This window comes from Diadema antillarum, unplaced genomic scaffold (assembly GCF_040938485.1).
Source record: "Diadema antillarum isolate AM-2024a unplaced genomic scaffold, OU_Dant_1.0 seq00001455_RagTag, whole genome shotgun sequence".
NCBI lineage: Eukaryota > Metazoa > Echinodermata > Echinoidea > Diadematoida > Diadematidae > Diadema > Diadema antillarum.
In genome coordinates this window covers 1,508,411-1,626,976 of record NW_027272201.1, presented here as the reverse complement: position 1 = coordinate 1,626,976, position 118,566 = coordinate 1,508,411, and the positions used below count along the sequence as shown (strand labels likewise).

Genomic DNA, 118,566 nt, shown 5'->3' with positions numbered 1-118,566 from the left:
CTGGGAGGAAACGAAGAAGAAAGAACAGGAGAGGAGGAGGCAAGTTGTTGTTGTTATTTTAAAGGAAGAAAGAAGAGATAGAGAAAATTGGGGTCCTATACAAATAATTTACCAGAGACAACACTAACATATACCAAAACATTATCAATCTTAGAGATATGAACAAGAATATTAAATATACCAAGTCTCCACAAGGGAGCTCATATCGTCTCCACGAGGGAGCTCATAAATGTAGGATCCTACGTCTCCACAAAAGGAACTCAAGGAGGAGGAGGCAAGAAAAGATCTGAACATGTTCATAAAAAGAAACGCCACCCAAAAAGAACAACAACGCGATGATGTTGGGAACTGACATTCTGATGTCACATTGTCAGGGATCCCATGTATGAATAATGTTACTAGATTAGCCATTAAAATGTCCTTCAATGAAAATTTACCTGTTTTTTCCTCCCATATTTCTTCCTTATTATTATTGTTATTATTACTGTATAAACATGCAAAAGCAAACAAAAAAAAAATCACGAATTAGTGCAGGAGATTATTTTTGACAAAGTTTGAGGGGAATCAGATTCTATTTTGAAAGATTCCGAAAACGTATAACATGACGCTCACCGGTATGATATTATGTAACTTTTGATATAGGCCCTACGCCTCCGTGACCTTTGAGGAGTGTGCAAAGATGTGTCATAAGATTTTCGTTTTTATATCATCACCAACAGAAAGACATGCACTGATGACAACCTGCAAAATGTAAACAAAAACACACACAAAAAAAAGATAAATTGAGGATCAAGCTAAGTACAGCGATTTTTTTTTCTTGATCAATGGGTTTTCAGTGTCATGTAATTCTATTTAGTATACTTATTATGGTCATTAAGAGTATTTAACAGTATATATATCATGCAACAAGCGAGGACTGCCATTAAACGTTATCAGCCTGTCCGAGATTTAAGTTGGCTATCAGTATATAGAGTGACCAGTATATTCATGTCGCATACAAATCTTGTGTCTCATTTTTCTCCGATGCTGAGTAATTTAGGCAAATTTCTTCCAAACAAATCAAAATAAGACATCCGACCCTCTCGAAGGGGGGGGGGGGGGGCAGAGTATTAATGTTGTTGTCCTTTTTACAGAAAGGTGGATAGAGATAATTCTGTTTAAATATTCTTACACCGCCAAGTATATTTTGATGTGGTAAACTTTGGCAACTCCAACCAAAAATGTGCAAAACAGCATATCCCGAAGCAATGTTAAGAAATCCTCTGCTTATGGGAAATATATATGTAATTTACAAAGTCTACATAGAATTACTGTATAAAGTTAAGAGGCCGTATGCATTCGGTTGATAGAACCGCGGTGCAGGCTATGCTTATTAGTTGGAAGTTATAGTTAATGTGTTCTTTGTCTACAAATGACCTTTTTTTTTTTCGTTTGGTTGGGCACTTTGCTAATTCCAGGTGACCAGTTTTTAAGTGACACAAATCATAAGCTTGCCTGAAGTAACAATTTTTGGAATTGATCAATCATGTTCAAACAAAAGAATGAACTTCTGTAAGACTATCACGAGGTGACCATGCATAATGGTCTGTCGTTATTGTATACTTGGGAAAGCATCTATTCCGTTATTCTGAATTGAATATATAGGCCTAGTCAAGTTGGATGTCCGGATCGATGACTTCATTGCCCTGGTTATTGCCCTGTCCCGTGCGAATCCTGCACACGTCTTTTCTATTATCATCGCCTTGGACTCCAAGGTCACATCCGACATCAGGGGCAGATCCAGGAATTCCGTAAAGGGGATTAGAGGCGCCTTTACATGAAAGGGGAGCGCACCTGCCCCCCCCCCCATTTTTTCTTTTTATTTCTTTTGTTTTGACCAAAAGAAAAAAAGAAAGAGGGGGCGCGCGCCCGGTGCGCCCCCATGGATCCACCACTGGACATAAACATCAGCAACAACCCGCTAGACAATAATTATAGAAACTAACGAACCTAGTGCTCAGATACGAGCTGGAGCCGACCTGGACGACGACGACTAATAGATCCTTTTGTCAAATATCACTTCTGCTGTCAGGTGAATGTACGGGCGAGCACCATTTACAAGACCACTTGAATAATCATTACATCACAGATTATGTCCTGATGGTACAAATGACCTTATTCTGTTAAAGCTCTGAGTTGGTAAGAGACGTGTGTCATCATACTCTGAGGAACTGACTCACAAGTGCCACATGACAGATTTTGTGCTATAACGCCCTCTTTCGTTTGCAGTTATCATCTCCCAAAGAGATTCCCCTCACCACCACTCATTATCGAGCTCTTTATTATCTCCCCAATGCAACCCTCCCAACGAAATGCCTATTGATCCAATGACGTCACGTGGCGCAATCGTGTGCCCGTAGCCTCACACAGTATATATTCCACCTGAGCGCACTCTCCTCGCCGGCTATGCAATGTGGTTACTTCGATTTGTCATGCGATCTTTTGATTACATAAATAGCGAGGAAGGGTCGATCTCCATTCCCAACGCCATGGATCATCATGGGTTCGAACCCCGACTCACTCTCTGTAAACCACACGCGCAATCCGGCGCCTTTTGGCGCCGCTGGCGAAATTCTAATTCCATACCTGTGTTTTACATGTTCGATATCGCAGACTCATGCATGAAGAAGCAAAAATGGCTGTTTATCCTCTAAGACAATTCTACTGTTCTGTTCCCCCTTCTCGCATATCGTTACTTCAGACTTCTAGTGCCACTTCCGGGTTTCACCAGCTAACAAGAAGAAGAAGAAGAAGAAGAAAAAGAAGAAGAAGAAAAAAAAAGGTCTTCAGCCCCAAAACAAAGCCTTACCGCGCCCACACGTCTATTCAAGGTTTGTATCTACATGTATTTCTTTCTGGTGCCACTTACGCGCTTCCGGGGTAGAAAAGTGGGGTGCCCCAAAGTGGTGACACCTTATGCATTCCTTTATGGTGCAAAAGAAGTGGGGAGGGGGTGAGCCCCCCCCCCCCCCGTTCCGCCGGCACTGTTAAGAACATCGTTTGAAGAATAAATAATAGACTAATCCTTCACATTCCTGTGGTATAATTACCAATATAATACAACACCCAAAAAGATTCAACAATGTGATGACATTGGCATGCATTGACATTCTGAATCAGTGAAAGTTTGAGATAAATCAAATAATCGATTCAAAAGTTGTGGATTTTAAAAATTTGATGCCGTCATCACTAAATAAGGAAACAGCACTAATTGCAGTTCATGACGGCATTATGGAAAACACTATCAAGACAATTTGAAGAGAATGCAATACATTTACACGGCACAGTGACTTTCCTCTTTCAGAGAGGAGAGGAGATACTATTATACGGTCAGTAACAAGTTGTTGGAATGTGTAAAATGAAATTTTCCTTAATATTGTTGTCCGGCCGGAATGTAGTAGTCTTCTAATCCAGCGATGACGGTACCGACACCTTGAAAATTCATATTTTTTTAAATTAATTTCCCGATTTCCATCAAACTTTCACTGTTCAGTGCTAATGTTGATGCTTTCACTCAGCTTATGTTTGAGTTTCGGTTTCTTTTTGCCAGTAAGATGGATAGAGGATCATTCTATTTTGATAAACTATCCAAGTGTTCTTTCATGTGATAAACTTGCATGCAACTAAAACCGAAAATTATAGCTTGACGGCATGTCGTGAAGATCTGATAATAGTGTGTACTGCTCATGGGAAATAGATGTATATCATTTACAAAGTCTACATGAAATTACAATGCAAGTAACGTCTTTTCATGCATTTAGCTGAAGGAAACATTATATAAGTTGCATGACCGGCCAAAACGATGGGGTGGGGGCTCAGGCCCACACACTTTTTGTGCACCATAAAGGAATACATAAGGTGTCCCTTTGGGTACCCCCCCCCCCCACTTTTTTTTAAACCCGGAAGTACGTAACTGGCGCTAAAAGGCGCTGAAGACCTTTGTGTGTGTGTGTGTGTGTGTGTGTGTGTGTGCTTGTCAGCCGAAGAAGAAACCCGGAAGTGGAACCGGAAGTGGAACCGGAAGTGCCCCCACCACCCACCCCCCCCCCCCCCCCCCCCCCCACTTTTGAAAACGCTCCGCCGGCCCTGGGTTGTATGCTCATACCTATCTGACTGTAAGAAAGACTTACTTATTCCATAGAAAGAACTTTGAGAAAAACAACAACAGCAATTACGATCCTTATCATTTTATTTTCAGATATGGGAATTTTTACACAAATTGAAATGTAACAATCCTCTGAATAATTGATATGCATGACATGTACTTCATTAAGTATCTCAAAAAGATGATGTATACCAGATTATGACTTAGCCTGTTACAATTAGAGATACAGGTACATTGAATGCTGTGCCATACCGCCCTCTTGCGACACATTTGCCCTTATTGTTATACGCCCACGTAAAAAAAATAATAATAATAAAATAAAAAAATACATGTACTAGTACACTGTACAGTGTAGTAATATCCTGTCATTCGCGGGTATGCCGTATAGTATCGTGCAATCGCGTGCGTATAATAGCTCACAAAGAATATATCCCATCTGTGCGCGCTCCTTTCGCCGGCTATGCAATGTGGCTACTTCGATATGCGACCTAAATAGGTTGGATACTTAGAGCTGTATGAATGCAGCTCTATGGTTGGATACGTGAAGGGCCGATCTCCATTTTCAACGCCGTGGTTCATCTTGGGTTCGAGCCCCGACTCACGTTCCGTCTCTTTGTAAACCACATGCGCAATCCGGCGCCTTTTGGCGCCAATGGCATAAATTGAAAAGACATTTACTAGTAATCTTGTGCGCGAATAATGTTCAGCCGTATTCACCGTCATCACTGATTTGTATTTCAAGTTATAAAAAAGGAGAAAATCACGCGAGTTAAATAAACCGTCCGTATATGGTTCTCCTATCCAATGTGCTGAGCATGCCATGGCATGATCTTCAACAATAACAGCATTTTGAATGACGATAACGAGGATCATCTCAGAATTTTTGAATATTTTCTGAGATTAAAAGTAGGTCTGTTTGTATACCGACTTCCAAGAAGATACAACAATGGGCATAATACTGGTAATATTGACATTCTGAGTTTTGTCCTTAATTTTGATAAAATTGTGAAATAACTTTCTCACTCTTGCGCGTGGATTATATCCTTATAAGTACCCACTTACCGGTATACAAAATATCACTTGTTTTCTTTCTTATTTTCTTCAAGATTGTGCCCTATTGTAAAAAGTGAAAAATCGGAAAATATGTTAATGATACATCAAACAAATTGCTGTATGAATTTGAGGCCATTTCGAAAGATTTAAGAAAAGTAACATAAAGCTCACCGGTGTGTATATAGGCCTACCTTTTACCGGCCCCTTGAGGTGTGTGCCAGATATAGTTTCATTGTTTATTACTACCAACACAATGTGCAGACCATAGACATGCACGTATGATCAGCAAAATGTGATACAATACAATGATTAGGTATCCGATCCGGGTATCTGACAATTAGATAATAATTGCCTTTCCCTTTATTATTTTCCGAGTGGTCAGAGTTCACAATGCATTGTATTTTTACACTATTGCACGAATTTTATGTTCATTTATTGTCTAGTCAGAACGGACAGTCATTAATCAACAACATGTAGTGCAGAAAAGCAGTTTCAGTGCAGAAAAGTAGTTTCTGAAATAAGGAATTAAAGCAATACAGTGTCATCAGCGGCCAGGGAGCTTCTTTGTGAGACAAAAGTTGGCCATTGTGTTCCGTCTATAAATGATTCATGTACAATTGACAAAATCTTACGCATTTTCGCCGACGCAGAGTATCAAACACGCATAATTCGGGCAAATTTCTCTCTACATAAAACAGAACAAAGTATTAAACACCCTGAGTCGAAGTAGAGAACCTTTGATTTATATCAAAACTGGATGGAACATTCTTCTGTTTACTATTCTCAGTAAACGTCTCCAACTGTTAATGTGCACCACTAAAATAGAAAATGAAATGTACGTTACTGCATGCCGTGTATGAATACGAAGTCTTCACGGAATTTCTATATGAACCAAACGCGGAATCCGGCACCTCTTTTATTATTATTATTATTATTATTATTATTATTATTATTATTATTATTATTATTATTATTATTATTATTATTATTATTATCATTATGATAATGATAGTAACAATGATATTAATGATAATAATAACAATGATAATGATAAGTATCATTATTATTATTATCATTCATTCGGCAATTATACAAGCGGACATAGAATACAAACAGAAAAATCGTATTTTTTTTTATGCATGATAAAAAGATTGTGGTGCAAATTCCAGGTGCATGCCGCTGGCCTTTTTGAGCAACCGGCCCATTTTATTATTATCATCTTTAATTATTCTAACCTTCTGCGTGATATATCCGGTTGCAAATGGAGAACGGCTTTATTGCAGAATCCCAAGAAGGAAAAATGTTAACCATCTTTGACCAGATCATGCATGGTGACTTTTCTTTTGCCCTTCTTGTCATGGTTTAGAGCGTTTGAAGAATAAAATGTATCAGCTTGGGCATTTTCTGTGGTGTAATTATTACAAAATGACGCTGACTCCAACGAATATACAACAAAATGCACTAATATTGGTAATTGATATTCTGGATTTTTATTTTACTTTAGTTTACTCTAGTTTACTTAACTTTGCTCTTTACAATATGAAGTTCGGAATCCATCTTTTTTTTTGTTTTTGTTTTTGTTGAATAATGGGGTTCGAGATTTTATAAGAAAAATTGAATTATTTTCCCAAGCTTTAAGTCTTGTTTCATTTGCATGTCGGGTTCTGAACAGATATTCAGAGAGCTGAAGGCTATACAGATGATTCAACTCAGCTCATTAGGTATAAGGCTTCCACTAATTAGGTCGATATTTTCCCTTGAACATGCAAGGAAATTTACGGTCTCCCCCGCTTGAACTGAAACCCTAAAAAGTAGAAAAGGTGAATATATGAATGGAAATTAGTCTAAAATTCATGGAATTTGACTTTATCATACAGGGTACCACATGTGACACCAACATGTACGTACATAAGACCTACTAATTAGTTTTACTTTTATTTTCCCATAGGGATCATAAATGGTTTATAGGCCTCTACAAATCAAACATTACAAAACATTAACAGAACTTAGAACTGTCTAAATAATAACAAATAGAACAGTTCTGCTTGCATATACTTGCACTGGTGCAAAAGAAAATGATCACAACAGAAAAAACCCAGCATATCTTGTACAGGTTCAAGTACATTTTGCAAGATAGTCACTTACCAGGTTTAAAAAAAAAAGGGGGGGGGAGGGGGCTCCACAAATGTCTAAAGTATATCAAATCTAGGCCCTGTTGTAGAAAAAGTTGCAATGAAACATAAGTCAGAAAATCAAACATAAGCCAGGTATCAGCAAATCAGAATTGAGTATTCAGAGACATAATATATTGTTTGATTTTTTGACTTATGTTTGATCTCAACTCTCATGCAACAGGGCTCTGAATTTGTTCTAAATGTAGCATGCATATGGTAAAAAAAACCAAATCTTAAATATGGGGAAATATCGTATTTTCTTTCTTTCCTTCCTTCTTTTTTTTAAACTGTTTCTCCAATTAAAAATAAGAAGAAGAAGGAAAAAAAAAGGAAAAAAGCAGGCCGCCTCAAGTTGTTTGCGTATATTTTATCATAACGACTGCTGCTGGAGACTATAATCACTCATGTATATAGTTAATCGATATAACACTCATTGTCCTTTCTATCGCAATCGTGGTGGAATTCAGATTCAACGTTCCATTTGAAGTGTCTTGTCCTACCCTTTTGTTACGCTGCAATGGCAAACATGAGAACCCCTCAGTGTTCATGGAGTTGTACACCGAGTTTTCAGAGGTGGAGCATCCATCACAAAGGGTCAGTGACATGGTCACGCGGTCTTTGTGTCAAGGCTTTGTGGTCTGCTTTCCTCTGACCAAATGACCAATCCGTGTAATATCTTCTTTGTTCGAGGGGTGCAGAAGAAACACCGACAAGGGAATGGAGTAAGAGAGAAGATAGGCCTACATAGTGGAGAGCGAAAAACCCAGGAAGCGGCAACAATCACAGTAAAAACGTCTATAGAAAGAACACTTTGTACTGAAATTATATAGAGGTCCGCCATCATTGATACCAGGTGCGTTGGTGAGAAGCAAGTTAGGATCTTATTGTTGACCTTTCTTATATAGTTTTGTCACCTGTCGGCTAATACGATAACTGCATACCCGCACTACGTCGAATGAAATCCTATGATGTTTCAGAAAGCTATCTATTGCTGCACTAATACTTTCGCAGATCGCCATGCAGTTGTACGGGAGTTTAGACATTTTATCTATACAGATCGTAGAAATCTTGAGCTTTGGCAAAACACATTAAATCTACAGACAAGAGGTATAAGATTAAAGTGTGAGTCTTCAAAAGTTCCATCAGACTTATATTGATCGTGATAGGAATAAAAAATTCGCTTGGCTCCAACCTGAAATTATGACAACTTATATCGGTGACTCAATGTGACCTTTAACACCCCTCAAAAACAACAAACTTTACTGTGGTGTTTGTTCATATAATACGAAACGTGAACTGCATATAGTTGGGTTGAGACAAAGGATCTCAGTTCATTTTGTAAATGGCATGATGATGAATCTAACACAATTTAACATGACCACCTGAAATTTAAGTAGCAGTAATTCTATTTCGGGTCCAAAACTGTAATGGTAAAAGGAAGGCCGGGATTTGTGTGCAGGAAGTCAAAGACATCGTAAAACATTGCTGATGTGAGCATCTCCGGAAAGTGAAACTCTGCTCTGCAAATGTTAAGATTCATTTTTATATTTCAAATCCAATTAATACAGTCATTATTCAAACGAAAATGGGAACGTTACAAAAAGAAAAGAAAAAGAAAAACATATCATACTTCAAGAAAGAGTCATCTCTGTCAAATCACATTATGCAAATTAGAAATAATTCATTAAAAATTTCATGTTGATTTGCACATATTTTCTTTTTTCATCTATTGGTCAGTAAGCAAATACGATATCATAGCACCCATTATCCATACAAACAAAAATCATGATTTGTAGTTGCTTGGAGTGCTGCATGAATGGTAATAACTTTATACTACGGTGATGGAAAGGATATAGAGTTTCTTATTTTTTTAAATTAATAAGATAGTGAACTTCAGCAGAGATTGGGTTTATGCTCAAAATATACAAACAAAAAATGGATTCAATTCAATCCAATTCAATTCAAATCAATTCAATTCATTTATTTCATTCTCAGCATTTTTCTTCCAACAAAACATAACACAAAGTAAATATGGAATTCTAGCATAAACATATATACAGTATACACAAAGTACGAAAAATAAACGATAGTCAACAAACTAATAAAGATAAATGATGTATATATATATACCGGAAAATGCAAAGTTATATGTTTAGAGGGGGAAAAAAAGAGAACTGAGAGGTCCACCAAAAAGCAATGCTTGTATTGTGGACCACTCAAGAATTTCTTCAAAAATACTTACTTCATTTACAAGTATATAACACAATAATCAAGACAAAATGGAACAAACAACAGAGACACAACAACATGACCTGACTAAACTGAGGGGGATATGCGATTGAAAGGATAATAAAAAAAAACCCCTCAAGAAAATGATGAAAATATCAGTATAAGTCTATTACCTATTTGTTGTTGTTGTTGTAAAAACTATTATTGTTAGTGTTATCATCATTATAATATAAACAATATCAATTTTCGGATTTTTCTTCATCTACAGTACTTTCAACAAATACTCTTGAAAAGCTATACATTTACCAGGAATTGTACTGACAGTGCTTGATCACACCTTCTTGATATTGCCACAAGACGCCTATAATGCGTCAAGATTAAAAGCAAACACAAACTTCGATACTACAAACATAAAACACCAAAACGTAACTCCCTCCTATTTTTTTTATATACAATTCACATTCCGTATATTCCAAAAGTGCCGACGATTTTGACTTTCATTCTTTCATGTCATCAATATACTCAATAGCCTGGGTGCCAAAGTTAGACTTTGGGCACAACCTATACAGTCTATTACCAAGAAGCTCCTTGGTTTAACCGTCCGCCCAATATTTATTGATGGTTTTACCATAATTATTTCGAAGGTTTTGATACCGAATCTCGATAACATAACTTTTGCATCCGTGAGGGTTTTGAGACATTCAAATGACAGCCATGATAAAATGGCAAAATGTGAGATTCTACCATATAAATATTTTGAAAACTTGGGAAAAAAACTGTAGAATTTAACTTGCTTGAGATTGCTGAATCCCAATCTGTATATTGATGCAACTATTTTATCCTTGAGGATTTCGAAATATTGTATTCCAAATGACGGCCAAAACTAAACTTCCAATATTAAAAGTGTTTCCTTATAAATGGTAAACAATTGAAAATATTGCTGGTTTTACCTTATATCGAGGGTGGTGAATCCGAATCTGATTGATTTTGACAGTCATTTAGGCCGCCATCTTCACGATCTTGAATATCTCAAAACCCTCAAGGATGCAAGAGTTTTAATTGCATCTACCGGATTCAAATTCGATTCCTCGCAATATATAGAGTATAAAAAAACCCATCAAAAATCATTGGACGGTGTTGCAAATGATACTATGTGGCTACAATTTAGTACATAGAGAGGTATGTTCCTTCACACGTTTTGTTTCTTCTTTTCCAAGTAACACACATATTAATACACACACATAACATGCATAATGTATATATATATATATATATATATATATATATATATAAATATATACATATATATACAGGGCTCGACACTAACGGTGGCTCGGTGGCCCGGGGCCACCAAAAATGAAAGTCGGGCCACCAAATTTCAAAAAAAAGCCAAATTTGGTGGCCCGCCTCGGGCCACCAACATTTTTTTTTTTAAAGTAGGAGCCCTATGTTAATAAATTTGTAACTTTTTGCGCCATAAATGCATAAATGTAGGCAGTGAGTTAATGTTTTTTATTGTCTTTTTTTCGGCCCACCAAAAATTTGAAATTGATGATTTTGGTGGCCTCATCGGGCCACAAAAAAAAAAAATTAGTGAGGAGCCCTATACATATAATCTACATATACACCCAATTTCAATTTTTTTTTCTACTGTTACATCTGGATTTAAGAATAGAATAAAAGTACTTATAACTTGCGCCATTTACATTTTCTCATGTTAGATTTGAGCTCCTTTTCATCTCATTACAAGGAGCAGAGGAATGTGTAGAGAGCTGAATTGAAATGGGTATAAGGATATTTTATTAACACCCACAAACATACACACCCATACATATACACATACATGGGTGTACAGTAAGTTAAGTATGTTAAGTAATTCGTATAGTCCATGTGTTGGTCAAATAATATTACTAACAATAGAACAGAACTCCAGAAATGCGTGTGCATCATGCTGTCAATACTAACAATCTATTTGAAGAACATGACCTGATATTCTCTCAAAATCATAATCACTTCACAAAGGGATAGGGAGAACGAAAAAATGTGTGTTCTTCAATTAAATTGTCTGTATTGACTGCGTGATTCATGCCCATTTCTTGAGATCTGTTCTATTATTGATAACATATATATATATATATACAGGCTGTATATATATATATATATATATATATATATATATAAATATATATATATAAACATTGTAGTTGTTCCGCGTATTGGCAGTACTAGAAATAGCAATAATAAAGTCACAACAGAGGAATGCAGGGAATGCATTGATAGCCAATCTTGATTTAATGAATAATCCGAATTTTCGAGGAACCTTCCTCTTCATCCCTGAAGAAGAGGAAGGTTCCTCGAAAATTCGGATTATTCATTAAGATTGGCTATCAATGCATTCCCTGCATTCCTCTGTTGTGACTTTATATATATATATATATATATATATATATATATATATAGGTGTATATATATCATGAATCATTTTAATTTCTTACATGAATAAAATATGTAGAAAACAGAAGAGAAAGGCATTCATAAGCAATTACACTGTATTCAGTAAATTTACACAGTAGAAATGTATGACACACATGCTTTGTATTGGACTCTGTTTTATCAGATGAACTTTTCTTCTGAGATTTGATGTTATTATAATATCATAAAGACCCCCCCCCCAAAAAAAAAAAAAAAAAAGAAATTGCTTGTTTTTATATCTTACTACCTGCTCTCCCTTGTATAGTTAATGTACATGTATATTGTTCTTTTGTGTATTAAATCCTACTTGGCACAAGTGGATATGTAAACATGCAATTACACATGTCTTTGGGAGATGCAAAGATGGGAATGTTCTTCGGTTTAAATACACTGCTTTTGCATAATTTATTACGAGATTGATCGCCTCCCAGTCATGGTTATGCTTATGAGGAGAGAGTTGACCAATAAGCGACGATGAATTGTTTGAGAGGTGGAGTCCAAGCTTGGTTTTAACCAATCAAATTGCGGTACGACTGCGACTGAATCTCCTCTTTGTCAATCATTATTGGAAGGTCGTGACCACGTGGCCTTAGGAAATATGTGAAGCATTTTTTTTTTTCATTTTGCCTCTCCTTCAAACAGCTTCCCTTCGCCAGTACGTACGTGCACGTTCCGATAACGCGCGCGTGCGTGCAAAACAGATAAACGTTCTGTCTATCCCTCGATCGCTTGCCCTTGCCATAGCCAAGCCTCGTACCATCTCTGCTGGGAATCTACAGCAGTGTGCAGACGATTGCACGTAACCTAGTGTAGATGAAAGCGTGAGCACGCGCACAACCATTCTCAGCGCGTGTATGTTTGGATAGTATGTATGTATAAAGTGTGTGTGTGTGTTAGTGTGTATGGTGTGCGCATGTGTTTTATGCGCGTGTGTTCATGATTGTTTCCATTCTTTATCGTAGAGAATATTATACGGGCCACGCCGCACGCACACAGCCTCCCAGCGCGCGCGCAGCAATGCATTAGCTATACAACAATCTGTGATCCAGAATATACATTCTCTCACACACGCCGAGGGATCAGCCCACCACTGGACCCATACTACTTCTCTCCTCATACCGGAGCCACATCAAAATTTCATAATTTGCCGTTCAATCCCAATCAAACAAATCATACAAAATGAACAAGCTTTACGTAGGAAAATTGAGCCGCGATGTAACTGAAGATGAGCTACGAAAACTCTTCGAAGAACACGATGTCCCTGTCCAGGAGATCCTATTGAAGAAAAATGGGTTCGCGTTTGTGGACGTCTCCAACGAAGAGTTAGTTGAAAAGGCCATCGAAAAGTTGAACGGTAAGTGAATGTATACACTAATTTTTGATATATCAACAGAGAGATTTTTTAGAAAAACCAGATGACATAGCTATCGATTGATTTATCGTAATCATCCATTGTATATGACGGTAAATCAATGTTGTCATACCGAGTTTTTGAGTGATTTAAAACCAGCATGCATGTGTTCCAGAGTCTATTCTCTGCAACCACACGTGCGCTACAAGCGTGTGCAGGTTTGTGTAGCATGCAATTGCGTTGTATGATGGAGTGCGCTCGTGGAGCAATTTCCTCACTGAGCATGTGGAATGAATGGCCGCATGTATGCCGCCGACAAAACGGAAATGAGTGACGATGTGTGAGCGCAGACGAAAGCCGAAAGCAAGCTGAAAGATGGACCAGAATTACACTGAGAACTAGAGATCGATTGCCCAACTTAACCCATGTCAGTCGGTCTGAGTGACATGTTGACCCAGACAGAATACAGGTGAAGTTGAAAATATGTGACCATAGCAATGGCGTTTCTAGGCCAGGGGCATACAAGGACTGTCAGCAGGTCAGGGATGCCAAGCACAGCTACAAAATTGTACCTACACAAACCGACACCAGAACAGCTCATTGCAGTGTGCAAGTATGCTTGCTCACCCCCCCCCCCTTTTTTTTAATGCGTAATGAATTACACCTGGGCCCTGTGGCATGAAATTTAGTTGTGATCAAACGCAAGTCAAGAAAATGATACGCAACTTGATTTTTCAACCAATCAGAATGGAGCATTTGGGACTTTCGTTTGATCTTCTTGACTTGCATTTGATCGTAACTTTATGCAACGGGGCCCTGGGCAAGCAAGGAGAAAAACAAAGATATGCATGAGCCATGATATGAATGATAGAATCTAAACTACACTAGGGTGCCGTACACTCATTTTGCATGTTTTTATTTTCACAAATTTTGCAAGTCGATTCCAAAATTTAACAGTACATGAACATATTATCTTACATTTTGAACATTGATCTACGGGTACATGTATGCATTTCAAACATCCTCGCATATACATAGCACATACTCGCACATTATAAAAGTAGTATCAAAACACGTATAAATCGCTCAAGAATTTATTTTTAAGATAATACCACGAGAATGAAAAATAAATTGCATGTACGACCAAAACTACTCCTTTGATGACATATTCCTGGCACAAATTGCCAGAAAATTCCATTTGAAAACGGCGCGGTGCATGCAGTGTGCTGAACGAGACATGATATCATTGCTCATGAACGGTGGCAGTGCGAACCGTAGTATGTGCTGAAGTTGGAAGGGCTCTCAAATAATTTAGCCCCTAAACCCAGGATTGCTATATTAAAGGGATGGTACAGTATTGGTGGAGATGAGAATTGGGCTTTTAACTTTTTGCAAGATACCAACAAAACACTTATGAAATAGTACAGAGCATACCATTTTAAGAGGAATTCAAAGTTTATTTGATGAAAATCGGGTTTGGAATGACTGAAACATCCAAAAACAAAGTAAAACAAAGCGATCGTAATAAAGTGTGGGTCCCACACTTACTAGAATCGCTCTGTTTTGGATATCTCAGCCATTTCAAAACCAATTTTCATCAAATAAACGTTGAATTCCTCTTGGAATTACGTGCTCTTTCATATTTCATAAGAGGTTTCTCATTATCTCACCAAAAAATGTTAGAAACCTGAAATTAAGTCTCAACCAAAACTATATGATCCCTTTAACTTTGAATCTGATCCCCACATGAATGCAACATGCATGCGTGCACTGAGTTTGAGGGAAGTTAGACAATCTGTTAAAGAGTTATCAATTTGTAGAGTTTTAGATACGCTATGATTGTAAGTGCTTTTATCGCTGGGTAAGACTAGAGGGCAGTTCTTGATTTTAACACTAGTAAGTGGAGCAATGTAAAGAGAATTTCTAGAACTTAATATTTCATTAAAAAAAGTATATAATCTTGTTTACCTTTGGGAACAGTGATTTTAAGAATACCGGTAGTCAAGATATGACATTTAATGCATGCTTTGGTCTGTTGTACCACAGAACATCCTACAATATAAAATGTTCGCAATAAAGCCTAAAATACAACGAGAGATCTGTATTTTTCTGCAAATGGTAAATTATGCCATTAATATTTCTCAAAAAGTACAGTACTTACAATGTAATCTCTCAAGGTTGTTAGTGACAAGTGTAAGGCCAAGTAAAAGAGAAAGTAGTTTCTCGTCCTCGCATGCATCAGAATTTGGTGCCACATCAATTTTTTTTTATTAAAAAAAAAAAAACTATTTACCATTTGTAAAAGTGGCAATGAAATTATCCCAAATTTGTTTTCCTTGTCCTTGTTTGCATCTTTTTGAGTTTCTGTACAACTTTTTTTTTTTTTTTTAAAGATTTGTTATTTCGGGTGCCCAAAATATTCTTCTACCGGTTGTGATGTCATGTACATATTGCATTAGAATCTCTAATAATGCGTATCTACTTTCGTGTACTGCTGGGTGAGAGTGTCACAAACCGGCTGCTGTACTGTGGGCTGATGCTCGTGGGGCGCTGTGGATTTGAGAAAGCTTCACAGCACGTGTACGTTTGTACATCGTGAATACACATGTCTTCACACATCATGTAAGCATCAAAGCAGATGATTTCAAAGGTGTAGATCTACTCTTGCCGACTATACCATGCTAGTTAGGTGCAAGTGTAGATTCCTATCGCCTTGTAAATGCTTTCCAAACATGTACAAACTTACTGTTAATATTTCACACCCTGATACCAGTTCACAATTTGCTTTTGAATCTGCAAAGTCCGGTAGAAGACATAAAAACACTACACAGTAGTTGGTACAACTGGATTGCTTGAATTGAATGCTCTGTGCTGTATTCCTTGGAAACAGTCAGTCGCGGTATTCCCGTACACATGCAGTAGTGCAAATATTTAACCTTTTACCTGACTTTGTAGAGTATTTTAGGTTGTGAAATGTTCAGGGTTGATTTGTGCATACCTGAAAATCATTGTTTGAGAAGGTGCAAAACTTCACTAGCGCCTTGCACTAGCTTGAAATTGCTTATGTATGCAGCGGCTTCAGATCAGAAAAATAGTAAGATATTATATCAAATACTAAGGACCTCCCTCATCACCTCTCTCCAAAAGTCTGGACAAGAAACTACTTTCTTTTTGTACTTGGCCGTAAGGGTAACATGGTTCCCTGTGCCTCATGAAGTCTGTTATGAAATCTATATTAATGCCCAACCGTATTCATGAAATAATGAGTTTTACTCGAGTTTAAGTTTGTAGAGTATTTGTTTTGTGAATAAACAGATTCTGTATTCTCTTGTGAAAGAATCAGGTCAGTATCATATTCAAAGGAAAACAGAATAATAATAGGGTTTGTATGATTGATTGTCAGATCATATTGAAATCTTTTGTGTATGATGTCAATTCCAAAATAGTTAGCCTGAAAAAGTGAACACGTTTTGCACTAATGCACAAAGTAAACTTGGGGACATGGAGTAACACTTCGCGCAAGCAGTAATATTCCAAGTATCGCATGGATGTTAATCAGTGTAGAAATAATTTGATGCCAGGTAGAAATAATTCATGTATTCAATTCTAAGAATTCTTAAAGACTTTTCTAAGTCAGATCAAAGATTGAACTTTGACAGAGTGAGCTGAATGTGACCTTGACCTTAAGGACAACAAACTCCAAGATTGCCACTTGAAAACGGCCAAAAATCGACCCTTTACCATGTAATTTTATTGCTGTAATACACATTACAACTTCTCTGAGATTTTGGTTGTAAAATTTTAGTTTCATGAGAAGAAACAGTGAAATAAAATTGTTAACATTCTCTCTTGATCTTCATGTAAGGATTTGAATGCAGTGAATTGATCAAATAATGAGTCACTACTGTATCAGTTGAAATGATTACATGTATGTACCATGATATCCAGGACTGTAAACTAACATAGAATTAAATGTTGGATGTGTATTTCAGCCTGAAATGTATCCTGACATTGAATTGATGAGGCTCTGTGCAGCCAATAATCTTTGAGTAAAGACATAGACCATACCTGCATTTTTATGTCGGTTTGCTTTAATACCCCAACAGGTTATCACCTACAAGGAGGACACATCAAAGTGGAGCCATCAGTCCCGAGGAAAGCCAGAAGGTACCAGTATGTAGTGACCTTTTGCCAGCAAAGGCTTGTGATGGGTCACTTTTGTACTCTTTGCTATACTATAGTGTGTGAGAGACAAAAGGGGTAGTTGCTACAATTATAAAGTGTAACAACTCAAACTCAACAAAGCTTGTAGGCTTTTCATTGAGTTGCTGCACTTTGTGATTGTAGCAACCACACTTTTGTAGTTCTTTTTCCATTGCATGTGAGAGACAAAGGTGTGGTTGCTAGGATTAAATTGCAACAAACTCAAAGCTTGCAGACTTTTTACCTTTGCGTGAACATACCCCCTTATGATAAGGGGGTGAACATACATGTAATCTTATTATTATTTTATTTTTTATTTTTACAAAGGGCAACACCAAACAGACATGATACACTCCCATAGGATTGATCTTTATTCATATGTTTATTTTTTTTAAAGGAAAACTAGAGGGAGATGGTCCTTCTCAGTATTTGATAAATCACTATTTAGTTATCTTGCTTTTTTCCTCCCATCTTGTGAAAGGACGATGCAGAATATGAACTGTTCATTGTATTTCTCCGGCAGTGCAATATCTGGTCTTCTGTGAAAGTGGATACATGTGTATGTAGGACATTGATGTGTGACTATTCACAACAGATGTAAACACTGCCATGTACACAGGGCATAAATCACCTTCATGGTTGACATATTAAACTTCAAAAGCCAAGTACTTTGCCAACTCCAGTGACAGTACATCAGGGGATATTTTGGCCTGATGCCATATCATGGTAGTTTGAGACCCATTGCTTCAAAATTCACAATGGCCCTCTAACATTCAGTACCTCATCAGCTGTCTTTATTCTAAAATCATACCTGTTACAGAAGAGCTTTACTCAGACTGTGATGCATTATGTTTTCAAGGCTGCATTTATCTAACTGGAGAGAGAGAATCACGTTTCAAAACGTGTTTGGAACGGTGTTTGCGAACGTGGTGTGAAACGCAATTCTCGGGGTGCAGCGTTTATTTAACCATCATACAATCACGATTCAGGTGTTGTCACTGCACAGCTGCTTTGCGCCGTTCAACCTAGGAAGTAAAGATCAACTGCATACCACCATACATGCCTCATCATTCACACACAAATAATGGGTACATGTAGAAAATGCAACAGGAAACAGCTGGGAGTTGACCTTGAGATATAGATGTGTTTCAAAACGGCATTGCGTTTATCTACTCGTAGAAAAGCGATCGTGGTCTCAAACGCATTTCAAAACGGCATAATTTCTAAACGCGTTTGAAAACATGGTTGCATTTATCTAACCCCGGAAAATGCCTCAAACGTGTTTAGGATGGTGATTCTGCCTCAGAAAATTTTTAGATCAACACACCCCTAGTCACTAGTTGTTTGCTGGCAAGGAAATTTGGAATTGTGGGATTTATCCGCGATTTGTGAGTGTTTAGTGGGGGGGGGGGGGGGGAGAGGAGTTGAGTGGTTGATGGTGGATGCAAAAGTTTATAACTGGTATAATGAAGTTTGAAGCAATTTTCATACAAACTCATTTTACTGTGTTCATGCCTATTCTCTCCTGCCCCTCTTATTTATTTATTCATTTTTTGGAGGTTATTGCATTGTGCAAACTACTGTACCCCTGTGATGTTCTCGTGTTTTTAATGTGGTAAGGATAAAGCCAGCTGACTCGAATACATGATCCTAGATGAGGTTTTGATTGGTCAATATGGGCTTTCATCTAGACAATGTAGCTATAAAAAATGATCAGTTTCAAAGTAATTGAAACGAAGTGAACTACTTACAATCACCATTAGTGTGTTTATGTCACGTAAAACTGCTGAAAAGGGGCTAGTGTGGATTGAAGTATCAAATTGATATCAAAGGATAAACATTTCAGTGATCAATTGGAGCTTCAATACAGTACATTATGTACATTTTCCAGTTGGGAAGCTAGAGCAAATCAGTGCTTTCATTTGCAAGATCACCCTGAAGGTAGGTGGCAGGTATTTTTGAAGCCACAAGCATTTTTTTTTTTTTTTGGGGGGGGGGAGGGGGTGGGGTTCAATGCAAGAAAAAAAACCCCATGAAATACCTGTTTGTCAGTACACTAATGGTGTGATTTGTCGATGGATATTCAAAACATGGCACTCCTTTATGCATTTGTGTCAATTTAAAGAATTTGCTCTCACATGTGAGATTCTCTTCTGTCTGAAAAGCAATTCAGTGAAAATTTAGCCAGTGGCAAGTTCGGGGCCTGCAATTTCTGTGTATTTTTTATTAAGAAATCAAAACATAATACAATCTTGTGAGGCAGATATGTGTACATTGTATTGCTATACAAATGATGCACAGGATAGAGTGTGTTAGTGTAGGTGTGGTGCACTCGAGGGTATTTACAATTGTGAAACATGCACGAGGCGAAGCCGAGTGCATGTTGCACTACATTGTAAATACCCAAGAGTGAGCTACGCCTCCACTAACGCCACGAAATAATCCTGTGCATCATTTGTTTTATAAAATGGGTCGAAAATTCGAAAACTAACATCATTTTTCAGCGTTTTTCACGTACCTTTGTGGGTCAAGACGTCTGAAGATGTTCGTCCCAAACATTTACGCACGTCGCACTCGCGGAAGTCCCGCACATACAGTATAAGTATAATGGGGGTTGGGTTTCCGGACACTTAAGTTCCCGCATGAAAACTTACTTATTTTACATAGAATATGCACCCTTTACCTTAAGGGCAATTCCGCAGTTAGGTGGACATGACATGGATAAAAGAAATGTGCCTCTTTATCTTACTCTTTAATTTAGGTACCAACTAATGCCATGGATGTTCACCAATCATTAAGGTCTTTGAAATTCAGTAGATTTTATTTTTCGTATTTATTGATTTCGCGAGATCTAAAACCATCATTTAAAATGTACATGTGGGACTGGGGATGCTGAAATTCACTTAAATGCAAATTACAGTGGGTTCCTTTAAAATTTTTTCCTCAAAGTTCTGCTAATGGGTAAAAGATGAATACATTTAAATACTCCAGAAGTCATGTGACATTTTGTCAATTACAAAAGGGTGAAATGACCTGCGGAATTACTCCGGACAAATGTAACGTTACTAACTGTAACGTTACTAACCATGCTTTTGGGGGTCTAGCTAAAAAATAATTGGTCGAACTGCTCAAAAACTTTGTGTGAACATTTGTCATGATGCAATAATTAAAATTAATGCAACACTTTGTTTGAAGTAACTTGAATTTTTGCACACTTTTTGTTACAAGACATTGATTTTTTTGTCATGTCCTTTTTTCGTAACGTTACTAACCAGCCCTTTAAGCTGCCATAGCAATTCTAATATTTCATGGATTGTATTCATTCTTTTCTGTATCATAAACCTGGGAAGGATGAACATGTTTTTGACATAATTTTGACTTGAAATGAATAAATGGTAATTTAGTAGTAAAAACAAATATCTGAATTTGTTCAAATGTAACGTTACTAACCGCGGAATTGCCCTTAAAGACTTGATATAGACTCCTCATATAGGCCTACTAGACAACATACTCTGAAAACGGCGTGAGAATTAACCTGCTAAATCGTTGGATTTGCTCTTCAAAGTGACTCCATGTACGCGTCCGGTCCCATAACGCTTGGTCTACTGTACTGTACAAAGTGTACGTATAGTATACGCGTATGTACGTACGCCGCGCCACACATGTTATGCACAGTTAAGGGAAGACAGGCCGGCCGGCCGGCAGCCCGAACTAGAAGTTGTTTACAGGATTGACAGCGCGTATGCATGCAATTCATCAAAGGAGCCGCCGCGCGCACAGACGATCGGCAATCTACCATAGGATTACAGGCAGTGCATTTGTACTGAAGTAAAGGAAGGAGGTGTGTCTCATTTCAGCGCTTCCTATTGGCTACATTCTTGAACCCATTTTATAATAATAGATAACATTTATGACAAATTATAATGTTCAGGGATTACTGGGATGATTAGTGAAAAAAGAAAACAAAGATGAGGGGGAAAAAATGAATCTTTCCATGATGCTGCAAATGTCTTGTGATATCTGAAGTTATCCATGTGTGAAATATTTACAATCTTTAAGCACAGTATAATACTGTAAGTTCTGTGCACTTTCATGGATTTTTCTTTGGGTTAGTTATCGTAGCATACATTTGTACTGGGTCAGGCTTCCCTTCATTCCAGTCCAAAAGTACGGAACACCAAGCTCCATTATGAATTCCCATTATGAATTCAACTTTCATGACACTTGTGAATATGTACAAGTATGGATGAAAGTTTTCATCAAAAAGGGATTTAAAAAATGAAATGATGATAGAAGTTATTTCATGTGAAGGATATGTTTCGTGCATTTCAGCTCAAGTATTAAAGGTTTCATTCAAGGTCAAGTAAGTCCCATGCCATCGATGGTGGACTGATGCGCTTTAGTATCACATGGTCATTGGCTTGTGAACATCGAAGTTGTCATGGCTGTCATGGTTCTTCTATAACTGTCAAATTCAGCCTCATGGCCTGGCTTTGTTGTATCAAAGCGAGTGACAACCATCGCAACAAAGTCCATAGAAGTATGGATTTTTAAAGTCTGGTTCCACTGCGTATTAATAACTGTTGCAGTATTGCGGGAAAACAAAAAGAAATGACATTGATGATTGATGTAGTGTACTTACCGAGACAATTCAGTGTGTTGGTCCTCTCTATCTCTCTCTGTCTTTCTTACTGGGAGTAGCAGAGGTTATTCAATAAGCAGATCCTAACACGTGGGGAACTGATCAAGTGATGGCTAATGAGGTACTACACACACAACCAACCATTCTGCTTTTCAGTATCTACAGGCATGCAGGGGTAAACAGAGGTTTGAATGAGTGAAGGGAGTGCATAAATGAGATGAAAAAGACTCCTATACAGTCCAGACGCAAGAGCTGCAAGTGCAGTGTGGTCAGGAAACCATCTTGTTGCGTTGATAATAGGCTACATGTATCGGTAGATTTAAAATGTTTTCTTTGCTCCTGTTTCTACAGTTTATTTTCTGGATCTGAACACTGCTGATTTTTTAGTGCCTCTGCCATGAAGTGTTGCTGGAGGTTTTATTTATTTATTTATTTATTTATTTATTTATTTATTTATTTATTTATTTATTTATTTATTTATTTATTTATTTATTTATCTATCTATCTATTTATTTATTTGTTTATTTATTTATTTATTTACTTTAATACTTACTTATTCATTTACTTATTCATTTATTTATTCATTTACAACACACATATTTTTTCCAGGTATCATTGTATGATGCCCATCTAAATCTCATAGGTGGTGAGTAAGTATGACATCATCCTCGGGTACATCATGGTAGTCGCAAGATTGAGGCCAAATATCATACACATGTAGTTGTGTGACATTTGCTAGCAATTGCTGTAGATGTAACATGTGCAATGTACATTGTGCAGGTTTCACCATCTAAATGTGTTTATTAAAGTTGGTGAGTAGTTGCTTGTCACCCCAGAATTTTACATGTGACAATGTTCTATAAATCCTTCTATATTACTTGCGGGGGGCAGGGAGGCAGGGAGGGGGAGGGGGGTTACAAAGTGTAGTGACACAATACTGTAAACGCACAAATTTTCACAGTGCATTAATTGTTGCGTATTTCGCACTACTTTTGGCTACCACAAATTCTAAAACCTGCAAAAATATCTTCACAATATTTTCTGCATATATTAAATGGGTTGACAGTTGTGCAATTAAAAAACCCGCGAATATGTTCTTTAGCCACTCAGTGCGAAAAATGATCGTGCGAAAATATGGCAGTTCATAGTACATAAATTCAGTGGCAGGAATAAATACAGTACATTTTCTAAAACATTTCATTTTCAGAAGAATGAAAGTGCATTGTACAAGAACTAATGTTTTGTTGGTCAACATGAAACATGTTTGATGCCATTTTTATAATATAGTTACAGTATACAAGACGAGATTGAATGTCATTGGTATTCATTTTGAAGAATGGATCATTTAAACAAAAGAGTGATATATCTGGTGTTACATTCTGCCATCTAAATCTTTTCAAAATTTTGGAATTCAGTATTCAAGAATTGATTTATTAAAGAAAATATAAAGTGGCATTAGCAGGCATTAGGCCTCTGTCCCACTGCAACTATGTGAAAGCTCTGTCCTAGTGTTTGAAGTTGTCAAATCCACCCAGGTTGCTAACACTGAGCTCTTTTTGTTCGCCCTGTAAATTGATGCCAGGGCGAACCTCAAATGAAATGCAAAGTGCAAACTTCCCACTGTGTCACACTGTCTGATAGTCGCGAATCTGGTTCTGTGTCCCTCTCTCTTTCATTCTCTCTTTCTCAGCTTATATCTCTCCTACTACTACCTCAAGACAGCCAAGTATGTAACCTTGTCTAACCCCTTGTCGGTGTGACGGTTAGCATTTACCACTCTCATAAGATCCATCTGTGGAGATCAGCAGTTGGCTTTACACAGTGCGTGATTTCCAACCTTCTAAAGCTGTCTGAGACTTTGTTTTGCTGGCGTGTGGGTGGGTTTTAAGTTGAGTGCTACGACACAGCCTGAAAATGAACCATTTCCTTTGCACTTCACGGTTCTGAGCCATGTGGCCTGTTTGCTCATGACTTGATGTACAGTAGTAGTTGATCTGACTGTTTTGAAACTCTTGTCCCTCCACATGTTTAATAGTGTTTCCACATGGCTGTGTTTTGGCATACAGTATAGGTCTACACATCTTGCGTCCAAAATTTGGACAAGGTTTGTGACGTGTTGCATCTCGCTGGAGCAAGACATTCATTTCATGTTCATTGGAATTGGAAAGCAGTATATCTTTATTTTGTTCTACATGTACATCATGTGTAGTCATGAGTTGCAGCTGAGTCAAGTTGGTTGTCGGTGCGAAGAGAGATGACAAATTCAATTACTGAAAAAGAACCTCTTTAAAGATGGATGATACTTAAAAAAAGTGCTTTGGAAAAAAGTTAGAGAAACCTACTTTTCAACACCTTTAACTAAAATAAAACTTCCTTGACTTTATAGATGGTTCCTCATCTGCCAATTCTGTTTTTATAAAAAGAAGAAGAAGAAGCGTGTATGTAAGGCTCGGTGATAATGATGCTTCCAGGTTGATTTCCGCACTTTCAAATGTGCAGTTTGCAGGTTGTTGTGACTGGTAAGAGTGTCAGCTCATGACTGCTGGCTATGTTTAGCTATGCCCTGTGGGGATAAATCTTGTGAAAGACACCTGCAGCCTGTCAGATCAGTTGCGCAATACCTGCCGAGATTTGAACATGTGATGAACTCGGAGGAAACAGGAAACCATGCCAGTTGCTCTAGTATATTGGTTGCTTGGTTTCATACTGTATTTTTCTGCTGTCTGAAAGTAGAATGGTTTGCTCTGATCTTGAAAACACATTTTGGCTAGAGTAATTGTAGTTTTCTACTCTAGCTGTGTAGCTAAAGTACCCCTGTCAAAGAGGAACTTTGTAGTGAGAAAAAGGAAGAGCATAAAAGAAGTTTGAAAATCCTTAGGCCTATATGTTCAGAGAAATAATGTATTAGATACTATTTTACAGTCATTTGATTTTTTACTTCGTTTCTGAAATATCACTTGCATGACATTGTGGTTTAGTTATAACCTTGTCGTGTGTGTTTTTTTTTTTAACATGATGAATTAATTTTCAATTCCGCAGAATCAAGACATAAGATAGTATTCGTAGGCCTTTGTAAAACAGTTTGTCATAAAATGCTAGTTTCATGTTGGGCAAAATGCACAAAAATTTCCACTTTTACACTACCACAGTAGTAGGCCTATATGTAAAGTCATAATTGTGGAAGAGTTACTGTATTTTCTAGTGAATTTTTCCAAAGAAATTCTGTTGCTGTTTATTATGCATTAGCAATAGCATGTAGACCTACAACTTGTACATTTCCACTTGTAACCAGCTCGTAATTTGACTGGATTCAGAAATGTATGCTGTTCTTCTCCAGGCATAAAGTATAGGTCCTATGGATTGACCATTATTCCATCAACTTGAATGTTGTATGAATATACTGTATCGCATTTACAAAGAAAAGAATCCAAGAAATCTCTAGTAGATCATTTCAACTATGTAATTGTAGCCAATACTAGCCATACATAGATCTGTAAAGACTAACCAACAAGAAATACGTGTACGAGGCGGGCTTTGCTGCAGTGCAATGAAAATGGACATGGTTGCCCGTGCTAGTAATCAACCCAAGATGGATAATTTGTGCTGCAGCTAACTTTGAAATGTGGGTTTCTTCCTTCCATAAATAGATCCTCCAAACATATGTTGAGATCTGAGCGGCCATGGCAGTGGGTTTCAGCGTGCGCACTAGGATAGAGCATACAGCATGCTGATTTCCCATTCACGTGGCTTGCAGCTTCTCTCAGTGCACACACACACAGACACACACATACACATGCTGTTCTCGTTGCCTTTCTGTGTGATGCATAGCGCGAGGTGGAAAGGGCATGCAGACCCAAGCTACTGCCCACACATAACCTCCAGATGACCTCGCCAGCCGATTCTCCATGTCAGCATTCCACAGCGATTTGCAAAGGGCTCCCGTTTGGGTTTGCGCTGCTTCACTCTATGGGCTGTTGGCTACACTTCCAGCCCCTGCTTTTTTCCCCTTTCTCTGCGAAAGAGGCTGTGTGTCTTGCTGAATGCACGCAGACTCCATTCATAGTGGGGTGGTGCCAACCACTGCTGAGCAGAGTGGAAGTTAGGTACACGTGGTTATAATACTAACATGTGAAGGTGCATTACCATTATGCTCACTTACTTTTCATTTGCAGTTCTTGTCTGCTAGAATAATCCATTGGATGAGGTGGAAGTTTTATGGTTTCACGTATTTGCACAGTCGTAAGAGCCATTGATAAAGGTGCTGATGGAGTTCCTTGTACACAAGTAGATTATGATGCCCCTGTTTTGTAAGAATACCAACGTGCAATAATGCATGGCACTTGGTGGAGAACTAGGGAGCAAGGAATGTTATTATACAGAGAAAGAAGTTTGCTGTTTGACTATATAGTATTTCAAACATGGTGTCCCATTGCATGATAGCATGCAGGGAAAAGGAGGTTTTTGTGGTCAGGTTTTCCGTGAACGTCAATATTTACGAAAAGGGCAAATAGTGTTGTGTGTTGAATAGCTTCATGCCTTATAAATCGTTGACACTCACATACAAAAGAAAAGAAAATCCACTGCATGTATACACATTGATTGTACACTGATTGTGATGTATACAAGTGTAGTTACAACTGTACTTGTCGTCTGAGCGTGCTACTTTTCCAACGGAGGCAGGGAGAACTCCAAGGGAGGGTGAATTGAACAGATCGCACAGCAGGAACTCGGGATGTGGTCTATCTCTTATTCAGTACCCTCAGTGTGGCATGATAGTGTACGAGGAAGAAGAGAAAAGAGGCTGTATGGAGGAACTTATCCTTTGTTCCCTTCCCTCTATGATAGAACATGTCATCACGATGAATGAAGATTACTACTGTGCAATAAAAAGAAGGGGGGGGGGGGGGGGGGGGGGTCTTCCTGCTTGAAAAACAGTTTTTGTGAACAGTTTTGTGAAGTCCCATGATTTAGCTTCCATTGCAGATCCCTGCCAGTGCTTCAATAATTAGAGGGGTTTTTGCTCATTTTTAATGAATTTTTTAAAGAATAGATTTTTAGTCATTTTGATTTCTTTTAATTCAGCTGAAAGTTTGACTGCTCTCATTACATGTACATGATTTTTTTTTTTTTTTGACAAAAACTTCATGATCTGAGCTTTGTCTTTGGATTGCTAGGAACATGCACATGTATATAATATTTGTATTTTTGGCAAGGAAAAGCATTGCTTGATAATATTTGTGCCATTTGACTTTATAGGAAGTTGTTATAACATACTGCTTCCTTTCACAAAATGGGGAGTGATATGCTTCAGTATCTATGTGTTCATATTCTTTGATTCTGCCAAAATAATATGTTTCCTTCCTGTTTATTAGTCAGGTATTTGTGACACACAATCTGTGTGCTGTCGCCACAAATATTTGATTCATTGCGTAATATTTTCAATGACTCCTTGCTATTCACTTCAGCACCACCATGATGAAGTAAAATTGTATTTGCTTTTTTCAACAGTCCAAGAGAGAATGGAACTGATAAAGATAAAGGGTAGGTCTACCATTTACTATGCCACATTTGCTGTCAATTGTACACAAGATATTGTTTTATTTCACCTTTGCATTCACAGAGCTTCAAAATAATTAACCGAATCCCTTTCCCCAGATTGGACTAACCTTTTAGTTGACGGGTTTGTTTGCCGGGTTGTGTCTAACTATTTCTTCTACTTAGACTTCTGTTAATATTGATTTGGTTGTTTCCTTTATTACCTGCACTTAATGTAACACGCAGATTCTGTTCTCACCATCTTTTTTTTTCCTTTCTTTTTTATGACATGTTCTCCAGGAACTGCAGTGTGATGCAGTGAGCACCAGTGCACAAAAATTAAAGCTATTCAATTCTCTTTTTGTAGTTAGAAAGTCATTCTTCTTTGTTGATGGAATAGTTTGCGTAAAATTTCATTATGTTTAGTTCCTCTGTATTGTTGAACTACACTTATTTTCCTAGTAGGCCTGTATGTGGTTGCAGCAGCCACCATGTTGTCAAATCTTACAGAGTCAATTGAAATATTAGTAGTGGAATATTTGGTAATACAAGGCTGTAAAAGGGGGATTTAAGGGATTACTTTCGACCTAGCTTTGCAGTTTTAAATGCTAGTTTTGAAAGTGATTTTATTTTTTTATTTTTTTTAAACTTTTTTTGTTGTTGTTGCTAGTATGATTTTTAGGCATATACAGAATGTCCCCCCAAAAATTTACAACCGGAAAGTTTCCATAATTCCAATGTGAGTTAACTGTCTGACTGCTATTTCAGGATCTCAAAATATAACATCTTAGTTATATTTTCCAGAAAAACCCATTCAATTTCAGTAAGTGGTCACAGAGAACTGTGGATCATTGTAAAAAATGTCATGGATCTGATTCTTCCAACTTCCACTTAGATGCTCTTGGAACTGCATATTATTAATGTGTGAACACAATGGACAGAACTTGGAGGGAAGGGATTCCTGTGCTCTACAAAAATCCTAATTACTCTTTGACCACTGAAGCAAATTGAATGGGATTTTCTGTAACATGTGGGTAATAAGTTATAGTTTCATACCCTGAAATTGTATTTGGATTGATTCGCTATATTTAAAGTTATTGCGGAGGGTCCTGTAGTAATTTTTTTTTTTCTGCAGGGGGGGGGGGGGGGGACATACAGTGTGGATCAGTGAAGAGCGAGTCTTTTTTTTTTTCTTAAAATACTTGCACATATACAATTGTAGCTTTTCTTATTGCAGCAATTCTCCCAAGTTAAAAAAAAAGTTAGTTTAGTAATTCTCTTTTCTCGTGTGATCTGACCTTAGATATTTGCAATGTTGTGTAACTCCAGTAGCTTATAGTGTAGTGTGCTTTGAATTCATGTTAAAGCATAGACTATCTGAAGCTTTATGGATTTGTTTTTATTTTTTTTATTTCGAATTATGCTGGCTCACCACATCACTCTGCTATTCATTACCAAAGATAAACTTTCTGCTTCAGAGCATTTATTTGCTGGTCAGTTTTGTTTACCTGTGTTTGCAGGTGTTCTTTATTTTTTCTGCATACAAATTGCACATTGTCAGCATACATCATGAACAGCTTGTGCTTTTACGAAGATGTCTATTAAAAATATAATTGTATAAAGAACAATGAGGAAGTTTTCTTGTAGTGGGACTTATCATTCTTTTTTTCAATCAGTATTATGAATTACAAATCATCTGACTTTGCTACAACATGATCCAAACAGTCAATGCTTCAAATTCATTGATGTGTTTGCTTCTGGTCAAACAAGTGGACTGTTGTGTCTTTGTATTCGATTCACACAGAATTTCCATAGTTAAAATCAAGGAGCTACTTAGCTCCTTGGTTAAAATGGGCCAACTCTGAAATACAAACAAAGTGTTGCACATGTACAGTATATGGGGATTGTACAGATGTTTCACCATTCTAGGGGTATAATCACTGGGCACATTCTTATATAAAGACAGGGAACCATTCCAATATGTTTATAACTACTGGCATCATCAATTTTGTAAACGTGAAAATGAAAGAATGTGAAATAGCAACAGGTTGTTGCTTTTTATGATTGCTGCTGTAGTCTTTTTGTGCAAACCGAAAAATTGTTTGCCTGTGTTCAATGAATGCATTCATTCAGGACATGGTGTGGAATGTGGTTCCTCATTTGTAAGCATTGCCACTGAGTGTGGAGCAGCTCTGATGCTGCTACTGTGCTGTGGTATTCAAATTTTCATCAAAAACTCAGGTAGTGAGTGGATGCCAACATCCATCTGCGTTGGACTGTGCACCAGTCCCCATGTTTTCCTCGTGCCTTTTGCCTATCTTTCTATGTCATATAGCTACCTGCTTTGCATCATTCTGGCTTTGTGCGGGTTTTTTTTTTTTCTTCATATTTCTGTCATATACTTCTGTATAGTTTACTACCCTTGTGCATTGTTGTTTTACTGCATACACTTGTCTTTCAGCTCACTGTTAGGAATAAAGGAACCATATAATTTTGAGATAGAAAATTAGACCAACAAGAAAACAAAGCAAGCAGTGATTTTCAACCAATGAATGTTATTTTCCTTTATTGCACCTTGTAGTCGAATAATGCAGTTCATGCATTGATTTTGAGAAGGGCGAACAGGCTTTTTAGTCTGGTAATTCGGCAAGTTATCCATTTCATATTACCAACAGGGTTATTTTAGTATTAGAATGGTACCACAGGAGAAAGTTTCTTAAAGGCATAATTTACCATTTGCAGATGAAACAAAAACCCAGCATTATAACTTTAAAATAGTTCTAAAATGTGAGTTAACAACCAATTTGAATCGGTAAAATTGATGTTAAATATTGTTAAATATACAAAATGTGGACAATAGTTATAATAAAAATGTTTCCTGATAAAACCGTCTACAGTTACGGTTTATTGAGAAAAATACAGATATGTCCTTATATCTTAGGCTTTATCGCTAAAATTTTATATGATAGGATTTTTTTTGGTACACCAGACCTACACATATATATGCATTAAATGTCATATCTTGAATTTTTTTAAAAATCACTGTTCTCAAAGGTAAATTGGACCTTTAATATGATATTTACTGTAAAAGCTGTAATGGGTTTTAGCTCTCTAGGGATGCCATCTCGAGATTTCATCAATACTAATAATGTGCATAGAGGTACGCTGTACACTTGTAGCTAATAACAAAGACAATTGCTTGGAAGAATGGCCCCATAAAACTGAGCATACAAATTGTAAGTAGAATTCATGTCCACCTTTGTAATTTGGCAGAACATTTGCCACTTGTTCATTGCACAGTTTATACAGTATGAAAGACTGATATTTGGTGAAGATGGTGAGAAAGGAGATGTCTTGTTGGAGTTCTCATTATTAGAAGCTGTCTTCTATTTCATTTGTAAAATTTGTCTAGGCTATGATGCCAAAAGGTCAAGATTACATACTTTTATTTGCATTCCTAATTACGCAACTCAATAAAATTGAGAGTCACACAGAATTGGTAAACAACACTTGATGAAAAGAAAACCATTGAATAGCAGAGTTGAATATTACAGTTCCAAGGTCAGGGGTCAGAGTTCCTAGTGAAATATTAGAATGTCTGAAAAGACGCTTCATTGCTAGCCATCGCTTACTACTGTATGACAAGATGCACTAGGTTGAAAGTAGATTATAACAAAGAAGGAGGAGGAGCCATGCTGTATTAAGTGTTGTGATGAATTTCACATTTTGTATGACGAAGCAGAAAAGTTGAGTCTTCCCTGGAAAAATCTGTGTCTTTTTACTACATGTATCATTGATGCGATGTATTTGTAAAATCAATCTTGTCCTAAGTGGCTCCTAAGGTCAGTATAATGCACAGTGGATTTACCGTACAGGTAAAAACAAACTGTTTGTGATTTGAGTGTTGCTTTTGATTTTCCTTTTCTTGTTTTTGTTCATTTTCTATCATTTGCTGTTTTTCTTCATATATGTGTTCTCTATATTCTTGAGCAGCATTTCTTTTTTCTTCTCTCTTCTGCTCCTTCTGCTTCTGCCTTTCTGTCTGTCTGTCTATATTTCTCCCTTTCTTGTTACATCTTCGTGCTTCTAACTCTTACTTTATGGTTGACAGTAATTTTATCATGCTTTTCTTCAAATATGTAACTTGGTATGTTTTTGTTGTCGTATATAACATGATGCCGTCTCTTGTCGCTTTGCAGCAACCGGCTGAAGATCATCATCATGAATGTTCCAACCAAAGTGGAGCATAAGGAAATCGAGAAGCTGGCAAACACCTTTGGCACTGTAACAGAATGCGAGCCATGTAAGTATTTCAAAGAAACCTGTGCATGATCTAGGCAGTCGTTGCTAATTGCATGGAATGGCAATGTATAATTGTACAGTTGTGTTTTCTGTTCTGTTTATACAGGTGATAAAGATTGCTTTAAAAAAAAGAAGAAAGAGGTTCACAGATTTTGTTACGGATTGATTTTCTTTTCATCAGAAAGGGATAGGTGTATTTGGACTCCAATGTGTTCCATGGAGAACATGCATTAAAAATATGGCAATGGTTACCATTAGTGTGGATGTGAAACTTCAGTTGACTGTAATGGCTTGCTTGCAAAATTTGAGTGTTTATGGGGCATGGGTTCTGAATACGTGACAGTGAATTTCTGATATAAAGACTTATTTTTTGGTGTTTTTTTGTGCTCCAGCTGTATTCCAGATTTTGGGTATAAGTTGAAATATCAAGGGTATTCTCTTATTAAGTATAGTGGGCCTTTCATTCCTGAATCATAATGCTGTCAGGAGCTGTAGAGTTGGGAGGCCCAGAATATTTTACCTCTGGTGCCACTGTTCAAAAAACAAAACAAACCAGCAAACAAAAACAGCTACAATATACTGTACTCTGTCTGGGCCCCATGTTATCAAAAGAAAAAAGAAAAAAAAATCAATTTTAAATTTCCTTACCACACAGGCTGCCATAGACTTACAGTTGAAATCAACTATATAATCAATTCTAACTATTCATAAAACAGGGCCCTGGCATTGTAATGCTATTCAAGGAGTTACTGTAAGTGACTGTGTGAAGGCTTTTGACCAGTATGCAAAGCAAATTTAAACTAGTTAATTTGACAGGGATGTACACTGATTGTTTATGTTTGAATTTTGTCATTGGAAATCACCATCTCTTCCATTTGACCTAGATGCAATATATCAGTGCTGTGTACATCCCATGCTGCAAGAGAAGCTTGCAAGAAAGTTTGTTCTTACATCTAAAAAATAACTTTTAGATGATAGCAAATACAACATATTGTTCTATCAAAGAAAATGTGGTGTAGTGTGAATTCAAGCACTAAAGAAATATTTTAGGTTCATTTTCCGAGTATTCGATTTGCTTGGAAAATTAATGCTTTGATCCCAGAGATGACTGAGTATTCTTGTCTTTAAGGGTACTATTATTTAGTTTGCATAAAAGTTACGGAAATCAAAGCATCATAGAGTTATCCCTACTACCAATGTGGTTGGAATTCAGATGTGAGCAGAATAGCCCCATAGCATGCTTTCCATTGCTCACTTTGTAGACATCTCACCAAACAAAAATGTTCTGAATTCCATCTGAACCTGCAGAAAGCTTGGGTGGAGGCTTTTAGAGATTGTATGATGATTGTGATGATGTCACCGTCACCATGGCAACAGTAGTGTGTTCTTTCATCTTGGCAAAGTCTGCCCAGTTTCGAATAGTGAAAGCGAGCAGGCGTCTTTGGGTAGCCTTATTGTGCCCTGTGCTATTGCAACAAATGCGTTTACCATGTCACCCGTCACTCTGGAGCTTTGTTGCATTGTGGGATGAGCTATGAACACTGCTCTTCCAGCACCAAAACTGGTGCTCATGTTTGAAATTGAAACATATGGTTTGTCTATTCCGAACTCCAAGTGAACTCCGTTGTGCCTGAGAGAGGAGAGAGGCTCTGATGCGGTCAAGTCTCCCTGTAACCTTGTATTGTACCTACATAAGAAAGAACTTGTAGATGGTTATAATGGGATTTAGATTTACATTGTAGTTAAACAATAATTAATATGTGTGGAAACACCTGTGTTGTTGCCGCCACCTTTTGCTATCAGGTTCGATGTTACATATGTAATTCTAGTGTAATAATACATTCACGAAGTAATAAATCCTTCACTCGACGCTTTAAAACCTTGTTATGCCTCTCTTAATACAAAGCTTATGGAGGATTAACTTCATCACTGAAACAAGTGCATTCTACTGTGCATGCCCATTTTTTTTTTTTTTCGGGGGGGGGGGGGGGGGGGGCTTGACAATCAATTTGAACTTTCTGAAACAACTATGAAAGTTGCTCAGCCCTTTTTACACCAGGGACTTTGGACAGTGTGTATAATGCTACTATATGGGATTTTCTGTGTCAATGGGCACCCAAAGCACACAAGGAGATAGCAAGTAGGCATACAAATTGCAGATGGGCAGTCAGTAGTTCAGCTTGTATGTCCTTGTGAGCGAGGTCTTCACCTACTTTTGTGTCCTAAAATTTTTGAAAGAAGAGGAAGCATGAATGTAGGTTGTTGTTAGGAAGTGGTTATGTGCTTTATATTATGAAAGCCAGCTATCAGATTTTGTTCAAAGTCTTAAACACATCGCCAGCAGCTTGTACTTTAGGTTGGACCGTAATGTTTTATGAGTGTAATGGCACCATCATGTAAAAAGGGCATGCCAATCAATAACCAGCACACATGCAGAGCAAAAAAAAAAAAAGAGAGAGAGAGAAAAAACAAAACAAAAACAAAACAAAAAACAGAGAGAGGAGAGGTAGTGGGCCTGAGTTCATCGACTATTTTTACATTGCCTCCGAGACAATCACCTTTGCAATGTTCACAAGGTTCTAGTTTAGACCGCATTGTTGAAACCAACAATGATTGATAGGCCAGGATATTAGTACAATCGCATTCAACATTAATTTAGAGGGAGTAAAAAAGTGGCCTCAGTAAAGATCGCTGCCTCTCGTCTGGCTCGTAAATGGACATTAGGGGAAATGCTCCTAATGAGGCAGCCTGTTCATGAAATAATGTTTCCCCTCTTTGTCATATCAGTTCATCTTTTTCGCCCAGCTCTCTCTCCCGCACACCCGAAGAGCTATGAGACTGCCCTGTCTCTCAATTATGAGATAACCTGCGGCCATTTGTAGTTCATACAGGGTGGGCAAGTTCAATGGCCTCCTTGCCCTGCCCCAGTAGGGGATTCAAGAGGGGGGGGGGGGGGAGGGGGGTGGAAAAGGAAGACCCAAAGAAGAAAGAAAAAGAAGAAAGAAAGAGAAGGATGGGGTGGTGGTTGCTGTGAAGGGGAGAGAAAGATCATTCATTAATGGCCCTCAGCAAACAAAGACATGAATCACATGCGTTGTATCTTGAGGACATGTGCAAGTAATGAAGCAATATAGGGATGCCCTGTTAACTCTGCTAGCACCAGCCTTAACAACGTGAATCCCATTTGGTGTGTGTGTGTGTGTGTGTGTGTGTGCGTGCATGCATGTGTGTATGGGGGGGGGGGTAAGTGATGACACATCAGTGAACGACTTGTATCAGTGAACACAGCAGGGGCTGATGAATATTCATTAGGATATTGCAGGGATTCACCTTTAACAGCAACATTGCTTTGAAAGTTCTAACACAATTTCCATAATGCTGCAAGTGCCAACCATGTGAACAAAATTAATTCTTATGTTTGTTATTTTCAGTTCAAGGAAATATAAATCTTTTGGGACAAAAGCACCAAGTGAACTGTTTAAGATCTTAGTCATTCTCCATAGTTCTTGTTTGAAATGAGGGGAACCTGATGTGTTTCACTGTCTCATGTATGATTCAGTGGCCATTCGCTCATGAAATACTCTAAGAGCTCTAATTTTGTGTGTATAGGATAGAATTTCTAGGCCTGTGACAAATTTCATATTACAGTTCGACCTCGATTATCCGGCCTCCTTTTATCCGAAAATCTCTATTATCCGGACGCGTTCACGCAGTGAAGGACTTTTTTTTTCATCCAAAAATTGAGAAAAAACAGTGACTTTAACATCTTTTCATGGATTCTATTTCACTAATTTCATAAGATGTGCATGATAGGTTTCTCAATATCTGATGAGGTAAAACATGTATGATTTTCACATAAAGATATAGACCCTAATTTTGTGAAGAAGGGACTACAATTTTGCGCAGGCTAGCCTAGATTACACCACCGTTGCGGGGTACGCTACCTGCCTAGCTGCCAGTGCACTGGGACAGCAGCTTGGACGGCAGCTATACATTAACATTGTGTCTCCCATATCCGGCCACTTCGCTTATTCCTGATGAGCGCCGGTCCCGACATTGCCGGATAATCGAGGTCGAACTGCACAATGTAGATGATATGAATGCTCCATTTCAGGTTCTTACTGCCATATCAAATTTGCTTTTATACTGGATATAATTGTAATTGGAAAGAGAGAGGAGAAAAAAAAGAGATTCAGATTATCACAGACAACATGTACCTTCAGGCAGAATGTAATACATAGTATGTGATGCCATAAAGTCAGCAAGTAGCCTTCAGGAGCTTAAAGATCACCATGCCAGTAATGTCATTTAATTGGCAGTGATTAAAATTATGCATGCCGCACACTGTGCTGTGCTGTCTTCTTCTTCCTCCCCCAACATATGCAGTGCCCTCCAAGAACCCCAATGGTCACTACGCCGTGGTGGTAACTTATGAGCAGCCAGAGCAAGCTGAGCAGGCCATCAGGCAGCTCAATGGATATGAGTACCAGGAGTCCAAATTGAGGGTAAGTGAACTCGGGCAGGCACCAGTTCTCTGTGAATACTGCATGTATACAATCCGTTTCGAATGAAGTCAGAAGTCAGATTGCGGTATTGCTACTTTTTTGTTGCTGTTTGAGAGTTGAAATGAATCATGTTCTTGTCAAGACCTTCATGATTTGGTTTAGTTACACACTGCCTACCAATAGATCAGTTTCTTACCTTATGAAATTTTTAATGCACACTTTGAAACTTCGAGAGTTGAAATGAATCATGCTCTTGTCAAGACCTTCATGATTTGGTTTAGTTACACACTGCTTACCAATAGATTAGTTTGTTACCATATGAAAATTGTACGCACACTTTGAAAACAAGGGTTGTCACCGGCAGCCACAAAGCTTGCCCCAAGGCCTGCCTGACATGGTAACAAGTAATGCATGCAAACCTGATTCCAAGTATTGAAATTTATCCAGAATATGTGCAGATGGATGAAGCAGCTTATTATTAGGTCTTTAAAAAGATTGAAAAATATATCCATACCCAGGCAGGTGATTTGAATGTAATGGTAAGCCAGCCTTTTGGCTCGCATGAGCCAAACATTAATATGAGCTATTATTGTGATTGTTACTCAGTGTCCACATGCAGAGTTGTCATGTTATTTTTATATTCATGTACACTGTAGTACTGGCAATTTTTCTCATGTGTGATTGGATTCGATGCTTTATGAAGAAAATCTGAAGATAATTTTAAGTCTTCACGTTCATTCATTCATTCATGTGTGTGTGTGTGTGTGTGTGTGTGTGTGTGTGTGTGTGTGTGTGTGTGTGTGTGTGTGTGTGTTGTTGTTTGTTTTTTTTTTTGGGGGGGGGATAGGGTCACACTTTAAAACTTCAGCTCATTTCAATACAACAGAGTCATATGAGAAGTGTGCCCTTTTCCGTGATGATTGGAAGAGTATTTTCTTGTAATCGTCAAGGGAGGATTTATTCATCGTAGTTGATTCAACACAACTTGTTTCCTAGGCTATGTTTAGTGGTGTCACAGATGGGAAACTATGTCACTTCCTGATTGGGTAATCAAAGATTTAAAAAAAAAAAAAAAGAGAGAGGAAAAACAATGCTACTTCTTTCATATCCAGTTTGGGTGAGCCACAGTTAGTTGGACATGGGCATCATCGTGTTTGCCATGTTTGACGTCATGTGAGTGTGACTGGAGGTGTTGTCATAAAGCCAAGTCAGCATGGCTTGTGGTGTTGAAAGGTTTCATACTCCACACTGGTTTTGGTGGGTTAGCATCCACCTCTACCAGATTAGAACTCACTAGAACCATCATTACGAGTCAAAAAGTAGGCAAAGCACAGCAAAGAGATCTGCAGCCACAGTACAGTATGCAAGCAAGTTCTCCTGCTTTTCATTTACACTTGTGGTAGTTACACTGTTCATTGAATTTCCTACCTTAAAAAACTTCCATTCTTTCAGTCAATTAATTTTTGTGTACTCAAGTGTATAAACTCTTTCACTTATGGAGAAGCAAACAACAGCATGGTGCAAAGTCAAGCAAATTCAAACATCAATGTTGCGACCATTTGAATGTAACCTACAACTTGTAGTCAATGTTTAGGTGTCCTAGTGGCAACTGGAAAGCTTGTTGCTGCCACATGATTTTGATATGGTTTCAGTCTCTTCGTATGTTTTGTGTGTGAATTTAGACTAAAGAGTGTTTTCTGCTTCCACGTTTTTTCTCTCTTTTTTATGAATGTTTATGACTGTGGATAAATATACGGGTGCTGTCTTCTGCAACATTGTCAAAGTTTGAAGAAACCAATGCCTTCAATCTTTGTTTTTCTTTATTTTGTGCTTAAAAACAAAAGAAGCATACAAATGTAGGAGCATTGCTTGACTTATATATAATGCTGGCTTTATAGTAGTTTGTTGGATAGATGAAGCTAAAGTTTTATAGCCTTATGATTATCTGTCTAATTCTGCTTATAATTTATTGACCTGTTGCCCCATTATGGTGATTTTTCATCCAAAGTGAATATTTCGTTTTGGTCGATGTCCTTGCCGCAACTGCCGTATTCCTCACAATATAGAGAGTGAAGTAGAAGTTGGTGTATGCAGGGCAAGTCATGGGGTGCATAACCCTGTAGTCTGTATGACAGCAAGCAGCCAAAGAGGGCTGAATTCTGTCCGTCTTATCTATCGAGCGTCTGTTGCGGCACAGTATGAGTTCACCGTGAGTCACCGCCGCTCCTGCAGTGGTGTACGGCAGCGTGTGCTGTATGAACGAGATCCACAGGATATGGGCACGTAGGAAATCCTGCTTGTGACGTGGGACTCTGTGAATGGTTACATCCTACATCACTCAGAGTGCTGCAGGGTGGGCTACAGGGTGTTTCAAGTTGTTGTTTTGTTTGTTTATTTTCACTTTCCTGAGAGGATAGAGCCAGAAAATGATACGGTACTCAAATAGATAGGTCCTGTAGCCTGCAGTGCTTGGGGCTTCCATGTACGGTACATTGTTGATACAACTCCATTCATAATGGGACTGATTTTCTTGTTTCTTCAAAATCAACTACATACATTAAATACCTCATCGGCCTAGCATTGAAAATGTAAACTCTTGTACTTAAAGATTGTTATTTAATGATGGGTTTGAAAGAAATGTATTTCTTATGAAACTTTTTTTTCTTCAATTCTTGAGGTAGTGTCTCAGGACTGCCTATCCAACTGTTGCTGGGGACCGAGTACATTCTCTGAACCTTCGCAGTACCCACATGAAAAAGCCAGTAGATGTTGCTGAATGAGTATATAGACAGATTATAGTGTTGCAGTGCAGCCTGAAGCAGCTTAACATGCAGATGGCATTTTAGAGAGTAGGCTTTGCATACAGGAGTTCTATATCTTGATGTTGGCTTATTGCCTATTTTTTTTTTTTTTTTTTTGTGTGGGGGGGGGGGGGGGGGGGGGTTTCACGACAGTGGGAATTCCCATGAAGTGCGTTGCTCCATAACACCAGCCATCCTGTAAGAGGAGCCAATAGGGTTTCCATCATGGGCATAATATGTTGCTGCTGGATCAATGGTGTGCCCTCCTTTGTGTTCAGTATCTTGATCATCCTCCTCTAGCCGATGTTCTACCATTCCCCAAAAGATCTTGAGATTTGGCCCTCTTCAGTGTCAATTTACTGCTGTCACCTCACACTTTCCCCACAATTTCTATAGTAACTCTTATCCCTTTGTATTCCCATATCCAATCCCCTCCCCCGTTTGTGTTCATTAAACTCCCCTCTTTGCATCAGTGCTTTCGTAAGTGCCATTTCTCATGCTACCTCATCATTTGTATTCTTCATCTACTTCCCCACTCATTTCCCCACTTACTTTTTTTTTTTTCCTCACTGTGTAATTTCTGGTGTTGTGCAGGTAAAGTTCAAGAATGGCGGTAGCCGCACGAACCGCTTCAGGCAGAACCAGGGTGGCCCAGGGGGCATGTACAACCATCAGCAGCATGTACCAGACACCTCCAACTTCCCTGTCAGGTGAGCCAGGTGTTCTAGTGGTGGTGATGGTGGTTGTGGTGGTGTTGACGATGGTGTTACTGTTTGCAGAGTGTTGTACACATAAACTGAAACTACATAGTGCCCAAGGTACAAACACATACAGCTACAATGAAAACAACATTGTATACGTCATATATTACGCTGGGTTTTATTTTTGTGAATTGCCCGAGCTGGGTGCTATCCACAAAATTAAAGGCATCGTTTACCATTTGCAGATAAAACAAAAATCCAGCTTGAGCACTTCAAAATAATTCTATAATGTGAGTTAGGAATAAAAACAACCAATGTAAAAATTTTGATCGTTATAATCCATGTTAAATATTGTTATACTTGCAAAATGTGAACAATGGTTATGGTAAAAAAATTTCGAGACTAAAGTGTCTACAGTTATGGTTTAGTGAGAAAAGTAGCGATATCTCCTTATATTTTAGGCGCTATTGCAAAATTTTTATATGGGAAGATGTTTTGTGATACAACTGACCTACACATTTGCATCAAATGTGATAACTCGAACATTTTTGAATCACTGCTCCCAATGGTAAACAATACCTTAAGAACTTGTGAAAATATTAACTCTTATTCTGACGTGAATGCAGCATGCATGTGTACATGTAATGGTACGCAGTACACTGTACACGTCGCATGGACATTGTGCATGATAATACTGTACTTCATGATCGCAAATTTAACCACTCACGAAATTGTCTTTAAGTTCCGATATAAGTTAAACTCGAGTAATATGTGGCATGTACAATGTAAGTGAGGGAATACCAAACAACCAAGGATAAATGCTGTGTTAAACACTTGCCAGGTCTCCAAGAATTATGTAGGAGGCTGCATGAAAACTGAATTCTTTCTTTATGTCTGGACAAAAGAATTCATACAGCCTCTCTGATGAAGGAATTGGTCTCCTAATAACATGTAGCACACACCACAAAAGCTCCCTGATTGCTCTGTGGTTTTAATTTGAATGTTGGAAGCCTTGCAATAGGCGAGCTTCATCATTATATGTTTTCTGTGTAATATAAAAGTACATACATGTTAATGTAGCTTATTTCTTTTTTCCCTGCAGTATAAATGATTCTGTGCTTGTGGTATTATAAGCAGTGACTGCTCTACATGTATCCTGAACTGTATTACATGATGCTTATAGGGAGGGGGAGGGAGAAGAAAGGGGCTGGTTGGTGACGCACTTGTTCCTGTGACAATTGCTCCTGTTTTCTTTTCTCTAAGGACTTTAATAGGGTTAGGGTTGTGATAGGGTTTTAGGTTTAGTTTGATGTGAGAATGAGGATAAGGGTTGGGATTATGTTTGTAGGTAGCATCTATATGTGTGCTTTAGCATGCCAGGGCCCTGTTTTATGAAGAGTTATGGTTGATTATATAGTTGATTTCCATCATAAGTCTAAGGCAGCCTGTGTGGTAAGGGAATTTACAATTGATTATATCTTTTGATAAAACGGGGCCGAGATATTTCATGCGAGCAATTGTCGCAGGAGCACATGTCATGGAACCGGGCATAATAAATGCTTGCAAATTGGGGACTTACTTTCTGTTGGCAGCAAGTTTAAAGTTGGGATCAAGCGAAAAAAAATTATTTAGCAAGTGAATCCACACAATTATTGAATCCTGGAATTAGAATGATGTGAATTTTTTTCCTGACATGTTATGTTGCCCGACAGTGTCAGCCCCAGTCTCATTTCCCAGATGCAACGACAGTCCACAAACTCTCGGAATGTGTTTGTTACTGGTTTCAGAAAGAAGTATCACATCCTACCCTTTCACTCTTTTGTCAAATGTTTGTTTCATTGCTGACATTCTTGTGAGGTTGAATCATGCTCTGCAAGTACTCTACATGAGTGTGTAAACATATTATAGGGCACATGCAGTGCTAATAACAAAAGGCATGCCTGTAAACTTATCCCCTCTTTTTTTCTCAGAATGCTGGTGAGGAGCGAGTTTGTTGGTGCCATCATTGGCAAAGGCGGCAACATCATCAGGTCAATCACGAAGGAAACAGGATGCAAGTGAGTTTCCCCTCCATGTCCGTTTTCTGCTCTTTAACGATGCATGGTCCCTACAATAGATGCCACAGTGAATGACAGAACTGATGATGTGGGTGTATTGAGAGAGAATGTATTCTTGCTAGCGCCTGGTCGGTACTGCGGTGATCAACTGCCAGTGTATTTGTTGGTGTAGTAAAGGCTTGGTGCATGTGTTCCCAAATGTTGCCGATGTGTCATCTGAGAGAATGTTATACAAGTATTGCCACTTTAGAGGAATAATATAATGCTTGATATCCCTTGTGGGAGTTGTATTTTCCTTTAAGAGATCATATTTTTTCGAAGTTGACTTGATAGGAAAATATAACCCCCAAAGGATTGTCAAGTGTTTTATAAAAACAATAGACAAGGAAATATTAATTATGTCACATGGTCTACATACAATGTGTAGATACACATGATTTCATTCTAGCTCCATTGGTAGCCAGTCAAATTCTGGAATTGTATTACCTGCAGTGACGCCACTGCAGGCAGTAATACACTGATCATTGCTGCATTCTAGTTGCATAATTGCATTATGACCAATCACCTACTAGTGATAATGTAGACCAGTTGATAATTGACAAGATGAGCAAGAAAGTGTTGTGGACCATGTGTGGCATTGCTCCGATCACCATCAATTTCCACACAAGGGTTAAAGGGACGCAGTCCTCACGAAATGTAAAAAAATATGTTGTTGTTGGTACCTCCAATGAACTACTTTCATCAAAAACAAACTTTCAAATCACCAAATAAGCTCGTACATTTCGGTTAAAAAAGTGTGACTCTGCAAATGAGCAAGTCTTGGCGGAGAGTCATACGTCATCGATGCACAACTCTTTCCAGCGGTGTTCTGCTCGTCATCCCTAGTTATTTATAAATACATGTTTACTATTTATTTTTATATTAATTGTATATATAAATAAGCTTGAAATATTTTGTTTGAAATAATAAAACCACATATTGTCACATTTTATGAAAAAATCAGATATGATCATTTTGAACACTTCAATTGGTTTTCTGAGGCACGGCTGTCAACTTGAGAGTAGGGCATCAATGACGTTGCACCTTTTGGCAGGCTCTTACATGATCGCTTGCAGGAATTATTTTTTTAAAATTGCGTACGGAGACAATTTTTAATGTCCACGCGTATAAATTGGTGAAAGGTAATGTTTTTTACTCTTCTTAATTATCAGTACAGTGAAAATCTCAGGACTGCTTCCCTTTAAAGTGTGTGTGTGTGGGGGGGGGGGGTGTGGAGGAGGGAGAGTGATGTCTCAAGAACTGTGCACATCAAGCAGGAGGGTTTACTGTGAACCAGAGTATGATGTTATTGTGTGTGTATGTTTTTGTATGTATGCCCTTTTACTTTTTTTTAAATGTTTTAAAGTCAAGGTTGACTATGAAAATATTAGCTTGATTGGGAGTTGTAGATTTAATATGTAAAAGTTGAAATTGAAATTATTATTGAAGCACCGTTGTACAGTGTAAGAGTATGATCATAGTTTGCCCACATGTCCTGTGGTAACTCTTGATTGAGCATCTTCCTCTTTACAGTTTTCCATGTGGTAGTGGTGTGTGTGTGTGTGTGTGTGTGTGTGTGAGTGTGAGTGTGTAAGTATGTCTGTGTTTGTGTGTGCTTTTGTGGGGTCTTAAGTGCCATTGACATTCCACGTGAAAGGTCGTATGGCTAGTCAATACACATATGACCTCCGCCTGAAGACAGATGACCATATGGTAAAATAGCCAGGTGTGTGCTCTTAGAGAGAGAGAGAGAGAGAGAGAGAGAGCGGCAGGATGTGAGATCCTATGGGACCTGGAGTGTTAACAGCCCCTGAGCTATTTTTCTGCCCTGGTGCTGGTCACTTTCAAACATTCCACAGCCTTATGTGGGGCAGAGAAGTAAAAGGAAACATATTTTTGCCTGCTCAGTTCTTCTTCTTATTTTTTTTTTAGATATGTAGATGAAGTTATCAAATTAGCAATTGTTTAGTAAGTCAAGTTACTAAAATGAATATTTGCAACAAATTTTGATATGTTGAATATTACAGTTCAGTGCAGCATGACAATTGCTCGTCTTTCACTGTGCATATATTGCAGTAATATACTTTTATAAGCACACAGGTATGAGAAGCACAATTTGCTATTTATTTATATAGGAAAGCTGTGCACTTCCCGGGTACCAGCCGTATGTAGAAATTGTAGATTTAGTCGTGAATAATTTGGAAGGCGTTGTGTCTTATGCAATGTACGTAGGCGAAAAATGGAAAACTTTTGATCTGTCCATGTGTCAAACCTATAAATGTTGATATACTTGACGCTGACATACTTCTAATTTGTATGTAAATAGTTTGTAGTAGTACAATGTAGGAAAAGTTTCTAGGAAAGTGCACATCCTGTGTCTTGAATTATTATCTTTACCTGGATGCGTGTACAGATGTAAATGATGGCAGGCTGATATTTAGAGAGATTAGGGAGCTCTCACAAAGAGGCTTCTAGTTCTGGGTTACCATGGCAATGGATGAGAAAGTTTACACGCCAAAGGAGAAAAAAAAATGAGCATTGACGTAAGGATATTCTTGCCGCCATACCCTCTACGTCATATGACTCAGTTGTGTATTGTGTGAATGTACAGTGTATGAAGGTGATTGCTAGAGGCGTGCTTTTAAAAAGAATAGTGGGAGTGTCTTGTCACATGGTGATATTGATACATATATTACTCTGTAAAGAGGAATTTAATCTTGCACCCTCTAATTTAAGCATGTAAAGCAGTAGTACACTAGTTCAAAGTCAGATATACTGTCATAAGCATTGCAGAGTATGTCATAATTGTTCCATTTCTTATCTCACTGAAGTACTTTAGCAAATAAAAATGTACAGTAATATTAAAAGTACTACTTTTGAATTTTGTTTTTTTCCAGTGAGAATTGAATCAAATGGTGACAGGTGTTTTTTTCCCTTTTTATACTATAAAATTGTGATGTTTATGACTATTTGATGCTTTGATTATATCTTTGTATTTGCAAAGTGTTTTTACACAAGCAGTGTAAAACAGTTCTTGGGGGGCAGCCACAAAATGGTCTTATACCACAGGGGCTATCATACTTCATGATGTACTCAAAAATGCATCGAAAGTTTATTCAAGTGCATGATGCGCAGATGGAATGGGAAAGAAGTATAAGGAAGAGACCTTCATAAGAAGGCTAATCGGTTTCTAAATTTTAAAACTTTTTTATCTATGCGTTTGCTTGTGAAACATGGGATATTTAGAAAGATCAGAAATGTACATTTATGTGGGGTCACAAGGTGCCACTCAACCTCCGGTTCTGAAGGAATTTTCATTTCACCACTACTAATCATAGGTTAGCAGATAATATGATTGATCAAAATCCAGCCACAACTCACAGATGCAGTTTAGTGCCGCCTGCTTTGGCGTGACTCATGAGCATGGATTAGTGAGTAATGTCAGTCCAGGTGCCTTCGTCTCTATCACCTCCCCACAGACCCTCGACTCTTCCACTTTTACACAGCCATGTTTATTTTCACAGGTTGTTGATTGACGACATCTTACTTTTTGATTTAGTGGATAGAAAATAAACTGATGGAGAGTGCTTTTTTTTTTCTTTTTTAAGTGTTTAGTGATTCTTTAGACATGCCAACATCTTGGGTTGTTATTACATCAGCTGTATGTACAATGTAAGCACCCAAAGTGATTATCGTGTTTCAGAGGGCCTCATGTGCGCTCAAACTTGCGCATGAATATGTCGGCTGGTATGAAAAGTGATGTCAAGTTGTATGAAGAATTTTTGTGCATGATGTATTTGACTGTATTGGGTGAATTTAACATGTTCTGTGTGCATAGCATAATTGTTATTTTATGTTATCATGTGTATGGCTACAATGAGGGCAAAGTGTGTCACATGTAAGCTTTTGCAAACATTCTATTTGTTTTGTTTTGTTCAGGGAAAATATTGAGTGTTTGTAGACTGTATCAGTTAAAAGAGTTGGTCGTATGTATGATACATGTAGCTCCTCATCAACTTGTCCGGATTATTTGTTTGCTGTGTTTGTGACATATATGAAACATGGTTTGATTCCCCCCAAAATATACATTAACATTGATTTTTTTTTTCTTCTGTTCCTTCTACCCAACTCTAGGGTTGATATCCATCGTAAAGACAACATTGGATCTACAGAGAAGGTACAGGTTAATAAGTGTGAACTCTTTCTAACTTCTTTGTGTGAATTTGGACACGGTTGGCGTAAGTTCTTGCATGTGGTACTTTCCTTTGGCAGACCCTTGTGATTATATGTCATTCAGAGCATTTGCCTTAAGTGTACACTTTGTATGCTCACTGTACTTCCATTGTAATCTCGTAAGTACTTGAATGAAGTACATGTGGGGAGGGGGGAGGGGATGATCTAATTTTCCTGACTGTTAATATTGTGAGAGGTATAGGCATGTCTACACTGAATTCCCACACTTTAAAAAAAAAAAAAATTCCAGATTGAGCAATTCGTATGGATCTGTAGTATACACGGTGATTTTGTGAAAGTATTAACATCTGTGTAATGCTCTATGTGCATTAAATAGTCTGAAAACTGAGGAGTGGGCAAATTTAGTACATGTAGTTGTGTTGGCAGGCATGAGGAAAAACATTGAAGTACGAGCCTCTGCCATCTTAAATGACACTCTAATGTCTGATGATATACTGTCCATGAGAGTAATATGCAAAGTCGCTATAACTCTTTTTGGTCTTCATACAATGCCCCTCCCGTTGGTTTTAAATGCAAAAATATTCTGAAGGGCAATAAATGTCCAGATTTGACTACAAACCAAAGTTCACAACTAGGGAGGTAACTGGAATTGTTGCCATTAAACCTAAAGTGCCATTTCTTCTTCCCCCCCCCCCCAAAAAAAAAACAAACAAAAAAACAAAACAACCGGACATACTGTACGCTTGTTGTGTGATGGCTGCCTTGCAAATATTTAATGAGGAGGGGGAAATACAGGCTTAGAGTAGCAGCAACAGGGTATATGCTCTTCAGAGGCCCCAATATCTCTCAGTACATGTATGCCTCTGGTCTGTGGATGTTTATGCCAGCGTCTAGACCATGACTCCTAGAGAGAAGACACCCTTTGACCTTGGGATCAGACACCCTACGTGAGAGCTTGTATCTGGGACCGTAAACTGACCCCCCTTGGAAGAACAAATTCGCCTCATGCTGCCGACACAACACTAGTGGAAACTCTTTTCTCGCTCTTGCTCTCCCTCTCTTTCATCCCTGATGTGAATCCCCGCCCACCTCTTACATTGCCCCATCACGTTAAGATCATACGCAGGGAGACAAGCAGGAAGAGGTAGTCTAGACTGTGAGCCAGACGAAAAGTTCCCACACATGTCTCTGTGTTTGGGGGGGGGGGGGGGAAGGAAATTGCTAGAAAATTCAATCACACCGTGATATACAGGCTGGTAGTGCCAAGCAGCTACACCCACTCTCTGCTTCATGTCCCTTTCATGAATTTTCCGAGAGGAGTATCTCGTTTCTGTCGTGCCTACGAAAAAAAATAAGAGCGTCGTCGGCCGTCATATTTGTGAAGTGTGTGTAGAGTATTGATTGCCCACACATTTAGATTCATTCATTGATCACACACTGAGCCGTGCCAGCTGCTCCTGTTTGCAGAGAGTTTAATTTGCTTGCTCATTAAAGAAAAGGAAAACATATCAGCTGTTTGCTGAAGAATTGCAATTCGCGCGCTCTCGAGCAGGACGAGTGGTCTCTGAACTGAGATTCGCAGTCTTTGGCTTCCTGATTCTTTATATATTTATTCATTTATTTAATTATTATTGTTGGAGGGGGGGGGGGATCAAGTCATTGTTATACTGTTATCAGTCGTTGACTTGAAATCAGCAGCTCCTTAGTCAGTTCTATTAAAGTAATATAGCATAAAGAGTCGAAACGATCAAGGCTTGTAGTATATGGTTTGCTAAATTTTATCTGATGTCATTCTTACATTTCTAGATGAACTGTAAGCTCATCAGTAAGTAATTTCTAGATCAACGGTTCAAAACCAGTAGTGGTTCCCATATCGTGTCTTGTGCTATTAAAGATGTCATGAAACATCACAAAAAGGTAAATTGCTAAACACTGTAAGTAACACACTAAAGTCTAGTTCCACCTTCCCATGTCAGGGAGTGACGGTGTATGTAAATAAACTACCCCTTTTGATTTTTAAAATAAAAAAAAAAAAAACAGGTATAGTGGAACTTTATGGCCATTCTGTTGTAACATGTGGTATAAGAGGTATGATAATTCCCCATAGACATAATGCATCGTATATCTGTTCCCTGAGGTAGTGATTGTTGTGACTGCTTTACAGATTGAGGTAATTGTATGTGATGTAGGGGTGAGAAAGTTTTATAAAAGGGAGGAGGAGAAGAAAAAAGAGAAAAGAGGGATTCAATGGTGACTTGTGTGCTTTGCTTACAGGCTGTAACCATCTGTGGTGAGCCCCAGCAGGTGACGGAGACCATCAAGAAGATTATGGAAGTCATGGTACAGGAGAGCAGCGAGGAGTCCCATACGTGAGTAGCGGCCGTCTTTCCTGCCCCCATCTGCCATTACCATCACCTCCCTTTCCCCCTTCCTCTTTCCACTCACCCTCCCCACCCCTCCACAAGCAAAACCAAGATGGATCACATGATAGTAGAAGAGAAGATCGAAGCAGAGCAGTATTGCCTAAAAATGCTCGTTTTAATGTTTGATAATGTTTTTTGAGCTGTTAGGAGGCTTCACCACATCACTCGTCCCAAGACAAGGATTGGACCCAATAGCTTTCTCCTCTTTTTCTGGAAATTAGATATCCTATTTTTCAGACAAATAAATTCATTTTCTCTCTTTTGTGTGTGTGATGAAATCCACACACAAAAAAGTTATCTCCTTGCTCATTTGTGAGGGTTCGGATGATCACAATACTCCGAGATACCCTGGGTTACGAGGAAGAGAGATCTGGCTGATTACCTCAGCGTTGACAGTCAATAAAAAGGATATGAATGGAATTAAAGCACTCTGACCTGTATTTGACCCCCCCAGTGACATGCCGCTGAAGCTCCTGGCACACAATGCCCTGGTTGGTCGTCTTATCGGAAAGAATGGATCGTCTATCAACAGCATTATGGAGGAATCCAAGGCAAAGGTCACAGTGTCACTGTAAGTATCCCTTCGCTGTGTGATTCTCACCCTCTTTCCCACACCACTCCTCTCTTTTCTTCTTCTCTCTCTCCTATTCTCTCTTACTCTCTCTCTCTTACTCTCTTTCTCTCTCTTAGACAGACAGACAGACAGACATATTTTTGTCAAGGTGTTAGTGAGCAGTGTAGACATGTGCTCTTTCTGATAGTGCATCTTACTATCAGTAATAGGCAGGATAGAAAACATAACAGCAGTTTAGTAGTCTAGCACTGGTATTTACATGTGTTATTGCATATTTAGTGTTATTCATTCACATGTGCAAAACAGAAATATCCTCATGCTGAACAAAATTATATGAAGGATTGGATAGTTTTGGCATTTAATGAATTTCAAACTCTTGGTCTTGTATGCGGTGTCACTGTGAAATGCCTACTTCATGGACTTTTCACAGCATCCAAGACCTGACCGTGTTCAACCCAGAGCGCACCGTCACCATCTACGGCACGCCCGAGCAATGCAGCATCGCCGAGTCCCTGATCAGCAAGAAGCTGCGCAAGGCCTATGAGAGCTACGTGCAGAACCTGCAGCCCCAGCAGCACAACCTCTTCCCAGGCCTCGACCACATGTCGCTCTTCTCCGGCTCCTCCATGCACCCGCACGCCCCACAGGGTCCCCCAGGACCCTATGGACCAGGGCCCTTCGATGGTGGAGTAAGTACATGTGCCTAGTGAGATTGAAAAACCTTCTCGATATCGGAGGTTTCCATCAAAATTACTTAAATAAAAATTGGAATAGAGAAACGGTCAATTTGACTCATCAGATTTTTTATCTTTGTTGGGGGATGGGAGTGTAAAAAAGCTGGAAAGACACATTGCAGGGGGTTGACCGAGACAAATGTGTCCGTTGAAGCACTTTCAGGTTTGGCATTGGGTAGGGTAGTGAAAGATTATTGACAAACTTGTTTATAGTCAGTGCTGCAGTTCCAAGGTCCCAAATGGATTGGATATTAGAGCTAGATGTGAGCATGTGTCTTCTGTGCATTCAATTCCAGTGGTGAGGTTCACCGTTGTACTGGATGCCCCATGCCCTCTGTAACGGTTGCCTTATCGACATGAATTCCATGTGAAGCTAGGATATGGGAATTGGATTGGGGGGGGGGGGGGAGGGGAGTGATGAGTTAGTGGGTACGGGTGAGATGAAGGGGGAGGGGGTTCGAAGGTGGCTTCTCATTGTAGACTAGAAGTTGTTACGGGTCTGTTTGGTTGTGGTTTGTCTTCTGATGTTGTTTGCAGCATCACGGTCACTTCCCTGGTCTCTACTCCCCACAGCAACACTACCCTAGCCAGGCCCCGATGAACATGCCGCATGGACCCCCAGGAGGCATGGTAAGCCAGAGCGTTACCATTTTACTTCATTCGTAGTCAGGATGTTGGGTACTTTATCTTTTCTTGGTGTACTTGACACTTACCATTTCTCGTTTGACTTGTTTTGGTGCTAACTCACCTTACCATTTTACAATACTTCACGCTCACATGTTTGAAAGGGGTTTGATTGTCTTATAACAGTTTGAGAAACATCTATTTTGGGGGCTGAGATGAGTTGGAAATGACTGCATTGCAGATTTGTTAGCCATTTTGTGGCAGATTTCAAATTCAATTTCTTTTTTGGGAAAATTTCGATATTTGCATTGATAACTCATCCAATCATACAATTTGAGCTTTGTTTCATGATAACTCTGACCTAGACCGATCACGACTATTCACAGGTGTGTATGACTTGCTCTACCATTTGATACATCAATACGTGATCATACTGTACAAACTTACAGTTTGTAGTTCAAATGGAAACTCATTGGCCTGAATTCATGAAGGTGGTACAATTTAAACCATGGTTTATGCAAATTTCTTCTGCTTAAAGGACAAGTTCACCTTCATAAACATAAGGATTGAGAGAATGCAACAATATTAGTAGAACACATCAGTGAAAGTTTGAGGAAAATTGGACAATCGATGCAAAAGTTATGAATTTTTAAAATTTCTGTTTTGGAACCGCTGGATGAGGAGACTACTACAGCTTGTGAGTCATATGCGTACAACAGTATAAAGAAAATATAAAGAAAATTCAACATATTTTCACTTTTTTTGCATAATAAAAGAGCACTTGACTTGCCTCTTTCTAAAGGCAGGGGGAATAATATTACCCATAACATTTGTCGGTAACGAGTCGGGGGAATGTGTACTTTTTTCATAAGATGAAATTTTGTGAAATTCTCTTTATATTTTCCTTATATTGTTGTATGCATGTGACATCTAAGTTTTTCACACACTGCAGTAGTCTTCTCATCCAGCGGTTACTGCACAAAAACTTCAAAAATTCATAACTTTTGAACGGATTGTCCGATTTTCCTCAAACTTTCAATGATGTGTTCTACTAATATTGCTACATTCTCTCAATCCTTATGTTTATGAAGGTGAACTTGTCCTTTAAATACGATTGACAGATTTGCGTACGTCAACAGACGCCCAGTAACAAAAACGCATTGATACGCTCATGTCAAAAGTATGCCTGTTATTCCCGCTTATTTTAGACCATGATCTAAATTTGTACCATGGTCTAGGTTTAAACCAGGTGTAAACCACCTTCGTGAATTCGGACCAATGTGATGCTCAAGGAACTGTATGCAATTCATAAATCAGATTTCGTACCCCCTTTCATGATGAGAATGATTTAATCTAACAAAGAACAAACAAAGGTTAAAGGCAGAAACAGAAAATGACCCTAATCCAATCTCTTGATATAGACCTTTTTGAAAATCCTTTTGTAAAAGTGAGTGCTTTTCCCACTTTTTTGGTCAAATAGAGGATGGTTTTAAGTGAAAGAGTGTCAAATTTATGTATGAGGGGGTACCACACTCAAATATCACAACCTAGAGTGATGTTTTAATACATACTCATGATAACACAACTGTTGTGTAATTCTAACATATTGTCCAATCATATTAATTAGTTTGTTGATATCTTACCAGCTCATCCGTATTTAACAGCATACAACACCTCCATCCATTTCCATATATATTGGTATGTCACCATTTTAAAAGAAAATGCATTTCAAAGAGATAAATCGTCCTTCGATTTCTTGTATTCTGTTAGTGTTGTGCAAAATAAAGTATTGTCTGCAATTCTTTTAATGTGGTATAGGTGTTGGTCTTGTGCTTTCTATATTATTCTAAAATGAATATGTACAAAACTGCAAATATGTTCATCTGTGCAGCTGAACAATATATACTCAGTAGATCTGTACTTTCCCCAGTTTGGTTGGAGAATATGTGGAACAGGACATTGCATTTATAAGAGTATGGATTGTGAGATGGCAATGTAATTGAGATTCCGATCTCTATGAATGCAGTTCCCTATTCAATAGTGATTTGCAGTGAGCTAGCAGAGTGTCTAAGCTTGAATTAGCTTTACTCGTTTACTGCTGTCCTCAGTTTCACTTATAAATGAATCAAAAATCAAGACGAGAACTTATAAGTTTTTAAATAATTTGATAATATCACTTCATTCCTGGTCCTGTATAGTTTCCATATTTATTTGTTGTGATTGTAAATTCATGTGGTGTCCAACTTTTAATCAGCCCTAATATACCTGCATAGCAAGTCATTTAAAGTGCAAGTTCACACTGTGTTCAAACTGAGTGTTGTGAATGAGGAAAATCAGGCACAAAGAGTGGTAGAAGTTTCTTGAAAGTTAGACAAAACATGAGAAAGTTGTCAAATTTTCACATTTGTCATGTTATCACTGAAAAGTGATTATCGGTCACAGCCACACGCACAAATTGGTTCATGCCATTACCTCACTAACCTTCCATTGGTTTGAATACAAAAATCTGATATAAATCAAAAATATGATCATTGATTTTGATACCTCCAATCCTTCTTCCGTGAAAGTCGTCATTTGGACTCAAATTTAAACATATTTTTGTTTTGTATTTGACAATGCTGTTCTGCTCAGTTCAGGTATTTAATAAATTTTGTGTCTTGAGTTAATTTGACTTGATTAATAATCGACACATGATTTTCCTTCCTGAGATTATGTGAATGCTCGATTATACCATCTCCTTATGGGACCATATTGAATATCCTCAGCATTCCTCATAAATCCATAAAGGTTGATATGATAGTGAATTGGAATTATTCATACATATATGTATGTTAGGCAGTGTCATTCATTCATGTAGATCACGCTGTCATTTTAATCAGGGTGACTACTATAAAAGGGGAATTTTTTGCGATGCCAAAATTTTCACCCATTTTGCATGACCAGAAACTAGAGTGAAACCAAAAGCATGCAAATATTTATTTGTGCTTGGTGTATGTACTACTATGTAATGAATATGTACCACTATTTATGAAAGATGACTCTTTTACATCCACTTTTGCAGTACCCTCACAAATCTCAGCTGGATATGAATGGCTCCACCGTAGTGACGAGTCCAGCAGATAATATACCACACTACAAAGGGTTCTTTATCTGTGTCAAGATAAAAGTCACACATTGGTCTGCAAAGGCAGCCATCCTTGATTTCTTCCAACACAAACCTCAAACGTCCACCTGTTTGAAATACTTTGCTCTATTCCTTGGTATTATCAGAGATCAAAGAAGAATTGGAGCATGTTAGTGTTTTGTATATAGAGCTGTATGTTCAACGTGATATATCATGCATTTTGGATGCATAGATCAAAACAGGTCTGATGTATGCAAACAGAAGTCTTCCCTTACAATTTTTTATCTGTCAGATGAATAGATGCCCCACTATAAACATTTATCAAGTTACCATTTGAAAGTAATCGTGGTGACAATACTTGCTGTGATGACATACTATCTTGCAGAGTGTAATGATGCTTTTTCCATCACTAAAACTTTATTTTTGGTGTTACTGCAGCAAGAGCCCAATGAGACGACCTACCTGTACGTGCCAAGGGAATCGGTTGGCGCCCTCATCGGTGTCGGAGGAAAGAACATCAGGAACACAGCTCGCTTCTCGAATGCCACAATAAGGGTCAGTTGGTTGTAGTGTGGATACTTTCTGTAGGAACCCAATTGTTTTGAGCCGTCACAATTTCTGTCACAGTTTTCATCCAAGTATGGCAGGTGGCATTAATCTCATGTCACCAACTCTGATCGTATTTAGTTCTTGAAAAGACAGCAATTTTTTATCGTTTTGCTTTGTTTCCTGTGCATGCCTGTGACGTCTACCTTTTGGTGTAACTGAAAAAGTATGTATGGGAAATGTCCATTCCCACATTGATAGAAATCATTAATTGCATATTATCAAATGCCAACCACTTGGAGGATCTCTTGTGAATTCTGAATTCTGTTTGAGGCTCAATTTGTATCAAAACACCCTGTTGGGCAGAAATCTGTGTCCAGTTGTGTTGCATAAAAATACTTGAAGCTCACTATCAGTATGACAACATTCTCTGGATTTTTCCTGACATAAATTTGTATTGGCCTTGGGCCACTGCTAATGTCGAGCCCTAATATGTTTGTATATTAGAAGACTTTTCTCAAGCAAAAAAATAAAAGTAAATAAATACCGGTAAATAAAAATGAAGGGGTTGTAAAAGAAGGCATTGGTGTGTGACATATGTAACTGGTCACACTTATTATTTTCACACTAAACACAGATTGCACCAGCTGGTAACGAGGACTCGAACGAGCGATGCGTGAAGATCATCGGCACCCCCGAGTCGCAGTGGCGAGCCCAGTTCTACATCTACGACAAGATCCGCTCCGAGGGTATCCTGGGAAGCGGGGAGGTCCACCTCCGATCAGAAATTGCCGTCCCAGCCCAACTCGTTGGCCGCATCATTGGAAAGAGGGGACAGAGGGTAAGTTGCCAATCAATGCCTGTTGTTGGCCAACTTTGAAGGCTCTTTTGTACAATCTGCACTTGAAATTTGGTTATATGGTTCTTCATACAACAAGTGTCTTTTATATTGTGTTGATAGGATTCATGAAAAAAAAAAGTGAAGTCAAGAATGAATGCTGTATTCTTTATCAAAACAACAATTTCTGATTGACCTGATTTAGTATGGTCAGTTTTCCCCCAAAGATGGTGACTGTAGAATGAACCATAGCTTTGTGTTTTTGGTCCGAGGTATCTTGTGCTAGAGGGACTCTGGTATACAGTAAAGGAGATTGGCCATTTTCTGAAAGGTGAAATACCAAATAGTGTAGAAAAGTAATGTTGCCTCTTGCAGTTAACAATGTGTACCATTGGCACCGATGTTCTCCTAGGTGCGGGAGCTGCAGCGTGTGACTGGTGCACGTGTGGAGGTTCCACGCCGGCGACAGCGCGACGGTGCCGGAGACGAGGCCCAGACAGCGCCCCCTGCTGCCAGCAACAGCAACGACAACGGAGACGTCATCGTTAAGCTTGAGGGACACTTCTACGCCAACCAGGTGGGTACCTTGGCTCAAGGAATCTATAGTCCGACCTTGATTATCTGGCTATCTATTTTCCGGACGCACCCAAGCAGTGAAAAAAACAGAGTGATTTCAAAACAAAACTCCTACAAAACTCAAATAATTTACCTATGATATTCCCTACAGAAATATGTTATGACTTTTCCTGTAAAATGTTTCAACTTCACGACTGTGATTTTTAGGTAGGCTAGCATAAATTACCTTACTGTTTCAATGTACACAACCTATGTAGCTGCCATTGGGTCAGCAGCCTACTTGTACTTATGTACACATTGCCTTTATTCATAATGGAATCCACTTGTAGTCCTGTGTCGCTGAAGCTGCCTTAATAGGGATTTCGATGTAAGCAAAGGAATTCATGCTCGAAAAAAAAAAATTGCACAAAGTGTGTGGTTGATGTTTGACATATGTAGTGTACATGTATATATGATGTTGCTATTCCCCCCCCCCCCCCCCCACTAAATTGATTTATCACATTTATCGAGCATATCAATTATCTTGGTACCAAATTGTCTAAGTCATTTTAACCTTTTGTATTGCTCGAGGAAGCAAATTCTGTGAACATGGAAGCTTTTGCATTGTGTATATTTGCGCTGGGCCGATTACAGTAAACTTGGCTAGAGAGTACTCTTTGTACCAAAAATTGATACCTCCCCAGAGCATTTGTGTTATTTTCATGATGGAAGAGTTTAGTGTGAAAATTTCTACACCATTGATTGTAAACACTAGTCCTTTTAACTCCAATTATTATCCTCTCTCTCTCTCACAACTCTCTCCCACCCCCCCCCCCTCCATAAACCCCCCCAAACTCCAGGCTGCACAAAGGCGCATCCGCCAGGCTCATCAGGAATACCTCCAGCGCCAGAACTACCCCAACAGACAAGGAGGCGGCGGTGGTGGTGGTGGAAGGCGCTACTACCGCGGAGGTCCTTCAAACCAACAGCAGTAGATTTCTTTTTTTTCGCTCTTTTCTTGTGTTGTAATTAAGTGGGGAAAAGCAAAAACAAAATTAAAAACCAAAAGGGAATAAGATTTCTTGGAAGTTACTGCACTAAGTGTAACACTGCCAGAAGGAAGATTTGATAAGTGGCGGTGTTGTAAAGAAAAAAAATCTAAAACTAAAAAAAAAGAGACAAATATTGAAGGAATTTGAGAAAAAAAAAATTGTAAAATTTATGGAAGATGGGATGAGGCAAACTTTCTCTTGTTGTTTTGGGCAGCCTTCGCCAGGCTGCTCCTTTGTGAATGGGTGTCTTCGAGAGAGCAGGAGATTCAGTGGTGAGAGGGAGATTGAGGTGTATCAGGGTGTGTGTGCGTGTGTGTGTGAGTATTTGCAAGTATGCGTGTGTCTGCATGTGTGTTTTATGAGAGAGAGAGAGAGAGAGGGAGAGAGAGAAAGACAGTATGCAAAGTGAATGCAAGTTCAATTTTGTTATTGTGTTAAATCTAATTGTCGCATCCACATGAATTTTGCCAAGAAGGAAAAAAAAAATACAAAAAAAAAGAATAAATGTAAAGATCAGTAAAGCTTACATGCCGAAAAAAAAAGCAGTGGTAAATTTTTGCTAGGGTAGGGTGGGTCGGGGGGATGGATGAATAGGTAAAGTTGAAAGTGGGATATGTTTGACTGTACTGGCAAAAATTTTGATTTTCTTTCAATGATGTAAACTTTGCTTCTCACGTTTTCCACCCTTCACGTGAGGAGACAAGACGAAGTCTAGCCGTCAGCTCGACAACCCGCGCAAGACTCGTTCTTGATCGATGCCAATCCAAAACTCTTTGTGGCTACCACACCTGAACCCTCGGCAACTTTTGGCTGATACAATGTCAGTGTCCGCAGCAAGGTGTTTCAAATCTGATGTGTTTGTCTTTTTTTTTTATTGTGAGTCGAAAACATAGGGAAGATATTGCGCTTTGGTGCCGAATTCTTAGCTGAGAATTCAGTGGAGTTTTTTGCGTTGTCCGGCTGACGGCGGATAAATGAGGAAGGGTGGATTCTTTAGGGCCATTTGTTGTGTGTCTGGATTGATATGGACCTACCTCAGTTTTCTCTTCCAAAATACATCCCTTGAGCAGTTGACAAATGCTTCCCATGCAGAGGAGTTCGTCTCAAGGAAGGAAGAAGATGAAGCAGGGTCACCAGCGTGCGCATGTGAGAGAGGAATTTTGATATTTGTAGGGTTTAACCAAAATTTTACTCAGTATTTGTTACTCAAAAGTCATGGTGTCTTGATAGAATTGCCTTACTGTACAAAAAAAGTACCTCAGAAAAAGACAAAAAAAAAGAAGAGAGTGAAGGTGTTATGTAATGCGGTGCACCCGACCACGTTGCTGCAAGAGTGGAGGTGAGAAGGGTTTCCAACTGCTTCTTGTTGAGGTGCTGAGGGATTAGAAAACTCTTCTGCATGGCACAAGAAATGGCCCTGAAGTCTAAAAATTGAAACAAACACACACACACACACACATGCAAAAGTGATAACAAACAAACAAACATACACACACACAAAAAAAAAAAAATGGACAGCAAACCTTGACTTGTGCAGCATCACACTGTGACTGTTGACTAAACGAAACGTTGCCTCATTTTGGCACCCAGAGAAAGCTGGTAAAGTAGTTGATATAAGCAAACAACATTCCGGCAGCCATCTTTAAAAGGTTTAATTTTCAAAGTTTTGGGAAGTATTCGTACAAATTGCTTTGAAGTGTGGAAAAGAAAGCCAAACACTTTTCTAGGAGATGATAAAAAGGGCAACAGTATTAACTTTATTACAATGCAACAAAGACATGGGGATTAGGGATGGGATTTATTTTCTTTTTGTTTTATTTGTCTTTCCTTTCTGATGAATGTGGATTCCTTCAAATATTACTAAAAGAAACTCGGACGATTGTTGCAAGTCTGAGAGAATTGTATATTTTGTGGCCAGTCAAAGAAAGAAAAAGAGAATTTATATTTCTTACTTTATTTTTTACTTTTGATATAAAAAAATGAAAAAATGAACTCAATTCATAGTGGTGAAAATGACATGTTCTGTCAATTTTCCTTTCCCCCCAAACCTGGACTAGACATGCAGGTCCACAGACAGTAGAATAATATCTTTCATTGGCAAGCCCTATATACTTCACTCCAATAACCCTCAAAAGAAAGGAAAAATTGGAGGAAATGCATACTTATCTCATTTAATATGGTCAATTATTTGTCATCCCACCTTTTGGACGAGTGAAAGGAAAGATATAGCAGTTGCCTCGCCCTTGTACAATATTCAACAAACTTTTGAAGCGAAAAAAAAAAAAAAGGATCATCCAAGAAGTATTACAATTCCCTTTACTCATTCACTGCAGGATTGCTGCAGCTAAATTTTGGTGCCAAATGTTCTTGTTTTGCTAGGTTTTGATTGTATTACATTTCAGTCTGGGCCAGCATGGCCCCCTGTATGCAAGCTCGAGTTAGAATGGAACAAGACTGGGTGTATATGATGGCCGTATGTCTTCTATAGAGCAGCGGAGGAGGAGTAGGAGGAAGAGGAGTAAAAACAGAGGCCAGAGGATTTGGCTTGTGTAGGATAATTGCTGCCACATCAGTCAAGCTTGTTAGTTTCCCAGACCTCAACATCTTAGGCCTACTCTGGAAACACATAAACTTAACAAAAAGCAAAAAAAAAAAGCAAAAAAAAAAGTTATACAAAGGCTAATGAGAGCCTGTAATTGCATTTTTCCCCGTCAGCTTCGTGCCTGGAAGCTGCGGGCGTAACTATCTGCACCCATTTGCCATATTAAGCCGATTGGGTAGATTTGATACGATACTGGATTTACGCAGACCCACCATCATCTTGCGTAATCGTATCTCATTGTTTTCTGTTGGGAGTGCCATTTTGTTTTTCCTCACGATTCTGAGCCGGTTCAGCCGCCTATTTCAAGTCGTTCTTATTTTATTAATTATTCTCTCTTTTTTTTTTCCCCCGTGTGTGCCGAGCACATCCGTTGTGCATGAATCTGATAATGGGATGTTGCGTTGCTGTCAAAGTGTATAAGGCTCGTCTTTGGGGGCTGTTTGATTGGAGTCCACAAACCAGATTCCCATGTTCTGTATGGAATGCAGCACTTGTTGGCAGCCACAGGGCCCTACACGAATGTCAGCTTGGGAGATGAGAAACTTGTCACTTGGAATAGTTGGCTGTACCCGACTAGGCGATAAAAATGGCTTCCACTACAGTGTATGTGCACATAGTCACAAGTGGAGACGTATATATCTTTTGTGATTTTTCAGTCTTCTTTTACTCTCGTATTTTCCTCATTGATTGAATAATGTTGTATTTACTTGTAATTAATTAGCGCAGTAAGATAGAAACTCTGCCGGCGGCTTTCCAACTCGGTCGCGCGCCACTTGGGCGACCAAGAGGAGGAGGCCGTCTGGCTGAGTTCTCGGTCAGATCATTTTGTAGTTTTGAAGTACAAGGAACATTGGTAAGAACGATGCTTTTGAGTTTGGTCAGTGTTGTACGTGAGTTGTCAGTGACTGGACATCCACTCCATTGTAGTATGATGTATTACTAACACTTGCATTGATTGTTCAGCAGCATGTTGTCCTTTGCCTCGGGTACAATGATAGATCTGGTGAACTTTTACTAACAGTTATTGTTGATGAATTTACAAAACAAAAGTAAAAAAAAAGAAAAACAGATGCATGGTAGTTAAAAGAATTGAATGGCAGAGAGGGGCTTGTTTGCTATGCTTCATGATATAGCAGTTTACCCCCCTAACAATGCTTGCACCATTTCCAGGCTTTGCCTCTGAAAGAAGAGCTCACTGTTTGCCTTGAAGAAAACTCCATATGGTCTGGTAAACACAGTAGATGTACATACTTGAATCGGGAAAACATGAAAATATCACTCTTGTTACCAAAACGTGTTCATATTTGTAGAGCTAGTAATTGCATGACATTTTTTTTTCTGTTGTCTAGTATATGGTTGGTAGATGTAAAATCGCAACGTATATATTTCCCAATGGTACATTGTTCTTGTTTGCCACAAATGACAAAAGGAGAAAAGAGTGGGAAAAAAAAACAACACAAAGAAGTTACCAATGAAACCTCCTGAGTTGGGATTTACAGTAATCATTGCACGTTTCAGTCAGTTTGTTTGTTTGGGGGTAAAGGACTTTATGTCTTTAGTAATGGCCCATCTTAGGCAGTGCCAGGATGAAGTCAAGAGTAGTGTACATTTTACATGTTAAAATACTATTTTGCCTACTATATTCATGTAATTTGAAAAAGAAATAAGGAGAAATGTTCAATTTTGGAGTATTTTTTGATTTTTGAATTTTTTTTTCTTCAATTGAATGATTGTACATTTATTGTAGATTTAGCTTTGACATTTGCACCATCTTACATGTTCAGTTCATTCTTATGCAGTCGGGCATTCTCCACTTGTGACTATATGTGTATCGCCATGGTGAAGTTTATTCACACTTTCAGTTTATAGAACCGATCTAGCGTGTTTCATCATATTTCGTTTTCATTCATTGTGACTTCCAAGCGTACGATATATCAACGCTTACTTGTGAAAATCGTGTCAATAAGCTTTTGTCTCGGAGCATCCACACTTTTTCTCGGCTTGTAGCGAACACATTCACACTACCTCTACTACACACTTCAGTCTCTACAGATTCCAGGCAATACAGCCTCCGTGCAAGACGTGTAGTTTCTGATATCTGATTGGGGGGTTGCAAAGTGAAGGGAGGTGGTCTTAATTATCCTAGTCGTGCTTGCCGGTGAATAAAACGGGTGTTAGATATATATATTACCGGTGTAGTGCGACTGGATGGTGCTAGTAACCTTCATCCACTGTACAGCTCTCCGACAGACAGATTCTAGCATCTACATAATATGTTATTTGTTGGATCAAAGCACATGCTCAATAAACTCATACACTCTCTTTTTATGTACTGCAACGTGTGAAGCAAAAAAAGAAAAGAAAAATGGATGTTACACATATCTCTATTCAATCACCGGATCTTGGATGTGTCTTAATAACATACTTGATATTGAAAGCAATGTTGATTGTTGTGTTGTACAGTCCAGCCAGGGTGCTTTTGACCGCTGCTGGTGAGATGGTCAATACGTCGAGGCTTGTGAGTCATCTTGTGTGTATTTATTTTATCATGCCTTGTATTTCTATAGCAAATGCTGCGTACTCCCGTCGGTGGGATACAAGTTTTAAAAGGTGTTGTAATAAATTGAAACATGTATGCCAACATTTTGTGTGAAAGGGGACAAGAGGATCCATGAGTCGGCAAAGCTGTACCCGTGTAGCTGAGATGATTTTCTCGAGTTCCCCTCAGTTGTTAGAGCATTTTGCTTGTCATGACAGGCATGCGAGATATTGACATAGACACACAGCTCAGAACCTCAGAAGGAAAATGTCAAGACGAGAACTCTGTGACGCCGTGCTATGATTTGCACATGACAAAGAAAAAAACTTGAAAACAGCTCTACACTCTTCGTAGATATACTAGTGTGTGGAATCTCCATTGAGACATTATGTGACATTGCTTAAACACCAGAATCTGCGACGCATGAAGACCAGTGTTTTCCGTTTTTCTCCAGTATGCTAGATCGAGCTCTATATATTTTACTCTGTGGACCTGTAAGGAAACAAAAACTCAATTGTCAAAACCCCAGGAGTATCACACACAACAGAATAACTGGGTTTTTCTTCTGTTACATGTCCATAAAGCAAGATTTAAACATATAATCAACACAACATACTGGTTATCTAGTTTAAACATTCTTTTACCGCCCGTTTGCCATTTGTTCATTTACACATTTTTTTTTTCTGTTTCCGAACCTCGGAAATAAATTATTCAAGTTAGAACGCAGAAACATCAAGAGTGGTGTCTTTTTTTGTGTTTGTTGTAGAAGAGGTACATTGTAATCGAAAGGTGTGTATGTGTAGGTATGATAAGAGTTTGTGTGTGTGTGTGTGTGTGTGTGTGTGTGTGTGTGTGTGTGTGTGTGTGTGTGTGTGTGTGTGTGTGTGTGTGTGTGTGTGTGTGTGTGTGTGTGTGTGTGTGGTGTGCATGTGCATTTGTCTGTGCATGTGTGTGTGTATGTGTCTGTTTGTATCCATGTGTGCAAGTATGGGTTTAGTGTATGATTGTAAGGGCATTGTATCAGATTATATGCCTTAGAAATGCATTTTTTTGGGGAAATGCAATTCTATTTAAGGAAAGCCAGAGGGGAGTACCAAGTGTTTATTGGGTCTACGTACATAATATGCATATTTCACCTCCCAGTACATACAAACATAAACTTACACACGCATATACATATTGTGTACAGTATTATACTGTTACGTATGCATGTGTATGTTTGAGTGTTAACTGTTGAGGACGGACTGATTTTGGTACAACACGCATTTCCCATAGACACCTGCCCGAGTATACATGTGACTCATCCTCATTGGGTTAAATGTATATTTGTATGTGTTTGATATATGCATGTACACTGTATTCTACACACATACACAGATTATATCATGCATACATACAAACATACATATACACACAAATACAACATGTATAATATGGATGTACACACATATGACCCAGCATACTCCTGTACACATGCATACACATTGATAAGGCATGACATGAAGAGTTTGTTTGCAAAAACCGATAAGTCCATATTTGCCAAATGGAGGTATTTGCGATTAAAGGTCGAAAAACAAAGAGAATAATAAGAAAAATTTTGCTTCTTTTGACTATAAGTTCAAAAATATACCTTTATATATAGTGACCAATATATCATTTAAAAGATATAATTTTGTACTTTATGACAGAGATCGTACTTCAAAATCTTCAAAAATGGACTTATCGGTTTTTGCAAACAAACCCTTCACATTTATAAGAGGTAAAGGCCCTACGGTTATATACTAAACTACTGTATATTGTTTTAAATGCATGTATAGCATACACTCAACACACACACACACACACACACAAGCAGAAGAAAGTCAACAACTTTTTGAGTTCATACTTCTAGAATATTTGGCTTGATTTTTAAAGATTAATGGATTATATACCATATTAAGGGAAATTAAATTGGCTGCCAACCAGGTAGGTTAATGAAAAGGCCAACTTTGTGCATGAGTGAACACATTCATTTTTCTCTTCCAAGGCACATCAGTAAAAGTAATGCAAAAATGAAGAAGTTGTCATTCCAGAAGACATTAAACAAAACAAACATGAAAGAAATAGCAAAAAAATAAAAAAAATCAACAACATACAAACAAACTATGATCTCTTCAATGTCTTTTTAGCCTCAAATACTAAAAAAAGGCTGAAAATGATGAAGGAAAATTACGAATCTTCTATAAAACCCAAATTCAAATGGCAATAGAAAAGAAACCAATATTGACAAAAATGATAGAAATTTGAATTGTTATCTCAAATTCGGAAAAGTGAAAACAATATTGAGTTCTTGAATTTGTCTCATGAATTCTTCAAATCTTAAATCAATAAGAATAAAGTAAAGAAATTTTGTAAATTTAATCATCTTTGTGGCTTAGTTAATCCCTATAAAATTTGAAGTGGGAGTTGACAGAAAAGTCTTACTTTCCCCTTTTAGTTTTTATACCCCCGCCAAACGAAGTTTGAAGGGGGTATATAGGAATCAGCGGACGGTCGGGCGGTCGGGCGGTCGGTCGGGCGGTCGGTCGGGCGGTCGGTCGGTCCGTTGCAAATCTTGCGTTGCGAACTACTTCCTCAGTTTTCAACCGATTCCCATAAAACTTGGCACAGATGTGTACCTTGGGTTGTAGATGTGCAAGACGTATTTTTTGACAGTACCCAAAAGTACGTTGCCATGGTAACGGCATATTATGGGCAAAAATGGGTACAAATCTTGCGTCGCGAACTCCTCCCACAGTTTTTGATCAATTTTTATGAAATTAGGTACAGATGTTCATCTGAATATGTTAATGTGCAAGACACATATTTCCGCAGTGGCAAAAAGTGCGTTGCCATGGTAACGGCATGTTATTGGTAAAATATAGGGCAAAATGCTTCATGGCAAAACTGCTTCATCAGTGTTCTTCCAGTTCTCATGGAATTCATATTGAATGTTTGTCTTAGGATATAGGTCAGCATGACACATTTCTTGACAGTGACAAAAAGTATGTTGCCATGGTAACAGCTCACATATTATGAGCCAAAATGATGGAAAATTTTGTGTTGCAAACTACTTCCTCAGTTTTTGCCCAATTTCCATGAAACTTGGTACAGATGTGTGCCTTTGGTTGTAGATGTGCAAGACGCATTTTTTTGACAGTACCCGAAATTACGTTGCCATGGTAACGGCATATTAATGGCAGAAGATCAAGGAAAGATCTTGCGGATTTAACTACTTCCTCAGTTTTTTGACCAAAGCTTATGAAATGTGGCACACACCTTGATCTTGGTGGGAAGATGTGGCAGACATATTTTTCGGACGTGTCGGAAGCTGCGTTGCCATGGTAACGGCATATAAATGGCAGAAGATCAAGGAAAGATCTTGCGGATTGAACTACTTCCTCTGTATTCGACTGAAGCTCATGAAATGTGGCACACACATTGGTCATGGTGGGAAGATGTGCAAGACATATTTTTTGGACGTGTCGGAAGCTGCGTTGCCATGGTAACGGCATATTAATGGCGGAAGATCAAGGAAAGATCTTGTGGATTGAACTACTTCATCAGTTTTTGACAAAAGCTTATGAAATGTGGCACACACAATAGTCTTGGTGGGAAGATGGGCAAGACATATTTTTCGGACGTGTCGGAAGCTGCGTTGCCATGGTAACGGCATTTAAATGGCAGAAGATCAAGGAAAGATCATTCCTTGGGTAAGACTGTCGTCACGGGGCGGGGGTATTAATCACCTTAAGTGATATTTCTAGTTCACTTTGTTTTTGTTTGAGGCTATGAAAAGATACAAGAGAATGAAAAATTTATTTTTCTATTCCATTCATGTTTCATTGTCTTAAATTGGTCGTTATTGTTTTCTTGAAGAGCATTTGCATGTGAATGACAAAATGTCAGTTTTTGCAATTTTTACTTATGTGCATTGGAGGAAAAAAACAACAACAACGAAGTGTTCACTCATGTGTAAATTTTCCCTTTGTATTGACCTATCAGGTTGATTGCCAATTAAATTGCCTTCGATATGGTATCTGAATGGACTGACTTTTATCAAAATCTTCTCGAAAAATATGAACTGGAAAAGCAATGAGTGGTGAAACTTTTTTTTTTTTTTTTGTCGAATGTACTTTTACAGACGAGTTTGCTGCCCTCAACGTTCGTACATCATCACCTTAGAAACTTGCAAAGCTGACGAAGCTCTGCATGCTGAAATAATACTCTCTGCCTGTTCTCGTGTGAAGAATCGGTCATTGAATGGTGAGTCTCATGTTGGGATTGAATATTTTACTGAAAAGATGGTATGTATGACGTCTGTTTACTCCGCGGTTTTAGTTTAAATATCAGAGATTGGCATGGTATTCGATCACACTAACGTTAGACTAGCTCAGTCAGTCGAGTCGTTTTGTGCCTCGCTAGTCCCACACGTGTTGAAAAGTTGTTGGCCAACGAATTCTACGGTTACGCGAAGACGAATGCAATCCGATTCGCTAAGTATAAACGACGTTACTTGCGTTATACTCCTATGCTTTTGTGTTGGGACTAAACAGTATTTTCAGCACTTACCGTACCTCCTCAGTCCATGTAGCAATACAATTAACAATTCTAGTTCAGGCAATTTTTGCTCCACAATCGCGAATTTAAACTAAAAATTTTACTCGCGAAATTGCCAGGAAATGAAGTCCCGATTTACGAAAAATTGGTCTAGACTCACTGAATCATTAAATGAATTTATACGGTATGGCGTAGATCCTAGAAACCGGTACACAAAGAAACAACTTCATGATTAAGATTCTACCCATTTTTTTAATTATTAAATTTTTTTTTTTTTTTGTAGGCCTACAGAAGGTTCTAACATTACACAGCTCGCCTCGGTACCATAGTAACAGCAACGCGTTGCGTTGCCGTTACTAACGTTAGTGTTATATTAGAATCTATCTATTTCTCTTCCTCCTTTCTTCCCTCAGAGTTGAGGACAATGGCAATAATGCTGTTCATGCCATGAAACGAGGCAGGAAGTCGGAGGTCTCGGGGGAGGACGAGTAGAGTGAAGATCGTTGTGGGAATGGCGATCAGGAGTGTCCTGTGGCAGAGAACCGTATCTGACGCCGTCTCCTGGCACCAGGATGAGGCTCAGTCGGCCACTATCTACATCCTTCGGGAGACGGGGCCCACAGGTTTCCTGCTCAAGGAAGAAGGCGAGAGCAAAAAAATCAAGGTGAGTTCCCTTGCATCTATTCTTCTTCTGAGCTCAGTAGGGATGTAATGTTACCTATTTATCAATTCATGGATTGATTAACTCATTCATTCATATTGGTTTTTCTTTAATTTTGTCTAATTTCTTCATTTATGAATATAGAGTTCGATGTAGTGTCTATTCATCACAGAGTAGCCCCCTTTTGCTGAACTCCAAATATCTTGGATACATGTCTTCTCAGGATGTATATTTACATAGAGTGCGGTATCTGTCAAAATTTCACCACACCAACTGTGTTACATTTAGGCATGATATTTCCCAAATATCTATTTTATCCTCCCTTTGGGACAGATCTTTTATAAATGATGTGAAGCCAGCAGCAGCCATTTTTACTGCAACAATTCTCACTGTGACTCAAAGGGATGACATCCTATCTCTCTGAGAATCTTTCAATTTACTTTTAAAATATTGAAAAGAAATCATACAGCAATAGTAGTTTGAAGAATTATATATTCTAAATTTTAAGTTCTAAGATTTTATCCATGTCAAAAAAAAACTTATGATTCATTGGTTACAATAGAAAGGCTTACTCTCTATGCTTGTCAAAAAATAGAGGTTTGATTATGGTAAATATGATTTTTTTTCTCATGTTTTTTCCCCCTCTTCTTTATAGTTGAACCATGATGTTGTCACACATATTGCTTTCTTTTTCAATGTCTTCAGGTATTGCTTGGAGATCCCCATAAATGTACATGCTCTGTCTTCCTGAGGGAAAAAGAACTATGTAAACACATCTGCTGGTAAGACTGATTTTGTTTTGTTTTTGTTTTTATTAAGACTTTAGGATGATTGCAATTTTCAAGCATATCGACTACTAGTATGTGTCTTATTGTTTCCTTTGGGATAGGTAAGAAGAATTTTCGGTGGAATTTTTGTAATTTCCTAGTCATGTGATTCATTGAAGAAATAAAAAAAAAAAAAAAAAAACATCCAAGAACTTGTTAGCTGTAAATATTTGAGGCATCATTTAACTGCAAATTATAGCTCTTCCAGTGAGAGCAAGACAGAACAATTACATGTATTTTGAAAGGTCTCTGTTATGTGTGACTGAAAAACAAAAGTGTCAAAGTAATATGTAAGAATGGTGTGTCAAAAGGCATGAATTCTGACCGACTTCAACAAGAAATTGATGGTATATGGATAACTGTCTGTGCAAGTCTTCATGTTCTGTATACAGTCATGCTGAAGAGTAATGAGCATGATAAATAAATTCCCTAATTTTTCTTTCTTATGTGATAAATTCATGTATTGCTTCAGATCTTGTAGAATGCCACGCTTGAGAACATACTTGTGTTGGACAACCTTGATCAGTAGCAATGCCCGCTGAGAACTGTCAAAATGTTATACTCTTTCAGGGTTCTCCTGAAGAAGTTTCGTGTGGACAGACACAATCCATGTAAGTTTATCATCAGTATGCCCTGGTCTTTTGTTCTCTTTTCTCACTATTTACTACCAGTCTTCCCTTTACAAATGAGGTCAGTGAGATAGAAAGAGTCAAATTTGGATTTTCATGATGCTTCTACCACCCCACAGAAGGCCATTTGTTACCTGAAATCATTACACTTATTCAGCATTTCACGGTTTCAGTAAAATGATGTGCTAACATGTTTTGAGAGGATGCTTTTGTTTGTACTAGCTGTCTGTGTATGACTAGCTCATTTCTTCCTTTATTCCCATTCCTTGTATTACATGTGCCAGACACTTTTAAACTATTGAAAAAAAAATAGAATGATTCTTTCAATATTGAAAATATGCTTCCTTTGATTTTGGACAAAAGTAGTGAAAATTGTCTTGCAAATGTTACTGGATGATTAAAAGTCTTGTGTGATATATCATGTAGTGAGTTTTTACAAGAACCCACAGTTAGAGCTTGATCAAAATGTGTACACTCATATCACTTCTTTGCACATTTTGAGAGAGAATAAGTTCCCTGTACACAGTCTTCACTTTTGATATCCATCAAATCATCTTTCTTTTTGACATCATCATACTGTTACATCCCAAATAATTTTAAGTTATAGCTTAGTTAGAGAGCTGTTTTTTTTTTTTTTTTTGTTCTGCAGAGGGCTCTTACTTCAGTGATGTTTACCATTTCAATGGTCTGATGGATGGCAAAATTTTAACTGCCCTACATAGTAAGTGTGTTTAAGATGTGCATTTAAATGACCAATATCAGTTGCTCTCTCTGATTTGATGTGTGTGCTTGCTGTCAATCAGTGTCGTTCCAGAAGGGGCTGGTGGAGCGCGAGATCAACGAAGTCTTGCGCGGCCTGGCCAAGCGGGAGGATCCGCGGAGGCGGGCGGCGGCCGAGCGGATCGCCAGGACCGCCGCCCGGCAGGGCAACGCCTACCAGCACAGCGACGGCAGGGAGATCCTGGAGCAAAGAGAGATTACTGAGGAGGATGTCTGCCCTATTTGTCAGGATGAACTGCTAGGGAATAGGGAGCCTGTCACCTACTGTAGGTGAGAGACCTGGATTCCAAGGTGTAGCCTCTCTTTCTATACCATGATTTAGTTTATGTTTTGCATGTCTGCAAGAAAAGCATACTCCAAGGATGGTCTCCTGTAGATCAGAATGTGTCCGTGGTTGAAGAATCATGTCTCCAAACATTGTGCATGAAATCACACAGTAATAGACTCACTGGAAAACTATTGTATTATTCCCCCCCCCCCCCCCCCATCATAGACAAGTTTACAGTCTTATTATTCTGAGAAAAGGTTTGAATTACCTAACTTTACAATATACCAGCTTATGCAAGGAATCTGATCTTCAGGGTTGCAAAAGGGACACACAAACTTGAATACACTAAATAAATGTGGTAGTTCATAGGGAAACGTCTGAGCAGTGTGATGCATATGTATGTATAGTCACAGTGATGTGCTGCTTCCCATGTGCACTAACACAATCTGAATTTGCACATTGATACACTTCTAACTGATTGAAGTTAAATGACTAGGTAAACATGAAGTTAAACATTTTCATGGTGATATTTCGATGTGTAAATAGTTTTGAAGATTGTTTGTGATTTTCCCACCACCCCAGCTTATACTGGGTACCTGTCTTCTTGAGTGAAGTCAAATGACTACGAAGTTAAGAGTTTCATGGCAGTATTTTGTTGTGTAAATGGTTTTGATGATCATTTTCTATTTCCTGCCCATAGGTCTTGTGCCATATTTAATGGAGAGTATTTATTTTCAGACTATCAATTTTACGGTCCTGAATTTACCAGCAACACTTTACAAACATCCATATTATGCCAGAAATATGCAGGATAAAAGTGAAAATGCATTGCTGATTGATTTGCTAAAATGTCATTTTTTGTTTTAAATGTAGGTTTGGCTGCGCAAAGAGTATCCACATCAAGTGCATGAAGGTGTGGGCTGACCACCAGAAGTCGACCGGTGAAACGGTGCTGAAGTGCCCCCTCTGTAGGGAGGACTTTGGTCAGATCGACATTCTGGAGGCCGAGTACCGAAACGCCTCGCTGCAGAAGACGCGGGCGGAGAGGGCCGACATCCACATGGGCATTGCATGCGACGCTTGTAACCAGTCACCGATATCAGGAAAATGCTACAAGTGAGTTCTTGCACTGAAATGGAATAGACATATTCAAAATTTCTTTGCGCCAAGAAAACTATTTACGAGAATGAAAACTGTTTGTGTATTTGATTGCAAGTGTTTACAACCTAGATAAAACCTAAAAGTTACTAAAATTCCTTCAATTTGAAAAAATTTGCTGCTCACTGAGATAACCCCTTAACATAGAGCTGAGAGGTTGTGGCCTTGGTAATGCTACTTTAACTTCACTTACTGTTGGAAGTGGAAAAATCTTGTTAAATGTTCAATGAAGCAAGGCATTGGACATTTGAGGACAACTCCACGTCATGCATAGAGTAAAATCAGACAGACAGAATGGTACAAGTTTCCTATGAAACTATACATGTACATGAACTGAGAAAGGGATGTGAGTAGTTTAATTTTCATATCTTTTTTGCCAAATTCTGATATTTGTTGCAACCACTTACACAAACGAGAAGAGGCAACAATGTCATAATTTTAAAACCGACTTGTTAATTTGTGAGCAAAACTTGTATACAAATCAAGTTAATTTAGCATTTACAAACTCTCTCCCTTAAGTGTAATTGTTGCTAGATTATTTCATGATGTCAGTGATTTGATGCAAATGATACAACTTGTTCATGTCGAAAAAAAAGGGGAATTTAGTGAAGATTTATGTACAAGTCAGTGGGAAATGTGAGAGATGATAACCTCATCACTTCTTTTACTTACAAAAATTCTTTAAAATATGTTTGGGTCATCTCGGCTTCCCGACAGTTCAATTCATTTCAAAGTTTCATTTTTATATTTTCAATACAATATGCAAAGTAATGATTAAAATTGGACAGGCAATTTGAATAATGCAGAGGGAACAAGAATAACAGTATTTTCATGTCTGTGATCAATGATAAAAAGAAGAAGAAGAAAAAATATATGTATAAATATATACTGGTATGCACACACGTAAGTATTCAGCTCAAACTGGAGGGGCACACTCAGAAGACTATATTATGTTTGTAATATGTGGGTCCCTCTGAAAGAAAGGGGGAAAACAAAGATGAAAAGCTTATGACTACAAAAGTTCATTTAAACTTTGATATTTCAGGATTTTTTTAAAAAAGATTTAGTCCAACCTTGAAGAAACTTCTACAATTCTGTGTGATGAATGTTACTGTTGGAACTGCCAAAGCCTTTTGGTGTGATAGATAAGTAGGGATAGGTACTAGTGATGGGTATTGGATGAAAAAATGCATTTAGTGAAAAGTTGCTGGTGCCCTGTGGCAATAATGTGTGCTTTTACCAGGAACAACTCTGTCCACACATTCTTAAACTGCACAGAAAGGAATAACAATTATTTACCATCTTGTATTACAAAGTATGGCCTAACGAAAGCAAAAACAAAAACAGCAGCCCTAAAACCCCAGACTTTATGTTATTTTGAAATCAGGCTCAAGTAAATATAAATTGGATAGTTTGCCATAAAGATACTCTAATAGACAATTTGTATTTATACTGGTAAGCCATATGTAATTGATACTTTTGCTGCTGCTGCTGCTGCTTTATCATGTACTGTATACGCTATATATTTCGCGGGGGTTTTATTTTCGCGAGTCGGGAGCTATTCGCGAAATTAACAACACGCGAAAATATTACCTTCCAAAATGAATCCCTTGCCTTGATGATACGAACATTTCAGTAATAGTATACCATGTCACGGCTTACCGAACAGACCATACTGGCTATGCTTGTTTACGCACGTCCACGTCTACTTACGAATACTGTAGAGAGCCAATCCATTATCGCAAGGGGACCACTCGTCAGAAATCTAGCGCGATGGACTTAAGCACTTCAAAAATGTTGAATTCTAACTTACTAGTTCGCAGAGTTTGGTAAGTTTTTTTCATGCAGTGTATAACTAGTATCATTCGTATTTGCTAGTAAGTTGAAAATTCACACTTTCTTTGCCACTTCATATTTTCTCTGGTCCCCCAATCGCGAATTTAACCACTCGCGAAAATGTGTGACAGCGGCAATTCGCGAAAATTTATGTACGCGAAAATTATAGCGTATACAGTATCCATTAATGCGTTGTGCTCCTCCACTTTCTCTTTACCTGCAGATGCACAACGTGTCCCGACTACCACCTCTGCCAAAACTGCTTCAGTGCAAACGCCCACATGCAGCATTCCTTCCAGTTCAGACAGGTATGTGATGGACACTGTGGGCTTCACACCGTTCAGTCTCCACGAAAGTGATACTGATAATGTGCCATGCTTCATGGCCCCAAGGACGGGAGGGGGGGGGGGGGGGGGGAGGCAAAATTGCTATGGCAACAGAACAGATGAAACAAATGAACAGATATGCAAGCAGGATGTCCACTGTTTGAGAGTAAAATCACATGCCACGTTTGTCTTTTTTTTCTAGCGTGGGCTGGTGTGGATGAGTTTGACATATACATGTAGTAACAAACATTCAGATGTTGTTACAGGTTGAGTGATGTGTTTACATGTATAGACACATAAAAACTGGAATGTGGATACACCTGTACCTATTTAGGATACATAATAGTTCCCTGTGCAAATATTTTGTGATGTCCATAATTACATGATCACATTCCCTTAACCCGTTGAAGACTAGTCCCGAGTATACTCGGGAACGTGTCTATGGGAAATGCATGTTATAGCAAAATCAGCCAGTCTTCAATGAGTAAAAGAAACAGATAACGAGTCTGGAATTTTACTGGTAGTTTCTCAAAAGTTCACTAAAGTTGAAATACAGAACAGACTTTTCCCATTGGTGTCAGTCCATGAATGCTCCTAAATTTAGATGGTCCATGTGGATTTGTGGCAAATAAAGTTGTATATACAGTGTAGTGCTCCATCCTGTTAGAATTTGTTAATGAAATGTTCGTTTTTTAATCTTTGACATTTTTTCCTATCATTGCTTTATTCTTGTGCTCTAGAAATCCAGCCAGAGATGGCGCCCCGCACAACGAGGGTCCGGAGGCGCCTTACCGTCGGCCGTTATGTCAGACCTGCAGAACCGCGAGATCACGGACGAGGACTACGACACCTTGCTCCAGCTTGACAGGTGAGGGCAGCACAATATGTCCACATCTCTTTGCCTCCTTCTCCTATCCTTTCTGCTGCTTAAAAAGAAATTCCACATCATTCCCAATTTGACTTTTATGAGTAACGTTGTTGTTTTTAAGGAAGAAGAGAAAGAGAGAAAAGATGGAGGTTTCAGTAAAGTTGTATGGAGCAAGTAGCATTCAATGCATTGTGTATAGACAAAAACTTTTGTGCGCATTCTATTTTTGTGAAACTTGGCTACTTGTAAAATTTGCAAAAATTTCCTGCACGCGAAAATTTTTGGTGTTACAGTATTATGCCAGTTACCACGTGCCCTGAAAGTTACTGTTATTGTTATCCTCAAATTTTGATTTGCTGTTGATTTAAATCCTCAAGCCAAGCAGCCAACCAGGTGGGTACAGTACCAGAGCACATCGTCAAGTCATTCCCCGTGGAGACGGTTAGAGATGGAAGCGGGCTCCTCTCACTGGGCACTCAGTGTCGGGTGTGCCTCCGTTCCTACTCCGTCGGTCAGCTGGTCAGGAAGTTGCCCTGCAGACACAAGGTAGCACTCTCAAAGAGGTCAAAGAAAATGATGATTGGATTGTTTTGTTGCACTTGACCGTTTTGTAGGAGAAGCTGCCCTTCGATTATTGCTCATATGTTGACAGTTATTGATGTGAGCCAATCCCAGATTTTTAGTGTTGTGAATGACAATTACCTCACTCACTGATCTTTATTCTCATGTCTATTGCACAAGGTGAATGGTGAGGCTGATAAGTGGTACACAATCCATGAGTCAATTTTGTTCCACATATCAGATACACAGATGTACCACATACGTGGAAATTTTGTGCTAGATTAGGTAAGATGAATTTCAGGTCATTCATTACTTTGGAATGTTATTGAGACTATTGTTTTAATCGAGCAGTTTTGACAAGATCCAGCAAATTGAAAGTCACCATGCACATAAACCTGACTTGGATCAAAAGTGTACATACCTGCATGATCCTGCAAATATGTTAAACATCATAAGTTCATATCTGTTTCACTCTTTACCTGATACAAATCAGTTCCATGCAAGCTGCATAGACCAGTGGCTGCTCCACGAACATCCGACCTGCCCCGTGGACGGGACAGTCGTGTGGAACCCTGTCACGGGAGCCGTGAACGGCCGCCGGCCGGCCAAAAAGAAGCCCAAGACTCAGACCGATCGTCAGGGCGGGCCCGGCGAGTCCCAGCCAGTTCTGGAGATACCGGGATTGGGCGTGGTGAAGCTGGCTGGGAGAGATCAGGGGAGCAGAAGAGCTCGACCGGGGACGTTGGGCGGAGGTCACCTAGCAGACAGGGGTTCCGATGCCACCGGGGAGGCCATGGGCTTGGGGGCAGGCTTCCAGCTGACGGGGGCCGGCATCTCATCCAGAGCCATCTCACATCCAAGGTACGTTGAGGAAACATCCTTGGCCACATTGTCTGATGATTTTTAGCTCAAATTAAATAGAGTAAACCAGAGTGTGCATCAGTGTTGGGTCCCAATGTAGACTGATGGGTATTGATATAAGATGTGATATGATTTGTGTGCTGCATGTCCTTCCAACTGTGTTGGATAAGCATTTTCAATATGTCAGTTTTGATTGCAATGCACTTTGAACTGGAATCATGTATGGATCATTTCAACAAAGGAATTTGAGGGATTACACTCTTAAAATGATTGTATAGTCAGAAATGATATTTATGAACACAGATGAGAACTGCCAAGAACTAAAGAACATGCCGTTTCATTCCATACACCTCAAATATGATTAATTTTTTTTTTTTCCTTCTTAGTAAATGATGGTATAAGATTGAGATGGCAGGTATATTGGATTGCAATGATTCATCTTATTGATCATATAATTTGCTCTGTATGGTTCATTTCAAAATTACCAGTCCCAGCCAGCAAAGACGAGGTGGAAACTCTCAGAGTTCTTCAAGGAGAGATGAGAGGAGACGACAAGGTGGTATGACTGTGGAACCATCAAGCGCCCTGAATCTTGGCTCGAATCGGAGAGTGCCGTCACATGAAGATCTCATCAATCACATCGCCAGTGCGAATGCAGTGGAATACAGTGCACCTGAAATGGAAAGTGTATTGACTAGAGGGGCGCTGGACCGCCTGCAAATTGGCAATGCCAGCGAGAGCACCAATCACAAGCCGCCGTCAGGCAGCGGTGGGAGCATGATTGGGCATAGACCCCCTGTACCCCCGACCGCCACAGAGAGAACTAGAACTCATGTTGCTTCCATTCCCCTCCCCCGCGAGGAAGCTATGACCCCCATCGGACTGCACCATCACGGCAGCAGCAGTGCACCCAGCGGTCCGTCGGGCAGGAACGCTCCATCGGAGAATGGGGGTGCTTCTCCCATCAGTGTGAAGGAGAGGGGCAGAGTGGCCAGGAGACCAGCTGCAGGTGGTAGGCGGACGAGGAGCTCCAGCACCGGTAGAGCTCGATCTGGGTCCAGAGACAGACACCAGCAGGGTTCAGCAGGGAGCAAACTGGAGGTAAGGCTCTGAGCTGATGATACCGGTATTCTCGGCTCTCAGCTTCATGTTGGTTTGTCCCAGTCATTGGGAAAAGTATTGTACAAACTCTTCCCTCCAGTCATAATCTAAGTATCCATTTGAACAAGGAAGTACATCCAACCTCTCTGTGAGCGGCCTTACATCTTCATCATCTGCGGTGTTCTGATTGTTATATAATCATGAAAATATATGTTACATGGTCACTGCATACTCTTTGAACATTGATTACCATGCATTAGCAAGCCACTTTATGGAAGGAATTGAGAGTTTGCAAAAACATACGATTTGAAAATTATGATATCAATTGAGCTTTCAGTTGCATGTCATTCACTGATGTGAATGTTAATGTTTGGCAGCTGATTAGCTGCAAGAACTGAAAGGAACACAGATAATGTTTCCAGTAGCTCCTCTTGTCTTTAATACTACATATTTTTTAAGGTGTATGAGGTTTTCAAACAGCTAATACCTTCCTAGGGAGACTCAAGCAAGCAAGATAATGTAGAAAATTATTATGCACAAGAAAATGTGTATGTCATTAGCAGTAAAGACACGCAATATTTCTTACTGATTTCCAGACATTAAGTTCAGTGCGTTTATAGATAATTAAATCTATGGTCATGGTAGTTCCTACTTTTGCTAGAAAGTGTTAAGTGTCATATCTCCTCTCCCTATGTCAGGCCTTGGAAACACTCTTCCTTGGTTCTCCCAGTGGTCAGCTCCTTGGTGCCAGCAAGCCTCCCAGTGGCCAGCCATCATCGTCTACCACCTCCGGCCATCACCCACGGTCAAAGGTTAAAACTGGACCAACTCGAACCCCTCCAACGACAAGTGCAGACTTGGAGTCAGCAGCAATGGCGGATCTAGCTCTGGCGGGAAATGCCCTCCATAGCCTCCACTTATCGGGTCTTGGTGATGATGAGTTTAGGTAGTCTACCGTCTTCCAGACCCTTTGCTCCCAACCCAAACCATCAGGCACATGCATGCCTTAGAACACAGGCAACCCTATCCAAGTCAGTGCTAAGCAAATCAAAAACCTTTATCAAATGATAAAGTCAAAAACCTTTATCAAATGATAAAGGACTGCCAAATGGCAATCCTTCCAAAGTCCAAATGTGTAATTTTTTTGTCTCTCTCTTTTTCTTTTTTTTTTGGGTGGGGGAGGGAGAGAAAAATGTCAATTTGTGCAGAAGTGTAATCTTTGTGTGAATAGTAAATCTTGGATTCAAAACTACTTGCAGATCTCACACGTTTAACATGACTTGTGAAGTTTGAACCAGGGATGAACCACAAAGCTGAAGGTGGCTGAAATGTTGAAACTAGCCCTTTTGGCCTTACTTCCGTAGAGTTGTTTCAAGAAGATCAATACGCTGTACCTTTGTTTTCAACACAAATGTAGCCTTTGATCCTGCGTTTCATGTTGTAATACGTCTGTAGGAATTACTGGAACGTGTCCCTTGCCAAGGCACTTTGGGGATGAAGATTTCTTTCTTGTCATCCCTTGTGGCCATAGGAAGGTTGATTAAGGTCTTTATATATCAGCTCTGACTGGCTGGGTTTATGCAAGATTGGCAAGAAAAAAAAGTACCGTGACGTTTACTCCCAAAAGACACAAAAAGTATTTAAAATATGATATCCGTCCAATTTGCTGCAATTGAAAATTTGTACAGGAGTTTTGATATGTTTCGTAAGTGTTGTGTAAATGGAAAGAGTTTTTACCTTCATTAAAATGTTTACAAAATAACCAAAGGTGACACAATGTGCTCTATTACCTCCATTTTGTAGATTGTATTACCATAATGAGTCGTACATGGTGCAGGTTTTACATGCAAAAAGAATGTCATGGACTGGAGCATGTGTATAAATCTGTGGCACATCCGGTTCCCATGGATAACAGGCTAGAGTGGTTGATGGAACATTAGTCAGGATGTTCACCTAACACCCATGTAGAAATGCAACAACTATATTGCTTGCATGAAGCTCTTTACCCACTTTACTGCATCACATATCACGATTCACACTTTCTTTAAAGACGTCTTAAGCATAGTCATCATCTTAAGGCCACCGCACAGTATACAATTGTCGGTCGCACCACTGACAGACTTTGGATCTGAATTAGCAAGTGTGTTTATTCTGAGGCTATTGTTATTTATCTTTTATCCCAAGTCGGTCAGTTGTGCAACTGAAAGTTGCATAGTGTGTGGTGGCCTTTAGACACACATTGAGGCTATCATAACTTCTTCAAGAAATGGAAATATTGTGATGAAAGAAGTGGAAGCAATTTTAGCATGGTTGTTTCTCATGTCACCAAGACTGCTATTGTGAAAATAATTTCCGATATAGTACTTTAAAATTACTCGCCAACATTTACGCCATATATTCTGATCTTTGCTTGCTAGTATTCACCAGATTTTTGCTCAAGTCTATGCCTTGATTTCACTGCTTTCACACAAGATAACTTTCTTTGAAGTAAATATCCCTTTATCTTGATATGCCATCCTCTGTGTGTGTGTGTGTGTGTGTGTGTGGGTGTGTGTGCACGCCCATGTGTGTGTGTGTGCACGTCCATCGTGATGTTGTTGATATTGAAATGTCTTTCATGTCAAGACCTCCAATAAACATTCCAACTATATCACTAAATGGCTGTGTACAGTTTTCATTTTGTACCTTTTGATGTGCAGATTTATGTTTCAGAAACTGTGTACATGTGAGAGTGCCATGCCTTGCTTACTATATGCTGCCTGGCACTGTGCTTGATGTTTTACTGGAACTGGCAACTGCATTGAGACCTAGAATTTAAAAATATATGTTGACTTATCTTTACAGTTTATTACATCATTGTCCGACTGTGACATCACAAACTGTTTTCTAGTTTTCTGATCCAGAGATGACAGTACTGAAACTTTCAAAATTTTTAACTTTTGAAATGATTGTCCAATTTTCCTCAAATTTTGATATAGTGTTCTACTAATGTTTGTTTGTAATAAATTATCTTTGAATATTTTGAAAACGAAATTTTCTGTCTACAGAAACAGACAAAATAGAAGCTCATGTTATGATAATGTCCAACTTTATATTCACAATACTTTGATAGAGCAATGCTCTGTTGTCCAATACCTTGGGGTACAACTCGATGACTGCTTGACGTGGGATTCTCATATAAATTTTGTCTGTGGTAAAGTATCCCGGATTGTTGGAGTTATGAATAATCTGAAAAATATATTGCCGTGTAATGTCCTTTTGTTATTATACAACGCTTTCATTTTACCTCATATAATGTATTGTAATGTGTTATGGGCTTCGTTACATCCCTTTAATGTGTCAAGAGTGCTACGACTCCAGAAGAAAGCACTCCGCGTTTGCGCATACACTCATTATCTTGCTCCGTCAAAACCATTGTTTCACCGCTTTCACACATTGAATGTCTATGACTGCAATGTCTTACAAGTTGCTTCTTTGATGCACAGGTATTTCACCAAGAGCCTTCCACCTTACCTCGCCGAAATGTTTTGTTTGAATGATAAAGTGCATATCTTCAACACCCGTCAGTCATCCAAAATTCACCGCTGGAAAATGGAAACAAACATCCATTCAAAATCAGTTCGTCACCTTGGTCCGGTCATTTGGAATAATATTCACTACCGTCCAATATTTGAAATTCACAATTTAACAGGTCTTAAAAAACAACTTAAAATATTTCTCCTCGCTAAATACTAGTTTCACATTTCTTCACACTTGATCCCCTATTTGTCTAATTTACCCAACACTGCTGTTAAAAACTATGATTGGCACAATTACAAGTGTGCAATGAATATAACTGTACTTGGTGCTTTCCAGAAGCCTTGGAAGAACAAAGACAAATTGTTCTGTGATGCGTCTTAAAAACATTTACAAAAATATGTTGTGGATATGACAGGACAATTGTGTGCCGTGTTACATCCAGAACAACCATTACAGTTAAACTCGCCTAAGTCGATGTCGCATATGTCGAATAATCGCGCAAGTCGATGATTTTAAAAAGTCCCGATTTTTCCCCATTGACTTACGTGTATTAATTCACTCACAAGTTGAATTTTGTAAGTCGAATACTCGCCTAAGTCGATGAAATTTCAAGAACACTTTCACGGAAAAACCACTGAATTCACTGTGCCTAAGTCGAATAAGATTTTATTGTGTAATAAATCACTGTCAAAATCAGGAGACGCCAGTTTTTGTTTACATAAGACCTAGCCCGACCAGACAGGTGACAAAAAAATGATCTAAAGTATCAAAATTCAAAGCGATCGTTGAACTCTCTTCGTGTTTGGAGATCCGCTGGTACAAGTTGTACAGCCCTGTCGCGCTACGTACGTACAGCGACAGGGCTGTATGTCTGCAGTCTGCGCTGTGCAGTGGAGTGGTATGGAAGAAGCTGCTGAGTTTTCAAAGTGGAAAGTAGGGGGAAAGTTACGGGCACGGGTAAAATCAAAATTACACCTCTCTACGCATTTCAAGCCACGGTATGGTAAACTGGAATCAATCACTACTCAAATATCGTTCATATTCACTTCCCCAAGGTTTAACAAGGGTGTAAAGTAATCGGACCTGTGCCAATACTAATGCACTATCCATGCAAAGTTAGCCGCGGCCCTGCCGGGCGACCCATGCTGCGGTAATGCGGCACACCTCTCCAGCTCTCGGCTCCAGAGTAGACAACATACATGTACATTATACATAATGTACATTATACATAATGTACGTGTGGTGTAACTGTAAGTCAATTTTTTTCGACTTACGCACAAGTCGAAAATCGCCTAAGTGGATGTGTTTTGCTCAGTCCCGAGAAGATCGACTTATGCGAGTTTAACTGTATTTAGATATACCCAGGGAGATGAGAGCCATGCACCTCTCTGATATACCAGCATATCCATGATGCCTTCCATGGCTAGAACCTACAGGGTTACAATATACAAATAATACACAGGTGAGAGTGCGTTAGTGGAGATGCATGCAGCGCACTCGAGGGTAGGCCCTATTTGCAATTGTGAAACATGCATGAGGTGAAGCCCAGTGCATGTTGCACTACATTGTAAATACCCGAGAGTGAGCTGCATTTCCACTAACGTCACGAACTTAAACCTGTGTATTATTTGATTTATAAAATGGGTCGAAAACTAGCGGCATTTTTCATGTACCTTTGTGGGTCAATACCAGTCAGCTACATGCAGCACTTGCTAAAAAGTCGAGATGTCCGAAGATGTTCGTCCCAAACATTTACGCACGTCGCACTCGATCACGCACGTACGCAACATGTTATGCACAAGAAAGGTTGGCTGGCAGCCCGAACTAGAAGTTGTTTACAGGATTGACAGCGCGTATAGTAGCGCGTGATGCGCTTGTAACAACCGATCGAGTACGCACTGCTAGTGTAAACATTGTGACGTCAGTGACTGCGTAGTCACGCTTTCTCTGCAATGTCCCATAGGATAACACGCCATGCTGTTATGACTTTTCGTTGCACACTTTTTGCACGGCCATGCATGTTAGTAAGAAAATCATGAGCGCACACGTGACTCATTTCAGCGCTTCCAATTTGCTCCATTCTTGAACCCATTTTATAAAATGTTATGTTATTTATAAAAATGGTTCAATGAGGCAAAACTTGTGAACGGAAGAATGCTACCTTCCCAGAGTTTCTGATAAATATGGACGAAACAAACTTTTTCTTTTGTAAATTACAAGGGGATTAAAGACAAAATGCTACAAAAGTTTCCAATTTTGTGAATAGACCCAACTCCTCCATTTTTTTTTTCTGAATAGGCCCAGCCATCAACCACTCTTATACTTGCAGGTGGCCAAATTCAGATTTCGAGACTGCTACCTCAGATGGCAGAAAACAGCTTGAAATAGTATACCGGTATTTCAATCGTTTGCAGGTTGCTGATTACCCATCAAGATCTGCCTTTCTCCTCCTCTCACATCACAACCTTTTGCATTATGCAGTTCATTTTCAAAGCCAAGAATGAATCACCAGACAATCACACGAGAAAATGACCCTGATAACGTATTCACGTTGCAGTGGATTTCATGCTCACACAATGATGCATTGTTTAATATCAAGCATTTCAGAATATACACCAAACTTACTAACTGAGCCCACATCACCACCCTTGGGATACAAGCTAACAGCTACACATTTCCAGATTACAATTGTATTTGACAATCATTAGTCGCAGTTGGCCAATTATTGTAACCTTACATATGATGTCTAATTTCATCAGAATCTAACACACCAAGCTTTGAATTAATAAACCGTGAATATGGCAAGACCATGTTTGAAATACACATTCTGTCATACTGCAAGGCAAAAATACACATTACTGTAAAACGAGGAATTTTCGCGTGCATTGTAATTTCGCGAATTTCGCGAGCGCCAAAATTCGCGAAATTAAAATGCACGCGAAAGCTTTTGTCTACACTATATGCATTGAATGCCAGTAGCAATTAGTGAAAATTTCATGCCACGAAAAAGGCTGTCGCCTCCAATTCGCGAAAATTTCGTGCCGCGAATATATCATGTTTTACAGTATCTGAACACAAGTAGCTGACCAATCTTAGCTTCTACATGTACTTGAAAAAAAAAAAAAAATAGCATCTTATGCCTTGCTCCAGTATGGACATAAGATAATGTTTGTTACTCTCTCTAACCAATCTATTATTGCAAGCAATATAAACTAACTCTGTCATCTTCATTCATTCATTTGCCATGTTTTTCTTTTGGCCCTAGTCAAAGAGTTTTACAAAAATATACCAAGGTCTTTCATGATCAGTTAATCTCTCAATATTATTAATAGTCAAAGGAAACACACGGACAGAACATGGCATTTACGCAGATAACTACAAAGCAGCATATTGTGTGTTTGTGTATCCATTGTAAAATGAATTGATAAGTAAAATGAATTGATAAATCATCACAAAGCTGTATAGATTCTTCATCTGTCAAGTTCAAGCCATAATGACTCATATTCTTGTTGTTTTTCCATCAACTAAAATGAAAAATGTGTAAAAGCAATGTGATTGTTGTCTTGTCATGTTTCGGGTTAGTTACCGTTAACAAAATCTCAAGCCACCATAGACGACAATTTTACTATGTGTATTTGGTTACAAGGCAACAATATCCTTTTAAGGACAGCCCGCACAACTGAAAAACATGCATACTATACAACGTGCTATATATTTGTTTCATGTTACACTATTGGTCTCCCGGGGGCACTTTAGCAACACATACCACCTATCATAAACCATGGCAGTTCCAATACACTGTAATATATCTTAATCTACACTTACAATACACTTTGCTTCATGGAAACTCATTGAAAATTTGCATTAAAGTTCTCAGAAATACACAGTGTACGATATTTTAGATAACACCTTTATGTAACTGCAGTTATTCAATTGGTCAACTGAATATTGCGTAACTGCATTTTTTTCTCTTCACTTCTTGTATTACACATCAACGATTTCTTCTACTTAGTTGTATTTTTGTCCTGTATCCCAAAGTAAGGAAAAATGCTTGCTTTTAAAAAAAAATTATCTCTGTGTATAACATTATTCTGATGTTTTATATTCTGTGTATTAACATTTTATGACAATGATGAACCCAAATTACCTTTCTGTTTCTCCACAAAGATACACTTGACCCGAATATCATTACACATTACATGAGCAGAATGTACATGTATGCTCAATATTCCATGAACATTACTCTCAGGAATAAGTTAGCATTTAATAATTGTGGTAGCTGGACAAAAGTTTTAGTTCCAGAGCCTTACAAAATTGAGCATTTCAGTAAGGTTGACACTATGTTGCAACTATAATACATAGTTTTATCATCTGCCTCCTCAAGTCAAATCATGTCCCATTCTTCTTACAGGACAATTATGTTTCTGCATATTGGGTATGCATGGAGTTCTAGACCATACATAGTATAAAGCAATACTTTTCTTCTCTCAAACGATCAAATTGCTAATAATCCTAAATTATATGTAATGTGCAAAATAAAATTAAAAAGAGAAAGATTTCTCTGTCTTCAAATCAGAGACTAAATTGTACTCTATGTAAATGAACACCTTCGCAAGCAACACGGCCTACTGTTGCATCAGTTAATGGAGGTTAACAGTGCTCCCACATCAACACGTACACCCACACATCTACCCTGTACAATACATTTGTGACCCATGGAATGTGACAATTTTCAGGTACTATTTCTCCTAAACATGCATACTGTACATACATGCAGTATAGTGTAGGGATTCTGAAAGCACAGGCAATTTCAATTCAAGCTTTGTTTTGTTTGCGGGTGGGATGAAAAATTTGACATTTTCTGACTACACACAAGCAAAACAATATCAGCTGCCATTCAATTTACACTTTTGATATCTTGTCAGACTTTCAAAGAAATGAAACTGGCCATGGGGTACAGTCTATTCATTTTTGTGCTAAAATGCCTAAATTCTTGCACACATACTTCTTTTTGCCCATTAAATGAGAATTTCCTGCATCTACAGCGGCAGTCACAATCATTATCATGGTCACTGCATCATAGCTTCTCCCAATCCTCCCCATTGCTGCTGTCGGACCTCTCTGCATCGGGACTGCTGGTGGCGCTCTCCGGGTAGAGCCTGGTGTAGCGGCCAAGGGCCCAGATGGGGAAGACGTTGCGGTAGCTGGTGTAGCTGATGGCGCAGCTCTTGTTGAACACGCCCATGATGGATTCCTAGGATGAAGCCAATGAAAAAAAAAAAAAGTGCAACCATTATTTACCGACACAACAAAGGTATGCAGTTTGACTTAAACCTATGGCTAATGAAAACTTTGACTGCATACATGTATGTGACACACCTTGCCAGCCAAGAGATATCAAATAATGAATGTACATTGACAAATGATCTCTTACAGTGAGCATTTATTGTTTTTGTTTTATGAAGCAAGATATTTTCACAGCATGAAACTTATTACAAAAAGGAGCCGACAGCCTTTTTTGTGGCATTAAATTTTGGCAAATAGTGTAGACAAGAACTTTTGTGTGCATTTCAATTTTGCAAATCTTTGCTCTCTGCAAAATTTGCGAAATTAAAATGCACATGAACATTCCTTGTTTTACAGCATTATTTATCAAAGGTAAAAATGCATACAGGACTGTCATAGGTGCAGGAAATTGTAGTCTCTGGTCATTTTTCTGCCACTGAAACCTTACCTGTGGCCAGTCACCATTCTCAAGCTGCCTGTCCATGATGACCTTGATTCCCCGTTCGATCACCGTGCGGTCAGGGTACCTGCAAGAAGTCATGACGATGTCCACATTTATACCACCAGTTGTCAACAATTATCAGTTCTGGCTTCCATCTCATTCCACAGGGATGGATACCAGACTCTTTATCATCATATGAGAAAGGATCTGTATCAATTAGCGATGATGATTTTGTAACATGTTTTGTTCAATTGTAAACATTACTTTAAAGGCTTGAAACAAAACAGGACCTGGGGGTGTTTCGTAAAGCTGTTCTTAAAGTTACAAACTACTTCAGAACAACTGGGGATCGGTTCTGATGTGCTATACTTATCAGAATTTTAATAATTCAGCACAAGAAATGATCGCCAGTCATTCCCAAGTCCTTCGTAACTTTAAGAACAGCTTTATGAAACACCCCCTGACATTTCAATTACACACACACACACACATACACACAAAATAGATAAATAAATAAAATTTGTACTTGAGTAAGGGGCCACTGAGAAATAAAGTAGACAGGACATTTTTCAAATTCATACTTGGAATAAAACATGAATTATGCATGCGTTTCATTGAGTGAGATGTGCAAAGTACGGGCAAGGATGTTGCCCAAACAAGCAGCACTGGGCATTCTCATGAATTTAAAAAAAAAAAAGTTTAACTAATAAATCCTCATCAAAACTGCTCGAAGCACATGTTTTACGGTGGGAAAATAGGTATTCTGCCAGCAATATTTTTTTTTGACAGCAAATTTGATTGTGAAGGCACATAATATCGATAGCAGTAAAAAAATAAAACAGCAACTAAGGGTTGGGGATATAGATGTGGTTTCCATGGGAACAGTCACCTGACAGCCATGAGACCCAGCAAGGCCCAGCAGGTATTGACAATATGGGAGGTGTCGGCCTGCACGTAACGCCGCTCCTCGCATGAGTCAAACTTCTCCCCCCAGCCACCATCCTCCATCTGCTTGGAGACGAGAAACTCACAAGCCTTCTTCACCTCCGGAGTAGCCGTGCTGGTTGAGGAACAGATAAAGTGCACTCCTGTTATAACAAACTCGATTATAACAAAATTCCGGTTACAACGAAGTTAAAAATTCAGGCTGCAACATCATCTGCTCTATGCATTTTTATTGTTTATTTGTTTGGTTATAACGAAATTTTGATATAACGAGTCCTGAGGACTTTGTTGTAATGGGAGTCGGCTGTACAGCACAAAGATAAATATAAAACCATGTTTTCATTTACAAAGATTTATAAAGAAGCTATGTTCCTTTCCATGAAAGTCTCAAATATAACATGCTTTCCTGTCACATCATCAAATGCTTGATCTTTGATTTTGCGAATATTTCGATGCACTTGACTGAAATCAGGAAAAATGAGGTACAAGTTATACTTGATTTTTTATTTGCCAAGATTCAAAGAGGAGCAGCATTCTTTTCCATGGAAATATAAATGAGATGTGCTTTATCATTATGAAATGCTTGGGGACTAGTGTACATACCATATACTTTGTGAGTAAAAATATTTGTGAAATGGGACTTGTATGACAACTTTGCATAGATAGAAGAGTACGAACTTTGCTGCAAAAACTTTCATCCTTTTGTTTGCAGGGGAACTAACAGGCAAGACAGAAGATTCTACAGAAAGTCTGACACATACATATCTCTTTTTTCCATCTATCTTTAATACTGAGCTCGTTATCACTGCAGCCCACATGTTTCTCTCATCAATAATACTCACTAGACGGAGAAAATAAGTCTTAAGAGAACATAATTATACTTGTGTAGCACTCACTCCAGATCATAGCGCTGTCCCATACAGCCAAGGCCTTCCAGCCCAAACCAAGTGGCATATGTGAAACACACACCCCAGGATCTGTATGAATCAAAAGCAGTGGAAAAAATGAAGAGTAAAGGTTACTGTAAAACCAGCAGAGGCATGAAACTTCTGCTAATAGGAGCTGATGGCCTGAAACTTTGAAATGTTTGTGAATTGCCAACAATGAATAAGAAATTACAAGTATATATACTTAATATACAGGATTGCGTAAAAATAAAAAAATTCACAGGCATTTCATTTTCATGAATCGGAGCTCCACAAAGAATTCGCAAAAGTTTGATGATTGCAAATATGTCTGGTTTTACAGTAAGGTTGACACATTTCATGTTGGTATGGCTGAACACTCTCACTTCATTTTTTTTTTTTAACAAATCAAAGAGGTACTGCTGCCCAAAGTGATGGAGAAATTCTTGTTGGCATGTGGGTTCATAACATCGAGTGTCACAAAAAATTTCACAAACATTGTTTTCAGAATAACACGCTTTGACAATGAGACATGTCCTGCAATGTACACAACATACATTGTACCATATCAATAAACCATAATTTAACCCAAGTCAATATTTCTCTGTAATAACATGCCATATTGTCTCTTTCCTTGCTACTGGGAGCAAATGAGATGCAAGTTTGATGCAAAGTCAATGCAACAGGGATGCATATCAGACGCATCTACGATGACAAGCGTGTAGTCATTATAATACTCACACACACACACACATAAAAATAAAGTAAGCAATGTTAATTATTATTCTTATTAAGTACACTACCTACACGCCATCACACTCACCCTTCCCATGATCCATCTTCCTTCTGAATACCTTTGATATAGTCCAAACCCTGATCCACTACTGACCTGAAAAAGAAAAGGAAAAAAGAAATAAATAGCTAAACTGGAAATTAACTTCTAGCAGTTGAAGTCAATACAGACAGAAAGAGTGAGGGAAATTCAGACAGACAGAGAGGAAGGGGATGAAGAACGTACAGAAAAAAACATCTTGTCATTTGTGTGAGAGTACATCAAATAAAATGGCCATCAAATGTGAAGACCTGGTGATAATGTCGCCTTTCCACAGAGCCATGACGACAAGAAGTCAATATCATTGGCAATACGATATTGCAACATATCTCAGGGTACTGTTTACACCATATATTGCAGGGCTTTCATTTTTGCATTTTCCACGCTTTGGGTGCTACTTGCAAATTGTAAAACATGTGAAAATATTAACTCTGAGCCCGACATGAATGTGACGTGCATTCATACATTTCTCCGTTAAAGGCATACAATCGTGGCGAGTGGTTTGTGCGGCACGGAGACGAACGCAACACGCTGCCTCCCCCATTCTGTATCAAATGTAGTGACCCCGAATGAGAATAGCGCTGGCTCAATGGGTCAGCGAACAACCCTCTAGACTACAAGAGTTCTGTGCTACAAATCTCCTGACCCAAAATGGCTGTCCGAGCGAGCCATGAGAGCTTCCGAATGGACGCACATTCTCAGTGCGCACGCGCATGAAGAGAGGCCAAAAGAGCCACGCGTCTTCTGGCCTCTCTCCTCCAATCACCGTAGCTCGCGGTCACAATGTTTGTGTATGATGTGTACACACACATGCACATACACACACGTGTCTCAGTGGCAGCATTATCCCACACGTTTATGGATATAGCACCGAGTCTGGCATTGCGCAATTGCATGCACAAACTTCGGTCGTTCGGAGTTTACGTACCATTAGGGATGACGATCGTCTGCCTTTAATACCTGCACTCCATGATTGCAAATTTCACCTCTCACAAATTGTTGGGAAGTCCTGATTTGTAAAAAAATTAGACTTGCTAAGTATTTGCTGTATACAGTATCTGGTCCTCCACAACACTATATTCGATGTAATCCCATTCCCAGAAAATGAGCTTAGGTCCAGAAAAGAGAAGTATACCAATGAGTAATATATTTCTACCCAGGAATGCACAGTGATGAAAATGTTATCTAGGAATGAGGCATCTCTGTTCTCTGTACAGCCAGCAGTCCAACATCCGTTTTGACATTTGCCATTATTGATCTTTGACCTGAGAACCAACTACAGGGGCTACTGACCTTATCTCGTCTCGCCGAAAGTCCGGGATCTGGTCCTCAAAGTGTCTGAGGGACTGCATGACAGCCACTGTGCACTCCACGTAGGTGTAGTCAATCATGATGTCACCTGGGGAAGAATTTCGAAGGAGAGATGATGTGAGCACATTGGTATATCTCCTTTCCTTCTCTTGTGAATGTGAAGGACTGATGCTACAGTGGAACCTCGTTGAAACGAGGTTGATATAACAAAAAAACTCCTATAACAATGCGATGTTGCAGGTCCCAAGTCCATATTTCCTTTTTTTTGTATCCTGATATAGTGAGAAACCTGAGGTAACAAGGTTTATAGATATAACAAAACCTTCTTCTCACAAGGTGAATTGGCAGGTCTCAAGACTTTACATGTTTTTGTTTTTGCATCTTGATATAGTGAGAAATCTCATATAAAAGGTGTTGTAGTAGCTTCAGGTCCTCCTAATAGTGACATTAACCTATCGTTGCAGACTACCGCTGGTCATATGGGACATCCTTGGGGGGTTGGCGTCTCGCACATGTTTTCCAGTGTGAATTTGTGAGTGTGAGTGTGAATGTGAATGTGAATGTGAATGTGTGAGTGTGTATGTGTGCACAGTGAGCCACTTCGGAGAGGACTGGTTTTACACCCTGTTCTTTGTCAGGAGTGAAGTGGGATCTCTTCCATGAATGGATGGTAATTCTCACACACAGGACGTCCATTTAATGTCCCATTTGCCTCTTACTAGAGGGGAAAAAATAATTACACAGAATTTTGCTCAGCTAGACAACAAAGTCATAGGTACATTTGAGCCCCAGCCATCTAATGGCGTGGCACATGCACTACCGACTGAGCCACTCACTGGCCACATTGGTGATCAAAATGGTATACTTTTACAAATTGCTATGAGCCTATACAAAATCTATTACCTCAGTGTGTCTTCCTTACAGCTGGTAGCTAGCATCATGAATTTTAGCATGACACACATGTTGAAGACTGGCTACTTTTGCAGTTGCATAATTTAAGTTTAGTTTCGCAAGTTCACAAAGGGTGTAAGGATGAAAATACAGCCAACTCACCAAATACTTCTGAAGGATTCAGTTTTTCCAAGATGTATCCTCCTCGGGTTGTTTCATACGTGGCATATCCCCCGTCGGGATTCCGCATGTCAATAAGCTGTCATGGGAAGGCACAGGGAAATCATATTATTTGATTTGTGAGAACGGGCCCCTCTTTAAAACTTACTGGTACTTCTGAATGGTAATTAATACACTGTCCACATGAATTTTACAAAATATATGATTCAACTTTGATATTATCTGATTCTTATAATAATATACACTGTACTCCTGAAAAAAAAAATCAGGACTTCCTTCGCTCAGATTAGTGACTAAGAATGCATGATAACGCACATTTTTCACATGGTTTTCAGCCCTCCCCTCCCCCCCCCCCCCCAAAAAAAAAACCCCAACACAGTCATGCTGCATTCAAGTCAGCTTTTTCCTTGATAGAAATATTATGAGTACACTTTTGTACATTGCTTGCTGCCCTTACCACATCCACAGCCTGGCCATGGCGTTCCTTGCCAATGTGGTCGGTGATGAAAGAGCACTTCTCCTCCAGCAGCATGGCGGACTTGAGACCTTCTGCAGTGCAGTCGGACACTATCCAACCACAGTCCTTGGTGGAGAAGGGGTAGCCACCCTGTGGACACAATAAAGAATGGATTTGATGTTTGCTGAAAGTCCATACCAAACGGCATGAAAATGGCAGTGACTGCATTCAACCTAGGAAGACATTTCACAAACCCTCTGCAGAATCGTTACACATCGTGTTAGAGTTTAAATTGTTGTTGTGCGCAACTTGCAGGCCCTAATCAGTTTCTATCATCTCTTGCCTACTCGTACTTCTAATTTTTACAATGCTTGCTTTGTACAAAATTCCAATCACAATTTCTCAAAAGCATCAAAATAACATTCATGGAATATTTTCCTTTTCCTGACCAAATTCTAACCCTTGCCCTCTCCCTCCTTCTGCCCTGTCCTTTTCTGATCCCTCCCTCCAATTCCTTTCCTCCTCCCCTTCTCCCTCCTCCCCTCCCCCTCCGCCTCCATCCCTCCCTCCCTACACCTTCCTCCCAAATGCACTTGAGTGGAAGCCCACTGGTTGCAAACCCACCTTGTTCATTTGCCGGTAGTACTTGGTATAGTTTGGGGGATTGTCCGGTATTTGGGTGTTCTTGAGGAAGTCGTGTGCCTTCAAGAGAGTTTCCTGGAACTCCTTGTCCTGGTGTGCTCCCGCTTCCAGGAAGGCTTGGACGGCAAAGGCCGTATCCCACAGCTGGGAGCCATTTGTCCCCTGACATGGGTAAAAAGGTCAAAGTTCACAAGTGTCCCAAACAAATTGGGTGTTATTTGTTTTATACAAAATTGCAATGTCTTCCTTTTGAAGCATGAACATCATTAGGTTTTCAGATTGTTTCAAAAGTGGAAAAACTACATAGAGCAAGCATGCTCACTCAACTTCAGAAAAGAAAAAAAATTAATATTTCTAATTTCAAAGCATATCTTATTGTTTTTGCATGAAGCAAAACCTAATCATATTGTTTAGAAAAAAAAATGATTGACAGTTCTATTCTCTCACACCCTGACCACTATGCCATGAAGGCAGGAAAAAGAGAAAAAAATTGTAATCAGTTATTGCTAATTCACATTAAATATCTCACTACTTATTCAGATAAGCTCTTTCATTTGAATAATTATGCAGTGCAATAAAGTAACTTCACTTCCATCCTCCATTTGATGGATACTCTCATAAAGAACATAAAACTAAAAAATTTGCAACATGAAGCAAGAATGTATAAGTCAATTTTTGGTGTTGTGGGGAGATTGCTACACAGTAAATGAGAGAGATATCATATCTAATGTTCAGTTTTAAATCATACCCAGAGATCTCACATTGCATCATGAGAAGTTGATGACTTACCTGCATTTTCATGCCATCCAACCCAATCCTGTTGGGAAAGCACAGTATAAGAGAGCAAATCAATGTTCACTTGTTACCATTATCAAATGAAATTTTGGCATTCATTTCGAGATTTCTGTCTACAATTGGTTTTTACACCAAACAATGTATGACTTTCGTAGAATGGATAGATTGGAGTTAATTGGTTTGTATGTTTACATCATACCTAAAAAGAGAGCGAATTTACAAACAATGTATAATATGTCTTTTCCGGACTCAGAACATGAGACAGAAGTATTCGTAAGTTGTGGATTTTTCACGTACACTTGTATTGTACACGCAGCTTGCTACAATGCAAGAACCATGAAAAATATCGCTATAAATGTTACGGAAATGCCTCTTCCAAAGCAATGGGTCACTGCCCCTTATGATCAGCATTTGTACATTTTTGTACATTTTTGTCATTGTCTTGGACATGAAAGCTGCTGCTACATGAGCACATGTCAGGATATGCAAATATTAGAAAGAGAGAAAGGGGGGGGGGGGGGGGGGGGGGGGGAGTGGTGGTGGCAGTGTCTTACCACAGGTAGTCAGGGATGCGCTCTACATGTTTCTTGAAGGCCTGTGACTCCGGACCATCAATGTGCCATCTCACTAGCATCTGTATCACCTTGGATATCTGTGAGGGGATGGGGTAGGGAAGAGAACAGGTAATATCAGGCTGCGAAAGAGTGTGGCTTTTCAAAAAATACAAATAAAACCCCAAACCCACATAATAATGCCAACAGTGTGCACAGATATGGAAACACCATTACATTGATACCAAGTGAATTCAGAACATATATGCACAATTTAAAGCACACAAAAGTTTTTGAAAACAACTGTAAGTCAAGCTAACAATGAAGTGAACGTTGGGAACAGTGGATTACAAATCGATACATACAAATCAGATTGATAATTATTGATAATCAGATTATTGATTATTGATGGAAAATCTCACAAACCACAGAATAAGCAGCCAAATTGGGAACATTTATTTGTATCATAATTATAAATCAATGGAATCAAGAAGATTTTACATTGAAAGCAACTGTTTTCAAGTCTATGCTGATAAGATGAACCAGAAGGTGAAGCGAATGTATCCGTGGTATACATTCTAGAATTTGTGTTTCTTATTTGCGTTCCCACAAACGACTCCCTGGAACATGACAATTATCTCTGTAATGTCTTAAAATCTAATTGCTGAGGATAGTTCATGAATATCTTGTGGGGGAAAAACTCAATCAAAATAGGCTCAACTCACCGGTCCAATGCTGATTCCATCAGTAAACTCATCATCTGCTTTGATGTGGTCGTAGCACATGTCGAGTGCCTTTTTCCTCAGCCACGTCGAGTGAAACCTCTCGTAAAAGTCCAGAATTGCTGAAAGAAAAAAATCAGATAACTTGGTACATCTCCTCATGGATGAATGAGAGGGTAACAAAATAGTACTGCCGCAATATTGAAACGGGAATGATGTTCACAGTTTATGAGATTTACAAGTCTTTTCCCAAGAAATGACACAGGACAATTTTATAGACATGCAGCAGCTTTACAGCCATGGACAGGCTTTACAGTCATTTTGCACGGTGCGACTTTTCAGCTTCAACAACAAACACACAAAAGTGCATCATAGGGAATACATTTCTTCCAAACATCTACTGGAGCTTATACAGATCATACATGAAGAATTCTAAATCAACTCAATCACCCCAGGGAAAATACAGCTGTGTAATGGACAAGCTTTCATTTCCATGGCGCCATAACATACAAGTCACTGACAAATAACTTTTAGTCCACATGAAGCATCCATGTCATTTTCTCGACATTTCCTAAGACTGCAACAGATTTAATCGTTTATAGCTAATCTTCACACCACTAGATTTATAATATTGAATTAAATCTCTCGCGAGCAGACACTTTAAAAACATGTCTGGGAGATAGAATCTTATAAACCTGCATGCTTTAAAACACTAAAATTCTTTTTACAAAAAAGAAAGAAAGAAAAAACTTTTACAACATCATTTTTAGTTTCCATAACTACAGCGTCAATCATCCTCATCAGCATCAATAAACTCACCCATTGCAATATTGTAGAGCCAGCTGTGTGGTGTGTACAGGTCATACTTGGAGATATTGTCCCTCTGAGCAGGCCAGTTTATGGTGTCAAAATCTTGCTTGAAAATTTCCTTCACATCATCAAGACAAATTTGGGGAAACATGAATTTGATACATGAAAGAATATAGCACAAATACAATGTTAACCAATTGACGAGTCCCGAGTATACTTGGGCAGGTGTCTATGGGAAATACATGTTATAGCAAAATCAGTCCGTCCTCAATGGGTTAAATAAACACTTGAATCACATCCCAGTGTGTACCACGTCAGGAAAAAACACATAAATCATAGTTATTGGCAGGTATTGTGCATTGCACTTAGCCAATAACTATTAAAATGACTAAAAATCTTACAGATTTTATATTATGCTTTTACATAGGAGTGTTGCTTTTATATTCTAGCAATTTCAAGACATCTTGGTATTTGAAAGTATCTGTGAATATAAACGTGACAACATTACATAAAAAAAAACCTCCAGAAAACCACTCCTTACAAATATGATATACGGACACAGAAGAACAAAACTTATTTCTTTCATTTTGTTATAAACAAATGTCATTTCATTAACTGATTTCTAAACTTCAGGCAAACAGTAATTCAGCCAACTTTAGTTTATGTCAATGGCAATGTCATTCAGGCAATCTAAATACTGTGGCTGCCAACATTTATCATTTGATATCAGGGAGGTTCCAAGAGCAACCAAGATTTTACCTTTCGGGTAAATGTATCTCAAGAAGCAAAAATACTTCCCAAATCGAGGTGGTTTGTATACCAAGTTTGTTCTTTTGTCATGATATGAAGAAATGGCTGGTTCTTCGAGGAGACTGAGCAACTTTGTAAAATAAAAGGGAAACTTTGTTTTCTAATCTGAAGAGAAAGGAGAGTTTGCAGGAGGAATCAATTTGAGACTGTGTGGTGTTTTCAAACCTGAACTTACTTTCCTCAGCTGCCTGATGAGGTTGTCTTCCTTGGCCTGGAACTTGGTGCCATAGAAGAAGCCCATGGGGAGGTAGACTTGGCGACAGTGACACCAAATGGTGGAAGGGTGGGCGGGTAACCAGGAGGGGAACAGCCTAGGTTGGAGGGGGGGGGGGGGGGGAGAGTTAGGATTATATCATAATACATGGTAAATAAACTTGGGGTTAACCATGTCAAGATCACATATAAAAATAAAACAAATATGATATATGACTCAAACATATTATACAGATGAATATCTCCTCTACTGTTATGCATGTACATGTACATGTATTCCTGACATTTATATTGATATTGTATTGCTGTATATATTTCTTGTATGCCTATTATGTCTAGATGTGTCTGTGTTATACGTGTGCTCTGAATGTACACCATGTATGCAATCTACAGTATGTAAGTGCCTGTATAATGTGTATGCATGCAAACAAAACAAATTTCCAAAAATGGACAATAAAATTGAATCAAATCAATTAGAATCGAATCGATATGGGTATAAGACTATGGCATGGGCATATGACTAGACCAGACCTAAGAATTAGTTGAGCACTAACCTCATTATATATTATCTGTCACATTCATCAATGCGCTATCTGTCGCTGAGACTGTTTCAGAGTTGACAGCCAAGTCATTTACCTCTTCAAGATAGATTTTATCAAAAAACCAACACAAAGTTATGCTTTGTTATCTGTTATGTCAGTGTACAGTCAAGGTTGTGTACTGTATACCCTTTGGTATGTGGACTAGTTTTCTTCACTGTGTTTGATTTTTTAATCTTTTGTTTGTTTCTCTATTCAATATGAAACAAGTGTGCAATCAACTATATTTCTATTTCCTGCTACGTGGCTGATGCTAAATGAATGTCTCTGAGAATGAGGTAAGTTATGATTCAAATTCATTGTTCTCAAAATCATATGTGCATGTTGGCTTGAAATGGAATACATACATGCATATAATATATATTGCAAACAAACATAAAACATAAACATTATAACACTAATATGAACACATAATAAACTTGATTTCAATTTATGGGAGTCTGTGTAGTGGGATTTATCTGATTATTATAATGCACATCTATATTGCATCAGATACAGGCAGTGTAGCAGGAATACATGTATACTCATGCAAATTGTGGTAACAAGTTGCAAAAAAAGAAAAGAAATAGAAAAAAGAAGTTGTAATATTAATCAAGAGTTAGTTTCTCCTTGATGGAAACAGAACCGAACAGGAAAACAGTCATCAATATGAAGTAAACTTGATCACACATACACAACCTTGAATGTATAGTGGCATGATAGATAAGAAACACAGTTATGTGTTAGCTTTAATGATAAAGTCTATCTTGCACAGGTGAATGGCTGGGCTTTCAACTCTTAAGTAAACTCTGTAACAGATGATGAGTTTATTCATTTGATTAAAAAAAAGATATTTTGAGTGAGCAAACAGATAGTGTAAGTTAGGCTACGTGCACACTGAATTCTAGGTCTGGTTTATATAGTAAAATGTTCATATTGACTTTTCACACAACACAATTGCACATTCCTGTGCGGCTATGAAAATTGATGTATTCTTTGAAAATCCACTTAGAAACTTATAATTTATGACCTGCCAACTTTGTAAAATGTAAAATATACTATAAAAATGTTTTTGCAGCCAAACATTTCAACATTATTCCAAAAGCCTACTAAATGACACAGTCAGTGTAAATTTTCAAATTTTTCATTAGCAGATGGAGTATCATATATGATACATATTTTGTATGACATTCTGGCAGTGACTGGCATCCAGACAATTTTGCAAGTGGTTGACTTTGCAAGCAAATACCATGTTGACAAAATGAGAAAAGATTGACATTTTGTCTTAAGAAAAGCCAGTGATTTTCCAACTTGAAACAAATGCATTTGTGCTACGTGGCAATGTTTTCTCAAATTGCAAATTTCATGAATACTGGGCCAACTCACGATATTTGCAAAACTTAAAGCATCACAAAATATGATGCATGTACATTGTGTAGGAAAGAGCAAAATGATCAGGCAGAAACTTGCTGACTACCTCATATGTTACAAGCTACACAAACAATTTTCTTGCTATGAGTAACTTTAGTTTTGAAAGACAGATGATAAATCCACAATCTTTTATAACAAAGATTTTTTACTCAGGTACATGTATGCAATCATCAAATTTATTTAATAAAGGTAAAACGATCTCATGCATGGACATTTTGTTTACCAGTTATATTTTTCTTCCTGTTTCACAAAACTATGTATATCAATTTTGATGTGCAACTTGACATGGAACTGATTGTCAATCAGTTGCATAAAAACATCTTGACAGAAGTATTTCATGAATTTGAATTGACATGAAACTATTGACCAAATTTTGAATTGTTGTACCTACCACTGTATTTCATCATATAGAAACAATATATTGCATCAAATCAAGATCCTCTTCAAAGATAATAGATGTGATATTGTTTTTCATAATTTGGGTGCGCATTTTCCCATATTGTAGATATGAAGTGTGATATGTAAGACTGCAAAATTCTCACCAGATTTCCGGGAACAGACAGTGCATGCCTTCCCACTTGTAGACGTTGAGGACACAGAGCCAGAACTTTCCCCAGGATGGTATGCTCTCAGCCCCACCTGGGTGGTGAACACAAACAGGAATATTTATGAGATTTTAAATTTTAACCAACACTGTAGACAGCATGGCTTTGTATGCAAATTACAGAGAAAACATTCTCCATTCTTTCTTGGGTCTGCGTTGTTCTTAAAAGGCATGCATTTTTCCAAATCAAACAAACAAACAAGCAAACAAAAAAAGGACATGATTTTTCTCTGGGTATTTCTCTGAAGTAATTCTTTTTTATTTTTCTTCTTCTTTTCAGAGAAATGCTTCACTTTCCTTAAAAAGCCACAAGTACAAGTAAACCATGCTCTTTCAGATAAAAATATGATTTACACAGTGGCATACAGGTTATAGGTGAGCCTTTAAAGAGAACAACTGAACAGAAGAAAAGGTGGAACACACAATAAAATCACCATTACTTTCCAATCACGATTTAGCACACTGTATCATAACATCATTTTAATCATCATTGAACTATTCATGGGGAATACTGCAACATTATCTTACTATCTTAGCATCTTGTCAAGTTACAGACATGATTCGAAGATGCAACTTCACAATGTCAAAACATTTTTATTGCAGCATTACATGAGCACAACATCAAAACATCATCCCTTTATATTCCAAAGGAGAGAATCCTCAAGATAAATCTCAAAGAGTGAGTGTCTGTTTTGATTCAATGTAGAAGTTCATCATATTAAACCTAATAATTGCATCAGTCTCCCTTGAATAGACACAGCAGTCATATGTAAAGTGTCGACAATAGCATTATTGGCTTTCAAGGTTTTGACAGCTATGATCCATTATCACTTTAACTGCTGTGCAATGAGCTCTGTGTACAAAAGTAATCTTATGGTACAAAGGGCAATTACTGAAGTGTGCGATGTTGTAGTTATCATGACATTAAGTGTGTAAGGCTTGGCTGAATGAAGAGGGTGGAATGGGGGTCAACGACCAGTTATCTTACCCATCTTCATGAGGAGTGCCTTGGCTTTCTGAAGGTCAGGGTCGTCTGCTGGTACTCCTAGCAGCCTCATGGTCACGTAGTTCATGGCTGTGCCAAACACAGTGGCATGGTCCTCAATGTGACTGCAAGGACGTAAAAATCCATTCATTAGGATAACTACTTCTGGCGTTAACCTGTTGAGGACGGACTGATTTTGCTACAACGCGCATTTCCCATAGACACCTGCCCAAGTATACTGCGGGCTCGTCTTCAATGGGTTAAATTTCTAGACCCCCCAAATCCCCTGCAACATTGGCACAACAGCTACTTGCGTTTAAGAAAGGTTTTGATATTCTATTCTTTAAAATGCATTCATATTTCCTGAAACAACAACAAATTGCTGTCATATGCACAATTAATGCATACACAGATAAATTTCATATGTTTTTACAATTGAATAAAGTTCTTGTTAAAAAACAGATATTTACCACTGACAATTTGATGTCTCACGTTTAAACATCGTCTTCTGACAAAAATTTACAGATTTTTTTTTTTCAATTGGACTTCTGTTAAAAAAAAAAATGACCCTTATTCAAAAATTTTTGTGCATTTTGAGAGTTCTTGTTCATCAGGCTTTCCCATAACTGAGATGAGATGAAATACTTTGATCAAATATTAGGCATTGCACTGTGAATAGATAAAGAGCTGTTTTAATTCATTTTTGATGTTGGTCATTAACATGTATAACTGGTTAGAGGGTATTATATGACATTAGAGACAAAATGTGGACTTACAGGCCCCACCCTCCATCAGGACACTGGACGGACCGGAGGTAACGCACCATCTCCTTTTTGGACGCCTCAGGTAGAACCACTCCAGCGATGTAACACACTATGATCAGACCTGTGTGAGATATATGAAGCAAGGGGTGCATATTTGGGTATGATCGTGCCTGGTATCATTCGGTACCAGAAATTTCTACAAAATACGATCACTATTTGACACTTTGAATCTTTAACCATGAAGTGTTTTACTAATCATGAATATTTGAAAGGAACACTTTGATTGTCTTGCACAGATGTACACATATACACACAAAACAAAGATGCAGACACAGTAACACATAGACACCCATACAAAAACACACACAAACATATTGTTATCTAGATACATGTATTTGTTCTTTGACAAGTGTGTGTACAATTATATGATTAGTAAATATGAACTTCTATGCAGGGCTCAACACAATCTGAAATCTGAAACCCCATCTCAACCAAAACTATAACATCCCTTTATAAACAGGCAAATGCCTGTTCATTTCACTTGGCTGACATTTGAGTTATTGGTTGCCAAGGCAAGGGGGTAAGTAGGTTGTGGCACCCTCAACCCTTTATGCGCCCACGTACATAGATTTAAACTTGCCAAGACTTTTTCATCAGGATTTAGCGATCCATCTTAACTTGAAAAAGTTGTAAAGTTAGCGAGCCCACTTAGGTGAAGCCACATGACTCAGTCCAGCAGGAAAGTGAAAGTGACACAAAAAGGATTAAGGGGATTGGGTAAATCTCTATTCATTGACAATAATTTTCCAGATATCTGTGCCAGTAAAATTGCTAACAAAGCACAAGTTTCAACTTACTGTGCTAAGTACAAATAGACAACTTAAAGTTATAAAATTAATATGCTTGGGAGTCATTTCTTTTTTCTTCAGGTCAATACAGTTTCCATTTTTGACAGTGTATGTGGAAATCACATTGTTTTGATAAATAAGTGCTTGCAATGGTTACAATATCACTTTGCACAGTTACAATACAGAGTATTGCATTTTGTGGTGTAGAAACTTTTGTGCATTTGGCACAGCATGAAACTAGCACAAAAAAAGCACACAAATTACATTTTTGCTTTTCATATGTAATAATATTTAATCTCTTTACTTCAGCTGATTGCCAAAAATTTTCCATTTAACAGTACTCAAACCATGAAATCATCATTGAACTTGATCCACACTTATGAATTACTCAACTTTTATCATGCAAAGTTTGTTCTGGGGGTTGGGACTGGGAGAAAGGTTCAGTCAGAAAGGACAGTGTAAGGAAGAACAAACTGTGTCACACATGAACGCAGCAAGTCTGACAGAATCACTGCACAGCATTTCACTTTGAAAACTTTGCTGTTACCTGGCAACAAGAAAAGAGGACCTCCATAATCACCAGCCCAGTGACCATCCTCTGTCTGTAGCTTGGAGTAGAACGTCATCCCATTCTTGGCCGCTGCCTTGGCCGTCTTTGCCTTGGGCAGTGGGGGCGCAAGATCATTCTGTGGAAAATGGAGTAGGGGTCAATGGAATAGAAAGCATATGAATGTCATCCATTAAAAAACAAGAGACCCGCGGGTCTAGCGCTCACCTGAGTATCGCAAGTTCACCTTTCTCGCAGTCACTAATCTAAATTATTCACAGCTCTACCAAAATTTGACCAGGCATTCTCAAGTAGAAGATGAAAATATACAGTTGTACAATAAGGGCCCACATTTTTTAAGATTCCTTAATTTGGGGGGATTGGGGCCCCCTGGGGCCCTCTGGGTGGGGCATGGTGCCCATTTTGATGAATTGAGATCCTGACCCCCTAGGGATGCTACCTGCCAAGTTTGACGAAAATCCATCATAAGGTTTTCAGGAAGAAGATGAAAATGTACAATTCAGGCCCACATTTTTTAAGATTCCTTAATTTGGGGGGTTTGGGCCCCTCTGGGGGCCCCCTGGGTGGGTCATGGTGCCCATTTTAAAAATTGAGTTCCTAACCCCCTAGGGATGCTACCTGCCAAGTTTGATGAAAATCGGTCTCGGGGTTTCCAAGAAGAAGATGAAAATGTAAAAAGTTTAAGCACGACGCACGACGCACGACGCACGACGCACGACGCACGAAGGGCGATCGCAATAGCTCACTTGAGCCTTTGGCTCAGGTGAGCTAAAAAGGGGGAAGGACCAAAAGAAAATTGAAAAAGAAATGACTTAATGGAGATGTCATCTGCATAAATTTGGTGTAAGCAAATTTCTAGGTTATGGAAAAAAAAGACTATCTTCCATTCTCTCAAGCATGTGTACTATCTTTCAGACAGCACAAACTAAGAATCACAGGTAATGTGGAGAAAGCGCTACTACACTACAAACATGCACTGCAATAAAGCACAAATGATTAACTCTTCTGATTTTTATGTTAATCTTTCACTGATTCATCATGATATTCAATGATCAAGAGAACCACAAAACATGTAAAATTGTACATATTATCATCATTGCTCAAGAACGCTGTCTTACTATATCCAGTCCAAGGGCCCATTTCTCCACAAAGGTCTGAGGCCTGTCCACCGTCTCGCCTTCTGGAATGTATCGCCACGTCTGTCGCCCATTCACATTGGTCAGTCTCCACCGGGTCAGGTCTGTGGCGGGTTGGGTTTTGTAGGGACCTCCTCGATTCTTCTTGTCCGACATGGTGCTGTCAGGTCAGCCTTCAGGAAGCTGCTATCAGGGTTTGCTTCACACACTGCATGTCAAGCAAAAATGAAATTGTCACGGATAATCCTGAGTGATTTTCTGCATATCAAATTACTTTTTTCTTTCTTTCTTTTTGTAGGTGCTTGGTGAATATTCAGCTCAAATGAGATATTGAATTCTCAACTTTCAATGCTCCTTTTAATAAAGAATCAAAATTATTTTCGTTTGGACTAGTGCCTTCCGTTCTTGATCACATTTCAGAACATTACAGGCAATTCATATGTAGACCTGAGTGCTAGTCTACTTGTTGGTCACAAGTTAACCCCAAGCTAGGGTAATAATGTCATGAGCTCAATCTTAATTGGGCATGCTGCCTGCGCCTGGACCAGTGTCTAGTCTAGTCTTGTTAGAATATTTAGAGTTCAACTTCAATCTTGTGGATTTTCAATTTTGTGATTTTGGTATGTTATGTGGGTGTGGAGAGCTAACATTCATGAAACAACACTAACTGGCTGGCTCCTGCAGCTGCAGCAGAGCAGCAATGCCAGCATGCAGCAGCTGCACCTACATAGGAAGTAAATTACAGTCGCACAAGCAACACAGAAGAGAAGTAATGGGACTATTAATATATTGTTTCGCAGGGCCGACACTTCAAAGACAGGTGACTGTTCACAATGAGAAAGGATGGTCATGATCATGATATGTTACGAACCATTTACTTTTAATTCTGTGAGTTGTAATGAGCTCTGGGCTAGCAATAGGGAACCAGACAAAAGTACAATTTGCGTACCTCCTTAGTGAAGTCTGCTATCAAAATCCAGCGTTGTTTTATTCCCAGGTCGAAATATTCCGGTAATTCCGATCACCGCAAGATAACATATCTGCCGATAGTGATGAATATTTATCAGCTTGCCTTACTTAGTCTCTCTTAATACTGTATTCAGGCTACAAACCATTGATTAAAAAAAAGCGAAGAGGAAATCATGACAATGAACCCATGTGCTCTATTTGAACATGTTTCTATTCTACATTATCGCCAGAAATTGTGACAGAATTGTGACGATAGATTAAAAACTGATGTAATTATGTACATATTATTGCGAAACCATGAATTAAGAAGTTTTAAAGTGTTTAAAAATGTAGACTAGCGCGTCTCACGAAAAATCATAACGCTCCGCCCACCCCCGGGAATGTCAGCTGATCATACGATCCTTGACTGGCACGCCTGTCATTCATTCGACCTCAGAACACATAGGCCATGGGCTAGTGGGGGTCAACGTGCACCCCCTCTGCACTTAACATTCATTGTTGTTTCCATGTAGCCCTTGGTCTGGAGAGTCAAAAAAGTGATGTTAACAACAAAAAAGTTGGGTCCCAAGACCTGCCTCGTGACGTTTTGTGACGTCACTTCCGGAACGACCTTTTCGCGAATACGGGGGAATAGCATTTGGGTATTATCCTAATAAAGTGGTCCCCATGCCTTTGTTTTTCATTGATAACCAAAGATTTTGGTATTTCTAGATTTCTCAGAAGATGGGAAATATGATGCAAAGCAAAGTTTGGCAATATAAGCCCTCAGTTTGTCGTCATCGACAACGAAATGGGCAACGATGTCGACAAAATTCAACAAAATTTTACAAAATTTGTGCAATTTTTCAAGTTTAACCCTTTAAGTTTGTATATTTTCGTGAAAAATTTGTTAAATGACTTGAAATTTGGTCTGGATATTAAATGAATATCCCTTTTTACGAAAACAAAAGATTTTTGCCTAATTGTAATCCGATCTTCTTCTGTAGACATTCGAGTGCGCATGCGCGGTGTCTGGAAATTAGCCTCCGAAATGCCTTTTTTTGATGTCCAGTATCAAAAATGAGTTACAACGAATCTTTTTATCATGTAAATTCACAACTTTAATCAATTTTTGCAATCAGCAATCACCTGATTGAATAAAAGTTGCCTTAGAATGAGAAATCAAAGCTGACCATGGTTCTTTTTGATGATGACGTTGGTCACGACATCGAAGATGAAGACGACGTCAAAGACTAGAAATACGACATAGCAGGGATTCGTTTACAAATCTCATTTTCAATTGATTGATTTTAGCGATAAATTTGCAGTAAAGAAAATCAAGATAATTAATTTTCAATTCTACTGGCATTTTATTTCCTTGCAACAAATTCAAATCCTGCTTAAAGGGGAAATCCAGTCTAAAAATAAGTCAGTCTGATAAAAAGACAGTAAAATCTTACGAGTTCAGTGGTAAGAATTTAACTGTAATCTGATGAACTATAAGGAAGTTACTATTTTTTGCTAATTTCTGCAAAACATTTCTTGTACAGTGGATAAGAATATGCAAATGAGTAACCTGACCATGTCATAACCTCACAATTTTCCATTGATCGTGTACAAAAATAAAGAAAATTCAATGTTTCAGTCATTGAAGTCTGACAAATGATGTTATTCCTGGTTGCATAACTTGGTAATAGTGATGTTAGATATATCATGATTTGAGCCTCGAGCATAATTGCGTTTGTATGAAAAACTGGAAATGTCAAAATTTTATGTACAAACGATACAGCAAGATGTGAGGGGATGACATGCTCACTTTGTCATTTGGATATTCATATTGACCGTTCAAGAACTACTTCCTCAAAAAATAGCGAAACTTCAAAATGTCATATAACTTCCATATATTTTTCATGCGATTTCGATCACAACTTTACCATTGAACTCGTAATATTTTACTTTTTCTTATCGGACTAACTTTTATTTGGATTGGATTTCCCCTTTAGATAATATGCTTATAACTAGTTTCACAATTAAAACACTTATCTCAACTACGCTGCACTCACTGGCACATTTCTAAATACTGTATCAGGCGTGGATAATATTTTGACATGATTTTTCCTCTATTTTCTTCAGAAATTGCATCTACATTGAACTTGTCACCGAAATGACACTATACATGATGCATAATAGAGACAATGGACTTTTGGAGGCCTAAATTACTTTAATGTTTGTTTGTTTTTTTAACTTGGGAATGCTAACTTGTGGGTTCTTGGCGGTTCTGTGGCATAGTGTGTAAAACTTTCGACTCCCGATCGGAGGACCCGAGTTCGAGTCACGATTCGATCACGATGTACAATTTCTCGATGGAAATGATTATATTAACATCATTTTCATTTTATTGCGAAAATTTGGGAATATGGACTTGCAGGTCATCGACAATAAAGTTGGCATACATGAGGCTGACAAACTTAAAAGTCCACGCAATTTTTTGCAAGTTTTCACGCTAAAACATCTAAATATCCATTATTTGTGGTAATATCATTAAACAAAATTAAATCTAGTCTGGATATTAGATAAATAACCATGTTTAAAAAAAACAACAACAACAAATAAGGCATTATCTTAATTCAGGCATCTTCTGTAGACATTTAACTTAAAGTCAATACTTTTGTCAGATCAGCCATGGTGCATTATGGATGTCCAGAAGCTGACGCTGATTCACCGGGTGCACTTCACGAGTTCGACACCCACGAATCATACAACCCATGAGTCATAGAGCCCGAGAGTTATACAGCCTGTGAGTCCTACAGCCCTTGAGTTCGTCACCCTTGAGTCTTACACCAGGCAAGCCGGGCCCTCCGAGTTTGCACGTTACAAGATCCACGATAAAAACACATTTACGGCCCTGCGATGTGAATATCGAACTCGTGGATCGTTTTTAACTTGTGAGGTTTTTTTTTCTCTTTTTTTTTTGGGGGGGGGGGGTTGTTGCTTAGAAAAGTCTCAAACTCGTGGACCTTGTTTGCCTAGTGTCAAACTTGCGGGCCTTGTTTGTATACTGTCGGACTCATGGGCCTTATTTGCCTGCTGTCGAAGTAATGGGCTGTACGACTCGTTTGCTGTATAATTCGTGGGTGTCGAACTCGTGGGATGACAACGAATCACTTTGCCATCCTTTCAAAGTCTGAAATTCTTTGAGCTCTGAATCGAATTCCAATCTCACCATCATTGTTATTTTATGAGTGTATAGGTTTAATGAATTCATTTTTGCTCCTGTCACTGCTTCTATGCCAGTATCGGGCTTTGATACATCAGCCATGGTGACTTTCAGAACGTCTACAAGCTGATGCGGCATCACCTCCCCTGAGGTGAAGTCAACAGAGGTCGCATTAGATCTTCAGCCATCGTCTATATATCCATGATCTTTATTTTGGTCCGATGCTAGCTTCCATATTCTTAGTTTGATAATTGCTACGGAGGACATGCTGTTCAGAGACGTCTCTGATGAGAAGCCAGATCAAAAGTTTTTGCCTTTGTGACATAAATAATTTTACCGCACTTAGACTGTATTGTCAAGAATCGCAGAGTATTCACCTCCAAATTCTTCTGTTACCATGCAAAGCTCAGCAAAGTTCAGTTCATCCATCACCTCAGCTGTCCCATTTCATGATTCAGCCCTTGTATGTACATAATTTCTAGGACTCCATGCATTTACTGGCTGCAATACCACTGGTGCATTATAGGTAAGGGGAAGGTAAAAACAATGTCGAGGCAGATGAGTCATTTCATGCTGTATTTTCAAAGCTTTGTGAATCTTGAAATGTTAAAGCTGAGATGATGATGAACTGGAACAATTTACCTGTGCCTTGTATGGTAACAGAAGAAGGCGAATGCCCTCCAAACTCTTTACAGTCCAAGTGCGGTGAAATGGCTAATGTCACAAAGGCAAAAAAAAAACACCTTGATCTGGCTATGATACCGCCCTGCTGAAAGGTTTTAGAGCAGCATGTCCTATGCAATAAACTATATATCAAACAAGAATATGAAAGCTAGCAACAAACCCAAATGAAGGACATGGATGGACAAAGGATGAAGATCTAATGCGACCTCTGTGGACCTCAAGGGAGGTGCTGCCGCGTCAGCTTGGGGACATGCATCCTGGAAGTCACTGTGGCTGATGAATCGGAGCCGGTACTGGTATGGCAACAGTGACATGAGTAAAAATGGATTAATACAACATATACCGCACTCAGAAAATGACCATTCTGGACATTGGAATTTCATTTGGTTCAGAACTCATGCGCAAATGAATATCAGGCATTGACAGGATGGCGAGATGATTCCGCATCAGCTTGGGGACATCTTGTTAGGCACCATGACCTATGAATCGGAGTCCGATACTGATAGTGACAAAGAAAGCAGTGAAAATGAATTCATTCAACCAATAGAATCACAGAATTACAATGATAGTGACATTGGAATTCAATTGTAACAGTGTTCATGGGCAAACAAGTGTCAGACTTTGAAAGGATAACTTAGAGCTGGTAAATGACTCCATCAATTTCAACATATCGGTATTAAACCAGTGGTAATCATTTGAAACATTTCGATGTTGGACCCTCAATAATTTCATCGGAAGTAAATCATGCTGGAAAAAAATACATAATAATTAGCAAATAATTTTCATGAAACATCATATAACCAATTCTACTCTGAACAATGTTACATTTACAAAGTTTCTTTATACTTTCAGATGGAAAACAAAAATTTAAAAAGAGGTATCACAAATATAATTGTTTAGTGTTGACTAAGTATGAATGCTAATGATATTTTCAAAGCATAAGTTACGAAACTTGACTAAACCAAAAAATACTCTTGAAAGAAAAAAGGCTATTGGAATTTGAGTATCTAACAGCAACCAACTTTTAGCAAAGAATGAATGTATTATATGCCTCATGTGATCTATGAAATAAAACTCTTATTACTGAACTATCATTGTCTAATAACCATTTCAGATAATGTCCCATGAATTGGGGAATTGCTTATGAATAATGAACATGCCTTTATAGTCACATTAAATGATTTGTCGTGGTAAATTATAATAGAATTATGTTGCCATTATGATCAATAGAAATGGTGACAAGAGAACTGTATAGTTGCCTCCCTCTTTCTCATTTTAAGCCAAAATTCTCTTAGTTATTTTCTTTTATATTTTCTTTAATGCAAATTATAATACTTGAAGTTTCTGATCTTTGACGAAAAACCGATTGCTAGACAGCAGAAAAGAACTTACGGCGGCTTGTTTCACACACCTTGCAGGCACATTCAGGATTCTTAAAAAAACATACTAAATTATCTTTAAAGGATTCGAGTTTGTTGAGAAGGCAAAATGCAGATGTAATCAAAATCTTCTTTTCCTCATAGCTAATGGTGTTAATCTTTAAGGGTCGTCTTAAAGTAATTGCTAAATTCAGTTTAATTTGGTATTTAGACGAAACTCCAATGTGATTTTGTCATCGACGCCGCTGTCTTTGCCGTCATCACTGAAGTCAAATGTATTTCAGCAGGTGTTTGATGATTTAACAAAATGATTAAAGTTCCGATTCTACTTGAAATATACGAGTTAATATATCAATTTACTAGTCACCAAAAGGGACATTTTGTTGGTTCTTATTTCGCACTCGTCCTGCCCTCTTGAACATCTACAGAAGAGGCCAGGATTAGAATAATGGCTCATTTGTTCTTTTTAATGAAAGATGGCTGTTTATTCAAAGGAAAAATTCAACTTGACAGACATGTGACTTGTGAATTGAGTGAATACACCAATATTAGTAGAACACATCAGTGAGAGTTTGAGGAAAATCAGACAATCCGTTCAAAAGTTATGAATTTTTGAAGTTTCTCCTCACTGCTGGATGAGAAGACTAATACAGCTTGTGACGTCACTGCCATGTGTAAAACGATATAAAGAAAATAAAAATAAAATTCAACAATTTTCACTTTTCTTACAAAATAAAGAACACTTGACCTGTCTCTGTCAGAAGGCAGGAAGAATAATATCCTTAATATAAGTCACTGACATGTCGAAGAAATATGCACGTTTTTCAAAAAATAAGATTTTGTAGAATTCTCTTTATATTTTCCTTACATTATATATATCGTTGTACGCATGTGACATCACACACTGTAGTAGTCTTCTCATCCAGCAGTGACAGTGCAGATACTTTAAAAATTAAAAACTTTTGAAACTAAACTTTCCCCAAACTTTTACTGATGTGGAATTCTACTAATATTGCCGCATTTACTTCACCTACATGTACACGAAGCTGGACTTATCCTTTAACATCCAGACTAAATTCCAATTAATATAGTGAATTAACCACAAAGTAATGAATACCTAAATTAGCATAAAAGCTTGTGCTGATTTAGTTTGTCGACCTCACTAATGCCCATTTCGTTGTTGATGACCTGCAAGTCTCTATTGCCAACTTTTCGAAAGAAAACAGTAAAAAAAAATCAAAATAGTTTAGGTCATATACTGCGTATTAATCAAATGAATATAAATTCAGTGAAATCAATGGAATAAACAAACAATCAGATATTGACGTTGATAAAATCATTACCAACGAGGAAATGTTCATATTTGACTGACCCAATTACAAACCTGACTTACAATATTTTACGAAATTTTAAGAGACTAAAACGTATCTAAAATACTCTCTGCTATGTCGTAATTCTAGTCTTTGACGTCGTCTTCATCTTCGATGTCGTGACCAACGTCATCATCAAAAAGAATCATGGTCATCTTTGATATCTCATTTTGAGGCAACTTTTATTCAATCAGGTGATTGCTGATTGTAAAAATTGATTAAAGTTGTGAATTTACATGATGAAAAGATTCGTTGTAACTCATTTTTTGATACTGGACATAAAAAAAAGGCATTTTGGAGGCTGATTTCCAGACACCGCGCATGCTCACTTGAATGTCTACAGAAGAAGATCGGATTATAATTAGGCCAAAATCTTTTGTTTTAGTAAAAAGGGATATTCATTTAATATCCAGACCAAATTTCAAGTCATTTAACAAATTTTTCACAAAAATATACAAACTTAAAGGGTTAAACTTGAAAAATTGCACAAATTTTGTAAAATTTTGTTGAATTTTGTCGACGTCGTTGCCCATTTCGTTGTCGATGACGACAAACTGAGGGCTTATATTGCCAAACTTTGCTTTGCATCATATTTCCCATCTCCTGAGAAATCTAGAAATACCAAAATCTTTGGTTATCAATGAAAAACAAAGGCATGGGGACCACTTTATTAGGATAATACCCAAATGTTATTCCCCCGTATTCGCGAAAAGGTCATTCCGGAAGTGACGTCACAAAACGTCACGGGGCGGGTCTTGGGACCCAACTTTTTTGTTGTTAACATCACTTTTCTGACTCTCCAGACCAAGGGCTACATGGAAACAACAATGAATGTTAGGTGCAGAGGGGGTGCACGTTGACCCCTACTAGCCCATGGCCTAACATTTCAATAAGGCAAACATGAAAGACATCCTTTCCCGCCAACTCACAGAAAACGAAGAGTTAGCCACTTTTCCTTTTCCAAGACCGCACTGCATGATTTTCTCAAACACATTTCTACTATTTCTAAAGAGTCCAGCCATACAACTTCTCTCCTCTTTTGCTCTTTTTTTTAATTTTTTTTAAAATATAATTGCAGTTCGCAATACGCAAGTTCTAGACTGTTGCTTTAATGGCAGAAAGATTACCAGGAACATAATATTTTGACTACAGTGTTCAGGACTCAAAGATGACTTCTAAAGGACTTCAGTGAGTGAAAAAAGGCGCCATATAACTATTGACTACTTTTATTTGAAGACTTGTTTAGAAAATATTGACAAATTAATGTGTTATCTTTTAATATGAGCATAAGTGTAACATATGATAAAATTACAATTTACACACTACAGGGATGTAGATCACTTACGGAAATCTGTCCTTATCTCCCTCTCTCCCTCACACACACACACACACACACACACACACACACACACACACACACACACACACACACACACACACACACACACACACACACACACACACACACTCTTTCTCTCTCTCTCTCTCTTAGCAACAATATAATACAGGATTTACTGATAACTGTAATTGTACAACAACAACAACAACAACAACAACAACAACAACAACACATAATTAAATACCAGCCACTTAATACGACCATGACCCACATTATGAATGTTGAATTTGGTACTGTCATGCGCACATTAATGTATTGTTTAGCAAGTATCACTAGCTGAGTGATACCAAACCTCTGAGACAATTTGTACATCCAAGGAGGTACTAGGCTTTGCCTATGAGTACCTCCTTGGTACATCATAGGCCTATGATAATTCTAAAGCTTTGTATATAGAAAGAGTGATAGCTTGTCATTGGTTGTCCAACTGTAAAGAATTAGAAAATGATAAATCTCTGTAAAAGTAGGATATATAGTGGGTTTTTTTTTTTGGGGGGGGGGAGGGGATGATGAAAGAGATGAAATTTACAGTCTCTCTGAACTCCAGAAAGCATTTTGCGTTTGAGGAGTCGTAATATTCAATACAACGATATACAAGTATGTTATAATAATGTGTGTAGATGTGTATATATGTTAATGTCTGTGTAGGTCTATGTGTGTATGGGTATATGTACGTTTTATACTTACGTGCATATGTATGTGCATGGGATATACATATATACCAGTATGATCACTTGCACGTCACATGAAGCAAAAAATTCTGCCATAATCTAAGTATATGTACGGATTGAATGAATGCAGCAATATATGTAGAATCATCTGTGAAGTCAGAGGAAAATCAGACAAATCCATTCAACAATCATGGATTTCATTTTGTCTCCTTTGCAGTGTATTATTTCTCTTTTGAATGGAATGCTTTTCCTATAGGGAATCACTCTTTTTCACCATAATTATTTACTTTCCTGTGAACCTTGCAAGGCAGGCACAGTTTCTCTTTAAATATCATTTTATCAATTTATACAAACAGTTTGTAATAAACTTTATGATTTCCTTTGTACTGCACATCTTTCTGTAAAATTATGACTATTCAAAACAATAATTATGATTCATAAATTCTATGCTTTGTATTATATTTTACCATTTTATTAGATGGAATTTAACTATAATAGCTAGAATTCAATTCAATTGGAATGTAGATCACAGTCACACGTACGTACACTGCAACACACACAAAATCAACACATGCTATGACGTGGTATGTATCTATGAGGCATATGTATTATACTCCTTTATTGATAAATAATTGCTTACTGACACAGAAGAAATGATCTTACTATTACCACCACAAACATGTCGAGAAGGCTACATGAGAAAGAACAATAATCTATAATGAGTCTTGCGCATCTTGCACATATTTACGGCACAACGCTTTCACCATAATTATGACACATAAGACACCACACAGTATCAGCAGAATATTTCTCCATCCCATGGAAACGATTTAAAGGACAAGCTCACCTTCATAGACATGTGGGTTGAGTGAATGCAGCAATATTAGTAGAACACATCAATGAGAGTTTGAGGAAAATCGGACAATCCGTTCAAAAGTTATGAATTTTTGAAGTTTCTGCTCAGTCACGGCTGGATGAGAAGACTACTATAGCTTGTGATGTCATATGAGTACAACTATATAATGAAAGTATAAAGAAAATTCAAGATATTCTCACTTTTCTCACATAATAAAAGAACACTCGACTTCTCTCTTTCAGAAGTCACGGGGAATAATATTACCCCTAACATAAGTCAGTAACAAGTCGAGGAAATGTGCACTTTATTCAAAAAGTCAAGTTTTGCGAAATTCTCTTTTCATTTTCCTTATATCGTTGTACGCATGTGACATCATACACTGTAGTAGTCTTCTCCTCCAGCAGTGATTGTACAGATATTTTAAAAATTCATAACCTTTGAACGGATTGTCGGATTTTCCCCAAACTTTCACTGATGTGTTCTACTAACATTGTTGCCTTCACTCAATCCACATGTATATGAAGGTGAACTTGTCCTTTAAAGAAAAAAAAAATGGCTGAACATGAAATTCATGTATTTGCAGGAAAGTACCGCTCCCTATAAACATAATATCCACACGGCAATGCTAGACTATCTTGGAAGAAGCAGAATATTTGTCGTTCCTAAATTTCTAATGCGGAATTCACAAAGGTTTTACTACCTCTGGCGTTTGTCACCACTACTATTTATTTGGGTGAATAGGAGATTGGAATGAAATGGCAAACTATCCAAAACTTTCAGGGGCAGAACAAGTTGAGAAATCAGTTTAGGTGCTTGGTTGGAAGAGTAGTAAGAGTAACAAAGAAACAAATGTTACATAGTGGTACTCACTGCTAATGTACTAGAATAAACCTCTTTAGAGTAAAAAAAGAAGCAACCCCGGCAGCTTGGGGCTGTAAAAATATCCCAAATGAGGGTAGTATTACACAGAAGTGGAATTGATGCATTGTAAAAATGATGAATCACACACTGTGTGAGTCACAACATTCAAGTTTGTGGTTTCGTTGTGATGTGAACCTGAAATGATACACCTCTTGACCATTGGCTAGGTGAGAGATGTCCCCGGCATTTGGAGAAAGTGAAAAACAGAACAAAACCAAATAGAATGAGAAAATCATGACTTCTCTTATTTTTCTCCACACAACTTTCATGACTCAAGCATTCTGAAAATAATGAGCGCATCCAGAAATCATTTTCATTGACTATTGCTCAACAACATTAGTAATTCTAGATGAAAGCAATCTTACTTAAAATCCTGCTATAGGATGCCACCTTCAAACTAAATAGTTTGTAAATAGACCAGCTTTACTATCATACTGAAATTTCGTTCATATTATCTCTATGACATTCCCCCCCCCCCCCCCCCCCCCCCCCCCCCCCCACGAAAATGGGAGATTCCCTACAACCATAAAATATCTTTGCCACCGGTTACCTGGACATCAAAGCTAGAGCATGCAAAATAGTTTCAAGTCTTGAAACTATTTGATGGACATGGGCTGATCACTTGGGTCCTAACTACATCTGTATATGAGAGAGCAATACCCTAAATTGGATACAGGGCAACCTCGTTATGACAAGAACCTGAAAACAATGACTACTACCTTGTTACATCAGGTTTTCCACAATATCAGGGTACAAAAATGAAGAAATACATGTATAAATGGTTTGGAACTGTAAAATCATCTTGTTATAAGAAGATCTTGTTATATCTGACTTCCTCACAATGATGTTCCACTGTATATAAAGTAAATCAGCCCTGTGTGTGTGTGGGGGGGGGGGGGGGGAGGAGTTGTCACAAAGAGACAGTAAAAATCCATCAATTCATCATAAGCTGCCTGGTACCCCAAAGAACCAACAAACTTCCCAAACAGGTTCCATCTCTTGGAAGATTATTGTGGTGTATGTGGTATCACCTCACCTGAGGAAGAATAGGAAAGACTTCCATGTCAGAATGCCTGTAAGCTTTGGTACAGGGCTGACACTATGGCCCAAATTCACAAAGGTGGTACAGTCTTAGTCCACGATATAAAACATGGACAAAGACTGTAGTTTTGGATTACGAAATCAGTAATTTTGTTGAAGAAATGTTTACATTTCGTAATGAAATGAACATTTCCTGACAAAATGACTGATTTCTTTACGAAATAGGCCATGTGACACTTGGCTCCCCATACAAAACTACGGTCTTTGTCCATGTTTTAAATCGTGGACAAAGATTGTACCACCTTCGTGAATTCGGGCCTTACAGTTTGGTCGCGTTTGAGCGCGCAAAAGCGAACCAGACCATGCCACAACGTGCCATACCATACCATGCTAGATTCGGAGCGTTTGAGTGCTCTGTGAAGAAACTGTAGGCCTACCTCAAGATTCATTTTCAGACTCTAGTCACAGGGGGTCATGTTTTGTAGCAACAGGGTCAAGCACCTGGTGCGCTTATGATTCTTACAGGTGTCCCTTACAAAGAGAATCAATTCTTTGTATTATGACGTAGTGTGTGTTATGCATAGGCCTATTCTGCTCATGCCAACTTCTAGCACAGTATTGTACCCTTTTGGAGCACACTGGGAAGTGGTCCACTTTTGGCTCCGTATGGCATGGCATGACATGCTTTAGGAGAGTGCTCAGATGCACCCTATGATATCTGTAGACAAGCTTTCATTTTCATGGCTGCAAACCCCAGGTGCAGAATTTGTCTCAGCGACACAAAAAGTCTAACAGTGCATTTCACATTCACATGACTGACTTCACACTTGAAATTATATGATTCTGTGCATATACGCGCACTGTACTCTTTTTACTGTTCTGCTTTGCAAATTGAATCTTCAAAACTGTGAGATGAACAGAGGACAACAAAATCAACATTCTTCAATAGCCAACCACATATCAAAGATAGTTACAGTTTGAAAAAAGACATACTCATGCATACTGGATAGTTCCAAAGTGTCTCCTGTATACGTGAGTCTGGTATCGGAAATACACACAGCTGACTTCTTGTCATGAATTGTGCAGACAACATTCAATTTGTGAGCTAAGCTAGAATACTTGTGTGCATCATCCACCGTAAATTCAATCAGAAGAGATTTTGTGATAATCAATGCAGCAATGGGTACAATATCATGTCCCTCCTGATATGTTTACTCAAGAATCTGTGTTCTCATTTTTACTTTCATCGCCTACACTTACTAAACTACAGGTACCCTACTTGTATTGTAGCATTGCTTGTGTATGGCTTCTCTAGCTTTCGTAGATCCCATACGTATAAACCATTGTGTGCATATTACAACAAATCTCCTTATACACATAACGTAATGGAAGATTTCCATGCTATTCATCAAGCCACTTGAATGAAGTAAATCAAATTCATATATAACTAATAATGAGATATCTATGTACATATTGAAAACATGCATACCTGTTCATTTTTATTTCTATTCTGTTCATCATCTTGCTTTCAGTTTTAAGGTATTTCAGGAAGCAGGGTATATACACTGTAGCTTTTTTACTTTCCCCTAAAGCATAATCATATAACAGGCCATGTACAGGCATTGCACGTTGAATCATTCTATCATCCATTTGTCCCCCCCCCCCCCCACCTCCCCCCTCCCAACATCTTCAGCAGAGGTCTCCTTAATATCTTACAGAATATAAACACTGCTTGCATGCCCTTCCCACCTCTCTGTATGTTGAACAACTGGGGACCGTACCATGATTGCTTGCATGCCGTTTAAAGTTACAATCATTATAGTTACCATGGCAACAGCTGGGGTACTCACAACTGACCATTAACTTCCTGACTGCTGCCTTTTAATAGTCATTGTAAGTATTTTATACAATAATTCTAAACCTCTTTCTGGAAATAGACCCTAGCATTAAAAACAAGTTCTAATCAGAACTGGTATGGCAGAGAAGATGTTTTGTGCAATATCCAAGGTACTAGAAAAAAAAATCCAACATAACACGTATAATATACCCACATGAACTCAACAAAATTAATGCACTCATAAATGTTACTGATAATCATTCTTTCAAGCTCACACATTTGCCACCTCAGAACCAAACATACTCCTTTCCACAGCAAACCTACTGCTAACAAAACCATGCTAAAAATGGGATAAACTCTCGGTGAACCAGATGGGACAGATTTTTCATATACTTTAAAACTAGAAATATCCACAACATGTAACTTTCGCGAATTGAAACCGACAGCCTTTTACGTAGCATGTAACTTTCGCAAATTGTCACTGGCATTCAACGTCTTGTCTACAAACACTTCTGCGTGCATTTTACTTTCGAGAATCTTGGATCCTCGCAAAAAGTCTCATGCGTGCAAAAATTTCTGGCATTACAGTTCATGGCCATTCCATTTCCAGTTTTCTGGTTACGCAGACTGTCAATTGCGCAAAAACAACTGTGTGTGTGCATTGGAGGGGTTGAGAGGAATAGAGCTGAATAGTAGTTAAGTTTTGATCTCGAAAGAGTTGCAAATACAAACACATCCTTTTCTGAGACTTTTTGTTTTTTTGTATTTGCTCCAGAATTCATACACCATATTAATGAAACTACGGGAGGACATAGGTCCCATGACCAAATTAGCCTCAAGGGTCCTACTTATTGACGCAAACTAATGCAAACTAATGCAAACTAATGCAAACTGATGCAAACTGACGCAAACTAATGCAAACTCAATGCAAACTACTAATTAATGCAAACTATTAAATGCAAAATACTAATTAATGCAAACTCATACAAACCGTTAGCGGTGAAAATTAGGGAGAATTACAGCACCTGGACCTGGCTCTTCCTATGCCACTTAATGTTAGTCGTCTCGAAACAGATATCGATTACGTAAATCCATCCTTTAGAAGAATGACTACGTCAAGTTTACATTAGTACTTCAAGCATCTCACCTCAACAGTCAACAATAACTCGGAAAAAAAAAATCATTTTATAGAAATATCATCAAAATCATATTTTTTGACGAAACTGATGTCGTTTAGATTTTATTTTGCTTTCAATATTCAGAAAATGTAGAACAGAATGGAGCACAGAAATACGGGTTTTAATGATCGATCATTGAAGGCCGAAATACTAATTAATGCAAATTCGACGCAAACTCCAAGACACAACGCTATCCTACGTGAAAACCACGTATATATCGGAATAATATCGGAAAATGACACTCCGAAATACTAATCAATGCAAACTCAACGCAAACTCCAAGACACAACGCTATCCTATGGGAAAACCCCGGAGTTTGCATCAATTAGTATTTCGGGGTGTCATTTTCCGATACAATGTATTTGTATTCGATATT

At 38.4% G+C, this 118,566-nt stretch overlaps 3 protein-coding genes across 6 annotated transcripts; 2 read left to right on the top strand and 1 right to left on the bottom strand.

The window, feature by feature from the left end:
• Positions 1-13,147: 13,147 nt before the first annotated feature.
• On the top strand, positions 13,148-58,131 carry LOC139709637 (insulin-like growth factor 2 mRNA-binding protein 1). Of its 4 annotated transcripts, none has more exons than XM_071621597.1 (16): positions 13,148-13,426; positions 17,530-17,590; positions 27,777-27,809; positions 32,003-32,106; positions 36,492-36,610; positions 40,006-40,121; positions 42,083-42,169; positions 46,343-46,385; positions 48,677-48,771; positions 49,280-49,396; positions 49,830-50,088; positions 50,671-50,763; positions 54,320-54,436; positions 55,065-55,268; positions 55,678-55,842; positions 56,681-58,131. In XM_071621597.1, the coding sequence occupies exons 1-16, from the start codon at positions 13,252-13,254 to the stop codon at positions 56,813-56,815; spliced, it is 1,923 nt and encodes a 640-aa protein (XP_071477698.1). In that variant the 5' UTR covers positions 13,148-13,251; the 3' UTR covers positions 56,816-58,131. The 4 variants fall into 4 exon arrangements, with proteins under 4 accessions (XP_071477698.1, XP_071477700.1, XP_071477697.1 ...); XM_071621599.1 differs by having other exon boundaries at positions 46,343-46,391; positions 50,707-50,763; XM_071621596.1 differs by having other exon boundaries at positions 46,343-46,391.
• An 8,971-nt stretch (positions 58,132-67,102) lies between these two features.
• LOC139709627 (E3 ubiquitin-protein ligase Zswim2-like) lies at positions 67,103-77,417 on the top strand. The gene is made up of 11 exons (XM_071621586.1): positions 67,103-67,255; positions 67,958-68,034; positions 68,650-68,690; positions 69,512-69,758; positions 70,630-70,872; positions 72,974-73,058; positions 73,817-73,944; positions 74,322-74,490; positions 74,999-75,366; positions 75,855-76,467; positions 77,166-77,417. Exons 1-11 carry the CDS (start codon positions 67,103-67,105, stop codon positions 77,415-77,417), a joined length of 2,376 nt encoding a protein of 791 aa, XP_071477687.1.
• A 7,171-nt stretch (positions 77,418-84,588) lies between these two features.
• LOC139709653 (lanosterol synthase-like) lies at positions 84,589-103,717 on the bottom strand. The gene is made up of 20 exons (XM_071621614.1): positions 103,642-103,717; positions 102,675-102,900; positions 101,536-101,674; positions 100,153-100,261; positions 99,380-99,501; positions 98,330-98,426; positions 95,741-95,876; positions 94,765-94,873; positions 93,949-94,067; positions 93,227-93,324; positions 92,667-92,694; positions 91,860-92,039; positions 91,236-91,385; positions 90,761-90,857; positions 89,690-89,795; positions 88,388-88,453; positions 87,556-87,636; positions 86,604-86,774; positions 85,721-85,799; positions 84,589-85,240 (listed from the first exon to the last, which is right to left on the bottom strand). The coding sequence occupies exons 2-20, from the start codon at positions 102,846-102,848 to the stop codon at positions 85,064-85,066; spliced, it is 2,238 nt and encodes a 745-aa protein (XP_071477715.1). The 5' UTR covers positions 102,849-102,900; positions 103,642-103,717; the 3' UTR covers positions 84,589-85,063.
• Between the last annotated feature and the right edge of the window lie 14,849 nt (positions 103,718-118,566).

Excerpts from the sequence above, each read along its gene's own strand:
- LOC139709653 (XM_071621614.1), bottom strand. The coding sequence starts at position 102,848 with ATGTCGGACAAGAAGAATCGAGGAGGTCCCTACAAAACCCAACCCGCC. Across the intron at positions 86,775-87,555 it reads GGACAGCGCTATGATCTGGA|CACGGCTACTCCGGAGGTGA; the intron begins GTGAGTGCTACA and ends TTCCTCAACCAG. Across the intron at positions 85,800-86,603 it reads CTGGGTCTCATGGCTGTCAG|GTACCCTGACCGCACGGTGA; the intron begins GTGACTGTTCCC and ends GACTTCTTGCAG.
- LOC139709627 (XM_071621586.1), top strand. The coding sequence starts at position 67,103 with ATGGCGATCAGGAGTGTCCTGTGGCAGAGAACCGTATCTGACGCCGTC. Across the intron at positions 67,256-67,957 it reads GCGAGAGCAAAAAAATCAAG|GTATTGCTTGGAGATCCCCA; the intron begins GTGAGTTCCCTT and ends CAATGTCTTCAG. Across the intron at positions 74,491-74,998 it reads AGTTGCCCTGCAGACACAAG|TTCCATGCAAGCTGCATAGA; the intron begins GTAGCACTCTCA and ends GATACAAATCAG.
- LOC139709637 (XM_071621596.1), top strand. The coding sequence starts at position 13,252 with ATGAACAAGCTTTACGTAGGAAAATTGAGCCGCGATGTAACTGAAGAT. Across the intron at positions 46,392-48,676 it reads GATCTACAGAGAAGGTACAG|GCTGTAACCATCTGTGGTGA; the intron begins GTTAATAAGTGT and ends CTTTGCTTACAG. Across the intron at positions 48,772-49,279 it reads AGCAGCGAGGAGTCCCATAC|TGACATGCCGCTGAAGCTCC; the intron begins GTGAGTAGCGGC and ends TGACCCCCCCAG.